General features: G+C 45.5%; 1 protein-coding gene across 1 annotated transcript; it reads left to right on the forward strand.

Annotated features, from left to right (window-relative positions):
- Nucleotides 1-27,283: 27,283 nt before the first annotated feature.
- Nucleotides 27,284-109,195, forward strand: LOC138579884 (nicotinamide N-methyltransferase-like). The gene is made up of 3 exons (XM_069650109.1): nt 27,284-27,464; nt 80,361-80,568; nt 107,868-109,195. Exons 1-3 carry the CDS (start codon nt 27,317-27,319, stop codon nt 108,292-108,294), a joined length of 783 nt encoding a protein of 260 aa, XP_069506210.1. The 5' UTR covers nt 27,284-27,316; the 3' UTR covers nt 108,295-109,195.
- Nucleotides 109,196-144,179: the final 34,984 nt, after the last annotated feature.

A 144,179-nucleotide genomic window follows, 5' to 3' on the forward strand; every position in this document is an offset into this window, starting at 1 on the left:
AGTCTTCTGCAGCTCCTGCAAAACAAAGGCACAGGTTAGGCTAAAGTAAAGGCAGTGAATCTACTTACCTAATCCAACGGCAGCATCCAAGGCGCCTTTTTCTGCCTTTCTCTTCCGGCATCCGACATCTGCAAAGAGAGAGAACATGGGTCAGTAATATTCAACTACAAGTTCTGCTTACCTGTGTTACGCCCGTTCCAACTCAGCTCGTGCTGCATTCCGGCACCTGCAAGGCAAGATACATCGGTTAGTAACGCTTGGTTACAAGACTGCTTACCTGTGTTACGTTCGCTTTCAATCTGTTCGCGCTGCACCCCAGTACCTGCAAAGACAAAAGAGACATTACGGAGCATTCTCCAGCGCTAGTGCAGTCTTTCTACTCACGTGCCATTAGAAGGATAATCTTCATCGTCACAGCATCTGAAAAGGGAAAGACATAGACTTTACAGACTTAAGACTTTTGAAAGAGAAGAGAACAATGCAAAAGGAACTTTAATACTTACAAGGCACGCTCGTGCATTAACGGCGTCTTCGCTCTCAGCAAATCCTCTGCTATCAAGAGGCAGAGCTCGCATCCAGTGAAGCAACTGGACCCAGCGCCCCTGCACAAGACGCAGGATGGAGAGCCCGGCATTTACCTATATAAGGTAAGCGCAATATCAACCCAGTTCCACGGGGAAAGAAAGGGCAAGAGGGGCTAGGAACTTTCCGAACCTTCCACACACTAATACCTTGGTTTACCCTTGCAGATATCTCACTCTTCAGCTTAAACTGTCGGTGGGAAGGGGGCCCAGTCCGGGAGCAAAACGAACCCTGCGCCTAACACTGAAGACAGTATCCTCGCCAGATCAAGACCTGCGCCTCCGGGGGAACCAGGTGAGCGTTACAGAACGCAAAGCCTTACCACAAAATTCCCGCCCAGGCGCAATGGAAACCTCAGACACAGACCAGTTGGCCCAATTACTCGGGGAGTTGAGGGCGGAAGTACACGCTGCACGTCAGGAAACAAATGCCCTAAGGAGGGAGTTAGTGGTCTCCAAAGAGCGAACAGACGATTTGGCTAGACAATTGCTGCAAGCCCAACCTGGACAAACTCCTCTACCAACCCCAAGTGGGGGCCACGATCCTTTAGCTTCCTCGAATCCGGTACAAATCAATCTACCAGGAAATATACCTTTGGCTCCGCCCGAACGCTTTTCAGGTGATCCAAAAAGGTTTGCTGTGTTCTTCAATCAATGTCGCTTGCACTTTTTGTGCAGACCCGCCGCTTTTCCAACGGACCAGGCTAAAGTGGCCTTCAGGCTCTCTTATCTCAGTGGCAGTGCCACAGATTGGTCTGTTCCTTTAGTGTCTCAAGATGACCCCATTCTCCATAACTTCCAGGACTTCCAAGTCAGTATGGAGAAACTGTTCGCAAGGCACTATCAGGGACAGGCCTTGGACAATGAACTTCTTTCACTACGACAGGGCAATCAAGATCTTCTGACTTATATTGCATCATTTAACAGACTAGTGGTGGAAACCGGATGGCCAGAGGATAAGAGGATCACACTGTTTTACAGAGGTCTGCGTGGGGAATTAAAAGACGTTCTGGCTCAAGTGGTAAATCCTCCACAAGACTGTTCCGAATATATCGATCTGGTAGTGCAATTGGATCATCGACTACAGAATCGGAAAGCCGATCGATCCAGATTTGAAACCCGACTTTTTTCAAGGCCACAAAGTACTACGAAAGGAACTGATTCCGTGGAACCCATGCAAATAGGGGGTGTAAAAGGACCTTTAACCCAAAAGGAGAGGGAAAGGAGGAGACAACTGCAATTATGTCTCTATTGCGGAAACTCAGGGCACTTTCTTCGAGATTGTCCAGTGAAGCCCAAGAAGAAGATAGTAGGGGCGTCTGATAAAGGTACCGAGAATTCTGAGCCGGGAAACGACCTCGCCCGGCAAGTGTAGAGGTCCGCTTGCCGAGCGTTAAAACCAGTTCTTTGACCTCGCATTTCATCATGCCCATGGTCCTCGTGAGTCCTGAACAACCTAATCGTATGCATGCCATTAAAGCATACATTGATAGTGGCGCAATCGGGAATTACTTGGACTGTGAGCTGGCCGCCAGGATGAATCTATCTCTTTGTCCAAAGACGGTGAAAGACGTCATTACCACCGTGGATGGGACGGAAATAGCTTCCGGACCCGTAACTCACACCACCATGGAAGTAACGTTAGTAAGCCAAGATGGGCATCAAGAGAAGATCGTGTTTGATGTGATCAAGGCCCCTCAGTTTCAAGTCATCTTGGGAGTTCCTTGGTTGGAGAAACACAATCCTCAAATTGATTGGCGAGCAAAGACAATCCGGTTTCCAGAATGCGCTTCTACCTGCTACCCTCAGCTCTCCACCAAACTAGCTGCAACTGTTTCTGAGAGTCCGCAACTGCCTCCTGAATACCAGGAATTCCAAGATGTCTTTCGGAAAGACCAAGCTAATTCTTTGCCTCCCCACAGATCATACGACTGTCAGATAGACCTGATTCCCGGATCCACTCCTCTGTGCAGTCGGATTTATGCCCTTACTGAACCTGAAAATCTCCACCTAAGGCAATATTTGGACCAGTACCTGGCTAACGGATTCATCCGTCCTTCGAAGTCCCCGGCCTCCTCAGCTCTATTCTTCGTGCCAAAAAAGGAGGGAGACTTAAGAACGTGTATAGACTACCATGCCCTGAACCAGATTACAATTAAGAACAGGTATCCATTGCCATTGATCCCAGAACTACTTGACCAAGTCAAAAACTCCTGCATATATACTAAGTTAGACCTCAGAGGAGCCTACCATTTGGTGCGAATAAAGGAGGGCGATGAATGGAAGACGGCCTTTCGTACCAAGTATGGACTGTTCGAGTATCAAGTGATGCCCTTCGGGTTGTGTAACGCACCGGCCGCATTCCAGTTCTTTATGAATGACGTGCTCCGTGAACTCATTGATGTGTGTGTAGTTGTATACATTGATGACATTCTGGTTTATTCGTCCTCTGAGGCAGAACACCGAAAACATGTAACCGAGGTACTGGAGAGGCTCCGCAAACACAAACTTTTTGCAAAATTAGAGAAGTGCGTCTTTCATGTTACTGAGGTCGAATTTCTGGGATTTATTTTGTCACCTAACAGAGTTCACATGGACTCGAGGAAAGTAGATGCAATAATCAAGTGGCCCTCACCATCATCTGTAAAAGGGGTTCAAAGTACGTTGGGCTTCGCCAACTTCTATCGCAGGTTTATTCCAGACTTTTCTCGGGTAGTCCAACCCATTACAGCTCTCCTCAGAAAAAACAAACGTTTTGAATGGTCTACCGAGGCAGAACAAGCCTTTCAGGAGCTAAAGACTAAATTTACCTCCGCCCCCCGATTTTAAAACATCCCCGCCCGGAACTACCTTACATCGTCGAGACCGATGCCTCCAGCCTTGCTATGGGAGCAGTGCTTTCACAAAGAGATCCAGAAACCAACCAGTTACACCCCGTGGCGTTTTGGTCTCGCAAATTATCAGCCCCAGAAATCAATTACACCATTACCGATAAGGAACTGTTGGCTATTAAGTCCGCCTTTAAGGCCTGGCGGCATTATCTCTTAGGAGCCCGACACACAGTCACTGTCATTACTGACCATCGTAATCTACAGTATCTTAAATCAGCCAAAGCTCAATCCTCCAGACAACTTCGCTGGGCATTATTTTTTGCCGAATTTGATTTTATAATCACTTACAGACCAGGCAATAAGAATGGTAAAGCGGATGCCCTCTCTCCAATCGGAGTAGAGGAACACATGGTTAACCCTGAGCTCGTACCTATTATTCCTGAACAAAGAATCCTGGGTTTGATCAGCATGCAATCCATTGAAGAAATTGAAACCCAGGTTAAACAACTTGTAACTCCAACGGACATACAAAAATGGCAGCTTCAGGGGGAAGACTTCACAGTAAAGAACGACTTATTATACTTCAAGGAACGACTTTATCTACCCTGTACCAGCTTACAAAATCAAGTCATCTCTTGTTATCACGACTCCTTAATGGAAGGACACCCGGGTATAGCCAAGACCTCGGAAAAGGTCAAGCGTCACTTTTGGTGGCCATCTTGGAGAAAAGACATCAGAAACTTTGTCATGTCCTGTGGAGTGTGCGCCCAGAACAAGAGTCCTAAGGAAAGACCAGCAGGCCTCTTACAACCACTTGAAATCCCACCTCATCCCTGGCATACCCTTTCCATGGACTTTATCACTGACTTACCTCCCTGTTCCGGATACAATACAATCCTGGTAATCGTAGACTTATTTTCAAAAATGGCACATTTCATCCCACTAAAGGGGTTACCGTCAGCAGCAATCCTGGCTCGAGAATTTCTTGAAAACATCGTTCGGTTGCACGGCTTTCCTTCAGTTTTAATCTCAGACAGAGGAAGTCAATTCATCTCCCACTTCTGGCGGAGTTGCTGTCGGTTAGCTCAAATTGATGTGAGGCTTTCCACCAGTCACCACCCACAAACCGATGGTCAGACCGAAAGGACCAATCAGACTTTGGAACAGTACCTACGCTGCATGCTGCAACAGACAGGAGGAACTTGGAAGGACATCCTTTGGATAGCCGAGTACGCTTACAATAACTCAGTCCACTCTGGAACTGGAAAGACTCCGTTTTTTCTTTTGTATGGTAATCATCCTCGAACCTCTAACCTGGATCCACCTCAGGATCTTGGAACACCAGCAGTTGACCACCTACATTCAACCATCACCCAAGCCTTCAAGGAAGCTACTACCCACCTTCAAAGGGCCAAGGAACAATACAAGAAAGGAGCAGATCAACATCGAAAGGAAGCCCCTCAATACCAAATAGGAGATCAAGTCTGGTTATCCACCAAATATTTACCCCTAAAAGGACCACGCACCTTTAACCCAAGATACCTGGGACCCTACTCTGTTACTGCCATAATAAATCCAGTAGCGGTCAAGTTGGAGTTACCCCCTCGCATGAAAATGCACCCAGTCTTCCATGTCTCACTACTAAAACCTGTTCAACCAGAAACCCGATTGACTAAATCTCCTGAACCTATCCTAGTTGACGGAGAACTTGAGTTTGAAATCAAAAATATCCTGGATTCCAAGATCTCCAAATCAAAACTACACTACCTGATTGACTGGAAAGGCTACGGCCCCCAAGAAAGATCTTGGGAACCTGCAGAACATGTACACGCACCCCGACTAATCAAGAAATTTCATCGGACATTTCCTAACAAACCAAGACCTCCAGAGAAGTCAACCTTGGGAGGGGCCTTGAGGGGGGGTGCTGTCATGATCCCTGCTTCCAAGGGGTCAGGACTTGCCCCACGACCTTGGAAGCAGGCCCATGACTCTGATCCCAGGAACCAGCCAGTCCCTATAGGGACCCTCTGGACCTTGTCCTGGCGCCAGTGGCGCCAGGCTCATGATGATGACTGGTCCTGGCACAGGAAGCGCCGGGCTCATATTAGATAAGAGTGCTTGGTGGACCTACCTGTAGCAGACCATGCTGCTTACTTACCAGCTAACTGGTCGAAGCAGAACACGAGGAACTCTTTTAGAAATCTGGAACTCTTTTCTTTCCTGGGTGGGGCCGTGGAAGGAGACGGCTAAGCACTACAGAAGGCTATTTAAACCACACCCGATTGGTTTCACGTGCTTCGCGTTATTCTGCATCTCCAGCTCCAGATCCTGTGAACACGAAATAACCTGCTGGAATCCAATCTTCAGTCTTCTTCAGTCTTCTGCAGCTCCTGCAAAACAAAGGCACAGGTTAGGCTAAAGTAAAGGCAGTGAATCTACTTACCTAATCCAACGGCAGCATCCAAGGCGCCTTTTTCTGCCTTTCTCTTCCGGCATCCGACATCTGCAAAGAGAGAGAACATGGGTCAGTAATATTCAACTACAAGTTCTGCTTACCTGTGTTACGCCCGTTCCAACTCAGCTCGTGCTGCATTCCGGCACCTGCAAGGCAAGATACATCGGTTAGTAACGCTTGGTTACAAGACTGCTTACCTGTGTTACGTTCGCTTTCAATCTGTTCGCGCTGCACCTCAGTACCTGCAAAGACAAAAGAGACATTACGGAGCATTCTCCAGCGCTAGTGCAGACTTTCTACTCATGTGCCATTAGAAGGATAATCTTCATCGTCACAGCATCTGAAAAGGGAAAGACATAGACTTTACAGACTTAAGACTTTTGAAAGAGAAGAGAACAATGCAAAAGGAACTTTAATACTGACAAGGCACGCTCGTGCATTAACGGCTACTTCGCTCTCAGCAAATCCTCTGCTATCAAGAGGCAGAGCTCGCATCCAGTGAAGCAACTGGACCCAGCGCCCCTGCACAAGACGCAGGATGGAGAGCCCGGCATTTACCTATATAAGGTAAGCGCAATATCAACCCAGCTCCACGGGGAAAGAAAGGGCGAGAGGGGCTAGGAACTTTCCGAACCTTCCACACACTAATACCTTGGTTTACCCTTGCAGACATCTCACTCTTCAGCTTAAACTGTCGGTGGGAAGGGGGCCCAGTCCGGGAGCAAAACGAACCCTGCGCCTAACACTGAAGACAGTATCCTCGCCAGATCAAGACCTGCGCCTCCGGGGGAACCAGGTGAGCGTTACACTAACACAATGTTGATCTTGTCCCTGATGTCCTTTTCATGTTTTGCGATCCTCTGTTTTCTCATTATTTTGGTTTCTCGAAGAGCCGTTTTTTACTACCGACGTTTTAAAAAGTACATCGCACATTTTTAAGGGCACTTTATTTATTTATTTTTATTTTGACATTTGCATAGCGCACCAAGCCCTGAGGCATCGGGGTGCAAAATGTTGTGTATTGTTTAAGTTTGATAGCGCCTGCATTTTTGGGTGATAAACTGTATCACCTTTTGAAATAGTGTGGAGTAACTTTGCTGAAAATGTTGGGGGGGATATGACATCTGAAGAAAAGGTGCCCCAGCCAAATGAATGGGGACAAAATGGTGTGCCATGAAAGTTGTGGGGACAGCCACCCCTGCCCCCCTAAAATTACTCCCATGTTTTGTGTCTGCAAAACTGTTTATCCAATTTCCTTAATTGGAGAACATTTTTCGGAGAACAGCACAGAATACCCCTCTGTTTCCACGTTGGTGACTGCATGATGCTTACCCCGTTTACGCCCAGCACAGGTTTCCAAAGTGCAACAATGGTACACGTCCGAAGGAAAAGCAAGGTGCAAATATCAGGCATATACACCATGTGACAACACGTCACTTCCACTTCTGGGCCTGTGCTTTCAAAGCGACACCCGAGGTGGAAAAGTGTGCTCATTGCCGCTATGCCATCAGGAAGCACCTGACCACACAAGTAGCCTGATGGACTAGGAGTTCCAGAGCGGAACGCAGCATCGGACGGTTGGAGCAGGACTGAGGAAGGTATTGATGGGAGGATAGCTCAGGGGCAAGTCGACACTAAGCAATACAGGTTCGATCCCTGGGTCCGCTTACTCATTACGGGTTCGGCGGTAGCCGTGTCTGTAACAAAGGCACGGCTGCCGCCGGACCCGTGATTATACCGGCACCCATGAATGGGAAATTACTGGGTCATGCTGAGTTCGGTGGACCCAGTAGTTGCCCATTCGCGGGTGCCGGCAATAAGGGACTCCCCATCCCCATTCGGCCCCATAGGGCTGAATGGGAATGGGGAGCTCGGATGGAGCTCGGATGGACCGGCACCATTCTTAACAGTGCTGGTGCATCCACGAGTTGTGCTCGTGGTTGCCGTACTGCCGCCAAGTCGGACCTGGCGGGCAGAGCGAGACCCGCGAGCACAACTCGTAGCATGGCGGCACGTTAGCAACAGTGCCGGTGGTGATACCGGCGTCGTTGTTGCCTTATCGCCATACTTATAACGAGGCCCACTGTCTTGGATCTGTGGGACAGGAGAAATTTGAGGACCTACCTGATTTTCCAGGGAATGAATCTGTAGATTTGAATGAATATGAGAAAGTGGTAGAAAAGATTAGTAAACATTATGATAAAAAGCTGAGTACAGTATTGGAACGGTACAAATTTGAGAAAAGACTGCAGGAGGAAGGCAAAAGCGTAGAACAATATATCACAGCTCTGAGGAAATTGGCCAGGACATGCAACTTCAACACTCAACTGCACGAGTGCCTTAGGGATCAATTTTTGCTTGAATGTAACAGTGGGAAAGTCACAGAGAAATTGTGGTCAGAAGATGATCCACCGCTAGATACAGTTCTGAGAGTTTCCAAAGAGGTGGCACATACTGAAAAGTGTGTCAAAGTTCTGGAAGACAGAATAAGAGATACAAGTGTAAAGGTGGAGGCTACTCCCTCAGTGGCAGCACCTAAGATAAACGATGCAATGATCTACAGTCAGTGATAACACATACATCATGAAGAAGCTGGGGGATAAGAGCTAGAGAAGTGGATGGAAGGATGACAGGAGAGGCAGGACGACGTTCCGTGCAAAGAAGCGAAACAGCGCAAGGCAGAGCAGCCCAAGGGGATGCTTTAGGTATGATAGTGCAACCCACTGGGCAGATAACCCAGAATGTCCAGCTCTGAGGATTACTTGTCGGATTTGTAGAGGGAAAGATCACCTCGTAAGATGTTATATGAGCAGGAAATCTGCCACCAACTGGATTGGTAGTGATCATAGTGAAGAAGACGGTGAAGATGCATATCCTTAGTAGTAGATGAAAATGAATAACAACTAGACCGTCCCAAGGCTCTGGTGACTGTTGACAGTGTCATGGCACATATGATGACTGACTCTGGTGCCAAGTATACCCTCATACCCCAGAAACAATGGAAAGGTCTGGAACCTGACTATTTAAATGAAGTTGACATCAATCCAAGAGTTTATGGAGGAGCAAGAATTGATTTAATTGGATCGTTCTGGGCCAATCTGAAGTTCAAAAATAGGGATGCCCGAGGTAAAGTTTATGTGACAAGGAAAGGTAACACTGTCTTATTGAACTGGACGCATCAGAGGAAACCCCCGGGTGAGACTAGATCCCAATGCAGAAGAGCTGGTATTGGCTGTTGAGAATACTGATGCCAGAAGATGGCAAGTAGATGAAGTATTTCAAGACAAAATTGGTTACCTGCAATGCTTTGTGCATAAGATAAAGATGATAGACAACTATGTACCTGTAGCACAACAATTGCGTAGCAGCCCTTTGTCGATGAGGGAAGAAGTCAAACAAGAACTGAGCAAGTTAGAAGATCAAGGAATCATAGAGTGCATATGTGCCTCAGAGTAGGTGTCACCTTTGGTTGTACTGAGGAAGAGTTTGGGGCCACTAAGGATTTGTGTAGAAATGAGAGAACTCAAAAGAGTAGTCCAAAAGAGACACCCGTTACCTAACATTCAAGAAATCATATCGACCCTGGGACCTGTGAAATATTTCTCTACATTAGATCTCACTTCTGCCTATCATCAGGTGAAACTACATGAGTCCAAGTGTCTGACTGATAGCCCTCATTACCTGGGGCCGGGGATGGGGGCTATTCCAATACAAACGGATGCCCTTTGTAGTTGTGTTGGCAGCCTTTGTTTTTCCAAAATTCATACATAAGCTGTTTGATGGGGATGAGGGCATTTTGTGCTTTCAAGATGACATTTTAGTCTATGCAGACAACCTGAAGATCCACAATGAATGATTGGACAAAGTGTTAAAACAACTGTGTAGTGCAGGTATGACATTAAGCCGTGAGATATGCAAAATCAATAGACGAGAGATCGAGTATCTGGGTCACGTCATCTTGGCAGATGGCATACTTCCCAAAAGACATCCAGTGGAGGCAATTAAAGGAATGCCAAGCCCCAAATGTTGCGAGGAAGTACTGACATTTCTAGGGATGGCTGAGTATTATTCTAAGTTTATTTGTGACTTTGAAAAGCATACTGTGTCCATACAGGAATCAATCAAGGTGAAGAGTGCGTTTGTTTGGAATGAAACCTGCGAAGAAGAGTTCAAATTGATTAAGGAGGCCTTGGCAAATGCACCTGCATTGCAGAACTTCAGAGGAAACAGGAAGACAAGTATCATGGCAGATGCCAGCAATTTAGGCTTGGGGGTAGTGATGACACAAGAATAAGGAGTTAAAGAATTTTTCATTGCTTTTGCCTACATTTTGTTGAAAGGGGCTGGGAAAACCTATACCACGATTGAAAGGAGGCACTGGTGATCAAGTGGGTGGCTGAGAAATCTAGAAGCTTTATCTGGGGCAGGAATGATTTCGATTTTTTGATTTTGAAAATGTACATTGCGCTCATGACGGACCAAAATGTATAGTGGCGCAGCTGACATAAAAAAAAAAAACGATTGCATAAATGGATTGCAGCCATCCTCAGATAGAAGCAGGATTCATAACATAGACAGAATGATGAACAATTTATCTAAACAGGAAAGATTTGAAGGCCTTACGGAATTGATAGAGAGAGTCAAGAGTCCTAATCTCTCTGGGAATGCTGTTCCAAAGCCTTTGGCCAAAAACAGCAAATCTTCTGTCCCCCCTTGATACAAAAATAGATGAAGGGATATTCAAAAGAAATTGATCCCGGGAGCGTAAACTCCTGGAGGGCTGATAATGGCTAATCTTATCCCTCAGATTGTCAGGGGCTAAGCCATTCAGGCATCTGAACACTAGACATGCCACTTTGAACATAATACGATCTTCTACGGCCAGCCAGTGGAGTGCTCAGCGAGAGGGGGATAGATGGGCCGTTTTACTCAGTCACAGATCAGTCTATCTGACACATTCTGGGCCTTCTGCAGCCTGTAGAGTTGTTTTGCTGGAATGCCCATCAGCAGACTATAACAATAGTCCAGGTGGGCATTAGTGAGAGCTCAAACCACCAAAGCATGATCTTCTTCTGGGATATATGGAAGAACCTGGCGAAGAAGTGTTAGCGAGTAAAAGATTGCTTTTACCTTGGCTCCAACCTGACTTTCACAGCCCAAGTTGTCCTGCCAGATGCAGCCCAGGTTCTTTACTTTAGAAGCAAATTTCAACTCTACTCCCAAGAGATTAGAAATTGGCATTTTTTTGAGAGCTGTGAGTAGATGTTCGGGTCTGAACAGAATAAACCCTGTTTTAGAAGCATTCCATTGAAGTTGATTGATGGGCATCCACTCACTGATATCCTGAAGGCACTTACTGATCCTGACAAAGGTTTCTTCAAAATTGCCAATTGTGATGAAGATCTGAGTGTCATCAGCATATGATTAACTCATCCCATGACGCCTCAAGATCTCCGACAAAGGTTGAAGATATAAATTAAAGAGGAGTGGCGACAAGGAGTACCGGTGCGGGACACTGCCTCCCATAATAACTGGATCTGAGGTAAAACCTCCATGTCTGACACATTGATGGCGGTTCTCCACGAAACAGTTGAACCACTTGATGGCATGCTCCGATACCCTGCCAACCAACCTCAACCGCTCAAGCAGAATGGTATGATTTCCCGTATCGAAGGCGGCAGACAGGTCTAGCATTAGCAGAAGTGAACATTTACTCTGGTCAGCCACTTTCAGCAGCTCATCATAGACCGGAATTTCAAGTTCCACATGGATCATGTGCCTCTGGTGGAGATAATCATTTCAAAAGGATTGGATAAAGTCTCAGCTCGATCAGGAGATGTGTGTCTCAATTATAGGAGTGTAATTGTATAGTCAAATATATACCAGGTGTGAGGAATTATGCAGCAGATTATCTATCAAGGTTGACAACTGTTATGGATTTAGGTGATGAGGAAAAGGATCAAGAGGTAGTCCTTGAAATGTCAATGTTACCCGTACTTCAGGGGGTAAGGGACAAGGCCATGAGAGACAATACCATCTTAAACAAACTTAAACAAGAGTTAGAGGAGGAAAAGCCTCATAGCAGAAAGGTGTTCGAGGATCTTTCTGGAATGTGAGAGGAGAATTGTGCGTCGAGGAAGGAATAGTAAGGCATGGTGACAAGATCATTCCGCCTGAAAGAATTCGATAACATCTAATAGAACTTGGACATGAAGGTCACTAAGGATTTGTCATAACAAAACAAAGGATAGAAAATTACTATTGGTGGCCAGCATGTGATCTGCAAATCGAAAGGATTGTCAGAAATGGTATCCTTTGCAATAATAGTGAAAAAGTGTATGTGGGTTCTAGACATCCCATCGTAATCACAGATATTCCGTAAAGACTGTGGGAAAAGTTCAGGATGGACGTGCTGGGTCCTGTGTGTAGTGATGGAGTGCAGTCCTTTTGCCTGGTGGTCATAGATTTATTTACTAGATGGGTTGAAGTTTTAATAAAACCTAATGTTACAGCAAAAAGTGTGATTGAGTTTTTGGAGGAGATTTGTGGACATGAGAGATATCCCAGTGTGATAGTGACCAACAATGGGTCACAATTCAGGTTGAGAAAGATGGGGCAGTACTGTCAGAAGAATTCTATTGAACACAGAAAGAGTGATATATATCATCCCCAAACCAATGGGGTGGTAGAGCGTTTTAATAAAGTGTTGAAGGAAACAATCAGATGGGCCTGGGCCAATGGCAAGAACTGGAAGGGTGCTCTGCGAGATGTCATTTTTGCCCATAGGTTCACCCCTCATTGCACCACAGGTTTTTCCCCATTTGTATTGAGCAGGGGTAGGGAAGCCAACACTAAACTTGTGCTTGCCTGGGTGGGTAGAACTCCTGTCTCAAAGGGCAGATTGGGCAGTGCTGTGGAAAATATCAGGAAGAGCCAATTGAAGAACAAAATAGCATGGGATGGTGCTGGTGTGGAGAAGAGAGACATTCTTCCCGCTGTAGGAGATATGGAGAGAATCAAATTACCTTCCCCCACTCTCATGGGTGGATGTTGTAGATGGTCTTAGCCAAATAGGGTGAGAGAGGTCTTCAAACATGCTAAGTTGGATGATGGGAGAGTATGGAACATGGAAAGAGTGTCTTTGATGAGAAGGGGAAAAATAAAAGAAAGTACCACCAGTAGTGGTTCAGGCAGGAGTCAGAGTGATGTTGGGTCGAGGATCAGCAAGAGTAATGGTGCCAGAAGTAAGAGTGATGTTGGGTCGAGAGTCAGCGAAAGTGTTGGCAGTACTAGGGTGAATCCCAGTGACAAAGAGTTTTCCTTGCCTGGCTTCACAACTGGGAGGTCGTTTAGCTCCAGGTCCGGGAGGTACTCTCGGAAGTATGTACGTTATAATATCGTATCCCAAAAGACCGAATTACAAAATCACGGAGCCCACTAGCCCGCATTTTGTACTTTGGTCTTTTGGGATTTAGCTGTTTGTCCCTGGCACTGCCCATTATGTATACGGGCGACACCCCTTCAACCTCTGCAGCCCATAATATCGAACTGGAAGTTCAGGGGATAGCCCCGCAACCCCTGCACCTCTGTTCGGTATTATGGGCTTAGATCTTATCTACTATGCCGAATACGCTCTAAATGTGCATTCAGCATTTTAGATAAGATCTTTTCGTGCAATCCCCTCGGAAGCCTAAGTATCTTGTAGAATATGTGCAGAAGGAGAAGACTCCAAAGCTTCCCTGTTTGGGTTGTGGAACTTTGTAAAAGAACTGTGTGAAAAGAAGGGGATGCGCAGTGTGGCTTACCATCCGGCTACCACGTGGATGCCCCGGGTGACCACGTGCGTGGCCTTACGGAGCAAGAGTTCCAGAGCAGAATGCGGCGTTGCAGGTTGGAGCAGGTCGGAGGAAGGGCAAAGAAGCTGGCAGGCATCACAATGCATTTACTCAAATATAAATAAAATAGCTTGTCTACCCAACTCATTGCCTCTTCATTATATACGCACACTACAAATACTACCACATTCTGCTCACTCTGTCACTCCCTGACTGAAGACCTGCCTTTTTGACTGTTTTACTAACTGCTGTGAAGACCCCTTTAGACTGAACTACTACCACATCTTTGATTGTTCCTGTGACAGTGACTGCTGCACATCACTTTTGGGCAGTTGTTGCCTCTCCCTGACAGCTGCGTTACCCTCCATAACTGTTTTGGCCCTTCCTTTCTGCTATGCACCCCTCCTTCACTGCCCACCCTTCTCCCTGACTGCCATACCCACACACCCTTGTACCACCATCTGCTGCTTCCAACCTCCTCCCTCTGCCCCAGTTGGTTTAGTCGCCTCCCGCTGAAACCTCTGTCAATTACTTTTTTCTGTGGACAGACCCAGTTACTGACTAACTTTTTGATCAGTGTGCCTCCTTCTTCGGCCCACACCACTGTGAGGGTATAAGGACCCTGTTAAAGTCAAGTAGATCAACATTTGTTGGAGGATGACGTGGAGGAGGCACCACCTGTCACAGGTTCAGAGCAACATAAGATCTCCTTCAGCACAAAACAATCTGGAAGGCTATCTTGCAGAACATCAAGGCTGTGGCAAGGACACCTTATGAGGAAGTCTGGCCTCCTCCTCATAAGCACACAAGGCAGGGCAATATGCACCTTTCTTTCTTCTACAGGTGGACCATTATAGGAACCTCTAATGTTGCTCCTGCCTAGAGTGAATTAAGACTCACAGCTGCATGCACTCGGCCACAGTCGCAGCCATAACACCAGTAACTATAACTCCAATACATGCTTGCACGGGTCTGGTGTGGAGAGGGGACTTATGAACAGAGGCTAGTTACACTTGATACACCACACACGGCTGATACACCCTTCAATGAGTACTTTGACATGGAATGTTTTTCAAAGTATGATCCAGCGATGGTCGGGAGCATTGCATACTATGGCTTTGGAATGACATATTGTTTATGGTTAATGGGTTACAGTACACGTCTTTCCAACATGCAGCACTCAATATCAGTGTCCAAACTGTGCGTCCACTGCCACTTTACATCAGCAATACTATGCAGTTCTAGGGCATAAACTGAGTGGTGGCCTTAGTGATTTACTTAAAAAAAAGTGTGTCCTGAGTGGATTCTCAGTGTTCAGTCAGCAAAATGCAGAGTTGCCCCTGCTGCATTTGTGTTCAGGTACATACTTGGCTATTCAGGATCATGCAGGGCGTACCGTTCTGCAAGGTGTACACTGTACAGTGCTACAAACACACTTATCTCTACATACATAAAAGCGAAATGTGTGCATGTGTGTGTATGTCTGGTTGAAATGTTCAGCATACTTCCCAACATGTTACAAACCTTAAATGTGGCATGTGGGTAGGTTCCATGGTGCAGACAATGTAAAAAGTATAAAATATAAATGTTTCTCATTTTCTTTTTTTAAGCTGGTTTTCTTAATCAGTCTGCAATGCTTGGATATGTGTGTGTGTTCGATATGTTCAGCATACTTCCCAACATGCTACAAACCTGAAATTTGGCATGTGGTTAGTTTCCATGGTTTAGACAATGTAACAAGTATACATTATAAATATACCTTTGTCTAATTCTTTTTTTTTTGGTAGGAATTATTGTGAGAAGCATGGGTACAACTGCTACTTTTCTTGGATTTCACAGTTGCTCACTGATACTGTACCAGTTGGAAACAGCATGGCCAACTCCGGCAATGCAACCATTGTGTAGTGTGTAAGCTATCCCACTTTTCTCTTCTATATGACAGTTTTAGAAAAACCTTGCACTGACTGCACATTTAGCCTTTTCTATATTCACTCTGCCGTTCTGCTTTTGCTGCATCATTTTCATGCCAACAGATTGTGCAGTGCAGTACTCAGCATTACCTGCACAATTCTGCATGGGTCACATTAGTCTTCCCCTTAACAGACGGACAGACACTGATCTGACCATTAGTGGTCCTCATTATGATAAGCAAAAACCGTATTTGCCTCTCGGAATCAGTGGCGTGACACAAAATTTGGGGGCCCCCCTGTGAACCATGATGAGGCTCCCCCAACTCGGCAACAAATCATGGGTCGCTTTTGCAATACGCACAAACGGGCTGCTGCAGGAGTATGCCACACTGCACTAGGAGACAGATATAAACATGTGTTTTAATGCATTATACAGCACACTCTCTGAGAAAAATTGGTTAAAAGGCCAGAGAGTTGGAAATTGTTTTGTAGGGTAACACCAATCTAAAAATCCAATACATGCAAGTCACCAACAGTGCACAGGAACATTAATGCTTTCATTAATATGCTTTACTATTAAAAATGCCATGCCACAATGAAAACATGTCCAACTGGATGTACAATGTAGACCAGTCAAGACACGTAATAACATATTACAGTAAAGCATGCCAGGCCACTTTTAAACATACCTAGATTGCTTGCACCAAAATGCCAGTTAAAACAATAACACTTATCATGGTTATTTTATCATAGATGCCCAGAAAAATATACAATGCTGCAGTAAGAAATGGCTAGACTAGCAGCACCCAAATGCCAGTCTAGCCATGTAATTGCACTTAGCAGGACTGCTTTATCAGAGATGCCCAGTTAAAAAAAAGTCAAGTCAAACTAAGAAATGACTAGACTGGCTGCACCAAAATTCCTCTCTAGCCACTAATACCACATATCATGCCTGCTTAGCCTGGACATGGATGACCATTCTAAATAGTTCTAAATAGTTTTCAAAAGCAATTTAAAGAATATGTTGGCTTTCTGCTAGCAGGCTGTGGTATTAGTGCAGGGCTGAGTGCAAGCAAATGGCTGGACTTTATATTTTTCCCACCCGAAAGGGAGAAATATTTATTCCAAGCGGCAACTTGCTAACGCCCAGTCCCGCACCAATAACACAACCTGCTTGCAGAAGGCCTTTTAACATTCTTCCATTCTCGTGATTAAAGTGCTGGCAGTGGCACTAAACACAAAAGATGTTTTTTAGAATGAAGTGGGCTAAGCTTTGCTTATCTCTCGGGTAACTATTCTGTTATCATCAAAGTCACAGTGTGAAGGTTCACTCTTGCCTGTTATCTTCCTCTACAGACACATTCCAATTCCTACAAAACATTCAAAGAGCAACTGATTACCCACAGCAATATGCTTACTTGCACAGACTCATTAGGGGGGCTCGATAATCGACTGGATGCCCTCAGCACCCACTATGGAATGCAGGCTTATCCCACCAGAGACAAAGAGCGCGGTCCCTGAATGCTAAAATCACAAAGCGCACCTGGACTCAATCAGCCCAGTCAGCTCAACGGCACCACTGGCTTCCTTTCAAGGCCTGGGCACCCTGAGGATGCCAGTCACAACAAGCACAACAAAAAAGTTGCTATTCAAATTCCAGTCACAGTACGCAGGGAGAAACCAACAGTCCCAAATAGCTTTGGCTCCACACTGCTCAAAATATCTGGTTGATCTGCCAACATTAAACCAATTCTCTGCAGCAGTAAATATTGCCCCGCTTATCCCCTACTGAGTTCAAGGCAGTCTTCCTCCAATTGTAACGAGCCCTTCTGAAGCACGCTAAGTGCCCTAATGCCCTATGCCTCCTCTGACAATTTATGATGGCTTTTATTATAAGCAATCTTACAGTAACAGCCCAATAAAATAAAATGATCTAATACATATCTCTATTATCAAAATGGATTTAATAAATTACAAGAATTAAAGGGCTGGGTGCTAGAAAGTGGCTGGGAATAATATTTCTCCTACCCGAACAGGTGGGAGAAATATTATTCCCAGCCACTTGCTAACACCCAGCCTTGCAATCAGGGATGGCTTTAGGGCCTTTCAACCTTTTCAAATGAAAGAGGCCTCGAGCCTCAAGGGGGCCCCAGCAATTGCTCCCATGTTGCCAGTCAGCAGTCATGTGACAGTGAAACATGGCAAAAAATGTATTTCTTGCATTAAAGCTGTGCTTACTCTTTCCATGGGATATACTGAGGTGTTATCATCTCATTGACTCCTAACAGAGGTTCCTCTCAGAATCCTTTCACTGAGCGGGTGCCCCTTCCTTGTGGTTCCTTATCCGTTCCACGACTCTCTCCCCTGGACTGAGGCTTCAATCTTTCACCTCCATTAGCGGCAGGGGTTACCTCAGTTCTCTGGTGGCTCCTGCTCCGGGCCTTTGTCTTCCCTCTGGTTCCTGTTGTTCCTTCACTGAAACTGCTCCTTGTAGCCATTAGGCCTGGGCTGTACACCTAGTGCCAGCCAGGATCATGTCAGAGACTTCTTCACTCAGATCTTCAGTGCTCCTTCCAATGGCCCCAAGCACTCCCTTTCCGGCGGCCTCAGGCACTTCAGAGTCTCACACCACTCCACGACTGGTGCTGAGGCCACCAAATCCTCCTGCCCTAATTTTCAGATCTCTCTTGGCTCATCCTGCGGCCCAGTCCTGTGCGTTGACGGATGGCCTGGGAAGTCTTCACCCATGCACGTGACTTCCCTATGGGTCGGGATCTCCGTATCGTCGACAGGTCTGCCTTCGAGCTTCAATGCACCTTGCCAAGAGCCAATCTGCTTTCACGTCTTGCCTGTTCCCAAATAATTTGTCTGAAGCAGGGGATTCGCTGGGAGCTTGTGGCTTATGTGGCCATCTTGTCGGTGTCCCCTGGTGGTCTCCCCCCTCTTTTTTCTTGAAGGAAACCAGGCTTGTGCTGTCCGCTGATGTACACCCAGTTCCCTTAAAACAGAAAAATAATATAAGCATCCAGAGGAACCCCGGTGGTGCTAATAGCACTAAGCATTGGGGTGGAAGGAAGTATTGGCTGGTAACAGCCCTAACTAAGCCATTGAAGGTGCCCAAGCAAATGGCTTGGGCATGCAGGTGATAACCTGCCAAGCTGGCCCTCGAACCCAGTCCTTAGCACAACATCATCATTCTGGGGAGAGGCACCAGCCAATCAGAAGGCCTGGCACATTGGTGGAATTTGTTCGTTTTTATCATATCCTTTCCTAGCTGTGATGCCATCTTTATATTTTGGCTAGTGTGCTAGCTCCTTTGCCCCACTGCAACAAAAGCGTTCCACCAATCACTGATTTCCCCGACCTGCCCTCTCCACACCCCCAGTTACCGGCTCGCTCTCAGCTCCCCATTGCTTGGTCTTTAGTCTTAGCTGCCGTCCCCTGGTCACATTTAACAGTGGGCGCATTGCCCCTTTAAGAAAATGTGTGATGACTTCGTCATGATGATCCTCAATAAAAGGGGCTCTGCTTGCATGTGAGGGGCACTGCAGCAGAGCCCCAGGAAGCGGCAACTCTGTCTCCGTCTGTTTATTGTTTCTGGTCTTGCCATGTGATCACGGCCTATTGGGAAATCCTCAGCCTGGGTGCCACCAGAACCGCGGCTGTTGTGTTCCCCAAGCTGCTGTACTGTCATTTGGTGCTCTGATCCAGCAGGGTGCCCCCTGCGATCCGCCATCTGCATGTTCGCAGATTTACTGTTTGCCGGGTATACCCGGACTGCGTGCGGCCTACCCGGAAGGCAAGGGGCAGGCCGCCACAGTCTTGCAAATATTAGTGGAACTATGTTCCTTCTGTATTTCCCTGTCAGCCATATTGTGTTTTCATATTTTTTTAATGGAAATTTGTAAACAAGAGTCGTGCAATGCTGCTTTAACTTAAATAAAGAAAAACTATAAGCCCCCTGGAGAGTGATTCATGGTGTGAGCCCTCACCGAATGACTCCCTTTGCTCGGGCATACTTTAGGCTTGGGCTGGCGGGCCATTACTTGCACTGTTCACCCCCGAATGCAGGGGTTAATTGAACACATACTTTCACCAGGTCGATTTCTGGCAAGTTCCCTAAACTGTTTCTACCTCATCAATGCTTCCTTCTTCCTGTTGTCTAGTCATACATCATCATCAATAGATAGCGTATGGTTCCTCGTGTGCTGCCTGAATTTTTACAATGAAAATAGGAACAACATCCTGTCCTGTTGCATAATTCCACGAATCCACAGGGAACACCTAGGATTTCATTGTATGAAACAATTTTCTTTCAACACAGCCCTATGACTTTCAGCCAATATCCCTGCTTAAATGGTCAACTGTTTTTAAGTATTCTCGAGACCCATATCTCTCAGCCCAAACAACGCACATGCATCTTTTCCAATCCTTATTTCCGCCATGAGTCGTAACATTTACATATGGAGACCTTTCACTGTAATTTAATATCTATGAACGGGAAATATTACCAGCCTCTCAGGATCAGTGTGTGCTTTCTAATAATTCTGTTGTGATGTGTTGTTAGCCTATTTGGGAGCACGATAGACGTCGACTGAGTTGCACACCGAGTGGGCACGCCACATCCTGACAGGATTGGTGTTTGTTTTCCTTTCCTGTACCCAGTGCTCTTACATGCCTTTTGTAATTGGCATCTGTAGTCCACCAAGATTTTTTTTAGATAATGGAGAAAACTCCATTTGGTTTACCGTATAGGCTTTGTCAGTATGTGAATCAGTCTACCTCTACTACATTGTTACGCCACTCAGGCAAACTGTTGTCCTGCGAGCATGCGCACCCCAAGGACTGAATGAACTCGCAAGGGAAATCCCACCACCAGGCCCTTCAAACAGCAGAGGGGCCTAGAAGATTATGGACTCCGAATCAACATAGTACCAACTCTCTATGGCGAAGAACGGCTGTCCAGATGCTTCTACAAATCCTGTGATCCCTCATGATTAACTATGCTGGCGCGAGCTGATGGAGGTTGTAGTCCAAATCATGGACAGCAATCCTCCTAGTGCTCTACCCGGGAGCTCGCTTCCTCATTACTACGTATTGAGCCAGCAGAACATGCCAGAGAATTCTACTATGCCCTCTTGGCTCTGAAAAAACGGAGCTGGGTCAGGTCAGGTGCAGTCAATACAGCTGTAAGATCTGCTTTCACTGTGGAAACGCTGCCTGTAGGCCATGGTGATATCTGGAACGGTACGCCAAGACTCTTGGTGATAATCTATGGTTTGTATGGTTCATTATACTTTGCGGGGGCAGAGTTTTGTAGAGCAGCTGTCCTGTGCCCTTACCCTAACCTGCCTAGGGACCCTGCTGGCTCCCAGCTCTTGGCATCAGAGGCTGTGATTTAGGCACTGGAGGAGGTTCTGCAGGAAGAGAAGAGCTGCAAGTTGGTTCTTTCTGCTCGTCGGGGGGCACAGAGGCTGGTATTTCTGTAGAGATGCTAATCACCAGACCCAGACAGAAAAGACGGAGTGGAATCAAAAACTGCGTGGTGACAAGTAAGGTCACAGTCTCAGCAAAGGACTTCCCAAAGGCTTATGGTATTGTCCTGCTCTCAAGGCAAGTGTGTTACCCCTGAGTGTTTATGGTCTTTGCATCGAAAGGGTTTCGATCGAAACCCTTTCCAACGAAAATGTTTCATCTGATTTGTTTGCAACAAATGCATTTTTTTTGCATTCCCGCCCGTCCACCCAGTTTTTACCCTTAGAACCCCAATGAAAAATAACCCTTTACCCCATCCATGTATGCATTCGATGCAAACAAATGTGAATTCGATGCAAAAAGATTCGATGGAAATACTTTCGATGGAAAGAACAGATACCCCCCTGACCTACCCTCTCCCGATAATGCTGCTGAGCATGGCTGTTGTGAAAACAAGGGGTTCTTGATGCCATCCAAAGTGTTCCCTTCTGAGCATGGGTAGCACGCATCCATTCACACATGCTCCCTGATCACAGACTGTCCCCTGAGTGTATTTAGTACCGCATGTTACTCTGAATAAAAATGTAGCATTGTTTATAAGATTAAGGAGATTTGCCTGGGTCTTACTGACCACAATTCATGAATTGTGGCAATTGTGCCAAGTAGCCCATTTCTGTGTACATGATAAGCTTTGAGTCCAAAACTGCACTTAGTTTCAGATGTGAACAAGAGTCAGAAACTTACTGATGTAAAGAGTATGTGGCCCGTTACACCAACCGATTGTGCTCAATGCTCAAGTTCGTTAGGCCCAAAGTCCCGTCACAAGGCGAGGACCAATGGTGCTCCTCTGTCAGCAGAACTCGGGCAGAGGTCTCTCCAGTCTCTCCATGCCATCCCCTAACGTTTTATTTAATTACTTTGGTGGTAGAGCCCACAATTGTCTGTGTCCTGGCAGTGGCGTAACACAAGCTCTGGGGGCCCCCCTGCAAAACATGCTGAGCCCCCCCCCCAACTCGGCAACAAATCACAAGTCGCGCCACACTCTGGGCCGCCCTAGATTACCACGCTTGCGCAATACGCACAAACGTGTTGCTGAAGGGATATGCCACACACTGCACTAGGAGAAAGATATAAATATGTGTTTTAAGGCAATATACAGCACACTTTCTGAGAAGAATTGACGAAAAAGCCACAGCGTTTGCTATTGTTGTGTAGGGTAACAGCAATCTATAACATGCAATTCACCAACAGTGGACATGAACATTAATGCTTTGCTATTAAAAATGCCATGCCACAATGAAAACATGTCCAACTGGCTGCACAATATAGACCAGTGTAGACACATAGTAACATTACACTAAAGCATGCCAGGCCACATTAAGACATACCTAGACTGGTTGCACCAAAATGCCAGTCGAACCAACATCAAGAAGAAAGCACACATTCAAGCCTGCGTCTCTACGTCCTCTAACAACACAGCCAAACTCTTTAAAATCTGCAAGCAACTGGCCAATCCTGTTGCGGTTTCTACCTCTCCTGTTCCCTCAACAGGCCCTCTGTACGGCTTGTCCTCTCGCTTCTCTGCTAAAACTCAGGACATCCTGTCCACTATCTCCTCTTCCTCTTCCTCTCTCGGCCCCCTTTGGCCTTCTCTCCCTCTCCTCCTCCTTTGTCCTCTTTCTCTCTAACACCTGACAAGGTTTCTAGACGAGTCCCATCTATGGAAGTGTCATCGAAATAGGTGCTGCCTGCTCCTCCAGAACCATCAAGGACCACATTGACACGATCCAGCCTTGGACGATTTCTGCAATCATTCTTTTGCCACTGGAACTTTCCCCTCTCACAAATTCTTGGAAAAGCTGGCCAACTGCCAGCTTACTCTCCACACTGAATCTGTTGGTTGTCTCCATGACCATCAGTCTGGCTTAGGAGCTGCCAGAGGCATGGATCCGCTCTCCTGAACAACTGTGAAGATCTGATCTCTAACCTTGATTCCAGCATTCCTTCTGTCCTCATCATCCTGGAACGTTCCTCTGCTTTCGACACGGTCAACCACGCCAATTAACCCCATGAGAACCTGGGCATCATGGATCAGGCCCTGGAGTGGCTGACCTCCTTCTTCTTGGACCGCCCCTCTCAGGTCCAACTTTGCCCCTTTCACTCCGCCATCTCTCTCTACATGTGGCGTTTTCCAGGGCTCTATCCTCTCACCCTGGTTTTTCAACCTCTACTTTGCCCCTTTGTCCCACCTGATCTCAACCTTCTCCTCTAACTTACAGTGTTATCCAGATGACACTCAGCTTTACTTCAGGCTCCCCTCAGCCTACTCTTCTCTCTCGCTCCTTCCTGATGTCATCTTCAACTCCACTCTCTCTTTCTCTCCTCAGATCTCGGACGTCGCCAAGAAATCCTACTACCAGCTGCACCCTCTCTAAGGGACTCTTCCATTTCTCACTTTCCCCCAGAAGCTCACTGTCTCCAGAGCTCTGGTTCTCTCTAGGCTGGACTACTGCAACAGCCACTTTCTCAATCTGTCTTCCTCTACTCTCCACCCTCTGCAACTAATCCAGAACAGGACTGCAAGACTTATCCTTGGCCTCAAGCCCAGGGACTGTATCTCTCCAGCCATGAAATCTCTCCACTAGCTCTTGGTGGCTGCAAGGATCAAGTTCAAGACCCTTTTCATTGTCCACAAAGCTTTCTGGGGCTGGGATCCGCACTACATCCAACGCTATATTCCAAAATACCTTCCTTCTCGAGCCCTAAGGGTCAGATACTTCTCCAGGCAGAGAGTGTGGGGAGGGTGTAGATCCTTCTCCCCTGCAGGCGCCTCCCTCTGAAATAGCCTCCCTGACCCTCACAAACTTGAGCCGGACCACCTGAAGTTCTGGAAGCTTCAGGCATGTTCCCACTCATCACCAAATGTTGTACAGTGGATGAAGATGCCAGGAGCACACTGAAATGGTTTAGCAGGTCAGAGGTTATTTATTCATCCATGTATTGCTGGCCACATGTGCCGGGCTGCACACCTTTGCTTCCACACTGTAGCAACACCAACCACGTTCCTCTTCTCCTCTGCTTTCTCTCTTTCCCTCCCCTGCTGACCTACCTGTCCACTGTACCAACTGGTTGCTTGGCTACCCTCTGTCTCACTGAGTCCATGCTCTTTCTTGATCAGTCACCCTTGCCCTGCCTCCAGGCCTACCACGCAGTTAGGGGCTGTAACTGTAACCCTTGCACTACCCAGAGCCGCGCTGCCCTGGCGGCATTTACTCGAGCATTGCTGCCCTGCTTTCCCCTCCCCTCTCCCTTGCAATTCCCCTTCCCTTTCCCCTTGCACTTATCGTTCTCACACTTACACGATCTGAATGACACAAGGCTTAGTAAAATCATTTGTCTTGTTCTCCCTTAGTTTTCCTTCTCTTGTCTTGTCATGACTAAAAACACTTGTGTACAGGTGCGTTATATATGACTTATCATATCATAACATATCATTTTATCACAGATGCCCAGACAAATATACAGCGCCGCAGTAAGAAACGGCTAGACTGGCAGAACCCAAATGCCAATCTAGCCAGGTAATTACACTTAGCAGGACTGCTTTATCAAAAATGCCCACTTTAAAATTTCATACCAAACTGAGGAATGACTAGACTGGCTGCATTAAAATGCCTCTCTAGCCACTAATACCACATATCATGCCTGCTTAGCATGGACATGGACGACCATTATGATTTATTGCACAACCCCCCCCCCACACATCCCTTCTCCCTCCCATCCCCTACCCCAACCTCCAAAATCAGCTCATTGGCCCAGAATTACCTGCACATCCCTCTTCCTTGTCCCAGTGCTTACATATGAGGCGCCTTGCCTCACTGGTAAGTACTGGAGGAAGAGTGGGACTAGGAGTAATGAAGATTACAGGTAGCTAAGTCAGGCATTACCTTCATGTACCTCTACCTTATACACAAGTACTGGGATGAGGAAGAATAGGCTAGGTGTAAAGAAGATTACCAATAATTAATCAAGGCATTAAACACAAGTAGTGGTGCAACACCATTGAGCTGACTGGGCTTCAGCACTCCCCCCCGCTGAAATTGTGGGCTATGTTGACTTGACCTGGCTGACCTTCAGCGCAGTTGCCGGACAGAAAAGGACACAGATGTTAAACGGCGCTTGGGTTTTGCTGTTAATAAGGGCCCGGCCCAGAAATTACTAATGTACATCATTTCACTGTTAGTACCTGCATTCAAATGCCAAATTTTTTAAGCAATTGAAATTGTGATTTGGGTTTAGTACTTGCATGCCAGGGGAGTGATTGGAAGGGTAGAGCGGAAACAGGAGACCAGTCATTCTCACAGCAGCCCATAAGTGGGTGCTTTCAGACCTAAAGAAGAGAGTTAACTGCTTCTAACATTGAAGCTGCACTAGAATAGTCTCATTAAAATGCGTAAAGAAGTTAGATGCGTCCACACAAATAAGTTTGCTCCTCCCCACCACACGTGAAGTTAGCACCTCTCCCAACATTTGAAAAGTTAGCCCCCCTGAAATGTAGGTTTTGTTGCACCCCTGAACACAAGCGCACACACCATTACCATATATACACACGCACACATAGGAATCCATATATTTAAGATTGCACACTTTCACCATACAGGCACACCCAGGCAGCCACCCATATATTTAAGTGTGCACCGTTTCACCATACAGGCACACCCAGGCAGCCACCCATATATTTAAGTGTGCATCCTTTCACCGTACACGCACACCCAGCCACCCATGAATTTGTTGCACCCTTTCACCATACACTCACACAGGCAGTCACCTATACATTTAAGTGTGCACCCTTTCACCATACCCTCACAAAGACAGTCAACTACACATTTAAGCGTGGACACTTTCACCATACAGGCACACCCAGGCAGCCACCCATACATTTAAGTGTGCATCCTTTCACCATACACGCACACACGCATACTCAGGCACCCATATATTTGTGTGCACTCTTTCACCATACACTCACACACGCACACGTCATGGGTTGAGGGGAGCCATAATACTTAAAAAATACATTGGGCCTCATTAGGACCCTGGCAGTGACGGTATGAACGGTGCCGGTAAGGCACCGGCACCGTTCATACCGTCCCGCCGCATTATGAGTTCTGCTCGCGGGTTCCTGACTTGCGGCACCCGTGAGCTTAACTAGTAATTGCGCCGGCACCGTTATCAACGGTGCCGGCGCAACCATGCTCCCAGAATGGGGATCGGGAGCCTGGCAATACCGCCACCCGCGAATGGGCAATTACTGGCCCATTCATCTTGTAATGGGCCGGTTATTGTCCAATCGCGGGAGGCGGTGCCGGTAGCAAGCATGGCGGTAGCCGTGCTTGTCATACAGGCACGGCTACCGCTATGCTCGTAATGGGGCCCATTGTTTCTTTTTGAAGTCACTCTGACTTCATAGAGAAATTATTTCCATTAAGGACTGAACCATAACGGAAATCATTTCTTTATGAAGGCAGATTCACTTAAAAAATAAACTATTTATTTTTGAAGTCATAGGGCTTCCCACACCCCATGACATGGAGGCCTCCAGCCTAGGATCTTCATGTCATGGGCTGGGGGTAGCCACCAGACTTTTTGTATTCACTCTGCCTTCATAAATAATTTATTTCTATTACAGAAATCAATTCTTTAGAAATGCAGAGTGAATTCAAAAAGAAAATGTAAAAAAAAAAAAGTTTACAAAAAAATGTTTTTCTTTTTTTTTTACTCTAAGTGGGGTCCCTTTCCAGAACAGGTGGTCGCGGGGCCCCCCGCACTGCGGGGGGGTGCGCGGCCCCTGTTACGCCAGTGTGTCCTGGGAAGAAAGCCTCTGCAGAGACGAAAGCCTCTGCAGACGACGCTATATTTTGGGGGCAATATAAAAGCTAAAATGAATACAAATGAAAGTAATAGATGTTTGGTGGATCAAAACGTTCTGTTAAAGATTCACATTTATGAGGTTTGGCTTCTGGGTCTAGTCAGAAGATCTAATGCCTGCGGAGTAAAGCTGAAATATGCAAACATTGTATAATACACACTCATGAATCTGAAGGAGGAGAATGACCACGTGACCGAGCTCCACAGAGTTATCAAGACGGATTTAGCTACAAACGTCCACAATACAAACAAAAGTGAGAACACACGAGGGAGAAATACAGCGAGTGGACATCCTTGGGAAGAGGTCATGCAGTCTCCAGCCACGCTGAAAAAGCTGTTCGATAATTCCTTCAGTCCAACACAATGGATTGAAACATATTATCACCAGAATTGCCATTTCTTGGACGATTGTGTTAAAAAACAGATAGAAGCACTTTCCGACATCTTCAGCTCAGGTAGGCGTGCCTTTATTCATTCATTTCATTTCCTTCCCTCCTCTTTTGAGCTTCGGTCCAGGGGTCTAGAACCGTATACCAGCAATTAGCAGAACATGACATTATGCTGCCACTGTTACTGCCTCTGTCTCTCCTCTCTACCCTCCCTGCTTTCAGATTGCCTCACAGCAGTGTATGGGATCACACATTTTTTTTTTTTAAACTTTGGTTTTATTGGTGGTTTTTCAAAGAAAAATACAAACGGCGACGCTGGGGTCGTCGTAATCATCATAATTTAACATTGTCATTAAACCCCCAGATTCCCTCTCCCCCCTTTCCCCCACCCCAACTCCTCCCCTCCCCCCAGATCAGAGTCACTTCAAAAGTGGAACAGCTGGAGCTGTCGTCGTCGCTCGTTGTGCGTTGCCACAGAGGTTTGCTATACTCTCGTGTCCAAATTGGCTGAGTGAGATCCGGCGTCCCCCGGGTCCTGGGTTACTCCTGCATCCCTGAGTAATGCATTCCAAACCCACCCCCGCCATTCTGCCAGAGTGTACTCATATTGTCAGTGGGGGTCCCAGCCCCATGCCCCATAGACCCCATACCAGTTAGCCTGAAAGGAGCCCAGTTCGTTATTTACCATGGCCGTCGATTTGTCCATTAAGAACATGTTTTTTAGTTTCTTAAGCCAATCTTCCTTGGACGGGGTCTCTGGGCTCTTCCACCTTTGTGCCAGGGCCACTCTGCCCGCTCGCAACATCGTCTCCCACATTCTTGGGTACCTATATAGTTCAGTGTCCTCCGGGGGGAGGCCCAGCAACATTGTTAGGGGGTTGAGTGGGATTAGTTCCTCGGTGACCTCGGCCATCCACCCCCGTACCTTCTCCCAGAACTCCTGCACCTTGGGACAGGACCACCACATGTGCCCCCTCGATCCCACTTGGCCACAACCCCTCGGGCATCTGGGGGACACTCCCGGAAACATCTTGGACAGTTTCAACGGGTCCCTATGCCAGCCCTGTAGAATCTTGAAATTGTGCTCCATGTCCGATGTAAATAGGTTCCCATGAAATGCTATCTTAAAGACTTTGGACCACGCCTCCTCCGTGAGTGGTTCTCCTGCCAGGTCGTCCCAAAACCCCCGAAACCCTCTTCTCCCCTCCAAGTTAACAGTGTTCAGTATTTGGTACATTTTGGAGACCGCCCCCTTCCTTGATGTGGCCGTGTCCAGGAACTTTTCGAAGGGGATCAGCTGTCTCCGTAGGTTCTGGCCCCATTTTTGGTCACAAAGGATGCCCTTCAGGCGCAGATATTCAAAGATTGAAAGTGACTCCCGCCCCAGTGCATCTCGCAGGGCCTCGTATTCGAGGAACTCGCCCTCTTTGAACAGTTGTCCCGCCCATTCCAGACCCCCGTCCGACCATGACTGGGCATTCCTGAATCCCCTGCTACCTAATTTGAGCGGGTGGCCCCAAAGTGAAGACATTGGCGAGGGCCATGTCGTGAGGTATGAGGTTGTGGGTCCCTCTTTCCAGATTGTCCAAAGTATTCCCAGGGTTGGGTGGGCTTTCAGTTTGCTAGGGATGAGTCTACGCGGCAGCCACAGGAGGTCGCGCACTTTCAGAGGGTGGGCGCCCATGTCCTCCAGGTATGACCAGTAGGTGCCCATCCCCTCCCTCATGTGCTCCAGCAAGATCCGCAGCTGGGCGGCCCGGTAGTAAAGGAGAAAGTCCAGTAGTCCGAACCCGCCCTCCTCTCTGGGTAGTGTTAGGGTGGCCTTTCCTATTCTCGGGGCCCTCCCTTGCCATACAAACTCGCGTATTGCTTTTTGTAGATCACGGAGCAACTGGGCGGGGACCTCCGTTGGGAGTGCGGTAAATAAATATAGTAATCTCGTAGTACGTTCATCTTTATCGCTGTCATGCGCCCATACCAGGACAGAATCATACCATCCCATCTCCTCAGGTCAGACGTAACCCCCGCCAGGATGGGCCCATAGTTCTCCGGGGCCAATCTCGAGAGATCTCTAGTCAGGGTTACCCCCAAGTACCTGATGGAATCCCTCCCCACCGCAATCCCCGCACACCTATCCCGGGGGTCCAACCACGGATCCTGGGCCCTCATGGGTAGGAGCTTTGACTTAGCTGCATTTATTTTTAGTCCCGAGAACTGCCCGAAGGCTGTCATCAGACGCAGGAGGGGGGGAGCGAGGAGCCGGGCTCCACCAAGTACGCTAGAATGTCGTCAGCGAACAGGGAGAGCTTGAACTCTACTTCTCCCCTTTTGATCCCTTTGATGTCGGGGTGGGCCCGGACCGCTATGGCCAGGGGCTCCATCGTCAGGACGTAGATTAACGGAGAGAGTGGGCACCCCTGTCGTGTTCCCCTCGTGAGGGGGAATGAGTCAGAGAGTTCCCCGTTCACCTGCACTCTCGCTGTTGGGGCTCTATAGAGGGCGGAGACCCAGGTCCTAACGTGAGGCCCAAAGCCCATTCGACGGAGGAGGAGTTGCATGTACCTCCACTCGACTCTGTCGAATGCCTTCTCTGAGTCCAAGGAAAGCAAACTCGCCTCCAGGTCTGATTCCTGGGCATAGTGGATTAGGTCTATGGTCTTCCTGATATTATCCAAGCCCTGCCTGCCCATCACGAACCCCACTTGATCCCCGTGTACTAACTTGGGCATTATCCCCTCCAACCGTTTACCCATCACCTTAGCTAGGATCTTGACATCTGTATTTAGGAGGGAGATCGGGCGGTAGGAGGAGCAGTCAGTGGGGTCTTTTCCTTCCTTGGGCAATACCACTATGATGGCTCTCATCATCGTTTCCGGCAGGGTGCCCCCCTCCAGTACTGCATTGAATACCCTCGCCAGGTGTGTGGCCAAAATGGACCGGAACCTCTTATAGAAGTATACTGAGAACCCATCTTCCCCCGGGGAAGTTCCCGCCTTCATCCCACCGATCGCATTCTCCACTTCCTCCTCTGTGACCCCTCCCACTAGACCCTCTGCCATCTCGCCTGTCAGGGATGGGATCTGGATGGAGGCCAGGAACTCCTCAATCTGAGTGTCTTCCCCGGCATATTCTGACGAATATAGTTGTTCATAGTAGCGTCGAAAAGCCGCTCCTATGACTGGGGTGCTATGGTCTAGTGAGCCCCATTCGTTCCTGATTGCCCTCACCATTCTGCTCCTCTGGACCTCTCTAAGTTTCCAGGCCAGGATTTTATCGGCTCTGTCCCCCTTCTCGTAATATTTTTGTTTCACTAGCTGGAGGTTGCGCTCTGTTTTGTGCAACAAGAGATCTTTGAATTGTAGTTTGTAATTTTCTAGGGCTGTGATTTGATCCATAGCTAAGGGTGCCTCCTGGGGGGCCTCCCGGCTGGAGATATGCGATCTTTTCCCTTAGGGATTTTTCTTGGGCCTCCCTCTCCCTTTTTTTCTGTGCCCCCATTCTTATGAGAACCCCACGTAAGGTCGCCTTGAAGGCGTCCCACAGCACATGCGCGCCCACCTCGCCATTGTCGTTCAGCTTGAAGTATTCCGTAATGGCATCCTGCACTTCCTGCGCCAGGACATCGTCCTTCAGCAGGGAGTCATTGCACTTCCATCGCCCTTTTCTGCCACCTCGCCATTCCCCTATAATGGTGGTACAGACCAGGTCATGGTCGGACCAGGGGACCGGGTCAACCTCATAGCCGGAGACATATGGGCGCAGGGGTTCGTCTACCAGGATGTAGTCTATTCGGGAGTATGATGTGTGGATTGCAGAATAGTATGTGAAGGAGGGGTGTTCAGCCCTAGGGGTCGGGATGGTGTCCACTAGGCCCAGCTCTGTGTTGATCCTTTGGAAGGAGCGGGCCATAATTTCATCTGCAGCCCTGGTGGGTTGGGGTTCCAAGCGTTTTCTATCAACTTTCGGGTCCAGGACCATGTTAAAGTCCCCCCCCACCACCATCAACCCGCGTACGAATAGTTTCAATCTGTTCTTCACTCCCTCCCAGAATTGCGCCTGGCCTTCGTTGGGGCCGTACACCACTGCAAGTGTTAAGGGGGAGCCCCGCAGGGAGCCCCTCGCCAGCAGGAACCGCCCCTACGGTCTTTCAATGAGGCTTCTACTTCAAATCCAATGTCCCTCGCTAGCAGTATGGCCACCCCCCTTTTCTTGGACTTGTGGGAGGCGCTGAGGACTTCCCCAATCCCCCCTCCCCGTAGCCACGGTTCTTTCCCCCTCGCCCAGTGCGTCTCCTGAAGGAAAAGCACGTCTAGTTTAGCCCTCCTGAATTCCCTGCAGACCAGGGATCTTTTGGTGGGGGTGTTCAGCCCCCTCACGTTTAGGGAGCCCACGCCCAGGGTAGGTAGATCTTCAGCCATTGTCTAACAAAAACCTGCTACTGGATAGCTGACTCGTGGCACTTTCCTTGTCCGGCTCTTTTCGTGTTATCCTCTGATCTCCCGTTTCCCTTCCCCCCCCCCCCAGGTGGTCCTGAAACCTTTCCCCAACTGACCCCTGGTCCCCTTTATGAACGTAACCATATCAACAAACCCCCTACCCCCCTCCCCCCACCCCGGCGTCCAGCCAGACAGTTCTACCATTGTTGGTAACCGGCCGGACCACCAGCCTACCGCCTCCTGCTGGGTGAATAACCAAATTCGCTCCTCCGTGAGCCCCCCCACCCCCCCCTCAATGTAACTCTCATACTTGCTGTTCCGGGAGGATCCATATAAGTTCGGACTCCATGGTCCTGGAGTTCAGCCTGTCTTCGGGCCGGATCAGATGGCGAGTCCCCGTGGTGAAATCTTTACACAGATCCCCCAAGGCTGATGTCGCCTGCCGTCAGATGCCTCAGCACCCTTCCTCCCCCAGGTCCGACAGGCTCGCTCCACCCTGGCCGGGTTCCGTGTCGTTCCTGTCCGTCGATGGGGACGGTGGGTTCAATTTTTTAAATTTCCGTGGGCCTGTCTTTTTTCTCCTCTCTCCTCGTGATCGGCGCGCACTAGCTTCATCCGCGGCGAACCCGGAGGGTTCCCTCCGCGGGGTCGGGTCCGTTGCATATTCCTGTATGGCTCCCCTTATATCTTCCTCTGTAATCAGGTTCACTCGTTGGCCTTCGTATTCAAACGTGAGGGAAAAGGGGTACCCCCATCTGTAGCGCACCCCTTTCGTTTTCAGCATCTGGGTCAGCGGGCGGCACATCCTACGTTTGGCCAGCGTGTATGATGAGAGGTCCTGGAAAATGGCCACCTGTGCGTTGTTGTAGGTTATCTCTCGGGATTTCCTGGCCTCCTCCAGGACTTTCGCTTTTTCAGTGTAGTAGTGGAAGCGGACCAGAATAGACCGGGGGCCCCCAGCTCTTCCCCCCGCTCTATGGATCCGATCAAACGTCGGTTCGGTTGTCATCTCGGCCGCGAAGAGGAGGGCGATGATGTCCCTCACCACCCGGGTCAAATCTCTTTCCGTCTCCCCCTCCGACTCCGGCACCCCAAAAAATCTGAGGTTGTTCCTCCGCTCTCTGTTTTCAAAGTCGTCCATTTGTCTTGCCCTCTCCTCATCTCTCTTTTCCAGGGCCGTTAGTCTCAGAGCCGTGTCCAGCTCCTGGGTCGCTGTTGAGGACTGGTTGGACTCTAGTTGTGACAGTCTATCCTCGACTTTGTCCACTCTGCGGTCCATGTTTTCCATTTTTTGGGCAATGTCTGCCCGCATGTCCCTAATCTCCCGCAAGACCGAGGCAAAGCCCTTTTCCATGGTAAGGGCGGGCAGGGGTGGGGTATCAGAGTGGGCCATGTCGGTCCGTCGGCCCGGGTCGCTGTTCTCCCTGCTGGTGACTTGGTAGCGATATTCCTGGAGGGTATGGCGCCAACTCATTCAGTCCTCCTACTGCTCCCCTTTGCTGAAGCACCCCTGGGGGCAGGGGGCAGAGCCCGGTCGGGGAGCACGCTCTCTTTCCTTCCGGTGTGGCCCTTTGGGGGGGGCCTCTCGTTGGCGGGCACTCGCCCCACCAGACCTCCGGTGGGGGCCTCTCACCCCTTCCCCCCCTTGTGTCCTCTGTCTTTGGTCAGCAGTTTTTAGGGTGGGGGGGGAGCGGTTCCTTTAGGGTTGCGTGGAGGCTGGGGCAGGCTCCCCCACCTACCTCGGCTCTGAATTCGGGAGCGCGGGCGGGCCGCCCTTCCTTAAGCGGGTCCCGGCCCGCGTCTCGTCCGACTCCTCAACGGGGGACTTCCCCTCCGCGACGGCTCCTTTTTCGGGGGATGCTGCAGGGGTGTTGCCGGCGGGTCTTCTGCTGGGGCGCGGGCGCGCTTCGTGTTCGGGGTGGAGAGGGGGTCGTGTGCTACCACGAAACCAGGCCGCCAGCGCGAGCCACCTCCTCCCACGATGGTTGGGACGCTGCCTGGGGCTCTCCGGGGCTCCTCCCTTCGGGCCCCAGGGCTCGTTCTCGGGCACTCGGGGGTTCCCAGATGCCGCTCTTTCGCCCCGGGGGGCACCCGAGGTTCACGGGTTCCGCGGACCGTGAATGTCCCATGGGGGGGTTGCGGGGGGGGGCTCAATCCCTCTGCGTGGCCCAGTTACGGCGGGAGCGGCGTGTTCAGGCTGCCATTGCCTGTGCGCCCCCTGGTGGCCTCTCGATCACACATTTTTTGATGGTGTTCCTACTGCCTGCTATCCTGAACGGCCTTGGATTCCCCCTTCTCAAGGGTTGACCGGCCCTGTGGATTCCCCCTTCTCAAGGGTTGACCGGCCCTGCCCCCGCTCACCGAGAGTACTGTGGTACTGAAGATAATTCAAAAACTTTATTGTGTGTTCAGAAAGAACACACCTGTCCTCTGTGAGCCTGACCTACAAATATTAATTGAGTTTGTTATTCACCCTTTGAGCGGAACATGCATAATTTAAGTGAGCCCTTTCATTTCATTGAGTCAGACTGCCACAAGTATCTTTTTTGTTTTACTGTGCGTTTTCCCTCCTGACACTGACACCACCTTTGCTAGTGTTTGTGGTAATATCCTGGTGCCCACTCACTGCTTGCTCCCAAGATGGCAGCCTAGAATCGTCTTATCTTGGAATTGGCACTGCCTTTGATGCAGTGGAAGGCTGCTTTGTTTAAAAAAAATAAATCTTTGATGTATTTATTCAGTCTGAACCTAGCTTCGAGAAGCAGAAGAGAACTGTAGGACAGTAGGTTAATAGGCATACAGGCGCAATTTATAGGAGGGCTGTGTTACAAATAAGCACCAGGAGACGTGATTGGGTGGTCAATGGGTGCCGCCAGCAGGTGGGATTGGGCGTGTCTGCAGTGAGTGAAGAAGCTTCTTTCTGAGTTGGACGAGGGTGAGTGAGAGTTTCATGTTGGCGGGTATGAGGTTCCACAGCCTGAGAATGCCTGATTCCTATTGTGTCTTTATTGCGTTTTTGCAGGTCTAATCTGGCCAAGTCATGGAGTTTGTGGCACATTGTCTTACCGATATGGTGACCTTTTCGGCTAGGTTCGAGGGAGCATACAAAGTGACAGCTTTGCAAATGACGTTGCTGATCTTAAAGGCAGTGCGTGATTGTAGGGGCAACCATTGTAGTTCAATGAGTGTGGGCTTGATCTTGTCAAATTTGTGAAGGCCTTTGAGATGAGGCAAGATGTGCAAGGAGGATGGTAATCATTGGCTCAAGGGTGAAGGTGGGGAGGCCAGTGAGTAAACAAAACAAAATAGAGAGTTGGTACCAGGCTGCCTGGGCTTGCTTTGCTTTGTGCATTTTGAAGGGCAATGGATGTCAATGCGGTATCTCAGGAACTTTGTGCATGGTGGCAGCAGCGGGTGAAGCTCTCTAGGTTCATGAAAGAGAGTCAGGTCTGGATGTTGGTTATGTGTTGTTGGAGAGGAGGACACATCTGGTTTAGTTTTAGGTGTGCACTGGACATCTAGCTTTGTATCTGTGTTAGGCAGACCTGGAGCTGTTGGATGCCTTTCATGAAAGAGATTTTGAATATAGTATGTGGCGTTGAGTGGCACAAGTTGGTGTGCTGCAGCGATCTGCTTGGGTCGGCACGCCATGCTGCTCCTGCGTACGCCTGACTTTTGGGTAGCCGCTAGCTACTGCGAGGCCAGGCACACAGTCGTGCACGGCTCTTATGTGGCCGGCGTTTGGGAGGAATGACAGGTGGTTGGTGTTGCTACAGTGTGGAAGCAAAGGTGTGCAGCCCGGCACATGTGGACATCAATACGTGGATGAATAAATAACCACTGACCTGCTAAACCATTTCAGTGTGTCCCTGGCATCTTCATCCACTGTACAACATTTGGTGATGAGTGGGAACATGCCTGAAGCTCCCCACAGTGGAGTCTTATTGCCCACAAGAAAGACAGTGCAACGTGTATAATCTACAGTGAGCATGGTGCCAACTCCTGGCTAAATACAAGAGTAAAGGCAAGTGCTAAGTTGGAAATTGTTCAACTATCAGTGGAATGGGTTATGGCAGTATTATGGGAACAAATAGAATGTTACAGTGGACAATGTGAACATCACAGTAGAAATAAAAATGTCTACTGTTACAGCCTCTTGGGCCAGAAGGACAGAAAAAGTTCAGAGAGAGCTATATCTCATCAGTGCAGAAGAATTAGGGGAAGGGGACATGAATGTGCACAAGATTGTCATGAACTAGTTGGATAAATACTACCTACAGTGATGAATCATGGGATTCAGTCACTTCTCTCCATGGGGGAGCCTTTCCGTGTGAGGCTAGGGAGATGAGCCCGCTACGCAATATCCTCCCTACGGGTAGAGGCAAGCGGGACCTCACCGGGAGAGACTCCCCACTTGGGGACAAGGACACCCGGTCTGAAGAGGAACTCCCTAAATTACTCACCCACAGCGAACCAATAACAGCCAAACTTCAAAGAAACCAAGAAGAACAAGCTACCAGGGCGGGTCTTACACCAGATTGCACCACAGGCGGGAAGCATCGTTGGCGCCCCCGCCCACATCTGACCCATAAAAATGAAAACCAACAAAATGTGTTACAAATGTTGTAAATAGGGCACTTCATTAAGAACCAGATAGAAATACAAATGCAATAGAAAATGCATACACTAGACACTAGGTGATAGTCTTAGAATGTTACCTGTATTATGTGTTCAAAAAGCAACTTTTCTTGACTTTGCCCTTGCAAATTGAATAGATCCAAGGAATGGCCAATGTAATTTTCGATTGATAAAATAGCAAGCAATGTCAATCTTTTATTGGCCATTGTTGATTGAAGGTACGTTTTAATGAGCTTCAGTTTGGAGAAGCTGCACTCACCACTTGCAACTGTGACGGGCAGAGTGAGCAGAATCTTCAATGATATCCAGACATTTGGGAAAATATTCTTCAGGTTAGCATCATTAATATACTGGAGAACTGGTAGTGGTGTAACTGTCCCTCTTGGTAACATGTAGCGTATATTTTCCAATTCAACATGAAGGTCCTTGCCATTGATGTCAGAAGATTCACCATGTTTTAGTGCCTGGTGAAGGTTTGTGCAATGCTCTAATAGTGTTTTTCTGTCCATACAAAGCTTGCTAAGGTCATCGAGAAAGCCCCAGCATTATTCGTGATCGTTCATTTGTCCAACCCTTTCTTCAATTGAACCATGGGCTGTGTCAACAAGCACATAAAAAAACTCCCTCTTGAGCTTTTCTTCTGGCCTTTGGGTCTGTGTTAGATCATCTCTGCCCTCATAATCAAACTGCCTCTTTCTTTGACGAATACAGATCTCCTTGAAGGCAGGCTCAACTCCTAGGTCAGCTGCCATTTTTTTGGCAGCAATGATGGCATTTTCAAATCCATTGTCTCTGTAGGCTACAAAGAACTGAATGCATCCTTTCATCAAAGAAGTAGCAGTCACAATTCCCACTAACTTATTTTGTAATGTCTTGCCTACAATGTTAATCTGAAACAAGATATTGTGCCAAACTACAAGTGAAATCAGAAATATGAAGTCAATTATCTGGTTAGCCAGACTTTGGGCCTCATGTCTGACTCCAGCATCAGCTTTGCTTAACTGTGCTAATGCCATTAGTGCGTCATAATTGTCAGTCACTTGGAACCTTACTGCTTTCACGCTGTCAATGCGACTCTCCCAACGAGTGTCACTTAGCGGCTTTACAGTGAGATTTCTAACATTATTTGTGAGGACTTTCCACCTAATAGTAGATGCAGAAAAAATAGTGTATATTCTTTGTAGTAATTCAAAGAGAGTTACTGAATCCAAAAAATGACAAAGCTGCACCGGATACAACCAGATTGAGGTAATGGCAGCCGCAAGGCACACAAAAATCCTCTTGGATTAAGAGCAAGAATTCTAGCCTGAACCCCACTGTGCTGCTTGCCTTTCATGTTTGCAGCATTGTCATATCCTTGACCACGGCAGTATTCAAGCATTATTTTATTTTCATTCAGGATATTTATAAACAGTTCAGTTAAGCCTTTTCCAGTAGTGTCGTCCACAGGCTTAAAGTAGACAAAGGGCCTCATTACGAGTATGGAGGCAGCCATGCCCTTGATAAGGGCATGGCTGCCTCCATACTGTGCTCCAGTACTGAGTTCCTCCAATGAGAACTTACCAGACTATTCCAACCATGGAGGACCCGGTAAATCCTCATTGGAAAAAACATTCCCCATTCCCATTTGAGCCCCCATAGGGCTCAATGGGAATGGGGATGGAGCTAATAACGGGCCCAATAATAACAGGCCCGTTATTAGCTCCTTGATCCCCTCGCGGGACCCGGAAAGGATGTCTGGTTTTACCAGACGTCTGTTCCGGGTCCCGCAAGTTAACCTCGTAATAGGCGCTCCCGTAATGAAGGGTGTCGGTCCCGTACCGGCACCCTTCATTACGGGAGAGCCTATGTTGTAATGAGGCCCAAAGTGTTATTTACTTTGATTTGTCCATCACTGTCATCAACAAATCTCACCGTCAGTGACATCGGTTCTATGTGACTAATGTCAGAAGTGCAGTCCATGATAACTGAGTAGAATTTTGCTTTGCGGAGTCGCATCAATATGTTCTCAAGCACCTTACTTGCCATAATGTCGAGCAATACATTTTGAATTCTTTTGCTGCAGTAATGATCTTTGACTTCTTTACGAACTACTTGTTTTAAATGCTTATGCATGACATCATCATATTACCCAAGGAGCTCTACCAAACCTAGGAAATTGCCATTGTGATCAGTGAACAACCTATCTGATGAGCCCCAGAAAGCTAAGTTATTCTTTGCTAGGAAGAGAGTAATAGAGATTTAACGTTGAAGCACATTTCTCTGATGAGCGATTTCTGAATTAATTATCCACTGGTTTTCAGAATCTATGCATTTGTTCTGTCTGAGTGTAGACTTTGCTTCTGTCCATTTTGAGTATGCGATAAAATGAGCATTTGACACTTCATAATTCTTTAGAGCATCAGCAATGTTATGCCAACAGTTGTAACCAGAAAGTGCAAGCATTGATTTTGTAGCCCTATCAAATATTTTACAACAAAAGCAGAATACTTTATCAACTGATTTTGAGTAAATGAGCCAAGGTCTATGTATCATCTCACCACTGTCATGCACTCTTTGACAATGTGGTAACTAGAAGCGTCGCTTCTGTTTATTCACTGGGAATCTCATGGCTTTGATTTTACTTGGTCCATTCATAATGATCCGGTCTATATCAGCAGAATGTAAGACCTCTGGCCACAAAGCAGGATCTGATGTATCAAAGCTTGATGTATAATTTGCTTTACTGCTTGTTACTTCTCCGGGGGATTTGGGCTCTTTTTCAGAGTCCCTTTCATTTTCATATGGCATAGATTCTTCTTCTGCATTTTCCTTCCTTTCAGGTGAGCCACATACATCATTATTCTGACCCAAGCTGCATGGTAAATCTGATGGTTCTGCATCATTTCCAGGCTGAGCACCGTGCACTATTTGCTCTGTATTGTCCTCATTATTCTGACTCAAGCTGCATGGTAAATCTGATGGTTCTGCATCATTTCTAGGCTGAGCACCGCACATTATTTGCTCTGTATTATCCTCATTATTCTGACTCAAGCTGCATGGTAAATCTGATGATTCTGCACCATTTCCAGGCTGCGCACCGCTCACTATTTGCACTGTATTGTTCTCATTATTCTGACTCAAGCTGCATGCTAAATAATCAGATTCTGAATCCTTTCCAGGTTGAGCACTGCTCACTGTTTGCACTGTAGTGACAGTATTGTCCTCTGACTGACCCAAAAATGTTTTCATCAATTTTGCAGATTTCTGCAAATCAGATTCAAATTGAGCACGTTGCTTCCGATTCTGAGCTCCTGACAGTTTCTTTGGAGGCATGTTCTATACTCTCTCTCTCCTTAAATTAAACAAGACACCATTATTTTAACTTTTCAGTGTCTTGATAAATATGGATTCATATGGATTCATAAACAAAACAGTACTCGGCTAGGCATCATGAAGGGTTTGCAGTAGTCTATCATTGGTGAAACCGAGATTGTGAATTTTTGGCTAATGCCTTAATAAGTGATGTGCCAATTAAATGGCAGAAACAACTCAAATGAGCACAGGCCGGGCCAGTCTTGTTTACCTTGTGTTATGACACATTTGATATACATGTCCCGACATTACCACAGAGAATGGGTAGGGGCAGGAAAGTGAACATCCCCTACCCACTCTCTGAAAACCCATCAGGACTGACTGAAAGGAATACTTTGACATGAAGAACCTGACTTTTCTATCCTGGGGTCCCATCATTTCCAAGTGCCCCAATATGCCCAGCCTTCTTAGGCTTCTACTGAAGAAGAACATGAGCACACTCTTTTTGCTTAACGCATTTCAATATGTAATGCATGGATTTGTTGTGTTGCACTTTTCAAGCAATTTCTATACAACTGAGTATTCTTAAAAGCCAATCCTAAGCACACATTTCTAATAATTAGACATAAGGCCATATTTGCTTACCTGAGTTACAGACTGGTCTCAAATGCCAGCTTCACCACAAAGTGTGTGATCCTGGACACATGATTTTATCTCACTGTGGCTTATCTGCCAAAATTAGAAGAGCCTAGAAGTTATTCAGTCCATACTATAGCATACATGCCAGCAACACACTGACTTACCTTATTGATCGGCAGAGAAGACAGAAGCACTCGGCACCCATGGGCTGCACAGACGGGTCATGGTGCCCCAATGGCAAAGTCAGCAGGCTCTGGCTCAGTGGGACATTTCACCTTTAGCTATTTGTTATTTTTCATCAGGTTATATAATGCAGTGGTGAAGTGTCCGGCCTACAAACCTGATGACTGTGGTCCGATCCCCATGGTCGGCTTTAATACATACATTCAAAGATGACATTCAATCTTTCTCATTTTAGCTGGGGGGGGGGAATGAGTCTACCCTCTGAAAAAAGTGGGTGGACTCTGCCCCCCCGTGTGTATACCCAAAAAAGTGGATAGACTGTGTCCCCCCGCGTGTAACCTCGACTTCAGTCCTGCTACTCAGTCCATGTGCTAGAGTGCCCTGTTCCACGGACACAAGCAGTAGTCCTCAACCACAACTCATTACTGGTTCAACTTAATGAAAGTTTGCCTTTTCTAAAATCAAATGAATAACCCTAAAGTTGCACTCCTGTTCCTAGGGACCTGCACATGTTTGTAATTTCCGAACGCTAACACATTTCAAAAACCTCGCTGTGGTGTATACATTTTACACCATGTTGAAAGAATTCAGCAAAGCTATTGCGTTCATAGGTCAGGCGGCAATGATGGTCTCTGAAATGTCTCCTCAAGCTTACCAAGCCAGCTTTTTATACCCTTTGATCCGACTTCATTTTCACACAAGGCCATGGGGCTCTTATGTTGCATGCATGTTTTACTAAGCGCAAGCAATGGAATCCCTCCAGATTTCCTATCAAAACCTGTCGGAACATGAATCCAAGAAAATCTGACTAGACCGAAGGAAGCAATGACATCATCACATGTTGTGAGGAGGTCACACCATTTCTTATTGACGTAAATAGGTCTTATGTAGTGAAGAACATAAAGTTGAAAACGTTGGTGACATTATTTGCTGCATGCTAGAGGAGTCTGAGCTGTACTTTGATGTGCGATAAGATGAACGATTTATTGGTAAAGAGCCCATACAGGCAGACATTATTTTTAGGTACGGCCTGTTAAGGCTCGTGAAGGGGAGGTTGTCACAGGCAGACAATATCAAATATCATCCAGAACACGTGCATATGGGTTCTGCTGAGCTCTCAGATTAGCAATTTATCGCAGCAGTCACTCGCTCTGTCCAAGTCACATCCTATCGTTACAGGCTCCGTGGGGGCGTTCATATGGGCGAACAGACACATGTAAGGGAACTGCGTAAACACACCAGGGTCCCACAAGTAAACGCATGCACGGTGCACCGCTAAATGTATGTGTAATGTTTGAACGCCTTTCCCCGTTCGTATAGTGAAATAAAATGTGATGGAAATGTGAGGAGAACGTGGTTATACTTTGTTTCAGGTGGTGACAACAACTCCAGGCAGCGATGTCTCTCAATAGACATACCAAGCCGCTGCACAAATGGTAAAAATTCGAAATGGCCCAGAAAACAGAGGCACTTTGACAACAATCAGGGTCTGCTGCACTAGGCAAACAGGCAAAATGCCGATGAGTATAACCTGGCTGTCTAGCAGTATATGTTGCAAACTTTAGTTTGCATGCCGTGCTCGATCCCCAGGCGCTTGGAATTCCCACCCTCCACTTGAGCCGGCATCCCTTCATTATTGCCAACAAACACCCAGTCCTTAATACAGGTCATACATAAAGTAAGAAATAGCCATCTTAAGAGAACTGAGCATGCTAGAACGAGTGCAACTAGTTTTAAAATAGATGCGATAACAGACATGGACAACGTAAATGACAAACTATACAATGACGCCAACCGATTTAGCCGCTCCCATCATGCCTAGTATAAAGCTTATTAAACGTAGCCCCTTTACGCAACACAATATCACCACCACCCCTATATGCCGAGTAAACCTCATCAAAAGAATGCAAGTAAGTAGAGGTCTCACGCATCACATTTTCATAGTTCGACATCTGCAGTTCAGTGACCTAGTCCACCTGGGTGCCTAAAAAGATACTGCTTTTTAATGTCACACACTTTAAGGGATTATGCATTGCCTTTTCTAATTTTCGGGTGTTTTACACAAATGTGCATTATTTTTTTGTAACACAGGCAGCAATTAATAACGTGGAATACACAGTTTAGCTACCTGTGGTGGGATTGCTTTTCAAAAGGAGCTCTATAAGAGCAGAGGGATAATATAATAATGATGACTTGGTGGACTGCTCGACGTAGCGTTTCACGCTGGATTCCAAGCGCTCTAATAATGGACGTCTCTATTATTACACACTCGTGCTACTAGTGCACTTTGACAGAGATTGTTTGCCTCCAATCTCTGTCAAAGTGCACTAGAGCAGTGGGGGACACACGAGTCGGCCCAAACACTTACCTGATGTGCTGCTGCTGCATCCACCACTCGCTCCTCTTTTCCGAATGGCGGGGGCCGACAACACCAGCCAGCCCCAATCATCAATCTATCAGTGCGCGCGCGCACATAGCCTGAGGGCCCGTCACACGTGTGGTGCATCCATGGGCCTGGCTGGTGCCAGCGGAGCCCGTGGCCGGGGGAAGTGAAAGCAACAAACGAATGTTGCTAATTTATTTGTCAGTTGCTGCCCTGCCCTGCCTGAGGGCAAAGGCTGCAGCCTGAAGCAGCAGTGCTCCTAATACACGGACGTGAGTGATGTTCGTTGTTTGTTTTGTGACATTATAAAAATGAATAGGCCTGGCTGGTGCATTTGGCCTGGCCTGACTTGCAGGACCCAGAGCACCACCACGCAGCGCCCCCTAGAGGCTGACTGATGTCAGGCAGCCACCTGAGCTGCCTGACACAAAGATCGACCCTGCAAGCTACTGTTTGTTATTCTGATGCAAAACCAGTGGTTCACTCTGAAGAAACCTGTTCTGCTAATACTGAGAAGAAGAGTGCTTGAGCGATAACGAACAATCAAGCAACAGAGAGAAGGGATTTTGATGCTCTGCTGGGGAAGACCCAGTTACACATCATAAAAGAGAAGGAGGAGCTATATTGGCGAGAGAAGCCCGGGTGTTTCAATTCAGCATTGCTCAGAAAGCTGAGAGGCGCCGGGAAGTGTAGCATGTAGACCTGGAAGACAGCTGGCATGTGAAACTGATGTTAGGGAAGCTGGAAGCAGGAGAAACTCGGAAAACCTAACATTGAGTGGTGGCCTGACTGAGACACGGTGGACTGTCCAGCAACAACGCCAAGTCCACAGACCCTCTCTCATCACGGAGCGGATGCAGAGAGAGTGAACAAGAGCTATGAAAACCAATCTTTTCTGTTCATTTATGTCTTTTTGGACCTATGGACTTTGGTGAGTTACAAACGAATAAATACAAAAACAAAGAGAGAAGACCAAAGCCAACCTGACAGCGCCAAAAGCATTTCCCGTCCTGCAGACAGGCCCAGTGATGCTAACCCCAAGGAAAGGAGGTAACTGGGACATTGGGGGACCTGGGTGGGATAGTAAATATAATGAGTAGTTGAATCATATATGATATTAAATCAAGAAAAAGAGAGAAGGGACCTCAGAAGTGAAAAACCAGGTGTTATAGACACATTAGAGAAGCTGAAGAATCCTATTTCTGAACTGTATTAACTGATAAAAGTAGATGCCAAGACATACCTAACACAAAACTAACTAGGGTGCTCGGCAGTCATCAGCGTGTCCTGCAGTTCGTAAGTTTGGACTCATCGGCGAACACCCTAGTTAGTTTTGTGCTAGATAGGGAAACCCCATAGCTTCGGGATAGTTGGGCGTTTTCTTCTTTCATTTTATAAAATACACTCTTAAAATACAAGACACTTGTCTCTGTCCTTCTTCTGATCCGCCACACTACCTAAGGTGAATTTAACAATGAAGAGGTTTAACTTTTATTTGCGAAAACAAAGACCTGGGCCTGGAGTATTCTTCAATTTTGGAGCAGGGATCAAATTGCAAGAATTGATAAGCGATAAAATTATCATACACACAAATAATCTGACTGTGCAAGAGCATGTTTGGATGTGTGGGATCCCTCATTGGAAGAGAAGATAGCAATAGAAAAGAAAGTGGAGCACAATGAGCTTTGTGCCAAAGCATCCGGGAGAAAAAGAAACATGCAACAGAAGCAAAACCCCAATTGACAAATGCAGTCAATGGAGTAACAGAGGAAGAAGAAGCAAGGGTAAAAGAATAAAACATTCTGAGAACCTCAATAGAGATACAACGATATTCAGGAAAAAAGACGACAAAGACAAATTCAAAAACATAAACCTCAATTTTTTGACATGAAAAGAGGAAAATGTTTTTGCTGTGGGTAATTAGGCCATGCTCAGGCAGATGGTCAGGCAAATGCTCATAATGGTCCAGCGTTAAATCAAAAAAATCGCCAGTTGTGGAATATCGGGGTACTTCAAGTAATATGTAATCAAAAGAAAAAGATAATGTAATATATCCAAGACAGTGAGAATCTGGAGGGAGAGCAAGTGATGAGTATATGATCCAAAAGTTCTGATGACACCATCAAATTCCCTAGTTGCAAGCTTCAAGTTGTGGACATTGGATAAAGATGATGGTAGAGAGCTGCTCAACTTGTTCCATCATAACCCAAGACAAATGGAAAGAACTACAACTGGGGCGGGGATACCCACATGCAAACATCTGACATCAGAAACCCAGGGGGTTTTGAAGAATTGAAAATACAAATAGTGGGGTTTTGTCAAGCAGTGGTAGAGTTGCAACAAAGGATGGCTCCAGTGAAGATGTATGCATCAAAGATTTAATAGAATCGGTTGGAGATACCATGCAGCGTTACACATAAGACAGGATTCTAATGGTGCCAGGCAAGTATTGGGTATTGTTCCCAATGATGAACAGAAGAGGTATCCTGAAGCATTTTGAAAGGAAATTGGGAAGCTTATAGGATATTCAAACAAAATGTGTTTAAAGCAATGACCCAAGTCCATAAGCCATAAAGTGTGATGTGTCCCATTGGCAGTCAGGGGCAAAGTAGAAGAGGTACTACAATGTTTGTAAGCACAGGACAACATTGAAACAATTCAAACAATTGAATCTGCTCCATGGCTAAACCCTATAGTAGTTGCACAAAAGAAGAAGGTAAACTAAGGGTTTGCATAAACGTTAGGGAATTGGACAAAAACATTGTTATAGATAATCTTACTATGTCAGCAATATCAGAAATGTTGATCTGTGTATGAGTGGCTGAATTGTTTTCCACATTAGACCTATCATCTGCTTACCATCATAATCGACTAACGATTGATAGCAGACATCTGACATAATTGATTATTTCCTTCAGAATGTTCCATTATGGTAGGCTGCAATTCGGTCTGGTATCCATGGCACTGGTCTTCGAAAGGGTGATGTCACACTGTCTACAGGGTATACCCAGAGTCTTGGTGTATCAAGATGATATGTTAGTGTACAGAAGAGACAGAAAAGAACACAATGGATGAAAGTGTTAGAACACATTAGCAAAAGTAAAAATAGTAATTATTGAGCTAAGCAAGGGTACATTTTGAGCAACCTAAGTGAAATATTTGGGACACATGTTCAGTGGTGCAGGTATAAACCTAAGATTGAAGCAGTGAGAGCAATTAGAGAGACACCTGTACCAAGCAATTTAGAGGAAGCGTCTTGCTTTCTTGTAGAATTCTATAGTAAGTTCTTCAAGAACTTCACAGAGATTATGCATCCATAGAGGGAACTGACCAGGAAAGATGTAATGTTTAATGGAGTGAAGAATTTGAGGAAGCAATAACATTGATAAAGGAAGATATCTGCAAGGTATCCAGTTTAAGTGGGTTTTCCAGACAATTGCTTCCAATATTAATGGTAGATGCCAGCAAAAAGAGTTTGGGAACAGTCCTTTCAGAGATTGAGGACAACAGAGAAAGAATTATATGTCATGCGAGCAGAGCTGTACTTGAGACTGAATCTCGATATGCAGCAATTGAGAGAGAGACGTTAGCATGCATCTATGGTGTAAAATATTTTTGGAGATATATTTGGGGTAAGTCTGTTAACATCTGCACTGACCACAAACCATTGGAGGATTCCTGAATGCGCAAAGATTATCGAGAGCATCCTGTCACAAATTCCCATTGTTGGTCACTTTGGACATAATCAAAGCTTCCAATACGGAAAGCAGCATGCGTCCTCCCTTCCAAGATGGCATCTGCTGTGGATTGTTGGTTGTTTTTATTGCCCTTATCAACAAGGCAGCACTTACTGTTTCTGGTCGTGCACCAGTCACTACAGATGCCACGCTTCTCAACCCCAGAAACACTCAAGCAACTACTTAATCTGCCGTGCAGATGGATACAGTGAGTCTCAACGCTAAGGTACTAATCTCCACTTAACTCAGCGCTCTGTTTTTCTTGTCTTCCTTTTCCACCCGTCTTCCTTGTTTTCCTGTGCCTTGTACTCATTCCTTGTTCTGTGTTTGTTCCTGGCCATTTCTTCCATCCTGGATCAGTTTCTGGCCTTCTCATAGAGGTTTGCTAATTTCTTCTTTGTGACATTGCAATCGTGCTGGATTTTGATCCTTTCGTCTTCTGTTTGTTTGTCTCCCGACATCGTCATTGGTTGTAGGATTTTTCCCTCCATGAAGGTTTTTTCCTACTTATTTCACAGTGTCTTGCTCTGGGTGTCATCTGGCCTGTATCCCTATTTACGGGCAGAGTGACGTCTAGATAGTCATTCATTTCTTCAGGACTCCAGTCTACGGCAGCGGCATAGCTGAAAACGGACTCCTTCATCCTCACACTGCATGCCTACCCATGTGAGCCCAGACCCTGACAGTTTGAGACACCAACAAAAAGAAAATCCTGTAGAAATAGGCCCCATTCAAGACATTATCCGGGCTATGCAAGATCTCTGCTGAAGTACAATATCTTAAGGGAGATAATGCAGCCCTGAAGCAGATACTTTTGGCTAGAGATGCCCTGTCACAGAAAATTCAACCTTGGGAATGGTTTTGGAGAAATATGATGGAAACCCAAAGAAATCTTGCCAGTTCCTTGATTTCTGTACATTTCATTTCACATTTAAGCCCTTACTATATACATCTGACTGCGACTGCGAGTCTAGCAGGAGTCAACTCTTACTCCAGGCGGGAGAGTGAGCAGACCATTTGGACCCGTGTTATCAGCATTAGCATCTGCATTGGATTTGCCTGTACCTTTAAGCAGGAAGAAATGCCTTAAAAGGCCATCGCGCGTGAGTCTAGCAGGAGTCCAGTCTTACTACAGTCATAGTCTGGGTTTGACTGTGAAATGAACTCTGACGACCCGCGTGACGCAGGAAGCACACCAAACACAAGAGCAAACTCACGTCTCGAGGCTGTAGCCGAGAAGCGAGTGGGACCATCAGCGCCTGATCGACCGACGAGCACGAAGACAAAAGCAAAAGCGGGATTGCATGCAGGAGTGCTCCAATCCTCGCAGCTAACGTATGAAGTAAGTGACAGGCACGAGTGTGAAAACAGCGAGATGCAACAGAGTGCGAGTATGAGAATGGCAGAAGCGCCCACGCTTGGGAACTTGAAAGCAGCTGCACTAGACGCTAATTTAGCAGTAACAGATGCTGAGTTGCTTGAAACCGAGTCATTTTTACACCAGGCATCAGGGAAATCTAAATCTAAATCAACATTGGCAAACAACAAAGAACAAACGGTTGTGTCAACTGACACGCCATCAGACGGGACTATTAGTAACATGTGCACGAGCCCAGTGAGCACTGCGGAAACAGAGACTTTCAATTCTGAAAGCTGTGAAATGAATGTGAAGGCGGCGCACATACCAAAAGACAAAGAACAAGGAGATGTAACTGCTGACATTGCTAAAGAAAGCACAAAATCGATTGCTAACATTAACATTAATATTCACCAGCAAACAACACATGATGACCTAAATAATAAATTGAATGAAGCAAACAGTGAAATAGCACGTTTGCTACAGTTCCCTGCAAGAACGCTGTCTAAAGGACCATAATCTAGCAAGCTATGGAATGGAAGCTAACGATTCTAACTAACCTAATGAAAACAGCAATCACAAGGAATGCTTAAAACAGTCCACACAGGAATAACAGTGGAGACTAGCACAAAAGGGAATGGCAATACGACTGAAGACATAGAAATAGACGCGGACGCGGAACTGGAAGCTGCTAATAACATACCCGAGACACAGTCCAGAGAGCTTGAGAAGCAACCATTCTACTACAACAACGAAGATTCAATGACTATGGAAGATGTCTTTGAAATCAATGCTGCAGACAAAACCGTACAAAAGACTCTAAACGCAGAACACAGGAAATTGGGAATACCTGGCTTAAGTAATCACCCACAAGGAATTCAATGTCAACCCCGCTGATTGGCAAAAAGTGGAAAGCACAACTTGTAATTCTGCAAGAAACATCAAAAGCAGACGAAATCAAGAGAAATAGAGCAACACTCTATTTTTATAGAAAAAATGAAACTTAGAGACGCTTGGACATTAAGACCACTATCCCATAAAAAAGCTTTCAAAATTCAACTTCTACAGACCCCTTTGGAGCAAACATTAAGACATTTAAACCAAACTAACAACATAGGCTACCAGGCTGAAAAGGAAGGAAGGCAACCAACAAATAACAACGCAGAACATACGTGCGAGGCTACAGCAATTATCAGCGATCAAGAGGTGCACCAACCACGTATAAAGACCAGGGGAAAATAGAAGACCAAACTAAAAAAACAAAAGCAGATCTAATGGAAACAACAAAATGAAACACTAGAAACACAGGATGAGAATAAGTCAACAAGTGGCAACATAAAGGAAAAGGAATCCAATTAAAAACCCTTGGACAAAAATCATCTATCCATAGCAGTCGGGATACAGATTCATAACAACGTTATGGCTGCTATGACTATTTCATTGGCATCATATACCAAGCTATCTGAGATGATTAATGAAAATGTAAAAGACAACTCAACTATGCTTGCCATGCTCAACAGTAAATTGAAACACTTGGAGACGTTTACATCAAAAATTGAAGAACGCTTAAATCAAGAAAAAAGCTGAAGCATCTGCATCATGGCAAAGCAGATTGTGCGACCTCGCATGCAGCGACAAGGAGAAAAAACATCTATAATGCCCACAATAATAGATGCCATTAAATGGTTGAGAAAAAATGCAGATAACAGCGAGACGAAGAAACAAAGAGACCTGGTCATAAAGCAAAACAAGGAAACAAGAGGGAACAAATGGACCCTGAATGCTAACATGAACAATGCTCAGGGAAGAAAATACGGTAAAGCAGCCTCAGATGTTGTTAGCAAATCTAGAAAACAATGCAAATTAAAGCCCAGAAAGATCTCAAAAAGAAGAAAACCCAAAACAACTGGAAATTAAATCGCAAGGGAATGAGAGCAGGAGACAGTTACAATCAAGAGATAACAAATCTTCAGAAAAAATTGAAAGCAAGGATAGCTATACTAAAAACAAGGAGGAAATAAGAACAGGGTAAAAAAATCATGAAGAAAATGACGTCCCAATCAGAAACAGTGTTGGAAAGAAAATTGAAAAAGATGACAATGTGAGAAAAGTGGGAGTGTACTCGGTCTTCAACACAAAAAAAGTAAAACGGATGAAAAACAAAGAGCAACACTAGAATGTTAAAAGAAAACAAAGAAGTAAAAGTAATAACCTGAAAGAGAAAACCAGGAATGAAAACTAAGAACATAAAAAATTGAACAGAGAGGAGAGTGAATGAGTTTCGGGAATTCTTACGAAACCTCCAGACTCCACCACACCAAAAACCAGAAAGGATTAAAAAATACGATGAGGTGAAGGAATTGGAAGTTAAAAACACCAGATCAAGGAATACAGTAACAAAATTAGCAGAGAGCATTGAGACAGCCCCAGACCAAGAAGACCATGAAAGTACACACAACTTGATTGATGACGCATCGTACTATATCGAAATAATCGAATCATGAACTGACATGGAAGAAGCTGAAGAGATGCAGGATGACCAAGAAACTTCGATCGAAAAGTCAAGACCACCAATGAGAAAGAAGCCATGAAGAGGAAAGGGATTGTGAAGACTCAACTAACGAAACACCATTTTTAACACTGGCTTAAAAACAGAAGGCTATTAATCAAAGGGAACAGGAAGCTGCAAAAAAATGGCCCACAGAAGAGCGAAAAAGACAACAAAAACTGCAATCCAACAAGACCGGCAGAAGTATCACATAAAGAATCCCACAAGACAGTGGGGAAAGTCTCAATGAAAGGAAACATAAAAAACATATCTAAAATTAGATTAGAAAACATGGATTTGGAAAGAAGTGATACCATTCTAAACCGGAAGAATGTTATACATCTGTTGCACTGTATACCATTGTTAAGTAAAATCTCATCAGACGACATCGCCATAGTAGAGTACACTGATGAAAAGAGAGCGGATAGAGTGCTCCTACACCTTAAATTGCAGAAGGTGAAAGATCAACTAAGGAAGGGAAGCACAGAGCTATTGCGGCTAGGATTCGAAATGAGTGACCACATTCCAGCTAATACAGAAAAGGTCAAACCAGACCACTCAAAAAGACAAAATAAAATTAAACAAGTGAAGGAGCAAGACCAAAAGGAGGAGGATAGTGAAAAAGAAACATCAAGAAGAATTTCAATAAAAGTGACACAGAATCGTAAAATTATGTGTGAGAAAACAGAACAACATCTAAAAATAAAAGACAAGAGAAGAGGAAGCTAGACATTATACTTTGATCTCATGGAGCACAAGAGGCTTTAGACATCTGGCCAACCAACCGGAACAACAATTAAAGAGAGCAAAAATAATTTGCCTCCAGGAAACATGATACAGGAAAAGCCAGACTGTGAAATCCATGAAGTTATAATAAACCCAGCAGAAAAAGGAGCCAATTGAAAACCACAAGGGGGATGATGATTCTGATAAAGCAAACACCAAAAGTAATGGCAATCAATCATGAGAATCCAAATTCATATATACTGTGGGCATGGATACAAGAAAAAAATCATGACTTGCAAATAGATTTACAAACAATGGTAATCAACATCTATTAGAACCCGGATAAAATTAGTACAACGAAGATGCTGACTGAAATCAGCAAAATAATAAGGGAAGCACAGATATGAGAGTGATGCCCAACAATAGCCGTCTGTGGAGATCTTAATATAAAATGCCTTAACAAACAGGGCCTCCCCAGACTCAGTCAACTGAGAAAAGGAGAAAAAGACGACTCAAAATGGGTGCAAATGGCAGAAGCACACAATCTATACATGCTGAATGGGCAAACAAAGGGTGACTTCCCAGGCAAGGAAACCTGGTCAAACGGAATCCACAAATCAATGCTTGACTTCATATGCATTTCCAAGAACCAACTACATAATGTCGAATGCCTTGAAATACTTCCCCAACACAAGAGTGACCATAACATATTAAGGTTAACATGGACTAGGAAGAACGAAAAAGAGTTAAGGGGTAAAATAGACCTACTGGAACTAAATCATGACGGAAATCGATTAAGGGTAAGAAAAACAGACATATTGACACTAACGACAACTATAGCGAACAAATAAGAAGTGGGTCCAATGATACCTCCTACGACTCCTTACTAATGGCCTATAGAACAAAGAAAACTGGAATGAAGTTGCCTTTACTAGAACCAAAACACTGGTTGCCAAAAGAAGGAAGCGACTAAGGCAGAAAATAGCACTAATAAGGAAAAGTGCCAGAAATAGAGAAGAACAACTTAAACAAATAAGCAATATTATAAGAATTGTCTGACGGGGTTTAAACAACAACGAGACGAAGAGCAAGGGGGAATTATGTTGAAGATCATGAGACAAGCAACAACAAGAGATATGTGGGTTTTCATAAACAGCTTGACTCTCAGCCAGTAGAGCTGACTAAATAGTAGTGTCCCAGAAACAAAATGGATTGACCATTACTCCAGAGTGCTTGGTAGCTCAGATGAGGAAGAACAAGACAGGTATCCAATGGACTCTGAGTATCGAAGACAACTTGATAAAATGCTAAAAGGGCTAAAAAAACTCTTCAGCGGCAGGACCCGACGTACTAACAAATTTAGATCTAAAAAAGGACCCGGCAAACTGGGCAACGTTGATCACAACAATCTTTAAAAACATTGAGGAGCACAGACAAATACCAACATCTTGGACTTCAAGTATAACAGTACCAATCTTTAAAAAGGGCCAACGGGAAGATCCATGAAACTATCGGCTGATCGCGTTACTCAATGTCATTGGGCCTCATTACAACCTTGGTGCTAAGTGCACCAACTTTACCACCATGGTGTAAACTCCGTTTACACCATGGTGGATGGCGGATTTACCGCCCCATTCCAAGGTGAGTGGGGCGGTAAATCCCCATTTCCCATTTTCCCTTCCCCATTCCCATTTTTGCCCCATAGGGCATAATGGGAGTGGGGAAGGTGCTAATTACGCCACCGTAAATTACGGCGGCGTAATTAGCACAATGGCAGGTTAGCACCATGGATTTTAACGCCTGCTAAAAGCAGGCGTTAAAATCAGAATCAGGCGTTAAGGGTTAACGGTGGCGTTAACCCTTAACGCCTGAGTTGTAATGAGGCCCATTGTGAAATTGTTTGCGTCAATTCTTCAGACTAACCTCTCGAATTGGGCAGAAAAAAAAAACAAATAATTGACCCCAGACAGACGGGATTTACAAAAGGGACAGGGGCTGAGGTAAACCTCTTCATCCTATCACTATTGAAGTTGACCACCATGCGATCAAAAGATAAACTATACCTAGCCTTTAAAGATGTAAGGCAAGCCTTTGATCAGGTGAAACAGCAAAAATTATGCTTAAAATTACAGACCTGGAACTGCCCTGAAGAGATTTTGCAACCCTTCATAGCCCTTCATGAGAAGACCGCAGAGAGAGTAAGATTCAACAACAAAGGAGCCTTAACTGCAGCGATTGCAACTAAAAGAGGTGTCAAGCAAGGTTGCGCACTTGCAGCGACACTCTTTGAGTTATATATCGCAGACCTTCCAGAAGCATTGAGACAAACAAAACATTTTTCACCAAAAATAAACAACAACGAGATATCGGTATTATCGTATGCCGACGACCTGATCCTGGTAGACCAGACACTGATTGGCCTATAGCATCTATTGGAACAACTTCAAATATGCGTGGAGCTAAATGATCTTGTCATAAACATCGACAAATCCAAAATTATGATGATATGAGGAAACCATAGGACGAGAATGAAACCATTTGGGTGGAAAATTGGTCCGGAAAAACTGGAAATGGTTAAAGAAATTCACTATCTAGGAATCAAATGCAACCAATCAATAGCTAGACAAACATGGGGAAAAAAGCTCCAATTAAAAATAAAAATGCTATGCTCACAGGGAGTAATACTTAACGGACGTTATGGGAACTTTTCATTAATGATACCGATTATCACGTATGGTGGATAAGCAGGTCTCAACTTGTCATGGAAGATCTGGACAACTTTAGAAAGTAGGTTCTGGAAACCAATCTTAAAGCTACCATGGTGTCTTCCGATAGCCGCCTTAAAATCAGAGCTGGGACAACAATCCTTGCATTCGACAATACGTTGGAAGTCTCTAGCGCTTTTGAGGAAAATCAAATTAAGCAACCAGGTGATCGGGTACAAAGTCCTATCTACAAATGAGAGAGGAAAGAGTGCAGTGCTATTGAACAGCTGGAAGGAAACATAGATCCAATATCTAGAACACGTAGACTCCTCAACAGCAGAGTTAATCGAGAACACAGAAAAACTAAAGGAAAAATTGAAGAGGGAAGATTGGATGAACACACGAGCAATAAAGTTAGCTTACAAAACACAAAAAATGCAGCAAATGAACATAGGAAAAGAGACATGATGCCACAATATTTGATGAAATTTCCTAGTAAGTATCATCGAGCAAAATTTCTACAAATAAGGCTAGACGTATATCCAACAAATGAATATTTGCACACTAGAGGACATCGAGGTGTGAACAATGGGCAATGTAGATTATGCCAAATGGAGGGAATACAGGAAACTGTAAAGCATTTGTTACTATTCTGTATAGCTGTGAAAGTGAATAGGGCACCATTCCTAAGGAGGTATTTAGAACAATTTCTAGTAAGATCGAATGAAGAATGGTGGAACAAGTTCCTACAAGGAAATAACATATGATTTGTGTGTGCAGGAATAAATCTGCTTGATAAACTGAACTGATGAAACAATAGGAATGAATAACAGATAAGAACACTCACTATGAAGATAACCAAACGGACTGAAGTGGTATCTAAATTTTTGTTTGCTCCTTTATGTAAATTTATAAGACTGGAATAAGACTGTCATGATATGGAAATTAAGAGATTTGAAAGAGTAATGATTGTGAAATATGGGGCAATGGAAATTGTGTATAGGTATTTTACATCAAACCAAATCACAATAAAAAATAAAAAATGTATACATCGGACAGAGCCAAACTTGGTTTTGTGGTTTCCCATCTTGCTGGCAATGCCATGTCTTTGGCCACACTACTGGTAACCTCTACTGACCCCCTTCTGGACATGTATGTGGCTTTTCTTACTGTTTCAGAGGCATTTTTTATCGTCCTGATATGTTTTTCTGGCTCAAGAGAGTCTCCTTGATTGTCAGCAGGGGGTCACAAGATTTGATGACCTTCACAAACAAGTTCAAACAATTGACCGATAAAACCAGATGAATGGATGATGCCTGTTGTACCTTGAACAGGAGGGGTTTAAATGAGGAGCTCAATGACGATTTGGCTAGAGTTCCAAGACCCAGAACCTTTCATGCCCTGGTAACTTTAGCCCTCCAAATCGACTTTCAACTACAAGAGAAACGTCAGAGGAAATGAAAGCCACGTTCTTATGCACCTAGAGAATTTTCCTAAGCTATTCCTCTGTCAGCTACAGGTTTTAATGCCCCGATGGATCTGCAACCTATGAAACTCGGAGCTGCTTGTGTGTCTTTGACCCCAGAAGAAAGAGCTTGAAGAATGTGCCTGGGGCTTTGCATGTATCGTGCACACATGTGATAAAGGGTTGCCCCATAGTACATCCTAGGCATTTGGGAAACACAACCTTCCATTCCTAGATTTAGCATGGAATAGGGAGAATGAAGTCAGCTCTGAAGTACCAGTTCTATCTGCTGTTACTAAGTCCCCATTAGTGGTTTTGGGGATTAGGATCAACACTTTTACATCTGAACCCATACCTGCATTAGCCCTGGCCAATTGTGGAGTCGTGGGAATGTTCATGGACATCTCCTGGACACAAGCCCACCAAATTCCTAAACTACGCAAGGACACGATCCAGTCCGTGGAAAGTATTGATGAAAGTTCTTTATCTTTAGGTCCAATCGTTGAAATACCCAACCTTTACGTATGACAGTTGCAAAACATACTGAGGTACTTGTGAGGGGTCAGCAATGCGAGGTGGACAACTTTTGTATGATTGTTCAAAGTATGCCATTTTATTAAATTATAAATGTTATCAAATGCTTCACTATCCCTACTCTGTCGAGGATTTCCCTACCTAACAAAATTGAAGGGAAACACTCTAACACAGGATGTCTGGCTCTCACACTTAAATAACACCGTAGATCCCTTACTGCTATGTATCAAAATCAACATGATTTAATTGTTCAAAAAAGTACCAAACTCTGGTATCATGCATTTTTATGAAATTCTCTGAAAACAAAAAGGGCAAATTTCTAGAAAGTTATTTGAAAAGTTTATTATTTAGACAAAGAAAATCCTGATGAGCATAAAGGTTGTAATAACAAAGAAGTATAACAGAAATTGTTAAAACACTCACACTTAAACATCAAATACACAAAGAATGTGTATGCCAACTCAAATAACATCAACAATGATAGTCATAGTTTCTTGAAAACCTTTTGGTAACCTTGGTGAGCTCCCGTCCCCAGGATTTAAGGTAAATTCGGCTGAAATATTCAACAAAATGAAACAAGGAAATCCATGTTGGTAATACAGTATCAATTCAGTTCTTGGTGTATCAATGCCAATGTAAAGTTTTGTTAACCAAAGTTCCAACAATATCAAAGCTTTTCTTCATAGTAAATAAGGACTTTCCACTTCCTAAAAATAGCATAATTGTTAATCCCAGCCATGATGCTTTGCTGCCGCTGCCAGTTATCCAAGAAGACTTGCCACAGTTCAAAAGAAATACACCTTCTGTAAATTATAGTGAAACACAGGCTTTGGTTAACAATGAATATGTCTCTCTTTATAAGACCAGGAGTCACAGTAAGTATCTTTGTCAGAATAACATCACAGCACTTCTACTTCCACTTCAACAACTGCAACTTCTACAAATGTCTACCATGAGGGCATTCTCCTTGACTTCATAGTATTCCACCTTTATTTGTGTTACTGAAGTCTCACATCTACCGAGAACCAAATAAATCACCACAGCATCAGTACTTTGTGACACTGCTACATCTTCTGTACTTTGTGACTTGAAACAGATTATGAGAAGATTCACTTTCAGGTACTTCAACACCTTCAAATAGGCAAGGCGCTCTTCCTCTGAATATCCCTTTTCCAAAGGAGAAGCCTCTTTGCCTTTCTTATCTGTCTACAACTTTTCATATCTGTCAAAGAACATTTATAAGTAGCAACTTTCCCTTCCCCAACCTTGCATTTATTCCTTTGCCACCTGTTAGCCAGAGAAATTACCCAGAAGCATTGTTCCTACTCTCTTGCCTTCAGGTAATGCTTGCACAATTATATCGTAGGCAATGCTGAAGTTCTTTTTGGCTCACTATGCTATTTAAACTGTTCTCCTGTAAAGGCTGGCTTCAGCTTCAATAGAGGAATACCTTGTTCACTCTTGGCTTGGGCATCCAACTACACATGACAAGAATTTAACACTTGACTTCTCTTCATGAGCCATTGTTTCCTGCGTGAATAATGATTCAGAGGTCACCCCCTTCCTCTGAGAAATGTAATTATGGACACACGACTACTTCTTCAGGTATTTTGACGCATTTAAATAAAATATTGCTTTTCCTAGCGTTTGCTCTTCATGAGAGTGAAAGAGAAAATACTTGATCAAAACCGAGTGCTACATTTCAGCGTCCCATTTTTAAAGACTCAACAAAAACTTTGCCTCAATTCCACTTTTACGTAAGTGATTATTAACCTGGATACTGTTGCCGGCAGTGCTCTCAGAAGGAATCAGAACGCCAGGTTTCATCGGCTTCTGTATTCCTTTCTCTGCATGTTGCACAACTTTTACGACTTCTGGCTTCACTTGGGACCCACACCCTTCCTTGCTGAAGCTGTCTCTGGTCCGGACACTCAATTAAGGGGCCCCTCTCACTCTTGAGACCCACGGCTTCATAACAGATCTCTGACACACTTTCCACTGAGCAATCTCTGTGTTTAGGCTCACATGGAGAAAGGCAGCCTGCCTGCACACCTTCCGCTGCACTGCCTCTGCATACTAGAGGTTGGGGAAACAGGACCCTCATAGGATAAGCAGGTGAAATCTGCTACATCAAAATCCCAGTGTCCCTTTTCTTCTCCCACTTCAGCCTGGATAACCAACACTGTACTTTCTTACTTCTTCCTCTGCTACTACTGCATTCACTCCAGTCACAGTTCAAGCTCCTTCCAACTGTCTGCAACTTAAGGGGCCTTTTACACCTCTCAGGATCCCTCAAGTGTGGGTGATTAGGCTTAATTGCCTGACTACTGCTACAGCATAACTCTTCAGCCCTCTTCTTCACCCCAGTAGTGATGGGATTAGGTGTTGTGTACTCCCCCATAACAAAGTTAGACTTTCTGACTTTTGCTGTTTGACAAATAGCAATTAAAAGTATGGGATTATGGGGAAAGCTAAATAGGGGATTTCCCAGTCTTCCTGGCCTGTTTCTTCCCCTGATGTGATCATCCTGCAGAACACCACCCCCAGGGGTTGGATCAGGATGTGCCTGCCTTTCCCTGGCCACATGTGATAGGTCCCAGGCCAAGTTCTGGGAGGAATCATTACCGATTCATCACATACTCTGATTTGACTTAATCAAGGCAGCCCATTTTCCTGCAGTCCTAGGGATTCCTTGGCTTCAATGACATAAACCTTTCATCAACTGGATGGCAGGAACTTTATTTTTTGATCAGAGTTTTGTGTGCAATATTGCACACAGGAATCTCCAGAAGGTTCTGTGTCATGCATTTCTAACACACCTCTAGAAGTCCCGATGTCGGTGGCACATATCTGTCAAATTCCTCCAGAATATCAGGATTTCCTGGACATCATTTCTGATTCTCTAGAAAATAATTTGTCTCCCCATCATCCTGATGACTGTTGAATAGACACAATTCCAAATGCTATTATATCTTTTGGATCAATGTTTACCCTTTCAGCACCCGAGAAACAAGCCCTAAAGGAGTATCTAGAAATCAATCTAAAAAAGTGGCTTGATCAGGAAGTTGAAATCCCCAGCCGGGCCACATTATTGTTTGTACCTGAAAAAGAGACCACCAAACTCTGTTCATGTCTAGATTATTGTGGTTTGAATCAAGTTGCCTTTAAAGATACATAACCATTGTTGCTAATTTCTAATATTCTTGAAGTCCTACGAGGAGCCCATGTTTTTTCTAAATTGGATCTCAGGCGAGCTTATCACCAGATTTGCATTTGTCAAGGCGAAGAATGGGATACACCCTTTAAACCACCCTTTGGGCATTTTGAGTACCTGGTCATGCCTTTTGGTCTCATGAATGCATCGGCCGTCTTACAAAGATTTGTGGATCGGGTTTTCTCAGATATGCTGTTGCAGTTTGTAATTGTCTATTCAGATGACATTTTAATTTATTCCCCCAAGAAACACCTGCATTCGTAAAATCAACTTTTAGCCAAGCCGGAAAAGTGTCACTTCAACCAATTGTCTATTCATTATCTAGGCTTCATTATCTCTCCTTCCAGTCTATCAATGGATCCACGCAAAGTTTCGGCTGTGTTAAATTGGCCTACACCCTCTTGCGTTAAACAAATGAACACTTTTTAGGTCTGGCAAAATTTTACAGGAAATGTATACCTGGATTTTTAGACTTTATTTTGCGTACTAGCCACCTGCTAAAAAAAGTGGTACCCTTCCATTGGAATGATGAAGCAGACAAGTCCTTTCTGTCATTGAAAGGAATGTTGACACAGGAACCATCTTGTGCAAGCCCGATGTAACCAAGCCCTTTACTGTAGAGACTGATGCCTCTGATGGAGCTTTAGATGCTGTTCTCAAACATGCACAAGAGGATGGCGAGGACCACCCTGTAGCATATCTTTCCAGGACTTTGACTCATAGTGAGCGTCACTATTCAGTCATAGAAAAAGAACTGCTGGCGATTCGGCAAGCCTGTCTAGGGTTGCGACATCTCATACTTGGCTCAAGCTTACCTACATAAATCAGGACGGATCATTAGAACCCACGGGCTTTACAATCTTTGGAACATCGCAATAGCCAACAGGCCCATTTGGCATTCTTTGTTGCCCAACACCCGTTCACCTTCACTTATATTTTAGGAACAGAACTTGTTATAGCTGATGCTCTTTGCTGTCAATATCATGAAACTGGTGCTCCAGTATTCCATATAACACTGTTCTACATAATAAGACCTTCATTTTATATGTTGATTCATTCCTGGCCCAGATGAAAGGACATACAGGAAGTTCTTCTGAGTTTCAAAATCTTACAAACAGCAATCCATGGAAACTCCAAAGGAAGCAGGGTTTTCTATTTAAGGATCACTGCTTGCAAATACCTTCTGAAAAAACTCTGACTCACATCTTGCATTATTGTCACGATTCCTTGCGTGTGGGGCATAGAGGCATAACATCCACCAATGACAACATCCAACAGCATTTTTGGTGGCCTTCTATACTGAAGTTGTGAAACAACATGTTAAGATTTGCTTCCTGTGTGGACAAACAAAAACTTCTAAGGGAAAGCCTGCTGGTCTTCTATGTCAACCTTCCCTGCCTTCCAGACCTTGGAAAACTTTTCCCACAGACTTCATAGTAGATCTTCCAAAGGTTTTACGGCTATTGTGGTCACGATGCATGTGTTCTCAATGATGGCGCCTTTCTCCTCATTACCTAAGGTGGGATCTGCGGCTGAAATGGCTCATGCATTCTGTATGGACATTTTCAGACTACACAGTTTACCCACTACCATAATCTTGGATCAAGGTTCCCAGTACAACTAGAAATTCTGGTATGAACTATGTTGTAAAGTGGGAATCAAAAGAGCCCTCTCATCTAACTACCACCCACAAAGCAACAGAATTACTGAAAGAGTTAATCAAACTCTAGAACAGTACTTACGTTGTTTCTCCACATGAGTGAATGATAATTGGGTTACTCTGCTCCCAGTAGTTGAATTTTCACATAACACCACCATCCATTCCTCTACCATATTGAGTCTTTTTTTCTGCTCTTATGGCTTTCATCCTGGGGGTTTTCCTTCACTTCAAAAGGAACAGTCTAATTTGCCTTCTTTTGAACGCTGGATCTTCAACCTGCAATGTATACACAAAAGTGCCATTGAACACCATGCCGAGACTCAAAAGGCAACCAAGAAGTTTGCGGATCGCAGGATAACAGAGTCACCACCTTATGCCATTCACAATCAGGTCTGGCTCTCTTACAAGTACTTAGCTCGGCGTCTATGTCCCTCTAAACTGGCCCTAGGTATTTCGGTCCTTTTTGGATCCTGCAGGAAATTAACCAAGTTGCCTACCGTCTTCAACTACCACCCTCTTGGAAAAGAATACATCCTGATTCCACGGCTCCCTTTTGAAACCTTTTCTTCAGCCATCTATTCCTGGCAAATTGCCACCTGCTCCAATTCTTATGGACTTATCACAAGAATTCAAAGTTGCTTGCATCTGCGATTCCCATTACCCTGCCTCTGCCATCAATACTTGGTGGATTGGAATGGCTACCCTCCTTGCAACCTTTCTTGGGACCTCAATTTCTACGTCCATGCTCCTCACTTAGTGCACAGTTTTCGCTGTGTCCATCCTGGTAAACCTGGTGGGGTGGACTTTCGAAGGGGGCATGCTCTCCCAAAGAGTTCACAGGAGTGTCTCAATTCAGTCACATAAGGGCAAGGAGTAAACTCCATTCTTAACCCAGCAGTACCTACTAAGGTAGTTGATGAGCCCACAGCAAGAGGCATTAAGGTTAAGGCCCAAGCCAAATACAAACACTTCTCCAACTGGAAACAATTAAAAGTTGCAGTGGGGGGCTTACTGGGTTTATGTCAAGAAAGGTATGCAGTAAAAAGGGAATTTCAAAATGTTACGATCTTGTAAGAGTTTGAGAAACATTTCTGATTGCAGGGAGAAGTAGTATTTGGCACCTGGACAGACTATAACATTTTGTGCTGGTCACAATTGACTAGGAAGTGAAAGATGGAGAGTGGGCTGAAAGGCATGGGCAGAGGAGATTTAGCACTTTCCGCTGACAATATTTTGTTTGTATTTGCATTTTATATAGTGCACAAGTAGGTAGGAAGCAACATATGCCTGTACATTTTTAGGAGGGTAACATATGATGTAAACATGAAGGTTACAATATGTTGAATGGTATGTTCTGGCACTGTGGGTGGGATATGATGCGGGCACACAAGGAGAGTAGGTGCCACCTAGGTATTGACTGTCGAGAAAGGTCTTGTTTTCCTTCATAAACTGGAAGATCATTGGTGTGGTCTGGTCTACCACCTGGATGGTGTCCAAATAGGTGGGGGCATAGCAAGAGAAGACATGTTTCCTGGTTTCTTCCTTGTTTGTTTTTATCTGGAGCATAGTGATGGACTGGATTCTGGAAAAGTGTAGCACACCTGAGCTACAGAGTTCGGAATATGTGCATGTAATGACAGCCTCGTAGGTGATACAAGAAGTTAGAAAGAGTATTCTGGACGGGATGGCAAGCCAGTGCATCGCTCTCGGGAGTGAAGAGTTGTGATTGAATTTCTTGTCTCCTGTTATGAGTCATTTTCTGCCATGAGTCATGTTATGAGTGGTGCTGGGAGTACCGAGCTTCTTAATCTGGGTTAAGTCTGATGAGGTTTTGCACTTGTGCCAGGTTTTTGCTTGTTTTCAAATTACTTTTTTGCTCATAGTAAGTTCCTCTGTGTACCAGAGGGCAGATGATTTATGTCTGATGGTTTGCTGTTTCACTGGGGCTGGTATGTTAATGTTGGGCTTCGGGCTGCTGTTGAGTGCTTCTGCCGTGTACTGAGGTCCTGACAGGAAAGAGTAGAGGTTGGCGATATCATCATTGAAGGGATCCATAGGGAAGTCTTTTAAGCTGCAGAGTTTCTGCAGGATGATGAGGAAGATGTTGTTGGGGGTGGGAGGTATATAGTGGTAACCAGGCCAGAATATTTGTCAATGAAGAAGGTATTAGATGTTGGTGGCCTGTAGATGGGATTGAAGGTGATTGTTTCAGTGGGTGGGGGAACTGGCAGGAGATAGGGAGTTCATAGTGTTTACTTCTAGCCTGGTTTGAAGCCAGGAAGAAATGTGGATCATGGCCAGTCCTCTGCCAGTCTTGTTCAGCCTGTCCGTGAGTTGAATTACATAACTATAGTGTGTGAGCACATCTAAGATGTGCGTGAAAGAGGGTGGAAGCCAGGTTTCAGTGATGAAGAGTGCATCCATGTTGTAGGTGGTAATGATGTCTGCAATGTCCACTGCATGTGTGAATACTGAGCATGTGTTGATGAGTTGATGATGGCTGTATGAGGTGTTGTGTGTGTTGTCTTGTGGGAAATGTGGATGGGGTTACTGTGATGTAGAATCCTTGATTGCGACAAGGTTATGCATCATTTGCATTGTATGATGAGAGTAGGGATGGGCCTGGAAGAAAAGAAGTGAGATACACAGTGTCCGGTGGAGGGATCCTGGGCCTTCCAAGCCCGAACGAGGCCAAACAAGACTTGCCCATATCTGTTTCTGCTCATCTCTTTGGATGCCCGAGTGAGAGATACCCTTTGGAGGAAGGGTTAAGTGCTTTCGGAAGAGGGGGAAGCAGCTGTACAGAGGGCTGGCTGTAGTGTAAGGGGTTTTGTCAACCTAGGTAAAGTGGCTTTCTGCAGCCCCCATTTCAGTCATTGGTTAAAATGACTGCATTTGGGTCCAATCTGGCACACACCTGCAGCTGTCACCGTAGACTCCTATAACATTTTGCCTTTTAGAAGCAGCCCTGATTCAGATAGAGCAGCACATTGCTATGGTGTGTGCATGTTATGTGACCATTCCTTTGTGCCAAGCCCCGTTCAGGTTTATGTAAGTTGAAGGGGGAGTATTATTTTAGTTGGAAGAAAAAAATAGTAGCGTCAGCATATGCTAAATACCGAATAAAAAAAAGACTACCCTAAGTTATAGGGCGATATGGGTATGAATAACATAGGGCAAACAAGTGACCTGCAAAGCTTCAGCTCAACCTGAAGTGTGTAAGTAGTGTATGAAAGGCACACACCTACTTGTGCAAATATCAACGAGTGACACAACCAAGATGAAGCACACGTAGGGTACCCTGTGCAATTGTAGTGACTCTCATAATCTATACCACCCACCATATGAAAGCGAATCGATACCAGAACACAGGTGCAAAGAAATGCAAAACCGGCACAAAGAAGCAGAAACAGTGTTCGGGTGTCTGCACCTATATAATGCAACTGCACAAGAGGAGCGTCGTTGTGTAAGTGTGGCAGGGCTGTATGTGTTATCCACGTGATCAAGACTCATGGCAGAGCAACCATGCAAACAAAGAGGAGGAAGGGGAGGCAATGGAGTGTCTAGATGTGCTCACGATTTGTTGTATTGAAAATTACATTTTTTGAAATGTTGTTCGGTGCCCTGTTTCTTCCTCGAGGGTAGGTACCAACCTTATAAAACTGGAACATACTAAATAATAATATGCAATTATTGTAATACAATGCTGCAGAACATTGTAAGAATGTACACACACTGCCTGCATGTGATATCCATGACATTACTACAGCAGATTCACAATCCCACCCTACACATTCACAGGTATTGCTAGCACTGCACTGCTAAGGGTTGGGTGGTTACCAGTGCACTGGTGCAATGGCTAGAAGTGTGCCACAAAGTGCTTTGTCTTGTTGCTTCTGGTACTTTCTTTTGGGAGCATCAGTGCTCACATGCATTAACCCCACCTGCAGCCAGAAGATCAGCAATAGGAAGCACAATGATGGTGGGGAGTGATCTGCATCTCTAGACCAGCTGACAAGTGCCTCATCTGCTCCACTGGAGTAGGTAACAATGATGGTGGCAGACAGCACAAGTGTATTACATGACAATGTATGCTATCGCCAAATGGGTTTATGTTTTGGAGTTTTGCTCAATACATGATGCTCATTCTTCTTACCCACCACCCCTTATTATTGACCCCCTATTGCCACTTGCATCCACCTCCTACTGTTCCAACATCTCATGTACCATCTACACCACCCCCATACACCTCTTTACATTGCCCATCCGGCTACCCTTCAATTTCTGTTGCTTTTTTTCAACCACCTGCTGCCCCTCCATCTCTTCCTCCTCCTGTTCCACGTCCTGCAGACCCTCGATCCCTTTCTTTGGTTCTCCCTCCTGCTGCAGACCCTCCTCCTCGCCCAAAGATGACATACTCTCAAAGAGATCCACGTGTTTCAGACCAGTTTTGGAGGGCAAGATGGGTAAAGGTTTCACAAGGGTTTCTTGCAGCATGTTTTGCCTTTGCTATTTATAGGAAGGTTTAAGTGAAAGGAAGTAAAAGAAAACAATCATAGAGTTTTCACAAAGGGGTTCTTATTTTCCCTTTTTTGACATGGAAGGACAAAGCAAAGGGTAAGGGAAGAAACAAATAAACAATCGCAAAGGGATGTACAAATGGTTTTAACAAAGGTTTCATTTTTTATAGTTTTTCTTTTTTGGGTGGAAGGAATAAAGGAGAGGGAACAGAGACAAAAAACCAAACAATCAGAAAGTGAACTGCATAGGGTTTCCCAAAGGGAGAGTCAGACCATAAGGAACTTCACAAAACAAACACAATACTCAATAATATGTTATACAATGTCAAAAAAGAAACACAGTACATTGCCAGTGGTTACTAGCTGCCCTGTTGCCTGACCCATGTGGACCAGCTCTATCCCTGCCTCTACCAGTCAAGCACAACCCCAAGATAAGCCGGAAGTGAGCTGGGTGTAGAGATGTTGCAAGACTTCCGGGTCTCGCGAGATCTCGCCAATAAAGCAGAAGTGCAGCTCCCGCATTTCAGGAGCAGAGTGAGCCGGAGAGAAGGCACGGAGTAGCATCGGCTCCCGTGTGCTCCTCCAATAGACCGACCTGAAGATATCTTTACAGACTATAAACTCATTTGAGTTGGAACAAACTTGCTGGGCCTGTTGCCCATTCATTTAAGCAGTGTTATTGTGCAGTTAAGAAGATGATGTTCAACATTGAATAAAGAAGCCTCATCAGCAACCCAGCAGCATCCAGTGCATTATTAATGTTATTATATAACATAATTGGCAACGAGGATCACCACTGAAACCCATGCGGCGCCATGCAAGGAGCAACACCACCACTGCCTTTCCTGCAACCACCAGGTAGGAATGCCATTCCTTGGCCACAATGGCAACCCTTATTCACCATGTATTTAGAGGCCTTGGGTGGTGCAGGCTATATGGCAGCGAGACGCAGAGCGCTGCTACTGAATGCCCTGGGTGTCGAAGGCCAAAGAGTGTTTGAAAGTCTCACCCCGGAGCCAGTGGCAGGCGACAATGATGACGTATTTAAGGAAGCCGTGAGAAGAATAGTCAAAAGGTTCGCCAGCAAGGAGAATACGGTCCTACACAGGATACGGTTTTACAGCCTCAAGCAGGAGGCGTCAGAACCAGTAGACGATTATGTTACCAAACTGCGTGAATTGGCGGCGCTGTGCAATTTCGGAAACAACGCAGAAGGATTGATCTGCGACATGCTAGTGGTTCATACCAACAGCAGAAAAGTGCAAGACAAGTTCATTCTAGAGACAGAACTGCAGTTGGAGAAAGCAGCAAGATAGCGAGAGCAGTAGAAGAGAATGCAGGTAGGAGGAAAGAATACGCAAGTGGGCACAGCCCGGCAGATGCACAAGCGATAGCGTTCCGCCCAAAGAAGGAGAAGCCGGTCTTTGACACGAGAGAAGGGAAATGGGCAGGGAAAGAACCGTTAAAATGTCACAGGTGCACCAGCACAAAATACTTGGCCTTTGACAAAGAGTGCCCAGCAAGGGACAAAGAATGCTCAGAGTGCAAAAAATTGGACATTTCTCAATAGTGTACCGATGCCGAAACAAAAAAGTCAACAGTGTCCATGCTGAACACAACACGGAGAGCGAATCGTCCTCTGACGAAGAGGGGAGGCCTACAGTCATAATGGTGAACAGCACAAGGGCCAGGAGAGAAAAGCCACACTGTGCCATCAAAATAAACAGACTGGAAACGAGAGTCATGGCCGACTCGGGCTCTGATCTAACTATAATACCCCTGCACACGTACAAGGAGATGATGGGTACAGAGACTGTCAAAGTGTTCAGCACACGACATAAGCCCACAGTGTTCAGAGGCGCATCCATAGACCTGCTGGGCTACATCAAAGGAAAAGTGGAGTTCAAAGGGAGAGAGACCACCACAAAAGTTTACTTCAGTCAAGAAGGCCCAGCAGTATTAGGGTGAGATGATCAGGCAAAACTGAAAATTAAGCTAGACCCCAGCACAGAGGACCAAGTACTGTCAGTCAGTTCCATAGGAGCGCTGTTAGCAAGAGAAGATTATCCAAGACTATTTTCAAAGGCTTCGTCCACAAAATATTACTCAAAGCCAACGCAGTCCCAGTCAAACACAGAGTAAGGCCAGTACCTGTGACTGCAAGAGACACGCTCAGAAGCTAACTGGACAAAATGAAGAAAGAAGGCACCATCGAGGAGATCGAAGCATCAGAGTGGCTGAGCCCAGTTGTACTCATAAAAAAGTAAAATTCACAAGAGTTAAGGGTATGCATTGACCTTCGCAGTCTAAACTTGGAAGTAATCGCGGACAGCTACCCCCTGCCGAGCATCAACGAGTTAATCCTCATGATGAAGGACGCCAGAGTGTTCTCAAAATTGGACATGAGGAATGCGTGCCATCAAATATAGTTACATAAGGAATCCAAGCCACTAACCGCATTCATCACTCCGTTTGGCACCTATCAGTTTACGAAGATGCCGTTTGGCCTATCATCTGCAGCCTCAGCGTTTCAACACACAATGGATGCGCTTCTATGGAATGTCAAGAACGTGTCCTATTTCCAGGATGATATCCTTGTATACGCTGCAGAAGAACAGACACATGACGCCACATTGAAGACAGTCCTTACCAAGCTCCAAGAAGCGGGAGTAAAACTAAGGTATGAGAAATGTGCATTCAAGGCACAAGAAGTCGAGTATTTGGGGTACAAGATATCAGCGCAAGGCAAAAGCCCCAAGCAAAACCTGCTGCAACCCATAATCAAAGCTCCTGAACCTACCAACAAAGACGAGGTGAGATCATTCCTAGGGCTGGCCGAATATTACGCCAAATTTATCCCCAAATTCTCAGAAACCTCAGCACTGCTTCGTGAACTCCTCAAGAAAGGGTCAGAGTACACGTGGCAAGAAGCTCAGAAGAAAGCGGTAGAAAGCATCAAACGACATATAGTGAAAGCACCGTGCCTACAACCGTTCAACCCAGACTGGTGTACAGTCATTACCACGGACGCCAGCGAGTATGGACTAGGAGCTGTCCTCGCCCAGAAGAAGGGCGACACGGAACATGTGGTTGCATTTGCCTCAAAGGCCCTATCACCAGCTGAACAAATGTATTCCACTGTCGAGAAAGAGATTCTGGCTTGTGCATGGGCTGTGGAGCACTTCAGGACCTATGTATGGGGCACCAAGTTCAATTTAGTCACCGACCACAAGCCCCTCATCCATATGCTCAGCTCAGGAGGCACCAAAGTGTCGACACCCAGATTAGCACGCATAGCAGCCAAACTGCAAGAATACACGTTCGAGATACAACACATCTCTGGGTGGAAAAACTCGCAGGCAGACTGCATGTCAAGATTGGCAGAAGAAAAAGACAATGCTACCACCTTCTTGCAAGAAGAATGCATTGTAGCATCAATTGCAGATCTCAGGGCCCCAGACTACTTAGAGCTGAGTGAGAGATATTGGATGGAAGAACACGGGAAAGACACCACCATGGTGAGAATCAGGGAATGGATCAAAAATAGGAGGCCAGATGAAAGGGCAGTGCCAGAAGGAATAAGACCATATTGGAAAGTGGCAGATGAATTCTCCGAGACTGACAGCATAATCATGAAAACCGACCAAGTAATCCCGCCCACAGGCATGAGAAAAACCATCCTGTGCAGAGCCCATGCAGGTCATTTAGGAAACACCATGACGCGACGCAGAGTGAGGGAAGCCTATTGGTGGCCCTTTATGGATCAGGAGATTCGTACAATGATCGAGAGATACAATGAGTGTCTCAACGCTGACAAACGCTTGAAGATCAGACAAGCGCCCATGATTCCTATGGAAATCCCCGAAGCTGTGTGGTCAAAAGTAGGCCTGGATTTTATCGGACCACTGGAAGCAATGGCGCCCGAGCATCGATTTGGCATAGTGGTAGTGGATTACCTATCGAAGTGGGTCGAAGCTGAGTTTGTCCCCAACATCACGACCGCCACCGTGATAGAAGTCCTTACCGCCATCTTCCAGAGGGAAGGGCTCCCCAGCGAGTTAGTGACAGACAATGGGGTACAGTTAATATCCAGAGTCATGGAACTGTTTCTGAAGAAACACAACATTTATCAGAAGAAAGCAGCGTTATATCATCCCCAGGCCAATGGGCTTGTGGAGAGGGACAACAGATTTATCAAAGGAGCCATCCAATTAGCGACCGCCTCGGGAATGGATCCCCTCAAGACGACCAAAGAGGCCATTGCAGTTCACAGACTGACTCCCAACGGTATCACCCAAATCTCCCCATTTTGCATGTTGAGAGGGAGGAGAGCGGCCTCCACACTAGTGCCACCATGGTTGGCCAGATTAAGAGAAGACGAAGAAGTAGACATGTCGGAAGTAGTGTGGAGAATAGAGAACAGCAAAGCATGCATGAAAAAGTGGAGCGACAGAAGAAGAAGGACAAAACAAGGGTGGGAAGTAAAAGGAGGAGATTGGATCAAAATACGTTTACTGACCAAAGATCAAATGACTGGCTCAAGGTTCAGCAGACCCATAAAAGTGATTCACAGAGGAACCAACCACGGCCGTACTGAGGACGGCCGCACATGGAACATGGAGAGAGTAGCCATGTTTGAAAAGAGGCAAGAGAGAGAAAAGACCCATGAAAGACCCGAACCCATGAAGTACCGGACAAGGAGGTGGAGAGGGAATGAGAACCAGACACAGGCAGAAGAGAAGTTGAAGAAGAGGAGATTGAAGCAGATGCACCCATAGCGGAGCAAGAAGATGATCATAACCAGGACGCCAATGGCGAGAGGGATGACCGGCCGAGAAGGGAACACAGAAGACCGGTGAGATACAATGACTATGTCTTGCAGTAACTTGTTTTGCATTGTCAAAGGGAGGTGTGTAGAGATGTTGCGAGACTTCCGGGTCTCGCGCGATCTCGCCAATAAAGCGGAAGTGTGGCTCCCGCGTTTCCGGAGCTGAGAGAGCCGGAGAGAAGGCACGAGCAGCATCGGCTCCCGTGTGCTCCTCCAATAGACCGACCTGAAGATATCTTTACAGACTATAAACTCATTTGAGTTGGAGCAAACTTAATGGGCCTGTTGCCCATTCATTTAAGCAGTGTTATTGTGCAGTTAAGAAGATGATGTTCAACAATGAATAAAGAAGCCTCATCGGCAACCCAGCAGCCTCCAGTGCATTATTAATGTTATTATACAACACTGGGCCTTTTATCAGTACTCCAACCCTCTCGAATGGCTATGAGTGATCTGCCAATGTCTGCAGACGTTTCAATGTTTCTGATTTGCCCACGAGTTCACATCATAAAGGCCAAATATCTCTTGCGTGTGAATATAATTTACGGATGCCAGTGGGTTCCGTGGGATCACCGACCATTACACATGCATAGGTGTGTCTTTGCAAGAAGATTTAGCTGACACAATATGGTTCCATCGTAGGGATTTTATGTGTATGTGACATATCATGCGTATGTTCTTGTAAAGATTATGCCTGGTTTGTGGTTCCATGCTTAAAAAGTATTAAGGACTGAGCAAGGTCAATAAGCAGATCTCACTCCTAAGCAGATCTTAATGCATTGGATATACAGATGGCCTCATTACACGGTACGCGGTAAAAAACGGAATTTACCGGCATGGCGCTATTAACGTGTATGACCTCACAGGAGGGCGGCAATAGCGTACCATTACGAGTTTGCGGACACGAGCATAGCGCCATGCCGGTAAACCCCCTACTGCCATGGCGTTAAAGAACCAATAAAGTCACCTACCGCCCTCGACCAATGTGCTGATTGCACCTCTGCCCTCCTGCTGCATGGAAATATCGGTCACCGCTATTAGCGGTGACTGTTATTTTGCGGAACCGGAAATAGCGTCATCGCACAGGAACGGGAAATAGCACGGCGGCCATCTTCAAAAATACAATCCATTGCCATCCTCTGCCCCCTGGACCTGTTACGAGTTGTTCAGAGTTGGAAATCATCCTGTACACCTGCATCATGCCCAAGGCCTTCAAAAAAAGCGCTGCCAGGCAGCGCAAAGAGAAATTCACTCCTGAGGAATTGAATATGCTTACACAGACCCTGGCTGAGAATGCTGATGTCGTTTTTGCTAATGACATGCGGCGGCCCACAATACTGAAGAAGAAAGCCATCTGGGAACAAGTGGCAGTAAAAGTCAGTGCAGTCGGCACCAGCACCCGCACAGTGCGTGAGTGCCGGAAAAGGTGGGCGACCTCAGGCTGCGGGTGAGGGCATCCTTGCGGAGAACCACCGGATTGCCAGTGAAAGAGGAGCTGGTTCACCCATCCGACTTAAAGAATGGGAGGAGACCTGTGGGAACCTCATTGCAGTTGAATCCATCGAGGGAGTAGGCAGCATGGAGGTCGGCGTGGGTACCACTTTGGATGCAGGTGAGTGTACACATGACAAAATGCGATGTGAATGTACTGTTTGACCCATATGTCAGCACATACTCCTCTCATGCATGGACACACATCCACACATGCATCCATCCCTCCCCATGTCAGTGTCAGACCCAAACACACACAGATGCGCACATCACCATTCACAAGTTCCAAATACAACCATGCATGGATGAGGCACTGAACTGGCACATCACCTGCATCCACAACTACTAAGTCCCAATGGCCACAACTGCATCATTGATGTTAACTGCATTAAGTATATTGAAAATCAACCAATGCCATCCCCCTTCTTGTCCCTGACAGGCTCACACACAGATGGCGAGGATGCCGCTGATGCATCCCTGGCACCAGCGACTAGTAAGAGGCCAAGGGCCCAGGAATCGGAGGACACCCCCACAACTTCCAGGGGCAAGGGGGAAGGTCACACCTGATGACCATGAAACACTGACGTAGTGCCACTGTCAGGGCAGCAGTAGCTGTACCACAAACTGCAGCCACACTACTGGAGGAGATCCCACAGGCACCAATAGCAGCCACCGAGAGCCCACCATCAGCTGCGGCAAGCTCCGCTGGTGAGGCAGCTGCCACTGCCCCCCTGTCTGATCCTGAGGACACCATAGTTGACCCAATGGGGATGCACACCCCAATCCCCCCTAGTACCGCAGAGCCTGCACCATTCCACACCCCAGGGTCTGATGTGACTGTTGAAGAGAACAATCCTGCCATTATGTCCCCCATGGTGGCTTCACCAGCTGCAGTGGATGCTTCTGAGGGCACTGCATCCAGTGCACAATCACCCAGCACTGCCCTCCAACTGACCACCATCCTGGAGCGTCAACGAGAATTGACTGTGCTGGTTGGGAAGCATGTTGAGGAGGTTGCCCATCTCAGGGAAAACATTGCGGAGACGGCGAGGCACTCCACTGACAGGATGGACTCAAACACTGACAGGCTGTGTACTGAGATTTCAAGGCTCAGGGAGGTCCTATCTCGCATGGCTGACGCCATGGACCGCCACTTCTTGCAACAAGGACAGTCTGCCCCATCATCATCTTCAGGATCAAGACAGACAAGCCCCCTCCAGCGCTCAACATGCATCACCAGGTGCTCATCTGCCCATTCCCAAAATGCTGCCACAGACAATGACAAATAGGGGGTTGATGGAAATTCCACTGCGTGCATGGCCAAATGCATACATGGCAGACACATGAGGAACTGTTGTGGGGGGAAGGGTGTTATGTGTGTGTCGTGGGGGGTGGGGGGAAGGGTGTTATGGGTGTGTCGTGGGGGGTGGGAGGAAGGGTGTTGGGATGTTCGGGGACTTGCACTTTTTCACCTTTTCATTACTGAATACACTGGTTTATGTTCAAAACACAGGCCTGGACATCCTCATTGTGTCTGTGTACTTTATTGGCAACAGGGTCCATTGCGTGCTCACAAACATACACCAGTGCATTACTAACAATATCCATGTGACAGTACGAAAACATATACCTCAGAATATTTGGTTGATCAGATGCTGTCTCACAGCACGTCCTTCCTGCCCATCCCCTCTTGCAAGACCTGCATCCCCTTCACCTCCGTCCTCATCACCATCATCATCCTCATCAGGTGCTTCTATTTCAACGTCAGGGGGCAGTGGCACATTCCGTCTGATACACATATTGTGCAACATGACACATGCCATGGTGATCTTGGACACCTTCTCATGTCCATACAGGAGAGCGCCACCAGACCTGCTAATGCACCTAAAACGTGACTTCAAAAGGCCAAAGGTCTGCTTGATCACGATGCGGGTCCGGGTATGTGCACGGTTGTATTCCTCCTCGTGCCTGTTCTGTGGGTTCCGTACAGGTGTGAGGAGCCAGCTCTTCAAGGGATAGCCCGCATCACCTGTATGGGGGAGGGAACGGGTTCCTGTCACTGTTCACCTCAAGAGCGGCCTGTTCAAATGACACAAATTGGCATTGCATTGTGATTCACGTACACAATTGACAGCATACATGCAGATGGTCTGTGTGACAGCAATGTGCAAGGGGGAGCTACACCCTGCAAGTGGACATGCCCCATCAATGCCTCCAGCAGTAATTGACATGTCCTGGGTGAGGCTAGGTCTCTGGTGTCCCTGGGGCCAGGGAGATGTAGTTCTGCACTGCTAGTGTACTGCCATACCAACATTGATGTTGCCATGCAGAGAGGCATCGCTTCAGTGGTGGTATAGGTGCGTGGTGAAATGCTATGGCTAGGGTTAATCCATTTGCATGCATTATGGGGCACATTACATATTTGATGTTGGGGTGGACTAATTCAGGATGGCTCTCTTGATGGCATGTGTAAAATGTAATATTTTGTGGCATGGAATGTTGTGCAATGTGTATGTGGATGGATGTTTAATGTTTCTAGATCTGGATTGTTATCTATGTTGTGTAGCTTATACCTGCATGTCGGTTCATCTCAAGTATGTTGCGGTCTTCCCAGATGGACATTGGCGTACATCTGTATGTGTATTTGTCCGGCGGACGACAAGCTACACCCATTTTGAGTATGTATCTCCCCCCCCAAACACACCCAGTTGGAGTATGTATCTCCCCCCCCAAAACAAACCCAGTTGGAGTATGTATCTCTCCCCCCCAAAACACACCCATTTTGAGTATGTATCTCTCCCCCCAAAACACACCCAGTTGGAGTATGTATCTCTCTCCCCCAAAACACACCCAGTTGGAGTATGTATCTCCCCCCCCAAAACACACCCAGTTGGAGTATGTATCTCTCCCCCCCCAAATCACACTGCCATGTGCTTGCCCTGCTACTCACCAAGTAGCCACGAACGTTGTGCGGTTTGTCGCTCCATGTAGCGTGGGATAGTTGAGTTCCGCAGGACCATGGAATCATGGGTTGATCCGGGGAATCGGGGACAGCAATGTGTGATTAGCTTGTTGGCGTCACATACCATTTGGACATTGATGGGGTGGAATTGCTTCCTTTTTCGGTAGACTACTTCATTGTGATGTGGGACCACCAATTCCACATGGGTACAGTCGATGGCCCCGATGCAACTTGGTATGCCTGCCAGTGAATAGAATCCAACTTTTGTGTTTGCAATCTCCTGTGCAGTCCGTGGCATGGTTATGTGTTCAGGTGCATGCTTCAGGAGGGCATCGAGTACCTGGTTCAGCGTGCGGGAGAATACTGGTTGTGAGATGCCATGCATCTGTCCCACTGTATGCTGGTAGGTGCCTGTGGCCAGGAAGTGGAGCACACTCACCACCTTCAGTAGTGGGGGGATGGCAGTTCTGATGTCTATGAGGCTCACAATGTCGTTGTGTATCATGTCCACGATGCTGGTGACGGTATCCCGGTCCAGACGGTACAGGGTGTGTATCTGCTCAGGGGTTAGGTTAAATGGACTGGCTCTGATCCTGGGGATTGGTGGGTGCCTCTGTGGTATGATTAAGTGCCGTGGTGGTGCTTGCTGTGCCTGTCTTACCCTCCTCCTCCTCCTCCTCCTGCGTCTCCTTTGTGCTGCCTGTTGTTGTTGCAGCTGTGCTGCAATGAGGTCCTCCAGGCCATGTAATGCTGTCAGTATTGGAACCATCTTGGTGTGGGAAGGGGTGTGGTGTGCTCCTTTTGAGCTGCCACAGTCTCCATTGCCTCCACCTGTGCTGATTGTGTGCACCTGTGGCAGGTGGGAACACTGCTCAGTTCTCTTAACGGGTGGTTTGCGATGCCAGTATTAGCACCATGGCGGTAAGGGATTTGAGGGGCTTTACCATGCTGCTATTGGCATGTCCACTAGCCATGTGATGCTGTGCTAATAGCGGCATGGCGTAATTTACGGGATGGAGTGTCACGCGCATGCGGCCTGCCCGCTATTAGTGGCACCGCACTTAGTGGTGCCGCTAATAGCGGTGAGCCGGGTAGTAATCCGCATGAGGATTTAACGTTACTGGTATTCTGTTACCGGTAACGTTAAATCCATAACGCCTACCGTGTAATGAGGCCCAAAGACGTGATTTGCTGGGATGTGAAGGGGGGATTTTTAATACTTCTTAGAAAAATAACCTGCAAAGGAATATATTAGAAGTTACGTGGATATTTCTGCATCGTAGAGATATTTTTAAAAGGTTTCCGATTGAGCAATTGTCCTATTATATCAACAATTTCAATGCAATCAATTAGAAAATAAAAAAAATCGTGTGCTCCCTGCAGAGTAATTTTTGAGGGAATATGAGGAGTGGACTGTTCCGCTGGTGCATTTGTTCTTAGCCTTTGACCATTTAAAACAAGTTAGGCAGAAGTTTATACCGCCCTCTCTGGAGGAATGTGACATTAATACTGAGGATCAGGTTTTTAATGCCATCCTCCATGAATAACATAGTTACTTAATTTCACACTGGTGGCTTCTCATCACTTGTGCCAAAAAAAGGTGCAGCCCAATCCACAAATGTCATTCAAATGTGTGCATCTTAGGTTCACACATTTAGACGCCCTTTTGACCTCCTCAGCTATTTGTGTAAGGGTGAGTTTCTGTGTTTTTCAATGCACATCTTGAATCGCCAAAGTGGTTGGCCTTTACAATATGCAGAAATTAGTAAATGTTCACAGTGCCTGTTTGTGACTGAGGGGGTCCAATGCATTCTAACTCCATTATGGATTTTGTTTTAAATGTGACTGCAGCAATATAAAACAATGCTGTCGTACTTGTATTCCTATCCCTCAGAGATAGAAATACTGTTTATGTTTCAATTTCACAATGAATGGTGCTTTAGCGGCCTGCCCTGTGAAATGCACTGTGAGCCTCTGCCCCTAAATGTGCTAGGAAAGGAAATGTGTATTTCCAGGATGCGGTAGCGCACAGACCATGTGAAAAAGGAACGAAAAAGATTTTCAAACTGGGCGGAAATTAGGTACAGCAGCCACATTAAGCATGCAAGAGGGGAGTGTCCAACACAAGTGGGAAAACACTCTCCCCAAACCCTATTAATTCATTTTAAGCAAATTATTTGCTCAAAAAAATGCTTCTTCAAGAGAACAAAGCAAATGGCTCAAAACCTATTGATCAGTGATTTGGCCATTAAAAATATTGACACATGACACTGCAATCAGAACACACAACCCAGTAAAAAAAGACCATCACATTGTGAAATTGTTCCAAACTATTTATCAGTGAAAGTTTCTCCTGGTCAAACTGGCACATGAAAGGTCATCCTGAAGTACTGTTACCCTTCCTCCCCCAAGTAATACTGGAGATTCAAAGACAGTCAGAGTGTCGTAGTGTGGCCTCACTTAATCTACATTGTAAAGACAGGTCATACTACGACATGCAAAGCTAGTACCAGCCTTGCATTTTTTTGCCACTTTCTCCTTGTAGAAGATCAGTGTCGCTACATCAGGGATCTCACAGACCTCACATTCACAGGCAATACATCTGAACCTCTGTGTGACCCTTGCATCTGCCTGTGTACATACAGACATACCCTAGGATGTACATACAAGGGCAGGGGAGTAATGGGGGCCTTTATGACATAGCTCCACTTGGTGGATTGGGTTTCCAGCAAAGGAATTATTTCCAATGTGCAAGTGGGATTTAGAGCGGGTATCTCCATGTTAGACCAGGCTATGAGGCTTCACCTCTTATGGCAGAAATACGCGCTTTTCAATTAACAATGCTTGTATTTGGCGTTTGTCGATCTAAAATCGGCCTTTGATACTGTGGTGAGGGATTCTTTGTGGTCCATTCTAGAGGAACTAGGCATCCCCTCATCCTTGGGTAATGCCATTATATCTTTATATTAGGGCAACTTGGCACGGATGCGTTGGGGACCGTCTGGCGAGTTAACCCATCCAGTATCTATTGATGTTGGGGTTAGGCAGGGGTGCTTTGCAGAACCTTTGTTATTCTTATTATATATTAATAGCATAGTCCGTACATTTTTAGAAGCTGCAAGGTACTCCCCAATGTTGGGTAACAGAAAATTGACCCTATTGTTGTTTGCGGATGACACAGTTTTGCTGTCAAAAAACCTTGTTTGGCCTGCAGAACCAATTGGACGTTTTTAATAGGTTGTGTACTGCAAAAGGCATTAAAATCAACATTTCTAAAACTAAAACTATGCGGTGTGCCGGTGCTGGGAAAAAGGCCTGAGTACGGGCGAATTTCCAATTAAATGTCCAGCCTCTGGAGTTTGTGGATTCGTACACGTATTTGGGGTTGATTTTCTCAAACAAACTAAAATGGCAGGACCAGATAGTAAAGTGTTCGTTATCGAACGTGCGCAAGTGTGGCCTCATTAGGAAGTTAGTAACAAGACTTGATGGAGAGGTTCTTTCTGTACCTCTTGAGATGTACCAGGTACAGACAATCCCGAGGGTAACCTATGGAGCAGAACTATAGCATGCAAATGATTGTGCCCCTATTCAGATAGCCGCAAATAGATTCTTGAAATCATTGTTTGGTTTACCTGCTCATGCGCCCTCCACGCCTCATTGAGATCCGATATGCTATTATAATGCAGCCAGTGTTATACTGGTTGCGGATCTGGAACAATACAGCTTTCGTTTTGTTTAGGGAAGGTTTGGAGGAGCTGCTTTCATTACCAAGTGGTAAAAAACGTTATTGGTTTAGGCATGTAAGAACCATGCTTTTTAACATTGGGTTGGTGGATCTATGGAGTGATCCCACAAGGTTGGGCAGATGCTACAAAGTGGTGGTTAAGAATAAATTCAGAGAGTGGGCAGGAATTATGATGATTGATAATTGCCCAATGGGAAAACATCTAGGGCTTATTTACAGCTTAAGGACATCTGTGGTTCGGAGGTTTATCTGGACCTCCAAATGCCAGTGAAACAAAAAGCTGGTTTGCAAAGTTACGATTAGGCACACTCCTGCTGGCCCACAAGTCTGCCAAGAGGAAAAATCGGTCCTGTTCCTCCACCCTATGCCCTCTTTGTGGCAAGGGGTGTGAGGATGAGGTGCATCTTTTATTTTTCTGCCGGGCTCATTGCCGGGCAAGGGCGCGTTGGCTCACCCCTGTTTGGAGCCACCTAGACCATTTCCCAATCCCGTCAGCTATCTGAGCCCTGAAATGTTGCACCCAGCCTGTATCTGTGTTATCAGTTTCAAAATTGTTAAGATCTGCATTTAACAAGAGAATGTTAGAGATTAGAAAAATCACTAGTTTGCCAGAGTATAAGGATGGGTTAGGATGTGTGCGTATATGTTTGCGATTTTAAGGATTGGATTTAAACAAGTCTACATTGGTTTTATAATGATATATATACTTTGTACATAATGATGTTAAATTAGGAATGATGTTGATATTAATGCAAATTTTGCTTTTAATGTTTTGTATTGTGAAAATTGTACTTTAATCGATATTTATTTTCCGAATAATGTTAATGATGATGATGATGATGACATAGCTGGGTTCACTGGGCATGTGGTGCCATTCATTGCACGCATGTGGGGCCTACTCCCCCTATGGCTGTAGAACGGGAATAGGAGGCACATGCATTCCCTGCATGCACAGATGGTGTGTGATGTACACACAATCATCATAAATGTGAATTATAACTTCCGAGGAGCTACACACGACAGCTACCTCTACCAACACTCTGCTATAGAACAACAGTTTGCGGAAAAGCAATTTGCAGAGACATGGTTGTCTCATGATCAGGTTACTGGTCAATTACTGTACCAGACATGCAAGTGTCATCAGAGGTCAGTATCTCGGCCTCTCTTAAGAGATTCAACATGTTGTAATGTGTATGGGCAGAACAATGAGAGGACACTAGAAAGTAGAGAACTTGCCTTGGGGCTGGCTAGTGGTAACATTCTTACTGACATTTTGTTACATAAGTATGTAAATTAAAAGCATAGCTTTCCTTTATGACAACACGGAAGTAGACATTTCTCAACAACATTCCTGAATGGCATGGCCATACTACCACCTGTCACATTTAAATGGTACAGCCCTATCAACAGGGAAAGTGATCCACATTAGACATGAGACTCATCACACATATGAAGTTCCGAAAAAGTGTATTACTCTCTTAATCAGAGACATACTATTTAAATAATACAAAAAGAGGATGAACTATAAACAAATTGGCCAAAACACGTTTCTGTGTGTTTTCAGGGTACATGCACTCAATTTTGGCTCATCTGACGCAATGCACTTTTTAATACACCAGAAACATGCCCATCGGTTAGATGTGCCATTAAATTGCCACTTGTTTGTGCATATTTTGCACAAAAATGTACACTGTTTTGATCATTTGATTATTGCACTATTTTTGTTTTCTTTGTAAATTCTTTGAAAATGCATGCACTGCACTGTGCAATCGTGCATCTCATTAAGATAAGTTGGTTTTGGAGAATGTGACCCACAATGTACATTTGGATTGTTAAAAATAACTAAATAAAAAAGTTATAAACAGATCACTCCTGACTACCTTTTTCCAACCAGGAATGATAAAAGGAGACACCTTGCTTTCATTCACCCTGGGCCCAACAATGCATGAGCTTCTGGCAGTATGCGAACCATTCAAGGAGATCATAATGAGCAATGTGACAGCGGAGGGAGTCTGCAAGCTAAAGGAATGGGTTGAAGACAAACCTGGAGCCACAGACTGGAGTCTAGCCGCAAAGATGTTATGTGAGCACGAGGGCAACAGGTAAGTTATGATTGTTTCTCCCGGGCCACATTTTCTATTGTAAGTCCATAAGAGTAATGAGAAGAGGTAAAACCACGAAACATTTGTTTTTCAATATAGAATTTACTACATTTTTGCGCATAAAGGAGACTATTTTCAGACATTTCATCAAGGTCTTTTGTTTGGTACCATCTCAGCTTGAAACCTTTCCCGTTTCTTATACTGTATAAACATTACTCTCATTCATCATTTTGCAATCGCTGTATTATAGGCATCCTTCAACTAACAAATAAAATACCATTAACTTGTTGAATAGGAAAGGAGTAGTGTCAATAGTGGTGCATCAGCTTTGATACATTTTATAACCCTACAAGGTTATGGCTTATGCTATCTTATATTACATAATATCCCACATTACATAGAATGCACAACATCATATACAACATTATGTATAGTGTGACTGTTGTCGAAGGGTTGAAGAATTACATAAAAAGTGAAATACGTAATCAAATATTTTTTTAGATTCCTACATTTTGGGATGGGACAGTGCATTTGCCTATTTCCGTTTGGAAAGAGATAAAGACACTGACCTATACTCAGAAATTAGGTCAGTACATGATGTCACCAGTTTTTGGCAAAAAGATTTGGAGAGCCTTCATGTCTACCCCTGACCTTTTGGACATTCTTAATCAGGGCATAAACCTTAACTTTGTCAAAACTGGTTTATCAGAAAACCCATGGATGCTCATTGTATTATGAACCACCAGATAAAACCTTCAGAATGTCCAAGATTGGCATGAGTTTATGAAACTCATAGAACAAAAGAGGTAACATTAAGACAAGATGTACTGCTGGGGTATCAGTGATGATTACAATTGTCCTGAAAAGCACCATGGACCTTGGAAACCTTGGTTCACAAGTTGTTTTCCTACCCTCAGGTCTGGCCCATGATAAACTGACAGCACCTTGACTAATCTCTGGATATAATGACTCTATGCTAAAATACGTTGTGGTAGTCATGGGCACACTTTGCCAAAAGGGATTTGCTAGCTCCCGAGGTTAAAGAAGTTTGGGGGATTTGATAATCATTGTAACAGCACACAAACCTCTACCAATCTCCCTGCAACGTGTTTGTTATATTGATAAACCTTAAATGTGGACTATATTACTATAACATTCCTTGCTGTTACTCTTTAGTAACATAGCTCAGTGGGTGAACAAAGCTTCTGCAGATATGTTTGTGTTCAACGTGAAGAGCAAAGGTTAGAATGGTAGCAGGAAGAACTTATCCCATCATCCTTTTGAAGTTGTTGAAAGAAGCACCAATGAGTTAGAAAAACACTCATAGTGCCTGATTCACAGAAGCATTTTAAAATGGCACACTCCCATTATGCACCAAGAAACAATTATATTTGTACTGTGTGTTATATCAAAATATGCTTAATATTACTCATTACAAACAAGTGATATAGACAAAAAATAAGGGCACACAAGAAACCAGAAATCCATAAGAACATTCTCATGTTGTGAGCCAAAGTTTTAGTTTTTATCCAGCTTGTCTTTACATAGCTAAGGTTATAACTCAAGAAGGGTTATGGATATACATGTCTGTGGCCAGAATACACAAGCTTTGGGCTGCACTATATTCAGCCAATTTCTCCATTAGCACATGAGTTAGCGACTGTGCAACCACAAAGACTGTGTCAGCACTCTACATGGCTTAATGCCATGGGCACAAGTTGCTCAAACACAAACTCCAATCTATGATTTCAGTTTGCAACCCACAACATAGTTTATTTTCATTGCAATAGAGGAAGCAACTTGACATAGTATACCCATCTATAAAAGTGAACTTCTGAACAAACGAAGAAGGCCCTTTAAATACATTTTCAGAAGACTAACGAACAAGGAAGCGTTTATCACATCAGCCCCCTGTCTTTTATTATGACCTATCTCTGCAGTGCCTTATTGGTCTCTTCTGCTTTGTAATCGCAATGCCTTGTGGGCTACCATGGAAACAAGATACAGGACTCAAATCTCGGGGGAGATTTGTTTGCCAAATCTTTAATAGCAGCAATGCATGGTGAACCCAGGCAAGAACACACAATCCCCATTCAAACATAGACTGTGTTAGTACATTGACTTCAATGGAAAGAGTGGAAGATTTCAGGTGTCACAAATCAGGATTTCAAATGTGCCCTGTCAAAAATTGCTTTATAGGTCTATAATATGAACAGGTTTAAACTTCATTTTTTCAATGCAGCATGTATAAGAGAAGCGATTGCATAAATAACAAGCATATCTGGTACATTGGTTTTCAAAACAAATCTTCTCGCTATGCTTTAATGAGTGAATTGTCACTTTATCAGTATTTTTTATTGCATTGCACGTGCCAAGGCGCTTGAATTATTACAAACACAAAAACACAAGTCCAGGCTAACACTGAAAAAACACTAACCAGAGTTAAATGCTTAATTGGGATATGCATTGGAAAAGGCCAATCTTGCTCAAGCACCCAATTTAATATGCAAGTGACAGAAAACAACAACATTGTCTTTATTTCAAATATGAACAAGCAAGATGTTTTGTTCAATGTTTCTGCTGATGACATTAATGACATCATTATCTGTTAGAATGTTGATAGCTAACAGGAAAACAGGGGTGGACTTAGCCTTTAAAAGAAAGCTGCTTTAGCATTCAAGGAGAAGTTTCCAAGATTTCATCAAAGGGCATTCTATGCTGAACCATGAAGGAGCAGGACCTGGAGGACACTGCCGGCCACAAAATCTTTAAGATTTAATGGGCAGGCCAAGACTGTAATTAAAGTCGCTGGACTGAAAACTGGCCCTTTTCCAATTTCCCCAAAATTCCGATTTTTAATGCATGCTTTAATATTTTGGGGGCACAACTAGTAGGTAGTTTTAACATTTTAGAGTAGTAGGATGCTGGGTATCTGCTCTGCTCCTTTATTGCTATCATTAGGAACTGTATATTGCTTGACTATTGTATTTTTAACATTCATATATTATCTCTATAAGAGAGTAAATGCTAAGCAAGCGAGTGAGAGCATTATTAATGTGTTTCTATATATGAGTTCAGAAGACACTATCTTACAAGTGCACACACTTGTTGGTTTAGTGATAATAGTGTGTAGGGAAGATATTGATAATACCTAAGGTGTATCATACAAACATAAAAAGCCTTCATAGATAGGTTACCCAGGAATGTGGATCCATGACAATATTGTTGTCCTATAATAAACCTGTCAGGTACTCAGAGGTAGTAGTGTCTCTTGAACTAACTCGGAGAGAGCCAACTTTCTCCAGACACTGCTTTGGATACATCCCTATTTTCTGGCGCAAAACCTGCCACAGCCGCAGGTGGGCATTCACCTTTGTGGTGGAGGTTACGCTCTGGCATGGAGAGTAGGATGAAAACCATGATATCCCAATTAACACAATGGCTGACTCTGTAGAGCCAGAAAAATTCAGACACAAAATGTCATTTTCCAGCCTTCAGGGGAGTTCCAACGCAGATGTGTAGCTCTAATACAATTAAGCCATTAACTCTTCTAGCAACATTTGTTTGAAGGAACTTTATCGATATTACTTATACTTTTGTCAGTTAAACATGTTTCTAAAAAATGTGGCTTGTTGTACCGTGTCATTTATTATGTTAACTCAGGAATATCAAACTCCTCCCTACTGAGGTCATGAAATCTTCCACTCATTCTATTTAAATCAGTGTATAAAGACCGGTCAATAAACAAACAGGGTAATAGTCTTGGATTGTAGAAGGATTATATGTTCATGTTGTCTGTGTTCACCCCGCAGTGCCGCTATTAACGATTTGGTGAACCAACTACCTCAGAGGTTTGAGTACTGAGTCTGTTTGCTGTGGGAGATTTTGGTATCTTGTGCTCGAATTTCATTGCCTGAAAGCCACCCCAGGTGAGTCATGAGTGAGTCTTTCATTGATTTCTCATGCCCCAAAGAGAAGGAATGATCTTTTGCTTATGGGGATCTCACTGATGCTAACATCTAGGGGTCTAGGAGTATTTGGCCAACTGAACAATGAGTCGATACTTTCAGAGGGAGGTTTGTTAAATATTTAAGATTTTGATTGTTTGTGTTTGTTGTGTTTGTCTCTGGTAAATGTTATTCTGGGTTTGTCAGGAAGAGAGCTCTGAAAACACCATCTGGTCAGGGGACAATTGACTGTCAGTGGTATTAAGCACTTGAATCTATACACTGTATTTAGAAGGGGTTACCATAAGTGTAGAAAGTCAGTACCCTTATGTGAATTATTCTTGATTAAATGAAAAAAATATATTTAGTCTGTGCACAAGGCATAGGTTGTTGCACAGGGCTGGTGATAAAGAATCCTGTATGCTGAAAAGTGATTGTGTGAAAGAGTTTATTGTCTGTCCATCCACCTGTTTCAACCCCAATGTATTTGTTCAGCCATAGAGCCAATTCTTAGGCATGTGTGGCTTTGATGAAGACTATATTTCTTTCTTTCAAGTCGCCTCATTTCCAGTGTTCTTTGGTGGAAGCGACAGTGACCGGGACACTCATATGAGTCACCTCAAATCCCGCCGGTTTCATAAAGGAGACACTATTGACAGAGATATTTGTCTAGTTCTTTTTCTATTTCCAAATTTCTGCTCTTTATATCTTAGCAAAGGGATCTGATTTGGCTCAACTATTTTTAAGTGTGTGTGTATAAACTTTGTCTCCTTCCTTAATGTGTCTTTGGGTCGTTATCTGAATATAGACTGTCTCTATGCTACAGCATGGAACATGGTAACTGAGTGGCAGTCATGAGCTATTGGCATGTCTAGCAGTGCATTGGTAGTACAGCGTGGGGCATTGCAAAGAGCGGCACATACTGCCTAATAACTAATCTCTCAGAATGGGTAAAAGCCAGTTTAAGTAAGTCTGCTTTCCCCTAAGCAGAGTCCATCTTATTTTATGTACAGATATTATTCATCAGCAACTAGCAAGTTTTGTGCTAAATGGCACACATTTTCATGACGTGACATCACAAACAATTTCCTGAGGATGATACATTTTATCTTGATGAGATTGTCTATCTTAGAGGAGATTATCAAAGACAGAGGGATGCTGGTACGAGGAGTCTACAAAATGATGCTCGAAATCTATGACAAAGTTCTGAAAGATGCCCTACTGAAGGAGCTGATAGAGGAGCAAGCAACCAAATTTGGCAGTCCCTTGAAACAGAAAAGCTACAGCAGACTTTATCTGGCACTTCATGTACTCCCCCCAAAGAAAGAATCTCCAGAAGATATTCTTGATGTGTATAGTCCTCTAACATTGAAACCTAAATCAGATCAGGCAACCGATGAACCTAGTGAAGCTGTTCTGCCTGCATGTAGTCAATGTACACCTATGCGAGGGTCTATTTTGTGATTGCTTTCAGCTCTTAATGCATTGAGCAATAAATGACTAATTTCCAATACTTTTGGCACCTCTTTAGCATCAAACACATCTGTGAATCTTGTATGGGTTACCAACACACCTTCTTTATATGAAACAATGTTTATTTTACTCAACTTAAAGAACATACAACTTTCAACCACATGGCAGGTCACCTTCCCCCTCCTCCCACTTCCCACGTGCAACCCAAGTTCCCACTATTCCTACAACACAATCCATCTTGGCCTGCTGTCTATGCTTTCCAGTAGGTCACTGCTGTGTGTTGTGAGATGCCACCTCCCATTTTTCACATTGCCTATTCCCACTTCCCGCAGATCCACTGATGTTTTGCAGCACAGCCCCTGTTCCTATACGTTATTTTCTCCATCCCCCTACATTACACAATTCCCCCCTTACACAGTCCTGCCATGGGGATTTCCCTGGCTCCCCACCTGGTAGGCAAATCCCTCTTGACCACCATGAATGCAGTATATATCAGTTGCCTTTCCCATCCCGATCTTTCAAAGTCTATCGATATATGGGGTGTTAGCAGTTTTACGTCCCTGGGGAGCTTGCGTCCCGTCAATCTAGACAGCTTGGTCAGTATCCTTTCCTAGTAGCTCATGGCATTAGGGCAGACAGTAGATGGATTAGAGTTGCCACACCCCTCCCACACTTTAGACAGATATCGTCAGCAGCCTCACCCACTCTATAAAGCTGCACCCTACAGTAGTACACTGTGTGCACTATTTTATATTGTATCAGCCTCAGCCTGGTTAATATACTGGCCTCTCTAGTGGCTATTTGTGCTTCTACCCAATCCTCTTCCTCTAACGGCCCCCAAGTTAGTCTCCCATTTCATTTTTAATTTGGTCATGGGTAACAAAATATTATTATTTAGTGTTTGATTCAATATTGTGATTGCTTTCCCATCCAGTTGTTCCGAGGGTAGGTTGATCTCCAAGGGAGTATGCTCCAGGACGTCTATCTCTTTTCTGAATTGGGCGGAAACAGCATGTTTTAGTCTCACATAAATATAGCAATCCCTCTGAAGTAGACGATATTTCTCCTGCAGTAACTGGAACAGTGATATCTCTTTACTGGCACTCCCAGGTTGTGAATCCTAGTTTCCATCAACTGTAACTGAATCCCAAGCTTACCCACTTCCGGGATACATGGGCTCTCACATAGCAGGGAACACTTGGTGACTGTCCCTTCTACCCAATAGCATTCAGGATTTCCTTCCAGCTCTGCACAGTCCTCTGACCTGCTGATTGCTGTTTTTCCCAGCCTGGGCTGACATACAGTATTTGTATAGGGGATCTACCACTTGCATCTGTTAGTGTCAACTTTGTGTGTGACTGGACTGCCCCCCACCACTAATTCTGATGTCCAGTAATAGCTGCGAATGTCTGGCACTCCCAGAACACACTCCGAGACCAACCTTGTTAGTGTCCTCATAGCTATCCACAGGGTTTCCTGACCCCAGATGATCCCCTGATTATTGCCTCAATCCTGACAAATAATGTTTAGGGGACTTCCACCAGTGTGTTTTGCAATATGTATAACAAGGGTGTGCAATCATTTTAAATAAATTGGCCCTTCCTATCATTGCAAGTGTCAAGGCGGCCTAGTGCTCAATATCTTCTTGCAGTCTGCCTATTATTGGGTCCATGTTGTTAGCCAGAAATTGTGATTCGTCCACACACACTCTGATACCAAGACATTTTAATGACCCGTTAGTAACCTATAGGGGGCATTTGTCTGGTATCGCCTCAGGACCCCACTTCAGCAGTTCAATGACAGATGTCTCCCATATTATTCTGAGCCCACATTGTGTACCACACTTATGTAATATTTCCATCACTCTGGGCCCTGTCCTGTGAGGGTCCTCCAGATATATTAAGATGTCATCCAAATTAAGGAAGATTCTATCTTCCCATTCCTCCGGCCAGTGGAAACCACTCATTGTTTGGTCTGACCTGATCCTTTCCACCAGCAGCTCAATCGCTAGAAGAAACAGCAGCAGGGAGAGAGGGCACCCCTGTTGGGTACCCCTCTGAAGTGGGAAGAGTTGGTAGGTGAATCCATTGACCCGCACCCTTGAGGATGGGTTTGTATATAACAAATTCACCCATGAGACAAAGTTAGGCTCCAGATTAGCTTTCCCCATGGCTGCCCATAAGAATTCCCACCTTACTGAATCAAATGCATTTTCTGAGTCTAAAGACATTATCGCCTTGTGGCCCTGTAGATTTTTACAACAATGGCAATCGTTATGTACCTTCTGGAGGTTCATTCTCATGGCTATGGCTGGGTCAAAGCCACATTGGTCCGGGTGCACCAGTTGATCGATCACCCTTATCATCCTTTTTTGCAAGTATTTTTGTGAGAAGTTTGGCCTCTCCATTCAACAATGAAATGGGTTGGTACAGCATGCACCTTTCTGTTGGTTTCCCTTTTTTGTGTAAGACCACTATCGTGGCAGTCCTCTGATCTCTCAGGAGCTCCCCTTTTCATGACTTTCAATGAACATATCCAACATTGGTTTAACCACTGCTCCCCCTCCCATTCGTTTCCATTATTCAAGAGGGATCCTGTTCGCGGCCGGGGTCTCCCCAGATTGCAGGTTGTTAATTGCATCTTCCACTTTCTCCACCATAATGTCCCTATCCATCTCTTGTCGAGCTTGTTCTCTGGCCGTAGGCAAACTAGCCCCTCTACACTCTAAGGTACAGTGAAGGTACAGTGAGCAAAAAGCAATGGCTGCGAACTCTCAATGTGGTTAATAACCACTGAACAGGTTATCATGCCTTGTTCTTTCGAGAGAGGGGCGCCTGCTACCTTTTTTGTATTTTTGAAAGTTACTTGGGGTTGGTCACCCTAGGTTACCAGGGGGCAACCAGACGTGGACTCCCTGCTCACTGTGCTTAGAGAGGCTCAGCTTCACCTCACTGATGATGCCCAACAAGGCTGAAACACGTGTATGGGGTTGCTGATGGTACTCTTGTTCAGAGAGGAATTGCCATAGCATTTCGGTGCTGGACTGCCCTTGTGGGCGGGACAAAGACTAATATGCAAATGGATATTTCCCATCTGTGAAGGTACAGTGAGCAAAAAGCAATGGCTGCGAACTCTCAATGTGGTTAATAACCACTGAACAGGTTATCATGCCTTGTTCTTTCGAGAGAGGGGCGCCTGCTACCTTTTTTGTATTTTAGAAAGTTGCTTGGGGTTGGTCACCCTAGGTTACCTGGGGCCAACCAGACGTGGACTCCCTGCTCACTGTGCTTAGAGAGGCTCAGCTTCACCTCACTGATGATGCCCAACAAGGCTGAAACACGTGTATGGGGTTGCTGATGGTACTCTTGTTCAGAGAGGAAATGCCATAGCATTTCGGTGCTGGACTGCCCTTGTGGGCGGGACAAAGACTGATATGCAAATGGTTATTTCCCATCTGTGAAGGTACAGTGAGCAAAAAGCAATGGCTGCGAACTCTCAATGTGGTTAATAACCACTGAACAGGTTATCATGCCTTGTTCTTTCGAGAGAGGGGCGCCTGCTACCTTTTTTTGTACCCTCTACACTCTAAAATAGCTCACCTCTAAGAAGTGAATGCACATTGTCCTTAAACCAAGTTTATTTCATAACGGTCGCTTGGAGAGAGGCTAGACAACTCCTTGGAAATTGAACTAACCCAAGTCTCTCTGGACCACAGAGCAGATACAGTATATATACATTTACAGAAGAGTTAACACACTCCCACATCTCCCTCATGTTCCCTTACAAAGTCATCACCCAAAATACAAATGGGTTGGACCTGTACATGGAAATCTTATCCCCACAATCTCATTGGCTGCCTTCACTGTGGCACCATCCCCTTAGACACACAATATTCATGACATTGCAAATGCAAGTCCAAACCTCTTCTTGGGTTTCTTTCTGCAAGACACACAACCCTAATATGGGATTCCACTTGGTCACAGACCCGCAATGCTAAATTTAACATGCCTGGTTTATGTATGGGTACTTTATGAGGCTATAGAGAGCTAGCAAAAGGCTTCTTTGATCGGGCACTCTGACACTCTGGACATGTATTCTTGGTGTTCTCTCGTGCCCTTTCATTGTGTGACCACCATTTCAATCCATCTGGCCTCTATTCCCATTATAATCTTTTTTCTGCTAATCTATTAGAACTTCTCATAGGCCCACGGTCATCTTCGCTCCCAGACACCCTTTAACAGTTTTAGCCACTAACCCAATTTTGACAGTGCCATGTGGCAGATGCTTTTTCAGCCACTTGAACAACAACTTCCAAGCTACAAAACTCTGGGCCCATGCCCTCATTCTATTTTAGCTCAAAGAGACGCTTCCATTTTGTTGCAGCTGTTCCTCTGCCAATTGATACTTTCCTCCTTAGCCAGTTAGTCTTTGAAACAAGCTATACATCTATTTCATAAATCCAGGCCTCAGTTTACATGGGTTCAAAACTACTGCATCCACTCAATACGAGATTCCCATTCAAGAGACTTTTTCCACTTTCTATGAAGCTCTGAGCTTTAAATCTCATTGCACAAAGTTGCACAATGTGCTCCTATATTATGTTCACACAATCTTCATTATTATTTTTTTAAACAATTTTTATTAGCATTTGTACATCGTGCATTACAGGTTATTTCTTCGTAATTATCATTACAGTGCCTTTTTTCGTAGTACAACTTCAACAACGTATCAACAATTAACAACTGTCTTCATTTTCTCCGTTGAATTATTTTGCTGTATGTTACGCGGGGTTGCTGATCCAGTTCATTCTATTAGTTACTCGTGGGACAGTACGGCGAGGTCAGGACTTTGCGTATAGTTTCTTTTGTTCTGTATGTATTCGTTTGAGCTTAGTTGTTCAGGTGGGTATATCGTCAGATAGGAGAAACATATCTCTGATCAGGGCTTTCCATGCTTCAAATGTGACGTTAACATTTCCATCGCTTCCAGCTGTGCCCGCCCCCCAGGCCTCTGTCTCTGCTGCCACCCACCTTTCCATTTCGCTCTTCCACATTGCATATTGCGGGCCACCTTTCGTTTTCCATGCCATTGCTATCGTCCTCTTAGCCAATATACATGCCATGCTCATGAATTTGTTTATGTGTTTGATCTTACTCAGTCTAGGGTAAGTGTCCAGGAGGCATTGTTTTGGGGACCATTCATATCTAGTGATTCCAGCCTTCCTGCACTCCTGCTCTATTTTGGTCCAAAACCTTTGTGCTTTCTCACATCCCCAAAACATATGCATTAGGTCAGGCTCTCCCCTACCGCACCATGGGCAAGTTGATCTGGTTTGTTTATTAAAGCTTGCCACCCTCATGGGGGTCATGTAAGTTCTATATAGGACATTCATCTGTATTAGTCTGAATCTAGCATTCCTAGACACTTCTTTGGGGTACATCAGCGCTCTTTCCCATTCTTTCTCTGTGATATCTACGCCCAGATATTTTTCCCATTTTGATTTCAGTGTGGTGGCGCTGGGGTTAGGCCTGTCATTTAGTTGGGCGTATAATTTCAACACTGGCCTCCAACCATCGCTCAAGTTGTATAGTTCCGTCATCAGGGGGTTAGCTGCTGGTTCCTCTGCCCATTCATCCCAGTTTGTTCTAGCTGCATATTTAATTCTGTGATCCATAAAAATTGCCCTCCTGGTACCCCCTCTTTCTTGTGTAGTGAGTCCAGCTCTCTAAATGTTCCGTCTTCATATATGTCTCCCCAAGTATACAAGCCCAGTCTTTCTAAGTATCTGATGGTGGCGAGATCAGTGATAACCATTCCTGACTCCACCATTATAGGCATTTCAGGTGTGTAGGGGTACACCAAGTGTCGGACTGTTTTAACCCTGCTCCACACTTGTCTGCCCAGTGTCGCTAGCATGGGTTCTAGTCCCTTGTAGTTTTGCGGGGACCATAAAATCTCTTTCAGATGCACTGGTGCAACCAATTCTCTTAGCAGGCTCGTTTCCCAGTTATCTCATCCGATAGCCATTTAGTGACATGACTCATTTGTGCCGCTAGATAGTACCTTTCAAGTCCGGGAGTTGTATACCCCCTTCCTTGTGGGGCAGTGGTAGTGTGGTCAGTGCTAGTTTGTGGCATGTCTTCCCCCAGAGAAAGTCCCTAACCAGTGCTTCTAGGGTGTGAAAGAAGGGTGGTTTGATGTAATAGCAAACGTTTTGAAAGTAGTATAGGAATCTCGGTAGTATGATCATTTTGGTGATCAATGCTCTCCCCATCATTGACAGTGGTAATTTGGACCAGAACTTCATTGAGTTGCGCAGGCCCTGTATGACAGCCACTGTGTTGTGTTCATGTGTGATCTCGGGTGTGTGCCTGATTTGCGCCCCAAGGTATCTGAACGTGTCTAGTTGCCATTGTATTCCAACCTCTGGTAATTTCTCAGTTCCCATCTCGCTTAGGCCTGCGAGCGGAAACATGCAAGATTTATGCCTGCTGAAGTGTATTCCAGAGTAGCGTACAAAGCTGTCTAATACTTCTAGAATTATTGGTGCGTTGTGTTCTGGGTCCCTCAGGTAGAGTAGTACGTCATCTGCATAGAGTGATATTATGTGGTGTTCCCCTCATATTTTTATCCCGGCGTCGAAGAATTGCTTTCTGATGTAAATAGCAATGGGCTCCAATCCCAGGATTTAGAGCATGGGTGATAGTGGGCATCCCTGTCTGGTGCCCCTTTTTATGTCCAGGCCCCCGACACCATCTTCCCTGTTTTCACCCTTGCCTTCGGGCCTTTGCATAGTACCTGTGCCCACCTCACAAAGCTCTCCCCAAACCCAAATTCTCGTAGGACATCTACCAACCATTCCCAGTATATGGAATCGAATGCCTTTATTGCATCAAGTGACATCACAGCTAGGTGTTCCCCATCTTGTTGTGTCTGTGCTATTACGTGTTGTAGTCTGTGTATGTTAGCTGTTGTGTTACGTCCTGGTACAAAGCCGTATTGATCCTCATGTATGAGGTTCCCTATCACTCTGGATAAACGTTTGGCTAGTATAGTGGTTAGTATTTTGACGCCATAGTTTAGCATAGCTAATGGACGGTATGAGTCACAATCATCCATTGGTTTATTTGGCTTGGGTATCGGGACTATCAGCGTTTCTCTCATGCTTTTGGGTAGCGTTCCAGTTTCGTATGCCTCCTGAAACACCTCATAAAGCACCAGTGTAAGTGTTGATTCATAAGCTTTGTAAAACTCGGGGGGAGCCCGTCACTATCTGAGGATTTACAAGTGGACATGGATCGTATTGCGTCTGTCACATCCTCGGGAGTGATTGCCGCATCTAGGGCCTCTCGTTGTGACTCGCTCAGTTTGGGTAGTCCAATTTCATCTAACGTGTCTCTTATATCTGCTAGTGGTAATGGATCGTCATGAGCATATAGCTCAGTGTAGAAGGCTGCAAAGGTGTCGTTAATCGATTTCTGTGTTTTAGCTAATTCCCCATTTTTCTCTTTGAGCGTTGTCATTGGGTGTCTAGGGTATTCCCGCCTGCATAACCATGCCAGTAGTCTGCTTGGTTTGTCCCCATTTTTATGTGTTCTAGCGGTGCGAGTTACATAATCAAATTTGGACAGTCTTCCCCATTCTACTTTACAAGCAGTTCTGGACTCTGCTAGTTTCATTTCCTCTTCCCTGGTTCCCAGGCTAGTGGTTTCCAATTGTTGTATTTCATCCCCCCGTTTCTCTAGTTCCTCCTTCAGTATCCTCCTGATGCCTCCCACACCTGCAATGACCTCCCCTCTTATTACTACCTTCAGGGTTTCCCACAACGTGCTCCAGTGATCTACACTGCCTTGGTTAATCGCTATGTATTCTCAAGTTTATCCCCGAGTTCCCCCTTGAATGCCCTATTAGTGAGTGCTTCTGTGGTCATTCCCCATAGCGGTATGGGGGACTGGGAGCCTGACATCGCCCACTGCAGTAGTAGTGGTGAGTGGTCCGAAATCGATCTACCCATGTATTGTATTGATTTCACTTGCACCATGTGTGCTCTATCTATGAAAAAGTAGTCTATTATTGTGTGCAGACCATGTGGTGAGGAATAGTGCGAGTAGAAGGCTGCAAAGGTGTCGTTAATCGATTTCTGTGTTTTAGCTAATTCCCCATTTTTCTCTTTGAGCGTTGTCATTGGGTGTCTAGGGTATTCCCGCCTGCATAACCATGCCAGTAGTCTGCTTGGTTTGTCCCCCTTTTTATGTGTTTTAGCGGTGCGAGTTACATAATCAAATTTGGACAGTCTTCCCCATTCTACTTTACAAGCAGTTCTGGACTCTGCTAGTTTCATTTCCTCTTCCCTGGTTCCCAGGCTAGTGGTTTCCAATTGTTGTATTTCATCCCCCCGTTTCTCTAGTTCCTCCTTCAGCATCCTCCTGATGCCTCCCACACCTGCAATGACCTCCCCTCTTATTACTACCTTCAGGGTTTCCCACAACGTGCTCCAGTGATCTACACTGCCTTGGTTAATCGCTATGTATTCTCAAGTTTATCAACGAGTTCCCCCTTGAATGCCCTATTAGTGAGTGCTTCTGTGGTCATTCCCCATAGCGGTATGGGGGACCGGGAGCCTGACATCGCCCACTGCAGTAGTAGTGGTGAGTGGTCCGAAATCGATCTACCCATGTATTGTATTGATTTCACTTGCACCATGTGTGCTCTATCTATGAAAAAGTAGTCTATTATTGTGTGCAGACCATGTGGTAAGGAATAGTGCGAGTAGGCTCTGTGGGGTGGCGTTCTCTACAGGCATCCACTAGGTCTAGTTCTATCATGGAGTTCAGTGCCAGTGGGGATGCCTCTGTACTGTTTGATGGCAGCTCAGATCTGTCCAAGGCGATGTCACTCACACAGTTAAAGTTTCCCCCCCAGATGTATAAGCCCTCCCGAAGTTGAAACAGTTTGGGTTAGAGTGCGCAAATGTGTGCAGATATGCCATGGTTGGGAAAGTATGAGTTTACAATGCAAATTTCTACTTGTTCAATTACACCCCATAGTATCAGATATCTACCCTCTGTGTCTACTTTCGTCCCCAGCAACCTGAAGGGGACCCCCAGGCCTATCCAGGTGAACACTCCTCTAGCGTATTTAGAGTAGGCATCCCCATGACCCTGGCCCCCCCAGCTTTCCTTCAATTTGACCTTGGCTTCATTTGCGGGATGGGTTTCCTGAAGTAAAGCTATGTCCACCTTCTTTCTGTGGAGGTATGATTTAATTCTGTTTCTGCGCATGTAGGTGCCTATCCCACGCACATTCCATGTCAGGATTCTAAGTTGCGCCGTCACGGTTGCAGCGATGATCCCCTTGACTCCGCCCCACTGTGCTCCCATTCAAACGTGATCTGTGAACGTGGATATCCGCAACCCACTCTATCTTATTATGAAGACATCTAAGCAATGTAGAAAAACAACAACAAAAAACACAATCCTGCTGGTCGCGCCCAGCAACTGCATTGTAACTGCTGCGCTCAGGCGCCTCCGCACTACTTTGCCCCTTCCAGCGCCTCCAGCGTGTGTGTTTTCGTGCCAACAGCAGGTAGGCACCGGTCATTCCGTAGGGTAGGCCTCAGTGTGTAGGCTGGCCAGCTGGGCGTGTCGTCCAGCCTTTCCCAGCAATGTTTCAACGGTGGAGTCATGTGCATAACTTGCTTCATCAGTGGTGATCTCATGCGGTCGCAGTTTGTCGGGCTTGTTCATGATTCAGTGATGTTATCTTTCATGTGCCCTGTTCTTTGCCCTCCGCCAGATTGTTGTTTTCAGCCACATGTTGGGTGCCGCTGGTGTCTCAAGGAATATAGCCCGTCCTTTGTGGATTATCTTCAGTCTGGAGGGGTATAGTAGCATGTATTCTAAGTTCAGCTGCCTCAGTCTTGCTTTGATCGGGACATAAGAATTTCTCATTCGCTGCACCGCTGGTGTGTAGTCAGGGTATATGATTATCTTGGAATCGCCTCGCTCTATTGCTCCCCCTCTCTGAAATAGCTAAGTATAATTTCCCTATCTTGGAAATTAAGGATTTTTGCAATTATTGGTCGAGGGTGTGAGCCCGGGGGCAGTTTCTTTTGGAGGGATCTGTGTGCCAGTTCGACAGCGAAGCCTTGTGAGTGCTTGCTCGCACCAATTTCCTGCTGTAGTAGTGTTTCCACAAATCTGGTCAGGTTCAGGCCATCTGTTCCTCCTGGGACCCTGAGCAGTCTTATGTTGCTGCGTCTAGACCTCCCCTCCGCCTCCTCGGCTCTCGCTTCCAGTGTTGCTACCCTTTTTTCCAGCTCAGTTACCCTGGACTTTAGGTCTGTTGTGGTCTCCGTTGTTTCTAGCAGCCCTGCTTCGCCGGTAGTTACTCTCTCCGCTAGGTTCCTTGCGTCTTGTCTCATCAGCTGCATGTCTGTTTTTAATTCATCTATTTTAGTATCTATGAAAGTCCTCAGTGCAGCTATTGTCTCCAGTACTTGCCCATCTCGGTTCTCTGCTTCCATGGCTTTGGCGGTTCCCGGTGGTGCCTTCTCTATCTGTTGTGAGGGCTGTGATTTTGCTGCTGCAAACGAGTCTATGATAATGGGTTTTGCCTTGTCTTTATCTTTGGTGGCTGGCATGGTGTACCCCTTGGCTAAGTTCCTCAGGGGCATCAAATGCGGGGCCCAGGTCTTATTTGTGCAGCGCTCACTTTGGTTCTTGCCACTCTGTGTGTCTCTTATGGCTGTTGATATGCGCTTCGTTGCTGAGTCTTGTCCCACCGCTTTACTGGACAGTGTTTCCCTGCGTTCCATTTGTTTGCTCGTTAGTCATGCGCCTCTGTGTTGGGGTGCACTTTACCATATCTTGCCATTCTATGTACCAGTGTGGCCCCTTTGTTCCGAGAGTGTGCTGGGTTGTTTGTCAATCTGCCGTGTTGAGAGAAAGAAAGAAAGGAGGGGAGGTTTGTCATGCCCCTTGTGCTACGCAACTGTTGCTGCTGACCTTGTCAACCCCAGCACTCGCCAGTTCTCGACCGGTAGGCTTTCAGTTTTTCCTGCGTAGGGTGGTGCTTTATTGACTGGTTCTCGCTGGCTCACGTGTCAATGTTAGTTTTGGGGTTTATTTGCCCTAGCTGCTTCACAGTTTTCCTCCCCACTGCACCAGTCATGCGTGTGCCTCAGCTTAAGCCCAAGTCACAGTTCCCCAATCATACGTATGCAATCATACGTATGTGCCCGCTGTGAGCATGTGTCCATTGATTACTTTGCTTCTTTCATTCACTGCACTTCGCTGTGCTTTACAAGCCACCAGTCTCTCACCTCAATCGCGGGTCACCTCTGTGGGCGGACTCGTTCCGGGTTGGGTCTTTGTTCTTCACCAATGCCTCTTGATCAGGCGGGCCAGCAAGTGCAGTTCTCCTACTCCGCCATCCGCACTCTGCCGCAGAGCGTTCCATTTTTCCTCGCGGCTGTATCTTTCAGTCACCGCTGCTTTCACACAGCACACAGCAGTGTGTGCCACCCAAGCAAGCAGCAGGTCACGGTAACTCCCCAAAGTAGCGAACGCCGTCTCAGGTGTGGGTCTGTCTGTGTGATGCGTGTGTTGGGGAGCCTCCCCATGCCGCAGCGCCAGAAACCGCCAACTTCAATCCACTTTGGTATGCTGCGGTGCCTTCGCGTCTGCAGCAGAGAGCAGCCCTTCCCCCGCTGCTAACACACAGACCCGGCCGCCATCGTAGCGCATCTGGGGGAGTCCTCGAAAATGTTAATTCCCTTGCTTCTGCGGCTCCAATTTTTCCTGTTTTTGTGACCGGAGTGCAGCTAAGTGTTTCGCCTGCCCCCGGGTGTGCTTTTCAAGCTGTTTTATGTAGTCTTTCCGTGCTTTCAGGATTTTAGAAAAGGATCTTGGCCGGAGCTCAATGCTTCAGCTGCCTTACGCCATGCAGGCTAAGCCACGACCCCCACAAAATCTTCATTATGTTGCTACTTGTGTGCAAATCTAAATATATCATACTTGACACACAATAACACTAAAAGTAACCTTTAACACCCCTTAGTTAACTATTCTAGACACATGAAAAACTACAACGTTGTAACAATATCGTATCAATTCTTAACATTAACATGGTGCACGCAGCACCAATCTCTGCTCCTTTCTATTGAGACAAAATCGCTCTACCTCAACCGTTGCTCCTGTCTGACTTTATTTCCATAACCCATCGGGATTCCTCTTCTCTCTGTTTCAACCACGCCAGCATTTCCCTGCCTTTATCCCCTATTTTTTACACCATGGCATTCGTAGCCCAATATGCCTGTTTAGCCTCATCCGAGACCACTGATTTGTACCGAGCTATGGTCTGTAGCAACTCCATCTAGGACTTGATTGTTCTGTTCTCTGTGTATTTGTTTTCCTTCTCCCCCATTTCTTTTTCTAGAGCCTCCAGCTTCCCTCTCCTTTCTTTCCGGTGGTAGCCGATTGCCACCATCGACATCCCCCTGAGAACTGCTTTGTACAAAAATGGTACATTTACTTTCAACTGTCTCTATATTTCATTCAAAATATTCTTTCATTCCTTCTTCCAGCTCCTCCCTTATCTCCTCAATGCCCAAATGATAAGCGTTCAGTCTCCATTGCATCTTCCCCTTCAGCTCCTTCTCAGAGATCCTATCAAACAATGGCCGTGATCCGATAAACCCCTCAACGAGTATTGCGCGTCTGTCACCCTCCAGCTTTGGTGCATGGTATGAAAATGTAGTCTTTAGTGGGATAATGACATGTCTGCCCCTGAGTAGAATGAGAAGTGCTATTCCCGAGGATGCATTGCCCTCCAAACATCACTTAGACCAGTTGTGACCACAAACTTTGCTAAATTGTTGGGTGATGAATTTCGTAAGTCAGGCTCCATGTGAGCTCTATCTAGATCTCCATTGATGACATTACTAAAGTCCATTCCCACTTTCGTCAGATATGCAGCGGGCATGGCCAATAATGCCTGTAACACCATGAGCAACTCCGTTTGTAGGGGTGGCGGTGCAAATACACTGACTATGGTGATCTTCTCTCCCCATAGATCACCAGTCACCAGAATGTATCTTTCAATTATGTCCCTTTTCACATGTGTTACACTGATAGGAATGGTACGTCTAACTAATATTGCCACACACCTCGGCCTTTATACTACCCTGCATGCTCCATGACCTTTTACTGTCCCCTACCCAAGAATCTACATTCTGAGCCCATCAAATGTGCCTCCTGCAGGAGTACCACTTCTGCTTTTTTTCTGTTGAGGTATATGATGCCCAACCCCAGTTTAATCTTATAGTTCAACCAATTTACGTTCCAGTTGAGACGTTTCAATCGTCTTCCGTTTTTACCTGCGGTCATAGTTGCTATGCAATATTACTCCTAGGCTGGTTACATCAACTGAATCTCTGTGCTGCCAATCGGCGGTGACATGTGTGACCTCCCCCTGTGTCAGTGACCCTGCCCTCCAAACAATACCACAACAATAAAAACCCTTTAACACCCACCGTCCCATACTTCCCCCAACTTGAATATTCTGTTATCCCCAAATGCCCTTCCGAGATCCCCCATCCCCATACTTCCGCCCAACTTGAAGCATCTGTCACCCCTAAATTATGAAAAACATTCAGTATCGACCGTGCATAAAAGGTTTTGTGAGAGTGTTCGCTTGGATTCACTGTGTCACTCCGACCGATCCTCCTTGTGCATATCAACCACTGCAACTTCATTGCATATAAAATGAGCCGATCTCCAGTTTTGTTTGCTCTTCACTCAACTTGTTTCTTAATTTTTTTTCTCTCATTGTTCATTGGGTTCACATTGGTTTCCTGAGCCTTGTCCCTTTGCTAATGTCCTAGTGTGCTGACCCATTCTCATACTTCTGTTGGAGCGGTGAAAAATGTGGACCTAGCACTCGAAGGGTGGCTGGATACAGCATGTAATACTTAAGTTCTCTTTCCCTCTGCGTTCTTTTGACTGCCTCAAATGATTGCTGTACCTTTTGCATGGTTCTTGTAAAAGTCTGGGTAAATAGCTACCTTTTCTCCATTCACTAGCAATGCCTTTCTTCCTGGACGCTTGCATGATCACATCCTGGTCCCTATAGTTCAGCCGTTTGGCAATTATAGATCTTGATGGGCTCCCTGGTGGCAGTGGTCTACTCGGGCCACTATGGGCTCTCTCCAGCGAGAAGAAATTGAACAGACCATGAGGGCCCACCCAGACTTACACCCACCCCTCCAAGGACAGCTCCATCAATGGTCCTTCAATTCTTCCGGGAAGGCTTGCTATTCTTATGTTACTGCGCCTGGCTCTAGCTTCTGCATCCTCCACCTTGCCTTCTAGGATCTGTGTCTTAGTTATTAAGTCCTCTATGCCCTTCTTCATTGGTTGCATTGTATCTTCCACTTCAGACAGCCTTTCTCCATCAATTTCGCCGACTCCTTTTGAAGATCCTGCCTCAGAAACCCCACATCTGTGCCTATTGCGTCAATCTTCTGTTCCAGTGAACTTTTAGCTTTCTGGATCATTTTCCGGATCTATTGGGTAGACTGATTGGGCTTCTTCCTGTCCCTTCTCTATAATCTCCCGGGCCACTGATGCCGCTGGTGTGGTATATGCATCCATTTTGGCTTGTATGCTCGTTTTCCTATTCTTCTTTCTTTAATTGTATATGGTTAAAATAAAATACAACCTTTTACAAATATTGTTATCAAATCTAAAACAAATTAAAGCAGTGTCAGAAGTGGTTACAGTGATTCAGTGGTAGCGCGGCTTGACACCCCTTGCTGCTTTCCTCAAGTGTGTTTAGTGCAGGTAGCACAGCACGAGAGCAGGAGAGCAGTGCAGCAGGAGAGCAGGAGTGCAGGAGTTGGAAAAGAAGGTGCCTGATCCAGGCCTCTGTGTTCTGAGGCGAGCCGAGCCATAACGGGGAAGGGAGGCATTGCAGAAGGCATCCCAACTGGTGAGAGTGTTGTTTTCGTCTATCGCTCTCGCTTTTGCTTTTGTGGGGGATATTCCATCCCTTGAGAGTTTGGGTCCATAGTCAGGACTCACCATGGGCACATTCAAAGCATTAGTCCACCAGCTGGAGCACCGGGCATTGCCTTTTTGTAGATATTTCCTTGGCAGTTTATTGTGGCACAGTGTAATGTCAGTGCCAATGGTTGATATGTTTATATTACTCAAGACCTCTGCCTCACGCACCAACTTGTGAGAATGCATTGGGAGCTCACGGGCCGACTGATTGGCTGTTGGAAGACCAGTGGCTAGATAAAGAAAGACTGCAGTTCTGAGAGCCCCACCTTGGACTCATTTCTCTCTTTTTTTTTTGATAATTCAACCCGCCCCATGTCCTACACATATACACTTAAATCAGCCATGCCAACCCATAGAATACAAGTGGACCTATCCCGTAATGTTCCATCACCTCCAATAACGGACTAGGGGGCTGTTTTACCTGGCCCACGCACCCATCCAAGGCGATGACAACTTTACGCCACACCCAAGATATGAGCCCTTTTTTGCACAAGAAGGTGGTGGTAGAGGAAACCAGGGTGGTTGAAAACGGGCAGCTCATAGAGCGTGCTACCTCTCCAGCAGTGCAAAGGAGGCGCCCTGTAGCCCAGCTAATTTCCTTTGAGGACATATCAGACACTGCCTCAATAGTGGAGGCAAATCAACTAGAATCTTCAGATGGGACCCCAATGAGGCAGTTTCCACTTTTGAACCCCACCCAGTTGGGCGAAGGTGCAGAAATAGCCCCCCTCCAAACGGCAAACATCAACTGCATACCATAGCAGCAAACACTTATTCCCCGCTTGATCAAAACTGTGCAGGTTCATAGTGAAAATAATCATTTAACATTACACTCCCAAATGAACGAACTGCAAGTAAGTAAATCCATGGAGGTGACTACAAAAGAATCTAAAACTGATTAACCGAGTGTCACGACCTCCTTGGAAAATATCCCGGACACAGCCTTGCCAAATACACTTGATGTTCAGTAACCCTCACTGGCCCCGCAAGATCCATGTCGATAGAGCTAGGGGGTGACAGGGACGGATTGAACCCACCCCTTGACAGAGTGAGACTCAATTATTGTCCTCCGCCATTCTGTATCCAGACACTCCATATTCATCGTTAAACTCTTTAGCCTCTTCAATGTCATTTATCCAGCCAACTCCAAGAAGATCATTTGCGATGTCTAATCCGGTGGCCTCCTTGGTTGAATTGACCCTGGCAGCTACGATCATGACATTTATGACTTTTTCAAAACTTTATGTTTCTCTGAATGAAAAGAGCGTTGCACAGTCAGCTGTACTTTTTACAATATTGACAAAGGTCTTGGGGTTGGAGGAGAAACTCCTCGAGAAAGGTAAATATCACATTAATCCCTCTACCTCCTTGGTTAGGGATTCTTCTTCAATGCAATTACTCTTGCCACAGGAAAGAGGGCAAACAGCACGTCTTGCGACATTAGAAGATGAGGGGATTACTTTGGCCCCCTGAAGGACAAGGAATTGTTGGTGATAGCTCCCCCAGAGGCCCACCTAGGATCTTCTAGGTCTTTAGTTCAGAGGGGAGGTCCAAGCTCTTTAACAGGGGGCACCAAGTTGACTGTTGCGACCCACTCCTAGCCAGTATTTCAAATATTTGCTTAGAAAAGAGCTTTTACTAATCCTGGTAAACAACTTAAAAAACAGAAAAAATCAAAAGTCATTGGGGACCTCGCAAGCAATGAGCACAAAACATTTTTTCACAGCCATGGCAAGAGTCCAATCGTTGACCCCTGTAAGGCAGAAAAGGTCAAGAGGTGGAAAGAAAAAGTAGGAAAATGCCCGGATGAAGCCCCTGAATCGAGACTTGGTTGTAATGGAGGAGGCTGATCTGGCCCAGATGTCTGAATCTTCGAGTGTTCATTTGGTTGGAGAAATGTTATCAAATTATCAAAGAAACCATACTATTTTTATATTTCATAAAATGTGTCAATACATTTCCCAGACCGAATTTATCAAAAAAAATATATACTTATATTTTATATATACACCACAAAAAATGGTCTTAAGGCATGATACATACAACTAGTAAAATGTACATCTAAAGTTCTGTAAAAAGAAGAGCTAAGAACATTCGACAAATCTTATCACAATAATACCCAATTCATTATAAAATATAAGATATCCCAACAAAGCAAATGCTACTGATGTTGAATTTCCTCCTAATAGACGTTGCCATATGTTTTCTATATCAATGAATTTAAAATTATTTGCTTGTTTTTTAAAATGTAAAGTTGGAAGCGAATTCAATGCAGGAAATATGACTAGCAAATGTTTCAAACTTTCGGTTATATCTTTATTGCCACAGTAGCGACAGTATGATAATTCCTTTGGCAAGAATTTTTGAATAGTTAGTACTTCCCTTGTAGGAAAGAGGTTGAGCACAGTGGTCGAAGTGGGCAGGAGGGGATGGGAGCTGTGCTCCTCTACCTTTTTTAAATTAAGTTTTTCTGTTACTATACTTTTGTTTTAAAAAGAAACTGCTCCAGAGTGGTTTTGTTTTAAAATAAAAGCACTGCAATGAACATTCTCTTAAACAGGAGGCAGAGTTTGTTTGGGGGTTTGGATTGCACATGGAGGTGCGTGGTGATGGGGTTTGTGGGGATCTGGGGAAGGCTAGTAGGGAACGTAGTTCCACTGCTCCTTTTCGTAGACTTTGACCACTGGTTGAGCCTCAATCTCATTAACTCGCAGCATGAATAACTATTTGGGAACGACCTTAGGTAAGGTGCCAGGACTCACAATTTTTTGTGCTCCAACTTGAGAAGTCCTAATGTTTATATTTATGTGCAGTATCCATAGTGATGCACCTCTCTATGTGATATAATGCTAATTTAAGACTACACGGATTTCCAAGTAGTGTGTCAGTACTTGTTTCTATAACTACTCCATCATTTCTGCTCTGCTCTTTATTACTAATAAGCCAAGGTCACCAAATATCTAACTCGTAGATGGATCAAGCCTTTTACGATCTAATGTCAGATTCTTCCATTTGGCCCTTGCTTGCATAGATTTTAGACCCAATCCAAAGTGGATAAGTGCAGCGGGAACACACATGGGGGAGGCCTAGGACCGTACGCAAGATCATAGGCTCATAGTACATCAGTTTATCCATAACCCAGCGTTGCATTGACTCTACCTCGTGAAGCAGTTTCAGAATGACCTTGCCATGGCAGAATTTGAGCAATGGTATGATAGAGAATTTCCCATATTTAAAATTGATTTCCCTCATCTCACTGGCAGACGCAACTGGCTTATATCTCAAGGATTCACTTATGTGGCTCATACCAGGATTAGAAATGATGGGAACCTTAAGTACATTACGTTTTTCATCTTTTCTAATTTCATATTGTTTAAAAACCAGTTAAAACTTGTTGCTCTCTTCACAGAGGTCAGTTGTAAAATGGATTCATATTTAAATTTCTGTCATTCATCAAAGATTCAAAAGCGCTAGTCTCTGGAGTCCTATTTGCGTACAATCAAAGAGTAAAAAGTCAGCGGCGTAGGCAAGCCATGTGTATTTAAAGTCTTCTAGTTTAGGAGAGACAAATGCTGCCTTGTACAGATATTCTTCAATTTTGGAGACATGCAAATTAAACAAACATGGTGCCAAAGTGCACCCTTGGCACAACCCTGTACTGGTGGGGATTTTCCTCGAAAGATTTCATTTTAGAAATAAAGAATGTACCTACCTACCTGGCATCAGATGGACTAACAGCTAAGTTATTAATACTAATTGCGCCACGCAATTGCCACAGGATACCCAGATCTGCTCTAGCCACAACAGGGGGAACACTATTAACATAATTATTAAATAATAAACAGTGTCCCACCTACCGTTGGCAAAAACAAGGTGGGTTCTGGGTGTTTCTCTACTACCGGCCTATATCCCGGGCTAAAGTCTCAACCAGAGTCTTTAGCTCACCATCCTTTCACAGAAGAGAAATGTCCACTACATATCTGTCTTTGTCCTGCCCCAGGGCAGTCCAGCACCGAAATGCTCGGCAGTTCTCTTCTGAACAATGTACCAACCGCAACCCCAGACACGTGTTTAGGCCTGGTTGGGCTCACCTACTGTTGGTACTTAAAACTCTACCACTAAATGTGCCTCTCCCCAGCAAAAGCCTGCACAGCCCGCCCACCTCACCATCAAAGGGTTCACAGCGAAGTGCCTATGAGGTGTCCTTACCTTCCTTTGGCCCTCCTCTAAACTGGACTAGGAGATAGCTCTGAGGAGAGCACCAAATCTCTATGGGGCCTAAAGCGGCGCGTCCCGGCTACCACCATGCTAATGCCTAACTTAACCCTCACCTCTAAATTAGCCCTTAAAGCCAGTGCTCATGATACTGAAACATATATGCAAATATATACATAAATACAAGGCCATGCTGCCTGCAGTCATCCTTACCAAAATGGCACCCCAGTTTGTCACAGGGGCTCTGCACAATACCTAGTACTACCATGGGACGGGGCCTATGCCTCATCACTGCTGCGTCTGAGGGACAGGCGGGTCCCAGAGGTTTTTCTAGTCCCCTGCTGCGCCCTGTGCACAGGTGAGGCAAGGCACGCTCCTACACCGCTGCAGACCCAAGCTGATGTGCACGTGGGGTGAGGCCGTTACTCGCATGAGCGCAGGAATGGAGGCATCGTCCTGAGCAGCTCCCCATGCTTAGGCGGGGCACTGCTGTCACAGCCGCTGTCCCTTGAAATATATTTTCATTCACACAGTGTCTTGTTGGCAGGGGGCGCCATGCACTGCCGCCACACCCACTCCCTGCACTTCACTTGTGCAGCGAAGGAGGGTACTCAACACTCTGACTCGGATGCATCCTCGTGCTGAGGCCCTTTGCTGGCATCTTAGCTCAGATACACCGTGCAAGTGTCCAAGGACTTTGGTCTTCTCCCAGTCTGCGCTGCCTGGTCCTTGGCTGCCCACAGGGCTGGGTAGCCATCTTCACCTGGGCCGCTGTCTCACACATCGCCCCAGCCTTCGCTCTTCTCCAGTCTACCCAGGCAGGCCGCAGGGCTGCGTGGACCATGGCTGCCTTCTGGACTGCCCCACTTAGGAGACCAGGTTTCAGCTGTTTTTTTCCCATAGACCCACTCTTTCTGGAACAAGGGCGACCTGACTCCCTCACAGGCCATGTCTTCATCCGGGGCGCCCCCCCCACATGTGACCTGGGGGCTTCTGTCCATGACAGGCAGTTGCTGACATATGCAAGAATACTGGCGCCCCAAGGGCCACTCGATGCCAAAGCCTCTGTGGAGATGATCCAACACCTCCTCCGCTACCAGCTCAGTCCTTAAAGTTTAAACCATCCTAACTGTTTCAATGTTGTTCCCCTCTCTCTCCTGCCCTTTTCAGCCCAGCAGGGCCAGTCCATTGTTCCTGGCTAAGGGGGAACCAATCAAGTGTTCCAAGTGCCTTTTCCCAAGACCTTAGATGGCCAGTGAGAGGGGCTTGATGGTACAGTCCCTTGGAACAGGCAAGCCATAGTTTAAAACACACATATACATTGAATAAAGGATTGTTACCACCCCTGGTGTCTGTGTCTTCATTTATCTTTTTTGCCTCAGCGGTTGAGCCGTGCAGCCCATCTAGCCAGGTCCAAATTGGGCCAGAGGTTACGTAAGGAAAATCCATCCTGTTTATTAACACGTTGCTTTGTTTATTTAAACATGTGTAGAGCGCACTTAACCTGTGGGTGTCTAGGCGCTAGTTACAGTTTACACAGTTAGAACAACAGTTAGCCGGTGGAGGGACTGCCCAAGAGAAACCACCCTTTTGATTACCAGTGTTAATTACTCAGCGTAGGACATTTCAAGGCATTTATTTCGGCCCCTACAATGGAAAAACACATAATAAACCTTTATGTAACCTACCTGCACGTTGTCTGGTGGTGAGCCCATTGTTCACAGTTAATTTAACGAATAGGTCATGCAGGTGTTTAACATACACATTGAATAGAATCAGGGAGAGGGAGGAGCCCTGGGGGGCTCCATATTGAGTAGGGGTGGTGATTGGTGGGAGAGTATGTGGGGTATGGAGAGGGAGATGGGGGACCCCCAATAAAAAAAGGTAAAATTTAGGTGCACCAAATTGTAGACTATCAAATGATAGCCTATGTGACAAAATAGAACCACAGGCAACCTAGTATTAACCAGTTTCCTAGAAACGTTCCACCTATATGTATGCACCTGTGAGCATGACCTTTCATAAGGTAGAGAACACAAGCTGTACCCTGAATGCTGAATAACATGGTGGATGCCAAGTGCCCAACACAGAAGACCCCGGCGGTTGAACACTTGCCGGAGACCGTTTCCTACGAGTGACACGCAAAATACAGCTGTACCACACCACAGAAAATGGTAATGCTACTGAGGCATAAACAAAGAAAGAGGACGTTAATATCCACAACATTGAATTGAGACATCTGCCTCTAGACAGTGGAAAGGCAAAGGCAAGCTCTTAAAATAGCTTTGAACCAGGTGTGTGGGGGGGCTCAACACAAAAAGACTCAAAAACATACCTACATCACATCAAGGCAAGACGAATGTGGCCCCATCTCAATAAAAATAGTTATACACAAATAAAATACAAATACGGTTTTTAGGATGCAGGCCGAGCCGAATCCTCTTGACAAGTGAGCTCTGTGTACAATGTATGCTTAGAAGAATGAGCCTGAGTACAAATGCTAGAACTTTCCATGACATGTTTTGAAAGGAATGAAGACAATTGAAAACAAAATATAAAAAGGAGATGTTCTTAATAATTTTCCTTACCTTTATTTTAGGGGAAAGTGGATGGAGAAGCAAGAGAAATTAAGAGGAGTCATAAAACAGATTCTACTGAGTGATTTAACTAAAAGCAATCCCTTTGAGCCACTAACTTTGCCGCCTGTTGACTGTCTGCTTTCAGTGTATTGTTTGGAGAGCCTGAACCTTGAAAAACCTTCTTACAAACGTGCCCTGAAAACCATGTCTTCCCTTGTAAAGAGAGGGGGCTATATCGTGCTGGTTTCACTCCCTGATTGTGCCTATTTCATGGTGGGCTCGTGCAAATTCCCCCATCTGCGCATGGAGGCGGAATTTGTGTCAGAAGCTCTCTGCGAAGCAGGACTCGTCCTTGAGAAGCAAGTGATGATTCCAAGAGTTGACCAAGAGCTGTATGAGGTCATAAATTGCAGCGGCACCCTGATCTCGGTGGCGCGCAAAGAATGAGCCAAGCAGTAGCACCTCGAGGCCATTAAGCTTCTGTCCTTTGCTTTAACCCATTGCAATCTCAGAATGCGGTGTTGTTTGTCTTGTTTTCTGACTCTTCCTTCCAAATGTTTGGATTTTAAAGTAAGCTTTTCATGTTCGGTCTTTTTTTTAAACAACAACCTGCTTTCAGGAAAACGTGATTTTGTTGCTAGTTCGAAAATCACTTGTTATTGTGAGTCTTGCTTGCATGAAACACTACTGTGGAGCGACTAAAGTGTCTTTAATGTGAAGAGACTAATGAGGGCGGCACATTATGATTTCTGCTTTCGAATAGTGCAAATATCTTATAATGTGATGACGTATTTATATGTGCTTGTACTGCTTCCATGATTCACTAAGTGCGTGTGTTTTCAGAGTCCAACACTTTTGCATGTATGTCTTCGCTACACCCTGTGCATTCTGTGGATTCGTACATGGTGGGCCCTCTTATTTCAATGCACTGGTTTCGGTTCTGGAACTGAGCCTCCATATGTCAACAGGCGGTTGATGTCTCCACAATCCCGCTTCATGGATGTGCAATTTTCAGGCGCAACCTTGCTTAGGAAATGGCATCACGCTTAGAGTGCGTCCTGTTGCCGGTGATGTTGGCTATGCCTGTTTCTTGTGTATCATTAAAGTGATGCTGAGCGGATCCCATGACCTCATCAGCGTGCATTTCACTTGTGTTATGGGGGCGCCTGTGCACGCTAGAGAGGCGTACCTTCCTGAGAATGCATTGATTACCCCAAGCCATGTTTCTCTTTGTCACAGTCTTACAAACATGGCGCCCATTTCACCTAGCATGACACTGGCAATCTACTAGTCTCCCATGTTTATTTCCCAAAATCATGATGTAAAATGAATTTAATATACAACAAAATAAAGGAAACACTCGAAACCCTCATTCCTATTATAAATACCAACTGGCAAGCAAACGCTGCATTTATAATTATGCAAAAATACACTATGATTCATGAGACTTGCTGTATGATTCAGGTACGGATTATAACACTTTTCTTTTACAGGAACATGATCGTGGAACAGCCCAGGCCCCCCTGGGTACCTTTGCCAGCCATCCACTCAGCCCACCTGAATAGCATGTGCTTTATATATTAACAGCGCCTCTACTTACTTCTACTAATCCTTGAGAAACGAGGACAAAAGAAATGCGTATTTCATAATTCAGTAGAAATTAAGATTAGCCCTGCTAATAGCGCAGGGAGTCTTGATTCTATTAAAGACTAGGAGGCGAGCATTATACATTATGCTTCATCTTCACACTTATTCCTGTCTCCAGCAGTTTCAACAACATCAAAATGTACAACTTATCAGATCCAAAAACACATTTTTTGTTACATTTCTTGAAAAAAAAAAGACATTTCTCTTAGTTCCAGTCTTTCTGTAGTCCATCCTGCATTATGCACGTGATCATAGTCCTTCCTGTTCCTTTTATGTCCCTCTTCTTTAATGCTCTTAACTGCATTCCAAAAAGTAACCAAAACTCTGAACTTATCCAAATACGGAGCCTTCTCTCTACTCTGCACTACTCTGCTTGCTCTCCACATATGCCTGACGTCTTCGCTGCTCAATCGGCGTGTGCTCTCGCTAGCCTGACTCAGTTGTTCTTCTGGTCATCTCCTACCGAAAACATAAGGAGCATATTAGGGAGGCAGATACACACCCTATTCCAGAAGAGAAATTCATCATAAGCACAATCATGGACATTGCCATTAACTCTCTGTGTATCTAGGGCGGGAAAGTAATGCTCACCTCCTTGTCTTTAATAGAATCAAGACTCCCTGCGCTATTAGCAGGGGTAATCTTCATTCTATGTCAAGACCGCTGGTGAGCATTATGCTTATTCAACGCTTGTCTTCACCGACGCTGCTACTGAGTGCACAGGCTTAAAGTAGAACGTCCTAAATGTATTATCGCTGGCCCAGTCGGCCGCTTGCAGGTTATCCTGCAACTTCGCACCCTCTGCTAACACCTTTGAAGCCATCGCGGCCCTCACTGAATGCGCTCCAAATCTAGCCATGTCTACTCCTGCTAATTGCATCACTTCGCGCATCCATTTCGCTATGGTGGCCGTTGTGACTGCTTTGTGAGGCTTCCTGCACGATATAAGTAATTGCATTTTTGCCATTGGTCTCATCTCCACTGTCCTATTCTCGTATTCCCTTATGTAGTCTGCTACGCACCACTTGGGGTGATCATGCAGGTAAGCATAAATTATTGACGTAGAACCTGTCTTCGTTCTCTTGACCAGCGTAAAGGTAACTCCTTCCAGCCCATATGCCTTTCTGTTCACGTCTAGTACTCTGACGTCCGCTACTCTCCTAGGAGACTAGACATAGCAGCATCGCTAGTTTCCATGATAGTTGTTTCAAAAATAGGTATCTGTTTCCAGGCCACCTGGCGAGTAATTTCAGAATTATTTTTATGTCCCATAGGACATCGTATCTTGGCTCTAATGGTCTCCTGAATCGCACTCCTCTCAGGAGTCGAATGAGTGCTGTGTTCTCTCCTACGGGCATGCCCTCGACGGGCAGATGTCCCGCTGATATGGCGGGCCTGTACACTCCTATTGTCCTGTATGCCTTCCCTCCTTGCAGCAACTCTGCCAGAAAATTCAAGATCTCTACTAAAGGGGCAGAAACAGGATGAAGTTTTCTCCCTTTGCACCATCGTGGCCATCTGCTCCAAGCTGCGTCATAGCTCCGTCTCATGGATGGCACCCATGATTCCGCCATGAGGCAAGCAGCTTGTGCTAAAATGCCTGGGAAGTCCCAGCGTCTCCTGCTATCATGCACACCATTAGTGGGAGAGTCTCTCTCACTCTCAGAGGATGATATTACCCAGCTGGGTCAGTGAATAGGCTGTCTCCTGGCGGTAGTACTCTTGGGTAATCAGTCACCAGTTCCATCATTGCCGGGAACCATACTTGCGACTTCCATATTGGAGCTACTATTATCATCTTCGCTTCCTTTCTGCGGACATTTGCTAGCAATCTGTTCATCATTATAAATGGCGGAAAGGCACAGTGCGTGACTCCCCTCCAGTCTTAAACGAAAGCGTCTATGCTTGCCGCCAATAGATCTAACCTCCAGCTGAAATACCTGCTCTTCTGAGCATTCAACCTGGATGCAAATAGGTCCATATGGACTGGTCCCCATAACCTCTCTATCTGTTGGAAAATAGCCTTGTCCAGCATCCAGTTGCTGGAGTCCGATAAGTGTCTGGAGTTCCAGTCTGCTACTACATAGAGCGAGCCCAGAAGATATTATGCTACCACTGAGGTCCCTGAATCGAGGCAAAAGTACCAAAAATGCTTGGCTAGTTCCGCCAGCAATCTGGATTTCGTTCCTCCTAAATGATTGATGTATCTGACCGCTCCTATATTGTCCACCTCCAGTAGTATACACAAGTTCACTTTGCGTTTCGTGAAGGCTTTGATTGTGAACGACCCAGCCAGTAGCTCTAGGCAGTTTATGTGTAGCTTAAGCTTTTCTGCACTCCATTTTCCCCTTTTCTAGTTCCCGCAGCGGGCTCCCCAGCCTGCTTTGCTGGCAACTGACTCTATCACCAGATCGGGTTGGTCTCCAAATATGACCTTCCTGTTCCAGGAGTCAATATTTTGTAGCCTCCATTTCAGTTCTGTCCTGGATTCCACATCGAGGGGTACTATTTGGTTGTACCTTAGCCCCTGATGCAGGTGTTTTATTTTTAGCCGTTGTAGGATCTGATAATGTCGGGCCCTGTAAACATCACTTGAATTGATGCTGCTAGTAGACCCACTACTCTCGCTATCGTCCTCAGGGAAACCACGCTCTTCTGGCTGGTAGTTCTAAGGTGGCTGCATTGGCGTCTTTAACGAACCTGAACAAGTCTATTCTCCTCGTCTGGGTCACGTCTGACTTTTCTCGATTCACTAGGAAGCCTAGCGATGTTAACAGCTCCTTCACTCAGCCCATATGACACTGGAGCATCTCTCTGTTGTTCGCCAGCAACAGGATATCATCCAGGTAAATAATCATCCTAAACCCTTTCTCTCTGATTGCTGCCGCTATCAGCTTCATGAGCTTGGGGTTGTGCTGCAAGGTTCTATAGCTCTCTTCTGCGCTAAGCTTTGTAGCTCTGCATGTAAAGTCTCTTTCTGTACCTGCGCCGTTTACATTGGTCCGGGGAGGGAGGTGGGTCTGCGTGGGTACCTGTATACATTCTAATTGCAACCCTTTGACTGTTTGCAAAATCCAGGCGTCGCTGGAAAGAGCGTGCCAGTTCTCCCAGAAACCATGTGTTCTCCCCTCTACTGGTGGGTACAGTGTATGTCTCACCTGTGTGGAAGCTTTGTCCACTTCCCTGACCTCTTCCTCATCTTCCTCTCGGGAAATGTCCTCTCGAGGGGAAGAAAGCATCTTGCTGTTTGTTGTCCCAGTAGTGGGCCCTGTTATTTTGAGGCCTTCTTGCGGCTTGATAGCGACCGGTCGCTCGGCCTCGATACCGACCGGTCCAGGAGAAAACTCTTCCCGCAAATATCTTCTTTATAGATGCTTGGGCCTTCTCTAGGGAGGTGTAGGTGCCTACTAACCTTCCCATCTCCTTTCTGAATGTTTCCCTGAACAGGAGTCCCTGAGCCGCCTCTCCCGCTTCGTAGGAGGCTAGTTCTCCTAGCTTGGGGTCGATCTTTAGGAGGAGGCCTCTCCTGCACTCTAAAGATATGGCACCCTTTGTGCCCAGTTAGCTAGAATATCTGAGTCCACCTCTTCGCCGGTGTCTCGGGACCGCTCCACCACGTCCATAATCTTGGCCATGCGCCCTGCTATATCGAGCACCTTTTACTGGCAGCTCCTCCACAACCTGTCTATCCCCTTCCGGGGGTCTCTTGAGGTTTTTGACACAAAGGGCCAACATCTTCGGGTCCAGTTCAGGCGCGTCTGCCACCTTCCCAGGCAACTCTGGCCTCAGACATTCGAGCCCGCATGCGCTACCTTGCTTCTCTTTCAAGAGCCTTACGCAGCCTTTGTGTCATGTATTTCGTGACTCTAGGTGAGGGTAGCCAGTCTGACGATTTTGAGTTTCTGATACTCTCTGGCTCACACATGTCTGCCATCTCATTATTTTCCTCTATGTTATTCTCCTTCCTTAGACGTTTCTTGGAAAGCGTGGGGTCTCTGTGGGCTCTTCCTATGGGTCCTGCCCCTCATTTCCCATATTTTTGTCCCCTCGGTAGGGGGTAGTGAGGCTCGGCACTCCCGACTTATGCATTCATGCGTCCCTTAGTTTCATGAAGGCATTGGTAGCCTCTGGGGCCTCCTTACCTGCCCTGTCTGGTTGACCTGGGGAGTCAGAAGAGGTATCTCTCTTCCGCGTCTTGTTACACCCCTCAGGGCACTCTAGCGTGGGTCGTGTGGACATGGTTCCTTTGTTGGTGCTTATACTTGCTTAGGAATGTCTCAATGCTCTCCAGCCTCTCCTGCAGGGGTCTCACCCCCTGAGCCACTGCTTCTACAAGTGAGTTGCCCAGCACTTCCCTAAAACTATAGGCCAGGTCCTCTGCCTAGTCCTCCTCACTCCATTCAAATTCAGCCATGGTATGTGCTGGTTATGTGCCTTGTGTACCTGTCTTCAGGTGTTGTGGCACGTCCACTTACTCACTGTGCTCTCAGTGGCAGCACCAGTGCTGGGCAGGCTTCCGTATTCACTTCTGAGCTCTGTCTGGGCTCTGCAGCACTATTGTTGCTGCTGGTCACAGTAGCGGCTTGGCCACTCGTAAAGAATGCTGTTTTAATTCTTTATGCAACTTCTCCCTGCCTCAGGGGATCGTACTGCGTGCTCCGACGTGTGCGGATTTGCTTTGAAGTTGCTACTTCTTTCTTACGGCGTGTGCTCCTGAGCGTTGCCATTCGGAATGCGTAGCCGTTTTCCGGGCCTCGCGTAGGGGAAACTCCTCCCCTCTGAGGGTGGGGGCTCTTGCTCCCTAGTTATAATCCGTGCTGATGTGCGTTAGATTACTTCGGGAGGTGCAGCCACGCCCCCCAGAGGGTGGTGGCTGCTGCTCCCTCTCGCTCTGCCTTCCCTATGAAGGGGCTGGAGCATCTTGCACGGAGTACTGACGGATCCCCTGTCATGCCGTGAATGCAGCACAGGGCCGTCAGCTCTGCCTCTTATTTAAAGTTAAACTTCACACCAATATCAGTGTCTTAATTACGCACGCACGCCTGTCTGTGCTTGTGCGCGCTCGATGGTGATATAAATACATTATAAATACTAGGGCTGTACCGAATAGCATATTTAGTATTCGGCCGGATACCGAATAGTTTGTCAACTATTCGGCCGGAGCCGAATAGTGAGCCGAATAGTTTGTTTTTTTTTAGGCCCCCCCTATGCAATACAATCTCGGGCCACCGGCTTTGGCCCGGTGGCCCGACAAACAACATTATTGCGGTGAGGCCGCGGGGGTTCCCTGAGGCCCCGCGGCCTCACCGTGGTGAGGGGGATGGGGGCCGGAGGCCGCCGGGGTCGGCAAAGTGCCCCGGCGGCCTCATGAGTCTGGGGGGCCGCTCCTGTAGGAGCGGCCCCCCAATGCAAAATAAACATCGGGCCACCGGCTTTGCACCGGTGGCCCGACAAACAAAACATTATTGCGGTGAGGCCGCGGGGGTTCCCTGAGGCCCCGCGGCCTCACCGTGGTGAGGGGGGTGGGGGGCACCGAGGCCGCCGGGGTCGGCAAAGTGCCCCGGCGGCCTCATGAGTCTGGGGGGGCCGCTCCTGTAGGAGCGGCCCCCCAATGCAAAATAAACGTCGGGCCACCGGCTTTGCACCGGTGGCCCGACAAACAAAACATTATTGCGGTGAGGCCGCGGGGGTTCCCTGAGGCCCCGCGGCCTCACCGTGGTGAGGGGGGTGGGGGGCACCGAGGCCGCCGGGGTCGGCAAAGTGCCCCGGCGGCCTCATGAGTCTGGGGGGGGCCGCTCCTGTAGGAGCGGCCCCCCAATGCAAAATAAACGTCGGGCCACCGGCTTTGCACCGGTGGCCCGACAAACAAAACATTATTGCGGTGAGGCCGCGGGGGTTCCCTGAGGCCCCGCGGCCTCACCGTGGTGAGGGGGGTGGGGGGCACCGAGGCCGCCGGGGTCGGCAAAGTGCCCCGGCGGCCTCATGAGTCTGGGGGGGCCGCTCCTGTAGGAGCGGCCCCCCAATGCAAAATAAACGTCGGGCCACCGGCTTTGCACCGGTGGCCCGACAAACAGAACATTATTGCAGTGAGGCTGCGGGGGTTCCCTGAGGCCCCGCGGCCTCACCGTGGTGAGGGGGGTGGGGGGCACCGAGGCCGCCGGGGTCGGCAAAGTGCCCCGGCGGCCTCATGAGTCTGGGGGGGCCGCTCCTGTAGGAGCGGCCCCCCAATGCAAAATAAACGTCGGGCCACCGGCTTTGCACCGGTGGCCCGACAAACAGAACATTATTGCGGTGAGGCCGCGGGGGTTCCCTGAGGCCCCGCGGCCTCACCGTGGTGAGGGGGGTGGGGGGCACCGAGGCCGCCGGGGTCGGCAAAGTGCCCCGGCGGCCTCATGAGTCTGGGGGGGCCGCTCCTGTAGGAGCGGCCCCCCAATGCAAAATAAACGTCGGGCCACCGGCTTTGCACCGGTGGCCCGACAAACAAAACATTATTGCGGTGAGGCCGCGGGGGTTCCCTGAGGCCCCGCGGCCTCACTGTGGTGAGGGGGGTGGGGGGCACCGAGGCCGCCGGGGTCGGCAAAGTGCCCCGGCGGCCTCATGAGTCTGGGGGGGGCCGCTCCTGTAGGAGCGGCCCCCCAATGCAAAATAAACGTCGGGCCACCGGCTTTGCACCGGTGGCCCGACAAACAGAACATTATTGCGGTGAGGCCGCGGGGGTTCCCTGAGGCCCCGCGGCCTCACCGTGGTGAGGGGGGTGGGGGGCACCGAGGCCGCCGGGGTCGGCAAAGTGCCCCGGCGGCCTCATGAGTCTGGGGGGGCCGCTCCTGTAGGAGCGGCCCCCCAATGCAAAATAAACGTCGGGCCACCGGCTTTGCACCGGTGGCCCGACAAACAAAACATTATTGCGGTGAGGCCGCGGGGGTTCCCTGAGGCCCCGCGGCCTCACCGTGATGAGGGGGTATGGGGGGGGGGGCGTCACTTACCTGGTGATTGGGTCCGGGTGCTGGCATAGGAAGTGAGGGACGGGAAGAACTGTTCCCTTCCCTCGCTTCCTATTTCAACACGTTAGGCTGTGGTCAGACTGCAGAAGCCAATAGGCAAACAGCTTGTTTGGCTTCTGCAGCCTGAACACTGTCAAACATTCTATGATTGGCTGTCATCTCCCAAACAGGGAGAGGGCAGCTAATCATAGAAAGTGGACTTCGGCTTCGAGTCCCTAAACAGAAACTATTCTGCCGAAGCCGGATAGCTGTATTTCAGCCGAACTTCGGCAGAATAGGGACTCGAAGCCGAAGTTCGGTACAGCCCTAATAAATACATATAAATACATGCAGCTAGTGAAAAAGATGAATTATCTGCTCGGAGAGCAGGAAAGAAGAGAGACATAAAAGGAACAGGAAGGACTATGATCATGTGTATAAGGTAGGATGGACTACAGAAAGACTGGAACTAAGAGAAATGTCGGTTTTTTCAAGAAATGTAAAAAAATAAAATGTGTTTTCCCATCTGAGAAGTTATAAAGTTTGGTTTTGTTGAAACTGCCGGAGACAGGAATGAATGTGAAGATGAAGCATAATGCGCAAAGAGGCAGGTCTTGACATAGAATTACATTGTAGTATCCACTAAACAGAGCGTGGAGAGTGGTGGTGATTGCAGCTGTGCTTATTTGTGTTGTCTTCTTTCTAAAAGGCCTCTTTTGGTCTTACCAAGCCTTCATTTCATTCCAGGGTGTGTACTTCCCATGCTGCAGCCGAATTTATATACATATTATTACCATGCCGAAAAGGAATGGCATTGCAGCTGTGAAATTCTGACTTGCTCGGGCCGTCCCAGAAAGACAGCCTTTGGCCAAATAGAGTATGGTAAAAGCTGTGCTCTGGCACCAATGGGGACCCAGTAGTGCCGGATAACTTAATGTCAGTGTTTCAGTTGGCAAAGAGCCGGAAAACAGAGCAAAAGTGTTTATCAGCCTGCCTTTCTGCTATGATTCCGGCATTTATTGCTCTTAAAGCTAGGTTCTCTTGCCTGCAGTCTTTATTATCTGGCATTTTATCAACCAGAGCAGTGCTATTATGTTCAACGGTAGGTGTCAGCTACAAGGGCGTTTCATGAATGGAGTGCCGGATAACAGAGCCTGCACTGCAGCTTCAAGCATATACTGACATTCTCAATGACAGGAGGGACTTGTCTGACACTTCAGATTAATTAGTATATTTGAAGGAAAGGGAAACATGATCCTTTGTGTGTGATCAGTGCAGTGTTTATTTCTAGATGAGATTGTGACTTGAGAGGCAATGGGATACTCTAGAGTTTTTTTTTACCTTAGTGTGAATTGGTATGAGAATCAGGGACGTCACTTCACCAAAATGCCTGGGGTAGCAGACGTGATATCACACGACCCTTTACCTCTGATGACATCATTTGACCCTAGAAATAAAGTTGGTACCCTTTAGTGCACTCCTTGGGAAGAATTACTCAATCACTTGGTTATGTTAATTCCAATTTGTTTATTCAGTATAGGTTCTGGATACTCCATACACTTAAAGTTTCAATAAACAAACTTTGTCTCCCAAATTGTCTCCCAACACGTGTTTCCCCATGACTTTAGCCACGGTTCCTCAGGGGAGATTCTAAAGTGAAAAAAGAACCCAAGTTCATACATTCTATGTATATAAACAGAGACTTAAGTGCATTAAACCTCTAGTTTCATAACCACTTCTATCTGAGAAGAGGACATACACTCACCCTTGTCATGTTTCTCATAATTCTGATTCAGTATTGATTGGTATTCAATTTTCTCTCTCATCGGCTCTCTATTTGTCTTCCTTTTGTTCTTTTTCCCTTTTTTCTCCTTTTTTTCTTTTTTTCTTTTTTTCCCTATAAGAAAAATGCACAAAGCTCATATGCTTTGGTTCACATTCTAATACTGGCTATTAATGTGTTATATTTCTGAACAGCAAAGCAGTCTTTGCTGTCCTATACAGTGTGCTGTGTCCTTCCTAGCCTATATAGAATGGCATTTTAGTATTGATCCATTATTACTAGTATAAATTCTGCATTTGCATTGGTATTCAGTTTGATTGAATTTATGCACCCTCTATAAGGTAGCCCTTTACATTTCTAGAGAAAATTATTTTAAATTGCTATAGAGTTTACCTTGTGTGTAGATTCTTGTGGATTCAAAGATGTTCCTTTCTCTCGGTACGATTGCCGCTGTGCATCCGTGGTTCCCGGATGCATCTTACCTCAATTCTGCTTCTGTTTATATATCGCGGAGCACGTCGCGTGATGACGTCATCGCGTAATGTGCCGCGATGACGTCATACGCGTCAAAAAACGTGTGGCGGCCATCTTGGATTTGTTTTTTGTGAAAAAAAAAAAAAAAATGTGTGTTTCTATGTTGTAGCCTTCATTTTTGTACAAATAATTTTCAGGTTGCATTGCTATTTTGCAAAAGAATGGATTTATTTTCAAAGAACCCCTAAGCTAACACTAATGTCTTCTTTAATTTAATTGTGTCTCTAAATGTTGTTGTATCTATGCGTATGTGATGGCATCAACACGTTGGATCCAGCTTTCCATTTACTATATTTCAGTGTATGTGGTATAGAGTATATAGGCTGTATGTATAAATGAACAACAAGTTACTTATACATGCTTTCAGTGGTAGACAGAGAGGTACTTAGGATGATGCACATATACAATCAATAGTGTTTTTATAACCAGTTTGCCATCTCTGGATCTGTGTTTAGACCAGTTTGGCATGTATCCATTATACAAATCCATTTTGACTCCATTCTCCTTAATATAAGTTCTCTGTCTCCTCCTCTTTCAGGTTGCTCGATTTTTTCCAGTCCAATGATTTTGATGTCCTTGATGTCTGATTGTTGGTGTTCTTTTGCAAAGTGTATGGCCATTGGGTACCTTGCATCCCCGTTCTTGATTGCTCTAAGATGTTCCAATATCCGTATTCTAATTTCTCTTATCGTGCTCCCAATGTATTTCATGTTGCAAATGCATTGTATAGCATAGATTACATATTGACTTCTGCAGTTTATAAATTGTTTGATGTCAATCATTTTTCCAGTGGGTAATTTAATTTGTTTGATTCCATTTATCATGTGTGAACAAATTAAACATTTGCTGCATTTGTAGGATCCTGTTGGTGCCGGCACTTTCAAAAAACTACTCAAGGAGTCCTTTACTGGGTTCCTTAGATGACTCGGACTTAATTTCTTTTTCAGAGTTGGAGCTTTTCTAAATACCATTAATGGTTTTTGTTCAATAATGGTGCTGAGTGTATCATCTGTGAATAGAACAACAGGGCTAGCTTCTTATTTACGAGACACGAAACACGTGATACAACAAATGGAGTGTATACCGTGGGAAGCAGAATATTTATTTGTGACGTTGGATGTGGTGTCACTTTACACCAGCATCCAACACACAAAAGGAATGGAAACAACGGAATTCTTCTTGAAAACAAGGTCTATTTCATTTCTTAATCAGAATAATATGATTCTAGAGATGCTAAACTTCGTTCTGTCAAACAACATTTTTTTGTTTAATCAAGTCCTATATAAGCAGGAACAAGGAACTGCCATGGGGGCGAAATTTGCCCCATCATATGCAAATTTATTTATGGGCCATTTTGAACTAATCCATGCCTGGCAACATGAGGCATTCATAGAAAATAAAATTGTCTACTGGGGTCGTTACATAGACGATATCCTTGTGATATGGCATGGAAACAAAACAAGCCTCCTGAAATATATTGCCTAGCTTAATGACAATAATCATAATATCAAATTCACAGAAAAAATCAGCTCAGAAGAAATAAGAATTTTTAGATCTACAACTGTACACAGATGGTGACAAGATACTAACAGACTTGTATATCAAACCCACAGCAGTCAACAACAAGCTACATGCACAAAGCAACCATCCAAAACACACCATAAAGAACATCCCATATGGAGAAATACTTAGAATAAAACACAATTGCAGCTTGGATACCAGGTACCAAAAACATCTAACAGATCTAAAAGAAAACTTCATACAGAGAGGATATAAAGAAGACTCTCTTAACCATGCAATTCAGAAAGCAGAAAAAGTAACAAGAACCAGCCTATTAATTGAAAAACGAAAAGTAAAGAATAAAGAAATGAAAACCCATTTCATTACAACATTCAGTAGTGAAATATACAACATAAAGAAAACTTTGAATAAACATTGGAACATTCTATTCACAGATGATACACTCAGCACCATTATTGAAGAAAAACCATTAATGGTATTTAGAAAAGCTCCAACTCTGAAAAAGAAATTAAGTCCGAGTCATCTAAGGAACCCAGTAAAGGACTCCTTGAGTAGTTTTTTGAAAGTGCCGGCACCAACAGGATCCTACAAATGCAGCAAATGTTTAATTTGTTCACACATGATAAATGGAATCAAACAAATTAAATTACCCACTGGAAAAATGATTGACATCAAACAATTTATAAACTGCAGAAGTCAATATGTAATCTATGCTATACAATGCATTTGCAACAAGAAATACATTGGGAGCACGATAAGAGAAATTAGAATACGGATATTGGAACATCTTAGAGCAATCAAGAACGGGGATGCAAGGTACCCAATGGCCATACACTTTGCAAAAGAACACCAACAATCAGACATCAAGGACATCAAAATCATTGGACTGGAAAAAATCGAGCAACCTGAAAGAGGAGGAGACAGAGAACTTATATTAAGGAGAATGGAGTCAAAATGGATTTGTATAATGGATACATGCCAAACTGGTCTAAACACAGATCCAGAGATGGCAAACTGGTTATAAAAACACTATTGATTGTATATGTGCATCATCCTAAGTACCTCTCTGTCTACCACTGAAAGCATGTATAAGTAACTTGTTGTTCATTTATACATACAGCCTATATACTCTATACCACATACACTGAAATATAGTAAATGGAAAGCTGGATCCAACGTGTTGATGCCATCACATACGCATAGATACAACAACATTTAGAGACACAATTAAATTAAAGAAGACATTAGTGTTAGCTTAGGGGTTCTTTGAAAATAAATCCATTCTTTTGCAAAATAGCAATGCAACCTGAAAATTATTTGTACAAAAATGAAGGCTACAACATAGAAACACAAAAAATTATTATTATTTTTTTTTTTCACAAAAAACAAATCCAAGATGGCCGCCGCACGTTTTTTGACGCGTATGACGTCATCGCGGCACATTACGCGATGACGTCATCACGCGACGAACTCCGCGAAATATAAACAGAAGCAGAATTGAGGTAAGATGCATCCGGGAACCACGGATGCACAGAGGCAATCGTACCGAGAGAAATGAACATCTTTGAATCCACAAGAATCTACACACAAGGTAAACTCTATAGCAATTTAAAATAATTTTCTCTAGAAATGTAAAGGGCTACCTTATAGAGGGTGCATAAATTCAATCAAACTGAATACCAATGCAAATGCAGAATTTATACTAGTAATAATGGATCAATACTAAAATGCCATTCTATATAGGCTAGGAAGGACACAGCACACTGTATAGGACAGCAAAGACTGCTTTGCTGTTCAGAAATATAACACATTAATAGCCAGTATTAGAATGTGAACCAAAGCATATGAGCTTTGTGCATTTTTCTTATAGGGAAAAAAAGAAAAAAAGAAAAAAAGGAAAAAAAAGGGAAAAAGAACAAAAGGAAGACAAATAGAGAGCCGATGAGAGAGAAAATTGAATACCAATCAATACTGAATCAGAATTATGAGAAACATGACAAGGGTGAGTGTATGTCCTCTTCTCAGATAGAAGTGGTTATGAAACTAGAGGTTTAATGCACTTAAGTCTCTGTTTATATACATAGAATGTATGAACTTGGGTTCTTTTTTCACTTTAGAATCTCCCCTGAGGAACCATGGCTAAAGTCATGGGGAAACACGTGTTGGGAGACAATTTGGGAGACAAAGTTTGTTTATTGAAACTTTAAGTGTATGGAGTATCCAGAAGCTATACTGAATAAACAAATTGGAATTAACATAACCAAGTGATTGAGTAATTCTTCCCAAGGAGCGCACTAAAGGGTACCAACTTTATTTCTCGGAATTGTACATATATTGCTGCAGCCACAATACAGGCACCCCTGGTGCAGACCCTTGGCCATCTGAGAAAGGAACCAGAGAGGCACAAAGGCTTCGCTCTAGATAGGAACTCAAGCCGACATTGGCTGCAACATCTGTTTTTTTCAAAAATCATTTGACCCTACCCCGAAGTGAATTCATGGGACGCGATGAAGCACGACCTTTCACCCCTTGACAAAACTGGAAGTGGCCTCACAAAGCATTGTTCCTAATTACACTACGAAGAATATGTTATGATATCACTCTAATTTGAGATACATTTCATCCAAGAATGGATCACCATATGTATCGTTAATATAAGTGTGTAGAGGCCCATGTTACCAAATTACTGTGTATGCATGCAGACGTCAAAGGCCAAATGATACTAATGTGTTAATATTTAGAACTTAAGCGCTTTCGTTTATATAGAACAAATATACATACAATATTACCCAACCTGTGCTGGTAGTCATTTATTAACCTCAGAACGATGAAAGTCTGAGTTGGTTTCACCTGGATTTGAACCTGCAACCTGCAGATCACACAGACATGTGAGCATGGCAGGCAGTGTTTACAATTACAATTAAACGCTGCCTCATATGCTAGCACTCCGACCAAGCAAATGACCACAATTTGGCAGTGGGTAGCCGCTTACCTGATCAAAACGAGCTCCATAGAGTTGTTTCTAAGGCTCAGACGCCAGTCACTGTCTATCAAGCCTCTCTCTCCACAAGAGTTTACTTGTTCTGTTGAGTCATGCATTTAGAGCATCTGTCAATGCGTGCAGGGAGGAGCCCTCTGCATGGCATTCCATTCAAATCCTTACCTTGCATATCATGGAGAGTAAGGCAGCACTGTTCTCTGTTTGATGTGCCTTGATGTTGTTTCCCCTAGCAAGAGCTCCCCCCAGGTTCTAGCAGGATCTGATGGCTGACATACGCAAAGAATAGCAATGCATCACTTCAGCCTTCCGATTCTTTGCTTGGGTGCATAAAACAACTGAGGATCAGCACATGTAAGTTTAACATTGTGTGTGTCAGGCAGCTTTCTGACACATATGTCTGTCTCTTGCTACATTCACGCAATAATTATATTCACGTAATAATTATATGTAGTAGACTACGCCCATAGCCTATATCTGGGCATGCCTGAATGACTCCTAAAAAAACTATAACGCATAGAAAATGCGGCAGCCAGACTTCCCCTCAAACTACTTCGTAGAGAACACATCACACCAGCGCTGAAAACACTACACTGGTGACCAATAAAACAGCGAATCAAGTTCAAATCAATGTGCATAACGCACAGAGCAATCCACAACCAGGGCGCAGAGTTCCTAAGAGACAAGTTAAGCCTACATCACCCCACAAGGACACTCCGATCAAGCAGCGACATACGCTTGGAACCAAAACCCTACAACAAAAGAAAATTTGGAGGATCTTTCTCTCAACTCACCCCAAAAACTTGGAACGAGCTACCAAAGAACATACGTAACACAAGAAATCACCTACTATTCAGAAAACTCCTCAAATCCTGGCTCTTCAACCCATAACTAGATGAATTCCAAGGGAGGCATGTACACAGCTGAAACATTACTGAGTGAAGAAACCAATCCTCCTGATCCCCCTAAGGTATCCCCCATAAACAGAAGTCAAGGAAGAACAAGCTACGGCATATCAACTTACCTACTGAAAGATAGATATGATAGGACGATACCATAGAATGAACACAGATAGATTGGGATGGAAGGGCAGGGATGACTTATCAATAACACCTAGCCTACAATTTACACACAAGCAACAATGGACCACCAACCAAAAATAGATAGCAATGGAATGGCGACTGCACATTTTTCTGCACCAATACCAGAGTGGGGGACAAGACACACCCCTTCCTATTGCACTAAGTTAAAAAACACAATTGGGAACGTGCCACATCATCACTCACAAAAATTAGAGCGACAGGAAAGAAAAGTGGAAAGTATGCCTACCTATATGTCACGTCTCCCAGTGTGCCCACTGCTAGGCAACCCACTAGGCAACCCACGATCAGCCCGCATTTACCTGGCACATCTCTCGCTGCACATCGGGGCATATGAACACGACCTTCTGCTCAACACTGGAGAAGGATGACTGGTTTTCCAGGTGTTTTCCGGCCTTTATTGTCCTGGCAACTCCCGTGGAAACTCTCGTATGCCTTGCAGCAGCGCCGAGGAACACGGCGATTCACGCGTCACGTGAGGTGAACTGCTGCCAATCACGTTCATCCTCTGCCATCACGTGATTTTCCCACGCTGCCGCGTTTTTTCATCATGTGACTACAACTAACAGTCAAAAGCGCTGGAAACCACGGTGGCAGCGCTTCTCTGCTGCTTCTCGTAAGGACTGTTTGGCGTTATTGTTTTTATCAAGGATTCATCGGCTCTACGACCACGGACTGTTTTTTGGATACTCTACTTCTTCTTGGCTTCATCTGTTACCTTTGCCCTGGAACTCTTCTTGCTTGCTTCTAAAGATATTCGACCCTGCACCACCTCCACGGATTGCTTAAACGGACTATTCCTTTGCTTGGACCTTGTGCTTTGAACTGGTTTTGACCCCATTACGTGTTTTTGGACTCCTCTTGTGCCAACTTGCCCAGGTGTGGAACTACTACCCAAGCCTCTCTGAAACCGGGCCCACTGTCCCTGCTGGTTGCCCCTAGTGCATTATGACCTGGCCCGCAGCTCATCTAGGTAAGCCTTGCTATAATCAGTTCCTTATTGCTGTGTCCATATTGCATTAGTCTGATAACCGTCTATTGCCTTACAGCGGTCAAATGGGTTCTTCCGGCGTTTCCTGGTTCCAGTTCACGGCTCACTACACCTGTGGCCTCAAAGATTGCACAGACAGTATTTGGTCATTCTGTCTGTGTGGTACTTGGGGATGGAGGTATTCAATAATCGGCACGACCATCAAGATCAGAACAGACTGAGAAGCTATTTTTGGTCGCCCTGATTATGGATCCCTCCGCCGGGGACCCTGTGACCGCTTTAATGCAGGCAGTTGCGGCCCTTAGGACCGACATGGTCACCGCAACAACGGCAATCCACCACCGTCTTGATACCTTGCAAAGCACACGTCATCCTCTACCTGCTGATGCCGAGATTGGAGGCGCTCCTCAAGCCCAGTCTCCACCCGCTCCTCCCACAACTCCCACTCCTGTACTACTTCCTACTTCCTTTCCCCTTGCTGCCCCAGAACGATTCCAAGGTGATCCAAGGAAATATCGCACATTCTTGAACCAGTGTAAACTATATTTTCTATGTCGACCCCAGGCTTTTCCTGATTCTGTCACCAAAGCAGTCTTCCTTCTTTCCCATTTATCTGGCGTGGCAGCTACCTGGGCGAACCCGTTACTGGAAAATAACCATCCAGCATTATATGATTTCGATCTTCTAGTAACGGAAATGGCTAAGGTATTCGATACCAGTTATAAAGCACAATCTCGAGACTTGGAACTACTAGAACTCTCACAAGGCAGACAAACACTTATTGAATATATAACACGTTTTAACCAACTTGCTGCAGAGACCTCATGGCCGGAGGAAAAGAAAGCTATCGTGTACTACAAAGGGCTATGTAATACTATGAAAGACGCCCTCTCAGTGGTCCCGGCCCTTCCCTCTTTTTTTTCCGAGTTGGTAGACCTAAGGCTGCAAGTAGATGCACGCCGATCTGAGCGTAAGGGAGAGGTCGGTTTTTCAAATCAAACATCCTCGACTTTGTCGGCCCCTGAACCCATGCAAGTCGGTGGGATTTGGAGTCCCATTACTCAGGCTGAACGGAAACGCAGAAGAACGGATAATTCTTGTTTTTACTGTGGCATCAACGGACATTATGTAAAAGAATGCCCACGACGCCCAAGAAATAAGAATCAGGGTTTTCAGAAGGCTCGCCCCTAAGAGCGGGGGTACGGGCGAGCACCTCCATGTCCCCCACTGAACCCGTTTTCGGTCCCATCAGACCTATCGTGGTCCAAGCCTCATTGAAACCTACTAGGGAGCTTACACACCAGGTACACATAGTGATCGATTCTGAGGCCACTGGCTGCTTCATCGATATAGCATTGGCCCACAAACTCAATCTACCCTTGATTAAGAAGGAACACTCAGAACCAGTGCAAGCAGTTGATGGTACCTCCCTTGCTCCCGGTCCTATCATGCATCAAACGGCTCCTATGGAAGTGGTAATCCAAGACACCCATAAGGAAACTATGTCATTCGATCTTATCACCACCCTGCAATTCGGTGTCATTCTGGGCATTCCCTGGTTGAGACAACACAACCCACTGATCAATTGGGATACGGGTCAAGTCACCTTTGAATCTGATATTTGTCAACACTTCTGCCTGATAGAATCTCAGATGCTCTCCTCCCCTGCCAGTATTCTTGGGGCAATGGCCTCTTCCCATCTAGAAGAGACAATGCAAAGTGTACCCTCAACACATACTGTAGGGGCTGTAATGGCTGGTATCCCCACCATCTATCATGAATTCCTGACTGTGTTTGACAAGGTCACAGCAGAAGGTTTACCACCACACAGACCCTATGATTGCCCCATTGATCTAGTCCCTGATGCAGTGATCCCAAGGGGCAGGATATATTCCCTATCTCAGTCAGAGGAACAGGCCCTAAAGGAGTACATCCAACAAGCCTTACGATTAGGCCACATACGACCCTCCTGCTCTCCGGCTGCTAGTCCCATCTTTTTCGTACCGATAAAAGAAGGGGACTTACGTCCTTGTGTGGACTACAGAAAACTGAATGCTATTACCATAAAGAACAGGTATCCCATTCCATTGATCTCCCCATTACTAAACAAACTGACACATGCAACCATTTTTACTAAACTGGATCTCTGAGGTGCTTACAACCTTGTCCGTATGCGTCAGTGAGACGAGTGGAAAACAGCATTCTGCTCCAAACATGGATTGTTTGAATATACTGTGATGCCTTTTGTCTTATGTAATGCCCCAGCTATGTTCTAACGATTTGTCAACGAGGTGTTCAGTGATATTCTTGACATATACGTAGTGGCTTACTTGGACGACATTCTGGTGTTTTCCTCCTCCTTGGAGGAACATATCGTCCATGTTAAAGAAGTATTAACACGCCTCAAGAATCATGCCTTAGTCGCTAAACCCGAAAAATGTGAGTTCCACACTAAAAAGGTGGATTTTTTGGGTTTTCACATAACTCCTGGTGGCCTATACATGAACCACTCGAAAGTCTGCGCTATCATAGACTGGCCTGCCCCGACCAACCTGAAACAGTTACAATCTTTTCTTGGTTTTGCCAATTTTTATCGGCGCTTTATCGCTGGGTTTTCATCCATTGTATCACCGCTAACCGCCTTGACCAGTCCTCTTGCCCCGTTCTGTTGGACACCGGAACATCAAAAGGCCTTTGAGGCCCTGAAGTCCAGGTTCACTTCCGCCCCGGTGCTTCAACACCCTGATACGGATCTTCCATTTGTCCTGGAGGCCGACGCTTCCTCCTTTGCGTTAGGTGCAGTGCTCTCTCAACCTTGTTCAGCCACGGGGCAACTGCATACCATAGCCTATCACTCGAGGAAATTCACGTCTTCCGAATATCACTACACGGTTACTGAAAAAGAATTGTTGGCCATTAAGGACGCTTTGCAAACATGGCGACATCACCTTATAAGGGCAAAACATCAGACCGTGGTGTACACTGATCACAAAAACCTCCAAGACCTGGCCTCCCTTAAATGTGTAAATAGCAGAGAGGTACGCTGGCATCTCTTCTTCGCTGCATATGATTTTGTAGTGAAACATAGGCCGGGGACTACCCATGGCAAGGCGGATGCGCTTTCTCTTTCTCCTGGGGGGGAATCCCTGTCTTTGTATCCTGAAACACTATTAGGGAAGGATCACATAGTCTGTTTATGCACCCCTACCTACCCATGCTATCCATCATTAGGCAGTGGGTTTCACAACATCCAAATGAGTTGACAGATTGGGACTTGGTACTACAGGAAGGGTTACCATTTATTCACTGGAAACTCTTTCTCCCCACAAGTGATGTACGCAATCAGGCGCTTGCTTGGTCCCACGATGCCGCCATCAATGGTCACCCTGGACAACTACGTACCCTGGAACTACTAAAGCGCTGGTGCTGGTGGCCATCGATGCGGCGCGTTGTGGAAGGCTACGTGAACTCCTGATCCATATGTGCTCAGTGCAAAACACGCCGTGGTCGACCACTAGGTCTGCTCCAACCTTTGCCTCTACCCCCCAGACCCTGGCACACTGTTTCTATGGATCTAGTCACGGATCTACCTCGCAGACAGGGCTATGACACAATCTGGGTAGTCGTTGACTCGTACACCAAAATGGCCCGTTTTATTCCTTGTACAGGGATGCCCTCTGCCCCTACATTGGCCTGATTATTTTTCAAGTCAGTGTTTTGTCTTTTTGGTTTGCCACAGGTTCTGGTTTCGGATCGTGGCTCACAATTCACCTCACGTTTTTGGCAAACCCTCACTAAGCTCCTTGGTGTTGACGCCCGCTACTCCTCCGCTTACCACCCGGAGAGCGATGGGCAGACGGAGAGAGTGAACCAGACCCTAGAACAATACTTACGCTGCCTGACTCTTCAGTTCCAAGATACCTGGTTGAACCTTCTCCACCTCGCTGAGTTTGCATACAATAACTCTCAACATTCCTCCACAGGCTTTTCTCCTTTCTATGCTTTATACGGCCAGCATCCCCGAACCCTTCCTTTCCCTGATTTTGACTCCTCTACTGCCCCTGCTGCTACGGCCTGCGCCCGCGATCTTGTTTCGGTTCATGACCAGACCCTTCTCCATTTACGTGAGGCCCAAGTGTCTATGAAGGCAAAGGCAGACCGGAAACGGGTGGCAGCCCCTGACTACCATGTGGGTGACCGTGTTTGGTTGTCGACCCGCCATCTGCACATCCCTGGTTGCCGAAAGTTGCTGCCTCGATTTGTTGGCCCGTACAGGGTTCTCAAGGTCCTAAACCCTGTGGCCCTACGTCTTTTGATTCCATCAACATGGCGTATACACCCGGTATTTCATGTCTCCCTGCTCAAGCCTTGCATTCCCCACACACGTATCATCTCTCCTCCTGCCCCTGTCTCGGTCTCCTCTCCAGATGTCTTTGAGGTCAGTGCCATTTTGGGCTCTCGTCTTAGACGGGGTCGGCTGCAATATCTTGTGGACTGGTTGGGTTACGGTCCTGAGGAGCGCTCTTGGGTTTTTTCCCGGGATGTTAATGCCCCTAGACTGGTAGCTCGTTTCCATCGGGATCATCCTTCCTGCCCACGGGGTCGTGGGCTCTTGGGGGAGGGCTCTGTCACGTCTCCCAGTGTGCCCACTACTAGGCACCCCACTAGGCAACCCACGATCAGCCCGCATTTACCTGGCACATCTCTCGCTGCACATCGGGGCATATGAACACGACCTTCTGCTCAACACTGGAGAAGGATGACTGGTTTTCCAGGTGTTTTCCGGCCTTCATTGTCCTGGCAACTCCCGTGGAAACTCTCGTATGCCTTGCAGCAGCGCCGAGGAACACGGCGATTCACGCGTCACGTGAGGTGAACTGCTGCCAATCACGTTCATCCTCTGCCATCACGTGATTTTCCCACGCTGCCGCGTTTTTTCATCATGTGACTACAACTAACAGTCAAAAGCGCTGGAAACCACGGTGGCAGCGCTTCTCTGCTGCTTCTCGTAAGGACTGTTTGGCGTTACTGTTTTTATCAAGGATTCATCGGCTCTACGACCACGGACTGTTTTTTGGATACTCTACTTCTTCTTGGCTTCATCTGTTACCTTTGCCCTGGAACTCTTCTTGCTTGCTTCTAAAGATATTCGACCCTGCACCACCTCCACGGATTGCTTAAACGGACTATCCCTTTGCTTGGACCTTGTGCTTTGAACTGGTTTTGACCCCATTACGTGTTTTTGGACTCCTCTTGTGCCAACTTGCCCAGGTGTGGAACTACTACCCAAGCCTCTCTGAAACCGGGCCCACTGTCCCTGCTGGTTGCCCCTAGTGCATTACGATCTGGCCCGCAGCTCATCTAGGTAAGCCTTGCTACAATCAGTTCCTTATTGCTGTGTCCATATTGCATTAGTCTGATAACCGTCTATTGCCTTACAGCGGTCAAAGGGGTTCTTCCGGCATTTCCTGGTTCCAGTTGACGGCTCACTACACCTGTGGCCTCAAAGATTGCACAGACAGTATTTGGTCATTCTGTCTGTGTGGTACTTGGGGATGGAGGTATTCAATAATCGGCACGACCATCAAGATCAGAACACTATAGGACAACCGGATACATAGAACAAGACTTATATGGACTAAGACATATCACCAACTAACCCTATACTAAAATCTCTGCATATCTAACTCACACGAAAATTCACACAACCATCTTCTCGATCAGCAAACCGCACGCACTTCACCACACTGCAACAACAAACAAGCAACAAATAAACCACACCAACAGCACACGAGGTCTCGCATTGGTCCGATATTCACACCAAAGCTCAGCGCACTGTGAAAACCGAGCTTAAGCTGCCAACAGCACCACTTCTCTCACTTTCCTACTCCCTCTTCACCCGACAAACCCACCCACCTTTTGCTTGCAGATCCGCCTCAGCGCATGGGGACCAATTCCGTTGGTGACGATGCGCGGTACAAATACCTTTAACATTAACATATGCAGTACTGTGCACGGGAGACAATACCAGGTGTCACATTATATGGGCTACATGGAGAGCGAAAGCCCAGCCAACTGTCAACTGAGCGACCCTCTTTAGTGCAGGAATCCCACTGCCTGTAAAGCTGCACATCAACTCCGCCAGCAAACCACTGCAGCAACTGGTCTTCCTCAGATAGAACAAACAAACAAATCACACCTATGATATGACAGCAAGATAAGAAAAGAAGAAAGAAAAGTGAAAGGATGGAGTCCACCCTGACAACATCCACAAATCAATCAACAAGGGATAGTGATGGCAGAACTTTTCATATTCCCAAAAGACCCAGGAGTGTGCTCATCTCCAGATACATCCTCAAACAACCATTTCCGGTAGCATATTCTAAGAACATAATTCTGGAAACAATAACTGCTTTGTAGAACTGTCCTAGTAGAACTCCTGCCTCCCACAATATCCTCCACCAAAACCTTGCTCAACAAGCACCCAATTCCTATGCGCCACCATCAATAGTGCCTCACATTACAAAGCATTCTCCCTCAGTTAGCTCTGCCATATTTGAAGAACCCCACCTCAAGCACAGGGAAAACCAGACGAGCCTATTTGAGGAAGCCCCCCAACAATGTTACAAAAAGAAGCAAACAAACCAAGCCCAAATCTCCCACGACACCGTACCACATCAAAGTGTTTGGAAATACATGTCTTCACATTGATCCAAGATCCATCTCCAAACACTCCCCTAACATATGTGATCTTCTCAGTGAATCACTCACTAGTTATGCATGAAACCGTCCACCCAGGATACAAAATCAAGTGTTCCAACAGGACAACTGGAAAACGAAGAGGAATAGTACCTGGTCACAGGGATTGACAATTTATTAGACACATTATCAGATGCTATGGAGGTATTAGCACCATTGAAAAGACGTAAGGTGACCAACCATACAAAGAATAGCTGGTTTACAGAAAACCTTAAACAATTGAGAACCCTAAAGAGATAATCTTTTTATAAGTGGAAGACCAAAACAGAGGAGGACAAACTAATCTATGCAGATGCTGCCCATACTTTTAAAAGAGCAGTTATCAACGCAAAAAAAAGTCATCATATGAAGCTCGTATTCTTGAGGCCCAATACGATACAAAGGAAATCTTTACAATTTTGCGAGAATTGGAAAAAACCAGAGTCTACACACCAAGTTAAATTAGACAAAAATCATGCCTGGTGCACGACAATCCAACAGGCCATGATAGACAAGACCACTAAATAAAAGAGGGTATAGAAAAAAAAGAAAGAGTCAGATACTGTGAATGCTATAGATGGGACCAGAATCATAAAATCAAAACAAACCATACCGGAATTTAATTTTAAGAATATATCGGAGGACGATTTTAGGACCGTGCTTACTAAACTGAAGCCCTCGGCGTGTAAAGGTGATCAATTCCCAGCAGTATCCTACAAAGCATGCTCTGAGTTACTTATTAGATCCCTTACAAAAATTATAAATACATCATTTAGAGAGGGTGATACTTCCCAGTAGAGTCAAAGGGTCATGGATTACTCTGCTTTAAAAAAAAAGCAAATCTAGACCCGGGAGAGGCAAAGAACTACCGGCCCATTACCAACTCTCCTTTTATTTTAAAAATCACGGACAGAGTGGCTTATGATCAATTGGAAGCTTTTATCAAAGATCACATCATACTTAGCAACGGACAATCATGCTTTCGTCCAGGTTATAGTACGGAGTCAGCCCTCTTGGAATTTAAATCTAATATGATGTCAAAAATTAATGAAGGATACACAATGCTCCTGATGTCCTTAGACCTCTCAGCAGCATTCCATTTGATGGCTCACCAACTCCTATTGGAAAGATTGGAGGAAAGAGCCAATTTCAATGACAATGCCAAGAACTGGATGCTATCTTTCCTAGGTTCAAGAATGATACAGGTTTGCAGCAAACAAGCGCAGGCAGACCCAGTAACCATGAACTATGGAATACCGCAGGGAGCTGCTTTATCACAATCCTATATAACTTATTTACAGTCCCTTTCTTTGATGATCTGGAAAATAAGGACATCTGCTTTTCGAACTACGCTGATGACTCACAATGTCTTATCATTTTGTCAGGATGCCATAACCGTAGCAGAAATATATGATTTCACCCGTAAATGGATGGACGCTAATGACATGGCCCTGAATCCAGGGAAAACTGAACTGATGCTGATCGGTTCCAAACAAAGGCTTGTTAAACTGACATCAGATTATTAATATTTTAGCATTGATAACCATGTAATTCAAGTTAAGGATAAAATAAAAATTCTTGGAGTAACCTTTGAACAATCATTAAGTATGTCAGCCCACGTAAATAATTTAGTCTCCTCGTCAGCATACTACATTCGACTCCTGGCTCATATAAGACCATTCCTGTCCCAAGCAGGATGTGAAACCATTGTAAGAGCTATCATATCTGCAAAATTGGATTACTGTAGCTCTTTGCTTATTGGTATAAACAAAGTTGAAGTGAACAAACTTCAGATGGTTTAGAATAGCTCAATGAGAGCTCTCATGGGTCTAAGAAAATATGCCCATGTTTCAGAGGTAAGAAGGAAATTGCACTGGCTGCCCATTGAGCAAAGGGTGAAATTCAGACTCCTAACCATCACGTTTAAGGCTCTGTCTGGTGATGGGCCGTCCTACATAATTAATAGGCCAAAACCTAAGCAAATAAAACGCTTACTCCGCTCAAATGGAGATCGAAACCTTGAGGTTCCAAAAACCTCTTTAGAACTGGTGAAAAAGGGTGCGTTTTGGGCAAGTGCCCCTATTTTTTGGAATGCCTTACCATCCAATATAAAAATCAGCTGATCAGTTGGAGAATTTAAAAACAAACTCAAGACTCATCTCTTTAGATAAATAAATCCCCATGATGACTTCTAGATTTAATCTGCTCTAATGATCTGCGCCCGTATGCCTCCGGGCCCCTTTGGTTGAGCATAATAAATAATAATACTAATAATAATAATTGCATTAGCAACAACAACTCACATCAAAACAACCTCCCAGGCTGTGAATCCCTGCTTTTATTCTGCTCGAGTCACACTGAGCAATACTAAACCTTCGTCCTATCTACATACCTCCATCCTCTAACCCCTTCATCATTGTAAACCTTGCATACATGGGGCCTCATTACCAGTTTGGAGGTAGCCATGGTGCTATTACCACCATGGCTGCCTCCAAACTCGGGTCCGGGTTCCTTGAATGAGGAATTACCGGGCCATTCCAACCTTGGAGGACCCGGTAATTCCTCATTCAAAATACCCATCCCCATTCCCGGCTCCCGCTAAGCGACCTCGGAATGCGGCAGTAAGGGGTTAACGGCACCAGCATCCTTACCGGCGCCGTTAACCCCTTACCGCCGACCTCGTAATGATGCCCATGGTCTCTAAGTTCTCTGTAGACCACCAACACTTCACCATACTGGACAATTTCAACATGTGGCTCGAGAAAGAAAGACCACGTGACCACAAAATCCCTCTCTACAAACCTCAGTTCTCTTCATCTCAACAACTAGTTGGAGGACCAACACATGGTGCGAATTGACTCTGGGCTGAGAAACAGTGTGGCTTTCGCAGGGAGTGGGTACTACTGAACAGGTTTTGAATTTGCGTTACATTTTAGACAAATATGTAGTAGGGCATGGTGCACCGTTATATCTAGGTTTCGTGGACTTTAGCTCGGCTTTTGATAATGTTAACCGGGAGAAGTTTGGGGATTTTCTGTCGAGTAGAGGTCTGCCTTAACCGCTTCTTAATATCTGGGTGTCCCTGCAAGAAAACATGAGTGCTAGGGTCTGCACATTTGTCACTGGCGATGTGTCACTCGTACGGGCGATTTGTGACTGGCTTTTAAATCTACACGAGGTGTCAGGCTGGGTTTTGTGTTGGCACCTCTGTTGTTTAATGTATGCATGCATTCTCTTTTTAGAGCCTTACAGGTCATAGCAGCAGAGACGCCAAAGGGTGCAGGTAGATTCATTCCTGCTTTATGTCATGCGGACGATGTTTTACTCGCTCGAACACCTAAAGCGTTACAATTGTTGGTTTCTGGTTTCGCTGATTTTATCGCAGCACGTGATTTACGCCTCAATATTGCTAAATCACTTTGTGTGGATCAGCGCATGGGTAAATTGCTGCAGATGTTTACAGCCACAGGGACTCTGGAATTAGTGAGTGAATTTTCTTACCTGGGGATTGTCATCAAGAGCAACCTGAAATGGGGTTCTCAGGTGGCTAGTTGCGCAACAGAATCTGCACAGGAAAAGGGGGTAATTTTGAGATTTAGCAAGAACTTGGGTGGGTGTTCTCTGGCGATTATGCACCCCACGTATAATGCCAAAGCTGTACCAACTGCCAGCTATGGGTTCAAAATATGGGATCACTCATGTGTAACCCCAATTTAACGTAAAGAGAATCAGTTTTTACGTTGTTTTTTCATTCTCCCAATGGGTGCTCCTACATATTGGTTTCACTCGGAAGCAGGTTGGAGGTATATCCCTGATAACTTAAGCCTGAAACCATTGAAATTGGTGCAAGACTGTGGCGTACCAGGCCGAACGAGTATCATTTCTCACATTGACTACTGAAGGACCTATTGAGGTCAGAGGTGGGTGCGTTTCAGCCTTGGGTTGCAACACATAAAGCGACTCTTGTTTTCACTGGGTGTCAGTAATTCAATAATTGGGCCATTTGAGGAAGGACCAATTACTATCTCAAAACATAAAGTTGCCTTTGTAGAGAATAAACAATTAACCTGACAAAGATGCAAAATGGAAAAGTCCATGGTGCAATATTTTCTGGAGGATAGCCCACCGTTGAGTGTGGAGAATTATACTTGCTGGTTTGTCAATCCACGCAAAAGGGGTTTCATATTTAATTTTAGAACAAATCAACAACCACTAGCTTCAGTGGTGGCTAGCTGGTCTAGAAGGAAGACCCAGGTCATAACACCTTTCTGTGCATGTAATGGAACTATGGAGGATGACTTAATTATTTTTTTTTGTCCTATTTTGAAGATACCCAGAAGCAAGATTATTTTAACTAGTTTTATACTGTACAAGGTTTGCACGTTAGGCAAGACCAAGATGCTGTTGTTTTCCCTTCCTTGTAAGAATGTGACTGACTCCATTTATGGTTTTATTGAAAATCACTATATTTAAAACACCTTAGATATGTTTCTGTACTCAGCTGATGCAATTTACCAGTGTTAGGTTGCCCTCCGCTGTCCACATGGCAAAGTGCACCTCTGTGTGCCCTCCCAATTCAAAAACAGCTATCATTTTAACAAACAGAATGAGCACAGTGATATGCCGACACCTTCACTTTCCACTATCGCAAACATTCTGTATAATTTCAAGTTACTTCTCTCCACCCCCGCTTCTCATCACATAGGGCACAGCGGTTCCAGTGTCAATGAACAGTTAATTACTGGCTCAATGTTTCAATCTCTAAAGAGCGAAACGCTGTAGGACCAATGCCTCCTCACGAACTAAAACCAAAGGTATGTGCTTTACTTATGCTATTACGCATCCTCTGCCATCACAGGGACTATGCAATGGAAGAAGGTTGACAATTGCGTGTCCACAAAGACACATCGTAGAGGCCTCTGTAATCGATGGAACCTAGATACTGTTTGCATAACGTGCATACCCCACATTCCATCCGATACAAATATGCCTTTCAAATTCAAAAGAAGACAGTTACCTATGTGTTTAGCCTTTTCAATGACCATTAATAAGTCACAGGGATCTAGGCCCCGTTCCTGAAAGAGATTGGAGGTAATTCCGATATTTAAGAAGGGGGACAGAAGTGACTCTATGAATTACTGACTGATATTGACCTTTAAGATATGTTAGAACGTCGGGAACGGCTAGTACTTTATATTTAAGAAAACAATGTCATTTGCATATTGTGTGTTGAATGTGCACTTTTATGAAATGAGAATTTCAAATTAAAGTGGATTTGATTTGAAATGGTGCCAGACACGCCTTGGATAGAGTTTTCTGCAATGAAATACCAATCACAGTTTTTGCTCCTTGTGGACTACTGGGGGAAGACTACTGGGGGAAGACTGTATAGGATTTCCATCTGGCATCAAGCGCATATTGTACACCTGTGGCCGCTCAATCAGTATCCTGACCTGCAGCCCTTGCGCCCCCATGACACAGAGCAGGTTCAGACCACAGGTGCCCTCTGAAAGCTGCAGTGACAGCAACCTCACTGCATCTCAGGGGCTGCTTTTTAAAATATGCACCTCTTTTAAAAACTCCCATAATTCTGAGTATTACTGTCCTGGTGGCACGTTAAACTTTAAATATGGCGGATAGTATTTCTCATAATTATCCAAGCCACCTCAATTTTATGTGTCAGCCCTGTGAAGCCAGCTCAGCTGTGGAAGCGTTATGTGTTATTTCCCTCAGCAAGGCTATCTCTGCTGCTCCCAGCAAGACTGCAGCCTGGGGGGTTGCCTTGCTTTAATCCTTTGTGAGGGCAGGTAGCAACCTCTCCTTCTGTAAAGGACAAGCCTCACACCAGGTTGCTGCATAACAAAAGGGCCTTTGACACTATCGACAATTGACAGGAATGGGGTTAGTGTAGACAGAGGGAGTTAAGAACAGCTGGAGGAAGGTTCCATCTTCTTGTGTTCTCTCATTATCATTCTTCCTTCCTGTTCCCACCACTTCCTTTGCCACAGATAATGTTGTGTGTGATGTCAGAAGGCAAAGTCCACTTATTCTTAGAACAGGGACCCTTAACTCAGGCTTGTCTTGATCTAATCACCTGGGACTTTTGCCTTTAAAATAAGGGGTCTCCCACTCCTTCTCAGAATCACTTTGCAACAAACACTGTGGGAAGAATGTTGGTTGTGCCTCTGTTTGGAGTTGAATTTGCAAAGCCTTTCAACAGTGAGCTGATGGCTAAATGTCCAAGGCAAATGCAAACCCTGTTCCCTGCCCATTCCAGGGCACATTGGGGTAACCTGCAGCTGGAACAAGACCTGCATCACTACCATTCACACTGATGCCCAATACTTCATCATGGTGAAGGACTCCTGGAAGTGTGCACCAGTCTCTCTTGTATCAGGAGACCGAGAGTAAGGACTACAGTTTGCCGCTCATACTTACAGCAACTGAGAGCTCAAACAGCCAGGATTCTTGCATTTCTGGCTGGCAAACGTCTGCGAGCTATGATTTGAGCCTATTCAACCTCATCAAAACGTCAGGACCCACCGGAGCTGCCTTTGGCACTCACCCGTTCTTCGAAAAGCTGAAATGCATGCTGGAACCAGTTTACGGCTGCACTGCAATAGCTGAGTGTGTCATTGCCTCGGCTTGATCTCAAAGTTCTTTGTTGCATCTTCTACCGTTGAACCACTGCTTGACCCACCAGCATCTTCACTGGTGATCTTCATCTCCAGTTGACTTGACTCTGGTGGCCCATTGAACATCGACCCTCGGACACCATATCGAACCACCTGACTCGAACTGCACATCCAGTCACCAGCCGTTGAACTGACTGTTAAACTGAACCTGGTGCCTGTCAGGAATAAGGGATGGAGTAGGCGAGGAGTGACTAAGGTTGCCTATTAAGGAACGTGAGCATGGGAAAATCAGAAAGACTACAATTCCCAGCAACACTTGGGAAAAGATGTAGTTTAGCCACGCAAGCGTTGCCAGCTGCCAGTGATTAGAGACAGCTTAATTGCAGGCAAAGGCGCATGACATGTGTGGCTTATTTTACTACGGTGTGGCTGGAGTCGGAGTAGGAAGGAGGATTCCTGGAGGCTCTGGGATCGCTGAACGTGTGAAGCTCATTTTTGCTTACCCACTTGGAAGGAGAGCCAGAGGGCTGGTCGATTCACGGTGTGACAGAGCTTCGTCCGGGAAGTCCTGTGGGGCTTCTCGGACAGCAGATAAGTACCGGAGAGATTGAGGGGTGGGGTTGTGTTCACCCGACATGATACGCAAAGACTTGAATATCACATTTGCTTCTCAGTTTGTTCAGGCACAACGTAATTGCAATCAGGAAGTGGCACATGCTACGCTAAGCTCTCGTTGCATTCCCACAGGATTGTGCAACCTGTGCATTACCAGGATATACATGAGCTCATGGAGATATGCCATATAACAGGTGCTGCTCACTAGTTAAAGACTGGGTTATTGTTTTGTGTGTTTTGTATGTGCTGCTCACGCTCGTCCACTGGGCCATGTGTTTTGTTCATCATATATGGGGAAAGTTTCACATTTGTTTGTGTTCATCATGCTTCTCTGCTACATGCTTCTCTGCTATAAGTGTTTTGTATTGAGAGGTAATGACTTGGCACACGTATTAAGGTGTGTTTTAGTTTGATCAAGCAGGAAAAACAGGGGTGATGTTTGTTCATGTCATTGTTTGAGTTTGCCTGGTTACAACAGAAGACAAGGGTTTAGATATGTAGAATTTACCTGTGCGTCCCCTTCCCTATCCAACATAGGATTTCCCTTAACCTCTATCCGGTGTTCCAAAACTCCCCTACCCTATCCACAACCTTTCCCTAACTCCTCTTCCCCCATTGGATGCCACCTGGTGACCTGTGTGTATTATCAGGTGCCTGTGCCAACCACGGTGGGAGGGTCGAATTCATTCGGCTTCTGTGGTTCGGGGGAGAGTGTCAATCTCTCTCCTCCATTATTGTGTGCGTTTGACATAATAAGCCACCCCCATATTGGGATACTCACAACCACCCAAGCCAAATGGAAGCCTCTCCTCGGCCTTTGACCGATGTGCTAAAGGCTCTTCAAGACATTCAGTTGGAATTATCTCATGCCCGTCAAGAATCCGATAATTTAAAAGCAAAAGTACAGGGTTTGGTAGCTCAGTGGACCCCTTTGGGAAGCTTTGACAAGTCAGAATTCAACTGTAATTGTGCAACCTCCCAGCAGTGTACCTTTAGCAGCTCCTGAACGCTTTTTGGTGGATCCCCGGAAATACATGATGTTTCTTACCCAATGTCGACTTCATTTTTTATGTAAAACAAATAGCGTTCGAAACCATTTAGGCCAGAACTGCGTTTGTGATCTCATATTTAACAGGAGATGCGGCGGCATGGGCCATGCCATTGGTTCAAAAGGATGACCCCTTGTTATATAATTGGGGTGGGTACTTGGCAGAGTTTGGCAGGTTGTTTGACAGGCGGGAGGTGTCATTGACACAAGATAAGGAGTTGCTGGGCTTGAAACAGGGAGCTCGGGATCTGGTAACATATGTGACACAGTTCAACAGATTGATAATTGAAACAGAGTGGCAGTGGCCAAGCAGACGGTGTTATTTTATCAAGGACTAAGAGAGGAACTAAAGGATGCAATTGCTCAGGTAGAGCCCCAACCTAGGACGTGTACTGCCATGATAGACTTAGCCTTAAGATTGGACCACCGAATGAATGAAAGGAAGGGCGACAAGAAGAGACACGAAGTAGTACCATTTGTGAGATTAGATAGGAGTAGGGGGGAAGGATGAGTGAGTTGGAACCCATGCAGATTGGTAGCGTCAGAGGACCTTTATCAGCAGCAGAAAAGGAACAGCGTAAGGCTAACAATTTGTGTCTTTACTGTGGGCAGGCAGGACATTTTATACGTACATGTCCCAATACTCCACAAAGAGGTGTGGGAAGTGAAAGGAGCAAGAAGGAAGCGAGCAAAGAGATGGGCCGGCCTTAGGGAGAACACAGGTGACAGGACCAAGTGATGTAAGGTTCCCCAGATGGGTGGCAAACACAGTTGGAAGTAAGACATTCTCATTTGTATATATTGGTGACGTTATGTTTTGCATTTACTAAGCAGGAGGTAATGGCAATGGTGGATTCGGGTGCTACGGGCAATTTAGTGGATATTACATTGGCAGAGCAGCTAGGACTACCAGTGCAGGACAAAGTATGGGTGGAAGGAGTGCAGTCGGTGGATGGTTCCCCATTAGTGTCAGGGCCAATACGGAAACAAACAGAGAAATTGGAGATGATATGCGCATCAGGTCATAGGGAAGAAATTACTTTTGATTTGATAAAAGCACCTCAGTTTGGTTTGATTTTGGGGATGCCTTGGCTGATACATCATAATCCCAGTATTGATTGGGAAAGGCAAACGGTCTGGTTTGAGGAGCAGCGGTACCAGAATTGGGACCGGCAGCATTGTTGGCAAAAAAGGGACAAGTAGGTCAGGTAGTGGGAGCCTTGGGATCAGGGATTCTATATGAAATACAATGGCTGTTTTTTCACATGAACTGTTATGGCATGTGTTACTTTTGCCATTCATAACACAGCTAGTTTTTAACATATATTTTTGTTTGTCCTTAGAGATACATCCCTAGACATCCTATACTCACTAAGAAGAATACGACACCTGGGCCTCAGCTGTCGTTTTTCCGTGTCCTGACAAAAGCCTTATCTGGTCCTATATTCATCTAATGGACATCAGTCACCTGTTATATCTCTGAAGACTGTATTCTTTTAAGGCTGGAAACAGAATCATCCTGTCGACACACCCCCCACACGGGTTTATGTTTACATACTGTCCCAACTGGGGTTTATACAGAAGTATTACCATTCTATGTCTATATGATGAAGTCACTCTTGTCACTACTAACATCACCTTTGAAAATACAATAGGTTTGATGTATAACTTGAATGAAGCCAACAGATCTATGTGATTGTTTGCACATGACCCTTGCCTTATAGGATTGTGATTTCTCTTTGTTTTGTTCTATGTTTTTTAACATTTTGGACCTATTAAGCTCCATTTTTTTTAACATGTATTAGAAAAATAAAACCAAATAATTGTTCTATTGCAACACTAGCTTGGTGCATATCTTGTGATATTTGTTTGACACAAGACTGTGATTCACTTTTGCCCCATTTCAGTTCATATTAACCAGCCTAGTAGTGTGACACCATTAGGTAGCTTGTTTTGGGAACCTCCCCCTTTTTCCATGTTGCGGTATGAGCAATATTGTCACAGAAAGATGAAGAGGGAGTATGGCACCCAGTGGAATTCTTCTTGGGGAAGTTATTGGGTTGTGAACAAAATTATTCCATCACTGATAAGGACTTGTTGGCTATTCGTTCAGCTTTCCTTGACGTTAGGCAGAATTATATGCAGTAACCTTTGGGAACACCACACACAATTAAGACTACAAGTGACAGTACAATTTCACCTTTGGTACAAGCCTGTACTACACAGTTAAAGTGGTAGCAGTAGCGGAGCAGCCAGACTTATCTCAAGAGGAAGTGAGCAGTATCAAATAGTTACACAAAGGACATTATTATAATTCAGGCAAACCCTGACTCAAGGTTTCTAAGTAAAATAATATATATTTATTTACTCAACAGTTGTATAACATTTCACTATTATAAGCAAGTTCAAAATCACAATCATAAATACACCACACCACTTCCCTTAAATTCCAGACAAGTTAAGCTCACAAAATGAAGTGGGAGCAAAATGGCACTCCAGTAATTTAAAAGGGAGGGAAAGACAAAGTTATTAGACATTAAGTCATACCAACAGGTAAGTACTCAGGGCAATTGAACGAGAGGAACTTCAGTGATGAGATGAGCTAGAAAAGGCTTAGGGCCAAAGTCAATGGGTCAAATGTGTTTTGCTCAAGATCACACAGTTCAGGGTAGTTTGCGGTAAAGTTTGTGGCACAGATTCCGGACGAGGTTGGTTGATAGAAAGGTTAGTTCAAACGGAAGAGAAGGACAAGCCCTCGGATTGGAGAAAGATTTCAAACACTTTTACCGCGGTTGAATGAAACAGACAAACGGATTTGCACAGTACCTTAAAACGGAGAGGGAGCTGAGGCGGACGTTTCTGGTGGTTCCTGCAGACTCACGGTTCCTGAAGCGACTGTCGGACTGACACGAAGTAGGAAGCTGGAGGGTCCTGCGCCACCCAAGGAAGAAGCCAGCAGCAGAGCAAAACAACAAATAAAAGGTGCGCTCCTTAAAACCCAAGTAGGGTACGGCCTTCCAGGCTATCCGTCCCACTGTAGCTCTGTACCTCAAATTCGACCAGAGGTGAGGTCCTGGCTTGCAGTATGGATGAACTGGTTGGTCCCACCAGCTCAAGGGAAGAAGTTTCCTGGAGGATCTTCTGTGTCGTCGGATTCTGAAGATTCGGACCTGCAGCAGGGCTTCACCGGGCGGTTCACTCGTTGTAGGTTTCCTCTTCTGTCAGCTCCTCATTGGTTCTTTCGTTCCAGTGGCGACTCTTATTTTGCATTTTTAAAGCGCTCACAGCCTGCGGGCATGGAGGCGCTGTTACAGGAATTGTTTGTTTTTGGTTTTTTTTAGTTGCGTAATAGTTTTTTTTTTCTGCCTTTCCAGTCCCAGAGACCTGCTTTTTATGCAGTTTTCCCCCATTCATACAGCCTGCCTGTCAATCAGACAGCATGGTGGCTGTCCTGGCAAAGACAGTCCCCTCAGCCAATCAAACAGGAGTGCGACTTGGGTTACCAAGGGAACCCATGGCAGGGGTCCGAAGACCCCTCCCTCACATCCTGCCTACCTAGACTTTCAGGCGCCCTAAGGAGGGCTTCTGTGCAGACGCCCGCGAAAAGACAGCAAACAAAGGAATCATCCCCAGTTTGGCGCGTAAACCCAGCCAGATCCAAAATGAAATGTATTTGGTCAAGCGGGTCTATGTTTGAGGCTAATATAATAGCCTAAAACAATACCACATTTATATAAGATAA

This window comes from Ambystoma mexicanum, chromosome 3p, assembly GCF_040938575.1.
Source record: "Ambystoma mexicanum isolate Mex_15411 chromosome 3p, UKY_AmexF1_1, whole genome shotgun sequence".
Lineage (NCBI taxonomy): Eukaryota > Metazoa > Chordata > Amphibia > Caudata > Ambystomatidae > Ambystoma > Ambystoma mexicanum.

Bases quoted from the DNA above. Each gene is read 5' to 3' on its own strand.
- LOC138579884 (XM_069650109.1), top strand. From the start codon at position 27,317: ATGCAGTCTCCAGCCACGCTGAAAAAGCTGTTCGATAATTCCTTCAGT. The intron at 27,465-80,360 runs GTAGGCGTGCCT...TTTTCCAACCAG, and splicing joins TTCCGACATCTTCAGCTCAG to GAATGATAAAAGGAGACACC. The intron at 80,569-107,867 runs GTAAGTTATGAT...CCTTTATTTTAG, and splicing joins TGTGAGCACGAGGGCAACAG to GGGAAAGTGGATGGAGAAGC.